At 43.9% G+C, this 113,536-nt stretch overlaps 1 long non-coding RNA gene and 1 pseudogene across 1 annotated transcript; both read right to left on the bottom strand.

Annotated features, from left to right (window-relative positions):
• Nucleotides 1-9,232: 9,232 nt before the first annotated feature.
• On the bottom strand, nt 9,233-81,969 carry LOC149120475 (uncharacterized). The gene is made up of 14 exons (XR_016226054.1): nt 81,797-81,969; nt 80,614-81,299; nt 74,074-74,279; nt 70,510-70,679; nt 70,253-70,404; nt 67,237-67,330; nt 58,048-58,230; nt 56,800-56,965; nt 54,033-55,394; nt 32,250-32,530; nt 25,972-26,104; nt 14,266-14,398; nt 10,456-10,582; nt 9,233-9,327 (listed from the first exon to the last, which is right to left on the bottom strand). It is a non-coding gene; the product is annotated as an uncharacterized LOC149120475 (long non-coding RNA).
• A 9,497-nt stretch (nt 81,970-91,466) lies between these two features.
• On the bottom strand, nt 91,467-94,462 carry LOC149120474 (proline-rich nuclear receptor coactivator 1 pseudogene; annotated as a pseudogene).
• Between the last annotated feature and the right edge of the window lie 19,074 nt (nt 94,463-113,536).

The following is a 113,536-nucleotide window of genomic DNA, read 5'->3' as shown; positions in this document are numbered from 1 at the left end:
AGATAAACAAAACAGATAATTCTCGGAGGGGGTTCCATACAGAGGAATAGGGAAAAGGAGGACTGCTATAAGCTAGGATAAAATAGGAAAAAAGGCAGAGAAAGTGCATTCCCAGGGGAGAGTGCAGATTCTGGAAGAGGAGGAGAGATGCTGTGGATCTGTGTGGAAGCTGCAACAAGCACTGATACAACACAAGACCCAGCAGCTGAGAGCTGGAGAAAGTGCCAGCTCTGAAGAACAAGGTGAGATCAGGCTGCAGTGGCCCATGCCACTGCTGAAATAGCTGCAGAGACAGCCTAGCAGACTAACTGTTGGATGTGTCATGGACCCTGTGAGTAACAGGATATCCTCTACCCCAGCAGAAAAGAGAGACAATTCTCCCCATCCCCTCACAACAGACCCTGACTAGCAGCTCAGAGAGGGCAGGCACCATGTTGGATGTAAGTAGCTAGTAGCTGCAGCAGCTCTTGTGCAGGCTCCCAGCAACAGTCAGGGAAAAGGCGCCATCTTGTCTCAAGTAGCAACAGCCCAGGGGCACACACCCAGCAACAGGCAGGGAGAAGGAGCCATTCCGACATCATCACTAGCTGCAGAGACTCTTCTAAGTGTCCATAAACTGGCGGGGAGAAGGCATGATTGTGAAACAAGCAGTGCTGTGGCCAGTAGCTCTTGTGGACATGTATGACCAGGGATTTCACCACAGGGAAAAATCTGTGTTCCCACTGACTTTCAGTCTGGGTGGAAAGACTGACAGGGGGCTGCAAATGCACCTATGACTATCACGAGCCCTTAGCCTCTCAACATAATGCAGGCTCTGGAGCTCAACTGCCTAAGTGGAGCACCCCTAGGCAACTGGTTCTCAGCTTCTCCATGGACAGAACAGGTTAGTGGGGTGGGGTGGATCTTCTGCACCCTGTGTCTATGGGAGCCCTGGTACTGAGACTGTGGGAACCCATGCATGCAGGAGAGGGTGCCTGGTGTAGCTGCATTTCTGGGAGATTACTGTGTGTAGCTCCACAAGCTCAGCACCCTGGCTGCCTGGGGTGGGTCACTGCAGCAGGATCTGTGCTCACACTGAAGACTGCACAGATCCTTTGTGCCATTCATGCAGAACCACAGAACAGAATAGTACCCACTGAGGGCTAACACCTGGGTTATTCTCACCTTGGAAAAGAGGAGTGAGGGTGTGATTATGCCAACAGCAGTGACCATATCCTCTTTTCTATTAACAAGAGGACAAGAGGAGATCTAACATGCCCAATATGGGTGTCACCCTGGACACTGTTCCCACACTGGAGCAGTGACCTGAGCTGCCTAGTCACAAGCAGCACACACCTCTGGGTATTCATTGAAACAGCAGACACTCCACTAATTCACAGAGACACAGTCCAATGATAAAAGTCATCAGAGGGAAAAAATTAAGTATCTCCACAAATGCATAAATATAAAATGCAGAAATTCAAGAAACAAGAATAAAGAAAATAACATGATGCCCCCGAAAAAAAAAAAAAACACAACACTGCAATATTGGAAGGTGAAGAAATTCATAAAATTCAGGGAATATATTTCAAAAAATTAACTGTAGGCTTACTCAGAAGTAATCAGAAGCAAAACCACAAATTAAATAAATCCGTAACTGATATGCATGAAAATTTTCCCATGAAATTGAGATTTGAAATAAAAATCAAAATTAAATTCTAGAAATGAAGAGCTCAATAGATCAAATTTAAAAAATGCGATGGAAAGCCTTAACAACAGACTCCATAAGACAAATCTCTGCAAAATTAAGAGTCAAACACAAAGAAGAAGAAATTAGAAAAATGTAAAATAGAGTTGGAGATTTATGGGATACTATCAAATGACCAATATATAGAGTCTTAGGGGTTACTGAAGGCATGGAGAGGGAGAATGGATTAGAAGGCCTTTTAGTGAAATAATTACAGAAAACTTCCCGAATTTGAAGAAGTGATGTCCAAGTACAGGAAACACACAGCACTCTTTTTTTTTGGGGGGGGGGGGGGTCAGGCAGAGTGGACAGTGAGAGAGAGAAAGACAGAGAGAGAGGTCTTCCTTCTTCCATTGGTTCACCCAATAATGGCCACTGCAGCCAGCGCACTGCAGATGAGGCACCATGCTGATCTGAAGCCAGGAGCCAGGTCCTTCCCCTGGTCTCCCATGCGGGTGCAGGGCCCAAGCACTTGGGCCATCCTCCACTGCACTCCTGGGCCACAGCAGAGAGCTGGACTGGAAGAAGAGCAAATGGCACAGAATCCGGAGCACTGACCAGGACTAGAACACAGGGTGCTGGTGCCACAGGTGGAGGATTAGCCTACTGAGCCATGGTGCCAGCCGTACAGCACTCCTAATACACATGACCAGAAAAGACCTTCTCCACAACATATTGTAGTCAAATGCTCCACAGTAAAACATAAAGAAAAGATTCCAAAATGTGCAAAAGAAAAATATCAGATTACTATTAGAGTGTCTCCAATTAGACTCACAGCTGACTTCTCATCAGGAATTACTACAAAGAGCTACAGCCCAACAAATCAGGAAATCTAGAAGAAAAACATTCCTGGACACACACAACCCACCAAAATTGACACAGGAACACACAAAAAAGCAAACATACCAATAAACAAAAAAGAAATTGAATCAGTAATGAAGATACTCCCAACAAAGAAAAACCTGGGATTGGACAGTTCCACTGCTGAATTCTATTAGACATTCAAAGAAGAACTAAAACCAATTCTTCTCAAGCTATTCAAAACAACTGAAAGAGAGGGAAGCCTTCCAAACTCCTTCCATGAAGACAGCATCACCTTAATTCCAATCAGAAAAGGATACAAGAGAGAAATTACACACAAATGTCCCTGATAAGCACACAAAAAAACCATCATCAAAATACTAGCCAATTGAATACAATAACATGTAAGAAATGATCATTCATCTGGACAAAGGGGGTATTATCCCTGGTACACAGAGATTATCAACATTCACAAATCAATGTGATACACCATATTAACAAACTGAAGAACAAAAAACATATGATTATCTCATCATTAGCATGGAAAGCATTTGATAAAATACAACACCCTTTCATGATGAAAACCTGAAGCAAATCAGGTATAGAACGAGCTTTCCTCAACACAAGCAAGACAATTTATAACAAACCAATGGCCAGCATCTTACTGAATGGGAAAAGTCGTAACCATTCCCACTAAGATCTGGAACCAGAAAACGGTTGCTTCCCTCTCACATCACTGCTATTCAATATAGTCCTGTATGTTTGAGCAAGCGTCATTATGCAATAAAAGAAATCAAAGGGATAGAAATCAGGAAGAAGGAAGTCAAACTATCCCTATTTGCAGATGCCATGATTATGTATATAGAGGATCCAAAGACTCCACTCAGAGACTATTAGAACCCATAGGTGGTCCCAATATGGCAGAGCAGGGAGGAGTTTACTGCTGTAGCCCAGGAGATTATAGTTTAAAAAATGCGGAGAGGGTAATCTCAGGGAATAGTTAGGGAGAAAATGGCAGAGGAAACTCTACCAAAATTAGAGAGACAGGGTGGACCTACGTGGCAGGCATGGACGCCCATGGCTCAGGACTCCAGCCTACTCAGCCAAGAGCCTATGGACAAGCACTGGAAAGTGAAGTGAGACCAGAACACAGCAGACCAGCCAATGGTGAAAAAGCTGCAGGAAGAGTCTAGAGGGAACCAGGCTTGGAGCAACATGGGAGATACTGTACTAGCCAAACTACAGGAAAAAAAGAAAAAGAATGGGATGGACACGTTTCTCTCTCCCCAATAACTTTACAACAGCGTCCTGTAACATGTCAGTAGAGGGGTGTGATTTTGGATATACATCACAGGTGTGCCAGCTCATGTCTTTACCCATCAATCAGCCAAGTGGAGACTCTTGATTCTGCTGGGGAGAACTAACAGCGGGCCGACAGCTTGTGATTGTGTGAGGCTTCTGTACTTGGACAGGGAAAAAAACTCAGGGTGTGTGGGAGGACTCACAGTGTGGCTAGGACTTTGAGCAGTTACAATGGGAGACTCCATATGCTCAGGGTTTCCTGGTTACCTGTTAGAGATACTGTTAGGGAAACTGATCTTACACTGAGGAATGCACAGATCCTTTGTGTGACCCTTGGGACAGAGCGAATAAATGTAACACAAACTTGCACATGCCCTTATCCCTGGAGAACTGAACAGAGCTCTTTGGCCAAACCCACTATAAGCCTCTAGATTTTCACTGAAAAGTAGACTTTCCACTATCTTCACAGTCATAGTCCAAAGATAAAAGTTGCCACCCCCCCCAAAAAAAAAAAAAAACAGAAAGTGGAAACCAACAAGTATCTCCACAAATGCCAAACAATATATGCACCAATTCTAGAAACAAGAATAGGAAGACAACATAATGTCACCAAAAGAATGTGACACTTTGGGGCCAGCACTGTGATACAAGGGGTAAAGCTGCATTTGCAGTACCAACATCCCATATGGGCACTGGTTCGAGTCCTGACTGTGCCGCTTCCAATCCAGCTCTCTGCTCTGGCCTGGAAAAGCAGTGCAATATGGTCAAAGTCCTTGGGCCCCTGCAGCCACATGGGAGATCCCCAGAAGAAGCTCCTGGCTCCTGGCTCCTGGCTGCAGATCGGTGTAGCTCCGGCCACTGCAGACAACATGGTAGTGAGCAGCTGATAGAAGAACTCTCTCTCTCTCTCTGCCTCTCCTTCTCTCTTAGTAGTGCTGACTTTCAAATAAATAATAATCAAAGCTTAAAACAAAGAACATGACACTTCAATACTAGATTGTGAAGATGATGAGATAGAAGAATTGAAAGAAATGGAATTCAAAAAATTGATCATAACATTACAAAGAAGTAGTCTGGCACCGTGGCTCACTTGGCTAATCCTCCACCTGCAGCGCCGGCACCCTGGGTTCTAGTCCCAGTTGGGGTGCCGGGTACTAGTCCCGGTTGCTCCTCTTCCAGTCCAGCTCTCTACTGTGGCCCGAGAGGGCAGTGGAGGATGGCCCAAGTGCTTGGGAGACCGGGAGAAAAAAAACAGCTCCTGGGCCCAGTGCAGCCTTGGCTATTTCAGGTATCTCAGAATTCAATCAGTGGATGAGATTCTTTCTCTAATTCTCATCCTCTCAAATAAATGAATAAAAAATTTCAAAAATTTCAAATTTTCAAAAAATGTTGACTTTATCCCCAGCCCATACTTTGCTTTGCCTAAGTGTTGATGGCACGTATAAATATAAAGCTTTACTATTTCAGTTTACACTGGAAGAAGACACTACAGAAAAGGAAAGGAGGGGCTGGCACTGTGGATAGCAGCCTAAACCTTCACCTGCAGCACAAGCACCCCATATATTCATCGGTTCAAGTCTCAACTGCCCCACTTCCAATTCAGCTCCCTGCTGATGGCCTGCATAAAGGAGTGGAGGATGGTCCAAGAGCTTGGACATCTGCATGCCCATGCAGAACCGTGGGTACATGGGTAGGGACTCCTGGCTCCCAAGTTTGGCCTGGCGCAGCTTGGGCCACTACAGCCATTTCAGGTGTGAACCAGCTGATGAAGGACCTTTCTATCTGTCTCTCCCTCTGTCTGTAACTCTGCCTCTCTAATAAACAGATCTTTAAAAAAACAGAAACAAACCAGCCATATGCTTCAGCAATCCCACCACTGGGTCTACACCCAAAAGAAATGAACATTATTCTATCAAAGAGATACCTCCACCACCATGTGGATTGCAATATGGTTCACAGCAATCACAAGGAATAAACATGGATTTATTTATAAAGATTAAACAAAGATTTCTATCATCAGATGAATGCATAAGGAAAACATGGTATAGATCTACAATGAAATGTATTTCAGGACTTAAAAATAATGAAATTTTATCAAGTGCATCAAAATGGAGCTACTGGAGGACTTCATCTTAGAGAAATCAGCCAGAAAAAGAAAAATACCACATGTATTACCTTACATGTGAAAGATAACTTTTTGAAAAAAATCAAAACACAAAAAAAGAAATATAAATGTGAATGTGTATCACTACTGCCGCAAATATACTCCTATAAAACTTTGTTTGAAAACTGGACAAAACAATGGTTAAGAACAGAATACTGGGGCTGGAATTATGGCATAGTAGGTTAAGCATCCATTGTAGTGCCGGCATCCCATATGGGCACCAGTTCAAGTCCAGCTGCTCCACTTCCAATACACTTCCTTGCTGATGACCTGAGAAAACAGTGGAAGATGGCCCAAAGGCTTGGGCCCCTGCAACATAGTGGGAAAGATGCAAAAAACTCTTGGTTGCTGCCTTTGGACTGGCCCACCTCCAGACATTGTGGCCATTTGTAGAATGAGCACATATGGATGGAAGACCTCTAACTCTATGTCTTCCTCTCTCTGTAACAATGCCTCTCAAGAAAACTAATGTTGTTTTTTTTTTAAATTTAATGTCCTAAAATAAAAGATCATACTGCTCCAGTAGAACTTTATTCTTTGTACCTTTTTCCTATGAATGTTATTGTTACCCTGAATATTACATGGATTATAATCATATCATGAAAAATAGATGAAAAGAGGAAAGGAAGGAGGGGAAAGGGGAAGAGAGGAAATTCTGGGTTTATTCTTAGAACTGTACCTACACAATTCATGAAATATGTTCTCTTTTCATTCATTTTAAAAACAATTGAAGGGGTAGGGGCTGTGTGGCAGTGTGTTAAATCCCAGGCTTGAAAGGTGAGCATCCCACATGGGCACAGGTTCTAGACCCCAATGCTCCTCTTCTGATGTAGCTCTCTGTTATGGCCTGGGAAAGCAGTAGAAGATGGCCCAAGTCCTGGGGCCCTGAACCCACGTGGGAGACCCGGAAGAAGCTCCTGGTTCATAACTTTGGATTGGCTCATTTATAGCCATTGTGGCCATTTGGGGAATGAACCAGCAGAGGGAAGACCACTCTCTCTACCTCTACACCTCTTTCAGTAATTCTGTCTTTTAAGTAAGTAAAAGTAAATCTTAAAAAAATTTTGAAAAGAAAAAAGAATGTAGCATTAGTATAGTTGTAATGATCTGTGATTACTTTAAATTTAGGGTGTATGGGAAAAATGGTCATTTTTCCATTCCACTGATTATACTTGTTGCTTATATTCCCTATAAACTAGGGTTTCTGTTCTTCCCTTAATTTTATGAGATTTACTTTGTTTATTACAAAGACACTGTTACATACAGAGAGAGAGAAAGAGGGAGAGATCTTCCATCTGCTGGTTCACTTCTCAAATGGCCAAGACAGCCAGGACTGCACCAAGATGATGACAGGAGCCAGGAGCTTTTTCCAGGTGTCCCACATGGCTCCTAAGTCACAAGCACTTGGGCTGTCCTCTGATGCTTTGGTGCTTTAGCATGGAGCTGGATCAGAAATGGAGTAGAGACCAGTGCTGTGGCATAATGAGTAAGGCCAACTCCTGCAGTGCCGGCATCCCATATGGGTGCCAGTTCAAGTCCAAGCTTTTCAACTTCTGATCCATCTCTCTGCTATAGCCTGGGAAAACAGTAGAAGATGGCCCAAGTCCTTGGGCCCCTACAACTGTGTAGGAAGACCCTGAGCAAGCTCCTGGCCCCTGACTTTGGATCAGTGCACCTCCGGTAGCTGTGGCCTTCCAGGGAGTGACCCAGTGGATGGAAGACCTCTTACTCGCTCTCTCTACCTCTGCCTCTCTATAACACTGTCTTTGAAATAAATAAATAGATCTTGAAAAAAAAAAGAAGTGGAGTAAATGAGATTTGAACCAGCACCTGTATGGGATGCCAAATATTGCCTCAACCCTACTTTTTGGTTACTGAACTTCTTATTTGGTAAAGCACTTAGCCTTTTACTAAAATGCAAATATAAAAACCATCCAAAAATGGATGAAAGAAAGGAAGTAAGGAAGGGAGGAACAAAGGGAGAAAGAAAGGAAGAGGTACACTGGGAAAGACAGTGTTGAAAGGAGAGCAGAAAAGGGAATGTCAGCCGGCGTTGTGGTTCAACAGGCTAATCCTCTGCCTAGGGGCACCCGCACACTGGGTTCTAGTCCTGGTCGGGGTGCTAGATTCTGTCCCAGTTGCCCCTCTTCCAGGCCAGCTCTCTGCTATGGCCCAGGAGTGCAGTGGAGGATGGCCCAAGTGCTTGGACCTTGCAACCCATGGGAGACCAGGAGAAGCACCTGGCTCCTACCTTCGGATCAGCGCAATGCGCCAGCCGCAGTGCACAGGCTGCGGCGGCCATTGGAGGGTGAACCAGGCAAAGGAAGATCTTTCTCTCTCTCTCTCTCACTGTCCACTCTGTCAAAAAAAAAGGAATGTCGTTTATTCTTAGAATTTTTCTATAAAATATACCCAAGAATTATTTTAGCCTAAAAAACAAATACAAGCCGGCGCCGTGATTCAATCGGCTAATCCTCCACCTTGAGGTGCCGGCACACCGGGTTCTTGTACCAGTTGGGTCGCCAGATTCTGTCCCAGTTGCCCCTGTTCCAGGCCAGTTCTCTGCTATGGCCCAGGAGTGAGTGAGGATGGCCCAAGTCCTTGGACCCTGCACCCCATGGGAGACCAGGAGAAGCACCTGGCTCCTGCCTTCAGAGCAGCGTGATGCGCCGGCTGCAGCACGCCAGCTGCAGCGGCCATTGGAGGGTGAACCAACAGCAAAAGAAAGACCTTTCTCTCTGTCTCTCTCTCTCACTGTCCACTCTGCCTGTCAAAAATAAAAAAAATAAAAAAACAAATACATCCACTGGAGACAACATCAATCTTTAATAGAAATTTATATAAAATGGGTAAGCACTCACATTTCAGGAAAATTAAATATATAAAATTTGCACATTCATAAAATTCTGTACATGGAAAATCCTGACTTTCATAAAAATGTAAGCTTGCAAATCTCTCTGTAGAAATAACCTAAAAAGTAAGAGTATAAAGGCTATATAATTCAGAATAAGTGTGACTCAAAAATAACACTGCATTGTAAAGAATGACACATCCTATAAAGTAAAACCTAAGGAAGAATTTGCATTCCTAATAAAAGTGACAGTGTGAAACAAAAACACATGGTTCAATGGATCATAAAAGCAAAGGAAATATCAGAGATGGAAAAAATCAAATGAGGAACAGGAAGTACTACAAAGTATACATTCCAACATAAGGGGAAGATATTTCAAGAACTCCTACCTGGTAAAGTGCTGCAGGACTAAGTCATCCCCAGCTCCCAAACAGCAATCGGAACAAACACTCCATGAAAGCAGAAGCTTTCACACAGAGCTGCCTAGAAGGATATGGAAAACATGCACCACGACAAAGCTGTATGCAGTTTATCAAAATGTCTTGAAAGCAAACTCACAACCGCTTCTTTCCACAAACTTTACAAAGTATCTCATGTTGGCCCCTGCATTACATTAAATAACTAGAACAAATGCTGGCACATAACAGAAACATCTTTGAAAGACAAAGAAATACACATTTACCAAGAGAGAGTCCTGTGCCCAAATTCAGATTCTATAAGCTGACCTCAAGCCACAAATTTCAATCCAGGCTAGATCAGGTTCTTGTCTTCCTAAGCACACACCAATCCAGTTTTCTCCCACATAAGCCTCTCTCCATCCATGGTACTCTGGAGACTTTTGTTGAAGTTTCCTAATTAACCGTGCACCCATTACAGTCCCTAAGAAAGACCACACTATACCCCTCACCATTTTCTTACCCTCACTTTTCCTAAGGTCTGTCCCAGATCTAACACTTGGAGACTCCACCAGTCCTACCAGTAGACCTACAAGGTCCTCCCTATTACAACTCTACTGAAAGTCACCTGACCTCCTCCATACAATCCTTCCATTTCCCTGTCTATATCCAGGATGGTGATATACAGAAATTACCTGATTTCAGCTCCCAACACCTTGCTTGCCCCAGGTTCTTCCATGGCATCTAACAATCCAATCACACCACACAATTTACTTCCAATCCCATCATTCTTAGCCCCGAAATCTAAAACCCAAACTTTTATTAACACATCTCTCCAAACCAGACTTCCTGGGTTTTGTACTCTGACTCAACAGCACACACTTTTACTCCAGGTCTCCCTCCCATTTCCCGCATACCCAAGTATTCCCCTATTACCATGTTCTTTGGCCCCTAATGCTCTGCAGAGCCCCAGGGAACTCATTCCCCAACATACTACCCACCCCTGTTTCCATGCTCTCACACTCTGCTGAAGCCCACCAGGCCCCTGCATTTCTCCCCCTGCCTGTGGGGCTACCCCACATGACCCTCCCTGCCACAGGGTGGAAGTCCACATTGTGTCAGCCTGGGCCGCCCAACCCCTGGGAACGGGCTGTCCCTTCCCTTCCCCTTGTGCACTCAGGACATGGATACAACTGAGGGTGCCACATCTGCTCACCAGTTGCTTCTCTCTAGGAAGAAGGTCCAGCTGGCATTGAGCAGGAAGCTGTGCAGTCTCCAGAACTGGAAGAACACCCGGCAGTTGCGCTTCACCTTCCACTCTGGGTTAGTTTCACATCCGTGCCCTGTGGGAGGGAGCAGGGGAGGCAGACATCCACTTCTTGGCTTCCTCACAATAGATCTGCTGCCCCGCCCCCCGTGCCTCCAAACCTGCAGATTTGGGGGGAGAATGCCGCTGGGTAGATGCCCTGGGCATCTCTGTCCCATAAGCTTAAATGCAGCAAATCCCTCCCTCACTGTCCAAGCCTACCATACCGCTGCAGCCTATAACACCCCTATCTCTCTCTCTCTCACTCTCATCTTCTCTCACTCTCTCTCTTGCTCACCTGTTCTCATTATGTTTCTCTGTAATTCTTGCAAAAAGTGCAATAAAGCTTTTTAAAAAAAAAACACATTATCATCTCATTAGATACAGAAAAATAACCTGAAAAGATTCAATCCCATTCATTATTAAAAAAAAAAAAACCTCCACAAAGTAGGTACAAAAGGAATAGGTATCAAAATCATAAAGGCTATGTATGACAATTCAAAGCCAATGGCATGCTGGATGGGCAAAAAGTGAAAGCATTTTTGTCAAACATGTAACACAAGGATGTCCCCTTTTACCACTCTGACAGAATGCAGTACTGTAAATTTTCACAAGAGAAAGAAAGCAGAAGAAAGAAAGAAATAGCACCTATATTATAAAAGAGAAATTGAAATTCTAAATGCTTGCATGTGACATGCTATGGTACGAGAAAAAACTAAAACAATCCACCAAAAACGCTGCTAGAACTGGTGAAACAATTAAGTGAAGTCACAGGTTACAAATAAGCATATTGTGTAAGCAGCAGTGTTTATACATTAATGATGAACTCACTGACACAGCAATCAAAAAAATCCCAAAGATAATAACGACAGAAATAAAATGTTTAAGACTAAATGTAACCAAAGAAGCCAAAGAGCTCTATAATGAAAATTGCCATACACTGATGTAAGAAATCACCAAGGACACAAAAAATGGAAAGATATCCCTTTTGGTGGATTTGAAGAATCAGTATAATTAAAATCTCTACCCCACCTAAAGCTACCTAAAGATTCAATTAAATTTGTATCCAAACACCGATGACATTCTTTACAGAATTACATAAAACAAACCGAAAATTCATACAAAATCACACAAGATCCAGAATAGATAAGGTGTTCCTGAGAAAAAAGACAAAACAAAATTAGCCTAGATGCCTCACAACACCTGATTCAAAGTATTCTACAAATCTACCCTAAACCAAATATCAAAGCACTTGCAGAAAAAGTGACACACAGACCAATGGAAGAAAACAAGGTGAGCTCCAATATTAATCCAAATATGTACAACACCAGATTTTTAGGATTCAGATCTATCCATTGGAGAAAGGAAAAACTCTTCAACAAATGCTGTTGGCAAAAATGGATGTATTTGTGTAGAACATCGAAATTAGATTCATAACTCCCATAAAATAGGAAAATCAACTCAAAACGGATCACAGACCTAAATCTATAACCTGAGACTATGAAGCTTTTTGAAGGTAATACAAAGAAAAGCTCCAAGACACTGGAATAGGCGATGACCCTTGGAAAAGACCCTCAAAGCCCAGCAGCAAAATAAAAACTAAACAAATGGGATTAAATGAAATTAAAAGCTTTGCACAGCAAAGGAAGTCATCACAGATAGAAGAGACATACAACAGAATGAGCAGAAGATAACTGTCAGCTACCTATCTGACAAAGGATTAATATCAAGAATACATCTGCAACTTAGAAAAAAATAGCAGCAAGAAAAAACACAACCAATCCAGATATGAAATGGCCAAAGGAACTCAACAGAAAGTTCCCCATAGATATACAGATGGCCAACAAATACAGGAAGAAATGCTCAACATCATAACCTATGAGGGAAATGCAAATCCAAACCACAATGGGATATCAGCTCACACGTACATACTGGCTAAAACCCAAAGGACGGAGAATCACAATGATGAGGAGTATGTGGGACAAGAAGAACACTTACACACTGGTGGTGGAAATGTAAATTGGTGCAGCTGCTGTGGAAAACGGTATGGAGATTCTTAAGAAACCAGAAATAGACTTGCCATATGATAGAGCAACCCATCTATTGGCTATAACCCAAAGCACATGGACATACTGTATCAGAGAGATACGTACACCACAATATTTATGCTTCACGGCAGCGACAACAAGAAATTTTCATCAGCTGAATGCGTAAGCATAGTACTATACATACACACACACACACTCACACACACACAATGAAACAACCTTACAAATCCCTCTTTCCACAAACTTTTTCAAAAACCCTCATGATGCTCTCTGCATTATCTTAAATAACTAGAACTGATGTGGGTACATCACAGACACTCCTTTGAAAGCCAAAAAAAAAAAAAACCACACATTTACCAAGAAAAAGTCCTCTGCTATAATTCTGACTTCTATAAGCTGACTACAAGCCACAAACTTCATTCCCAGGCTAAATCAGATTCTCCATGTACCCAAGCCCCCTATTAACCCTTATTTTATTTCAGATAAGATCCTCTCCATCTCTTGGTACTCTATAGACTTTGGTCGAATTTCCTGATTAAATCAGCACACATTTCCCAGTCCCTCCTGCAAGTTCCCTCGGCCTGCCTCCTGATACCCTTTCCCTCACTTTTCCTAAGGTTGCTCCCCAGGCCCTGTCCCGGGTCTAACACTCTGATGCTCCACTAGTTCTTTTTTTTTCTTTTTTTTGACAGGCAGAGTGGAAAGTGAGAGAGAGACAGAGAGAAATGTCTTCCTTTTGCCACTGGTTCACCCTCCAATGGCCACCGTGGCTGGCGTGCTGCGGCCGGCGCACCACGCTGATCTGAAGGCAGGAGCCAGGTGCTTCTCCTGGTCTCCCATGAGGTGCAGGGCCCAAGCACTTGGGCCATCCTCCACTGCACTCCCAGGCCACAGCAGAGAGCTGGCCTGGAAGAGGGGCAACCGGGACAGAATCCGGCACCCCGACCAGGACTAGAACCCAGTGTGCCGGCGCCACAAGGCAGGGGATTAGCCTAGTGAGCCTCGGCGCCGGCTTCCACTAGTACTTACATGTAGACCTACCAGCTCTTCCCTATTACAATTCTCCTCAAAGTCGCCTGCCTTTCTCCATACAATCCTTCCATATCCCATATCTTAGGATAGTGACATACAGAAATAACCTGTTTTCAGCTCCCAAAACCTTGCATGAACCAGGTTCTTCCATTGAATCTAACCCTCTACTGCCGCTGCACGAAGTACTTACAATCCCATCGTCCTTAGCTTGAAACTCTAAAACCCAAACAACTACTACCATGTCTCCCAAAACCATACATCTTATGTTTTGTACTCTGAGTCAACACAAGCAGTTCTCCTTCCAGGTCTCCCTCCCACTGGCTGGACAACCAGTCTTCCCTTCTTAGCATGTTCTATGGCCCTTAATAAACTACAAAGAACCAGGGAACTCATTCACCAACATCTTATTCACCTCTGTCTCTGTGGCCCCCACTCAATTCTAGGAATGCTAGGCCCCCACATTTCTGTCTCCACATGTATGTAGGGCTCCCCGACTTGACCCTCCATCCCAAAGGTTGGAAGTCCAACTTGTTCTCAACCTGGCCAGCCCAACTGTAGGGAACAGGGTTCCCTTCCCTTCCCTCCACTCCCCTTTGGGTCCAAGGGCTGCCATCAACAGGACACAGCCACATGTACTAACCAGTTGCTCCTGTCCAGGGTGAAGGCACAGCTGGGTTTTACCAGGAAGCCAAGGAGGTTCCAGAAATGGAAGATTACCCAGCAGCTGAACTTCCTTGTCAACTCAGTGTCCAATTTCATATCCATGAAAACGTCTACAAAAAAGTTATAAAACATTAAAGAAATGGAAGAAGACACCCAAAAATGGAAAAATCTTCCATGCTGACTCACTGGCAAAATCAACATAATGCAAATATCCATTCTACCATAAGCAATTTACAGACACAATGGGGTCCCAAGCAAAGGTCAAATAGCATTTTGCCCAGATGGAGAGAAAACAATGCTAAAATTCATATGAAAACACAGAACATCTGAATAGAGAAAGCAACCTTATACAACATTGACAAAACTCGAAGCATCGCAATAACAGATTGCAAGACACAGCACAGGACAGTTACAATCAAAACAGCTTGGTATAGTAAAAAAACTGACATACAGAACAAAGGAACAGAAAAGAAACATCTGAAATAACACACACATATCTACAACTAATCTATCTTTCAAGAAGGAGCTGAAGATCAATCCCAAGTGCAAGGGACAGTTTCTTCAAAAAATGGTCCTGAGAAAACTGCACAGATATGCAGAACTCTGAAAGAAGACCCATACCTTACACCTACAAAAAGCAACTAAATGGCTGGCGCTGTGGCTCAATAGGCTAATCTTCCACCTGCAGCACAGCACACCGGTTTCTAGTCCCGGTCGGGGCACCAGATTCTGTCCTGGTTGCCCCTCTTACAGTCCAGCTCTCTGCTGTAGCCCAGGAGTGCAGTTGAGGATGGCCCAGGTCCTTGGGCCCTGCACTCACATGGGAGACCAGGAGAAGCACCTGGCTCCTGGCTCCTGGTTTCAGATCAGTGCGGTGCGCTGGCCACAACGCGCCAGCCGCAGTGGCCATTGGAGCATGAACCAACGGAAAAGGAAGACCTTTCTATCTCTTTCTCATTGTCCACTCTGCCTATCAAAAATAAAAAAGCAACTAAAAACACTTTAAGGAACGAAATCTAAAACTCAGTATCATCAAATTACAGGAGAACACTAGCCTACTCTGGGTTAATTTCACATCCGTGTCCTCTGGGAGGCAGGAGGGGAGGCAGGCATCTGCTTCTCAGTTTCCTTACAGCTGAGCCACCGCCCACCCCCACTGCCTCCGAACCTGCGGATTTGGGGGGAGAATGCCGCTGGGAAGCCCCGTATCCCACATCCTTTGAGGCAGGCCCTGGGCATCTCTCTGTCCGTAAGCTTAAACGCAGCAAATGCCCTCATGCACTCTCCAAGCCTACCGTAATACTACCGCCAATGCCACTGCCAGCTGGCCTCAACCTCGACACCACTCCCACAGACATTGCCTACTTCTCCCCGAGGCCTACTATGCAAGCACCATCCAACTAACACCTGCCCCTTCCTCCAAGCATACACAGTGTCAGCGAAAGAGGCCACACTACCTTGAAGAAACACGGGCTGCGGCCTGAGCCCCAGCCTGTCATGCCTTTCCTGTGCTCACCATCATCAGGAGCACTCCAAGGGCATCGTTGCTCCCAATCCAACCCACCAGAAGCTCAGGGCAGTGTGGAGCTCTCTAGATCCCTGGGTTGACACCCAGCCACTCCCATATGGTGCACAGCTCTGCCAAACTGCCCATGGTCACGGCTACTGAACGGCAGATACCCACCCAGCATCCTGGCCTGGTCAGTTCCGGGGCTGCTGCCTGGAGTCAGACAACCAAGTGCACAATGTGTTGTGCCACAGACAGGAGGGAGGGTTGGGACTATCACTGTGTACCTAAATTGCATTTATGAAATGCTTGGAATTTGGATCTCTTAACTAAAAAACGGTATCTTACAAGAACACCTGAACTGTCTTCTCTTGGTCGTTTCCTAGCCCTTTCATTATGTCACAATTATAGATGACGCAATCGCTCATCACTGTGTCCTGGGGAACAGGCTGCCTTGTTTGAAGTCCTAACTCAGAACTTTTCATCTCACACTAGCAGAATACACATTCTTCTCATCAGTCCCTGGAACATTCACTAGGACACAACATATGATAGGCCAGAAGCAAGCCTAGTAAACTCAATAACTGAAATCATTTCATCCATCTTCTATGACCAAAATGCAAGGAAACGGGAAATCAACAACTCAAGAAACTCCAGAACATATGCAAACACATGGAAACCGAGCAACATGCTCCTGAATGAATGGTGGGTCGTAGGAGAAATCAAAATGGAAATCAAGAAATTTCTGGAAATGATTGAAGATAACAGTACAACATACCAAAACATATGGGACACAGCAAATGCAATGTTAAGAGGGAACAAAAATCAGTATATTTAGGAATAATTTTAATCAAATAAGTGAAAGAGCTCTACAATAAAAATTATCAAACACTGACCAAAGAATAATCAAGGACACACAAAAAAACGGAAAGATATTCCTTGCTAGTGGATTGGAAGAATCTGTATCATTAAAATATCTATTTCATGGAAAGAAATCTACAGAATACCAATGACATTCTTTACAGAATTAGAAAAAACAACCCTCCAATTCATACAGAACCACAGAAGATCCAGAAATGCTAAGGTGATCCTGATGAAATAAAAATCAAGCTGGAGACATCACAATACCTGACTTCACAGCATACTAAAAAACTATACTAATTAAAACACCATGTGACTGGCAATAAAAAAACTGAGACATACCAATGGAGCGAAACAGAGAATCCCAAAGTTAATCTAAATACATATGGCCACCTGATTTTTGACAAAAGGGTTCAGACCATTCATTGGTGTAAGGATAATCTCTTCAACAAACGGTGCTGCAAAGCTCGATGTATTCGTGTAGAAGAATGGAATTAGATCCATATCTCTCATCATTTATAAAAAATCAACTGAGATGGGCAGCCATGCACTTCTCAGAAGACTGTTCTTACAAGTATGGTCAAAAACAGTGAGGCCAGGTGCCAGTGCTGTGGTGTAGTGGGTAGGGCCGCCAGCGGTGCTGGAATCCATTGTGGGGAACAGTGCCTGCCCTGGCTGCTCCACTTCTGATCCAGCACACTTTTAGAGGCCTGAGGAATGGCTGTTGAGGGTGGGTCGATTGTTTGGGCCTCTGTCACCCATGTGGGGAGACAACGTGTTGCCCCTGGCTCCTGGCTTCTTATAGCCAGTGGATGAAACATCTCTGTCTCTCCCTCCCTCTCTGTAACTCTGACTTTCAAATAAACAAATAAATCCCCCAAACAAACCAAAAAATCTGTAGTGGTTTCTCATTAAGGGCTTGAAGCCTTGTGCAGGAAAGCTCATTAGGCTAACTAGAGGAGAGAGGAAAAAAAAGGGGGGACCAGTATGGAAGTATGGACACAAGTCTCTCTCTCCGCTCACCTCTAAAAACCGAACAAGACAAAGAGCAGGCATCATTTTGGACATACTTAAAGCAGTGCCCGCCATCAGCCAACCAGAAAAACCTGACTCTAGCAGGGTGAAATAACAGGAGGTTAGGACCTAGTGAATGCATGGAGCTAATGAACTGAGATTGTGAAAAAAGAGATGGTGGGTGAGAGAACTCACAGAGTTCATGTGAGTACTCGCCAGAGACGCTACAATTCGGTAACCTTGGCAACCTGGTGGGAGACTGGAAGGGAATTTGAGCCCACAGTCGGGGCACCACAGAGTCTTGGTGTCATCCTTGGGAAAGAGCAGACGAATGTTAAACCCACAGGAGCCAGAGATTGGAAGCTGACTGCCTAATATTCCGCTCAGCTGTGCGGAATTTCTTCCCTTCTGAATCAAAAAAAAAAAAAAAAGAAAGAAAGAAAGAGAGAGAGAGACAGAGAGAGAGAGAGAGAGATGTACCATGCCTAACCTGGGTGTGTCACCTTTGGCAGACCCTTAACCCTGAAGAACCAAACAGAGCATTCTGGCCACAACCATCTCAAGCCTCTAAGGCTCCATCAAAAGCAGACAGTCCACTTAATACAGTCATAGTGTATAACAAGAAAAAACACCACAGCAAGGGAAGAAGAATCCAAAGAATATCTCCACAATGCCAAGCAACAAACGCAGAAACTGAGGAAACAAGAACAAGGAAGACATTATGATGCCCCCAAATGAACAAGACACCCCAAGCCAAGATTATGAAGATGATGAGATAGAAGAAATGCAGGATACGGATTTCAAAAAAATTTATGATAAAAACATTTAGAATTTTTCAAAAACAAATTCTTGAACTACAGAAATCCTTACTGGACAGGATAGAAAATCTCTCTCGTGAAAAATGAAATCTTAAGGAGGAATCAAAATGAAATGCAGAAATTAGTTGAACAGGAAAGTGTGATAGTGAAGAGAAATCTAATCTCCAATTAGACTCACAGCACCTACAGGCTAGGAGGGAATGGGGAGACATTGCCCAGATACTAAGAGAGAAAAACTGCCAGCCCAGAATATTATATCCTGCAAAGCTCTCATTTGTGGATCAAGGTGAAGTAAAGACCTTTCAGAGCAAACAGAAATTGAAAGAATATGTCGCCACTCATCCAACCCTGCAAAAGATGCTTAAAGATGTGTTAAACACAAAGATATAAGCAGGGGCATCAATATGAAAGAAGGTAAAGTAAGGAAACCTCACAGCAAAAGATCAGAGGAAGTTCAAAGCACATATTAGAAAGTATCTTTGAGAAAATGGCAGGGCAAAGTTACTACTTATCAATAGTCATATTGAACGTTAATGGCCTCAACTCTAGAGTTAAAAGACACAGATTGGCTGACTGGGTTAAGGAACAAAACCCATCTATTTGCTGCTTACAAGAAACACATCTTTCCAACAAAGATGCATGCAGACGAAGTGAAAGGCTGGAAAAAGATATACCATGCCAACAGAAATGAAAAAAGAGTGGGTGTAGCCATCTTAATATCAGACAACATAAACTTTAACACAAAAACTGTTAAGAGAGACAAAGAGGGCCACTATATGATGATTAAGGGATCAATTCAACAGGAAGATGTAAAGATTATCAATGTATATGCACCTAAATACAGGGCACTGGTTCATTTAAAAGATATGTTAAGGGACTTAAAGGGAGAGTTAGATTCCAATACAATAGTACTGGGGGACATCAATACACCATCTCAGAAATAGATCAACTGGACAGAAGATCAACAAGGAAACAGTAGATTTAAACGAAACTATAGCCCAAATGGATCTAACAGATATCTACAGAACTTTTCCTTCTACATTTAAATAATTTACATTCTTCTCAGCAGTGCATGGAACCTACTCCAGGACTGACGATATACTAGGTCATAAAGCAAGTCTTAGCAAATTCAAAAGAACTAGAATCATACCATGCAGCTTCTCAGACCATAAAGGAATGAAGTTGGAAATTAGCAACTCAGGAGTCCCTAGAGCATACGCAAACACATGGAGATTGAACAACATGCTCCTGAATGAACAATGGGTCACAGAAGAAATCACAGAGAAATCAAAAACTTTCTGGAAGTAAATGAGGATAACAGCACAACATATGAAAGCTTACGGGACACAGCAAAAGCAGTGTTAAGAGGAAAGTTTATATTAATAGGTGCCTACATCAAGAAATTGGAAAGGCACCAAATAAATGAGCTTTCAATGTATCTCAAGGATCTAGAAAAACTGCAGCAAACCAGACCCAAATCTCGTAGGAGAAGAGAAATAAAATAAAATCAGAGAAGAAATCAATAGGATTGAATCCAAAAAAACATTACAAAAAATCAGCCAAACAAGGAACTGGTTTTTTGAAAAAATAAACAAAATTGACACCCCATTGACCCAACTAACTAAAAAAAGATGACCCAAATCAATACAATCAGAGATGAAAAAGGAAATGTAACAACAGACACCGCAGAAATAAAAAGAATCATCAGAAATTACTACAAGGACTTGTATGCCAGCAAACAGGGATCTATCAGAAACGCATAGATTCCTGGACACATGCAACCTACCTAAATTGAACCAGTAAGACATACAAAACCTAAAAAGACCAATAACTGAGACAGAAATTGGAACAATAATAAAGGCCCTCCCAACAAGAAAAGCCCAGGACCAGATGGATTCACTGCTGAATACTACCAGACATTTAAAGAAGAACTAACTCCAATTCTTCACAAACTATTCAGAACAATCAAAAAAGAGGGAATCCTCCCAAATTCTTTCTATGAAGCCAGCATCACCTTAATTCCTAAGCCAGAAAATGATGCAGCATTGAAAGAAAATTACAGACCAATATCCCTGATGAACATAGACACAAAAATCCTCAATAAAATTCTCACCAATAGAATGCAATAACACATCAGAAAGATCATCCACCCAGACCAAGTGGGATTTATCCCTGGTATGCAGGGATAGTTCAATGTCCGCAAAACAATCAATGTGATACACCACATTAACAGACTGCAGAAGAAAAACCATATGATTATGTCAATTGATGCAGAGAAAGTGTTGATAAAATACAACACCCCTTCATGATGAAAACTGTAAGCAAACCGGCTATAGAAGGAACATTCCTCAATACAATGAAAGCAATTTATGAAAAACCCACAGCCAACATCCTATTGAATGGAGAAAAGCTGGAAGACTTCCACTGAGATCCGGTACCAGACAGGGATGCCCACTCTCACCACTGCTATTCAATATAGTTCTGGAAGTTCTAGCCAGATCTATTGGGCAAGAAAAAGAAATTAAAGGGATACAAATTGGGAAGGAATAAGTCAAACTATCCATCTTTGCAGATGATAGGATTCTTTATTAAGGGGATCCAAAGAACTCTACTAAGAGACTATTGGTTCTCATAGAAGAGTTTGGCAAAGTAGCAGGATATAAAATCAATGCACAAAAATCAACAGCCAGGCTGGCGCCACGGCTCACTAGGCTAATCCTCCGCCTTGCAGCGCCGGCACACCAGGTTCTAGTCCCGCTCAGGGCACCGGATTCTGTCCCGGTTGCCCCTCTTCCAGGCCAGCTCTCTGCTGTGGCCAGGGAAGTGCAGTGGAGGATGGCCCAAGTACTTGGGCCCTGCACCCAATGGGAGACCAGGAGAAGTACCTGGCTCCTGCCATTGGATTAGCGTGGTGCGCTGGCCTCAGCACGCCAGCCATGTCGGCCATTGGAGGGTGAACCAACGGCAAATGGAAGACCTTTCTCTCTGTCTCTCTCTCTCACTGTCCACTCTGCCTGTCAAAAAAATAAAAAAATCAACAGCCTTTGTATACAAAGGCAATGCCACAGGTGAGAAAGAACTGCTAAGATCAATCCCATTCACAATAGCCACAAAAACAATCAAATACCTTGGAATAAACTTAACCAAGGATGTTAAAGATCTCTACAATGAGAATTACAAAACCTTAAAGAAAGAAATAGAAGAGGATACCAAGAAATGGAAAAATCTTCCATGCTCATGGATGGGAAGCATCAATATCATCAAAATGTCCATTCTCCCAAAAGCAATTTATAGAGTCAATGCAATACCTATCAAAATACCAATGACATTCTTCTCAGATCTGGAAAAAAATGATGCTGAAATTCATATGAAGACAAAGGAGACCTTGAATAGCTAAAGCAACCTTGTACAACAAAAACAAAGTCGGAAGCATCACAATACCAGATTTCAGGACCTACTACAGGGCAGTTGTTATCAAAACAGCATGGTACAAGGACAGAAATCGATGGATAGACCAATGGAATAGAACAGAAACACCAGAAATCAACCCAAACATCTACAGCCAAATTATATTTGATGAAGGATCCAAAACCAATCCCTGGAGTAAGGACAGTCTATTCAATAAATGGTGCTGGGAAAACTGGATTTCCACGTGCAGAAGCATGAAGCAAGACCGCTACCTTTCACCTTAAACAAAATTTCACTCAACATAGATTAAAGACTTAAATCTACGACCCGACACCATCAAATACTTAGAGAACATTGGAGAAATCCTGCAAGATATAGGTACCAGCAAAGACTTCTTGGAAAAGACCCGGGAAGCACAGGCAGTCAAAGCCAAAATTAACATTTTGGATTGCATCAAATTGAGAAGTTTCTGTACAGCAAAAGAAACAGTCAGGAAAGTGAAGAGGCAACGGACAGAATGGGAAAATATTTGCAAAGTATGCAACAGATAAAGGGTTAATAACCAGACTCTACAAAGTGATCAAGAAACTCCACAACATCAAAACAAACAACCCACTTAAGAGATGGGCCAAGGACCTCAACAGACATTTTTCAAAAAAGAGGAAATCCAAATGGCCAACAGGCACATGAAAAAATATTCAAGATCACAAGCAGTTTCACCTCACCCCTGTTAGAATGGCTCACATTCAGAAATCTACCAACAATAGATGCTGGTGAGGATGCGGGGAAAAGGGACACTAACCCACTGTTGGTGGGAATGTAGACTGGTAAAGCCACTATGGAAGTCAGTCTGGAGATTCAACAGAAACCCGAACATAACACTACCATTCAATCCAGCCATCGCACTCCTTAGAATTTACCCAAAGGAAATGAAATTGGTAAACAAACAAGCTGTCTGCACATTAATGTTTATTGCAGCTCAATTCACAATAGCTAAGACCTGAAATCACCCAAATGCCCATCAACAGTAGACTGGATAAAGAAATTATGGGAAATGCACTCTATAGAATACTATACAGCAGTCAAAAATAATGAAATCAGGTCATTTGCCACAAAATGGAGGAATCTGGAAAACACCATGCTGAGTGAATTAATCCAGTCCCAAAGGGACAAATATCATATGTTCTCCCTGATCAGTGACAACTAACTGAGCACCAAAGGGGAAACCTGTTGAAGTGAAATGGACACTATGAGAAACAGTGACTTGATCAGCACTTGTCATCACTGTTGATGTACAATGTAATACTTTATCCCTTTTAGTACTTTTTGTTCTAGTACTATTGGGTTGAACTCTGTAATTAACACACAATTATTCTTAGGTGTTTAAATTTTAACTGAAAAGTGATCCCTGTTAAATGTAAGAGTGGGAATAAGAGAGGGAGGAGATGTACATTTTGAAACATGCTCATTTGAACTTGCCCCAAATGGTGGAGTTAGACACGTGCCAGGGGATTCCAATTCAATCCCATCAAGATTGCATGTACCAATGCCATCTCACTAGTCCAAGTGATCAATTTCAGTTCACAACTGATCACACTGATAGGTCCAAGAATCACAGGGATCACAAAAACAAGATTAGTGTCTGCTAATACTAACTGATAGAATCAAAAAGGGAGAGAATGATCCAACATGGGAAGCGGGATACACAGCAGACTCATAAAATGGCAGATGTCCTAAATGGCACTCTGGCGTCAGAATCAGCCCTTAAGGCAGTCAGATCTGGCTGAAGAGCCCATGAGAGTATTTTAGGCATGGAAAGCCAAGACACTCTGGGGAAAGAAAAAAAAAGAAGACCTAAGTGGAAAATCTCTGCGAGTGAGATCCCAGTGGAAGGAACAGGACCATCAAAGAAGGAGGTACCTTTCTCTGAAGGGAGGAGAGAACTTCCACTTTGACTATGACCCTGTCGGAATAAGATCAAAGTTGGCGAACTCAAAAGGCTTCCATAGCCTCGGCAACTCATGACTAGAGCCTAGGCAGATCATTGATGCCATAAACAAGAGTGCCAAATTGTTAAGTCAACAACAGGAGTCACTGTGTCCTTACTCCTCATGTGGGATCTGTCCTTAAGGTGTTGTCCTATGTGAAGTAATGCTATAACTAGTACTGAAACAGTATTTTACACTTTGTGTTTCTGTGCAGGTGCAAACTGATGAAATATTTACTCAATATATACTAAATTGATCTTCTGTATATAAAGATAATTGAAAATGAATCTTGATGTGAATGGAATGGGAGAGGGAGCTGGAGATGGAGAGGTGCGAGTGGGAGGGAAGTTATGGGGGGGAAGCCATTGTAATCCATAAACTGTACTTTGGAAATTTATATTTACTAAATAAAAGTTAAAAAAATAGAAAGAAAAGAATATATTTGCAACTTAAAAAAAAACAGCAAAAAAACCACCAATCAGGTTATGAAATTGCCAAAGGAATGCAACAGACAGTTCCCCATAGATACACAGATGGCCAACAAATATAGGAAAAAATACTCAACAGCACAAGCTATCAGGGAAATGCAAGTCCAAGCCACAATGAGATATCAGCTCACACGTATATACTGGCTAAAACCGAAAGGACAGAGAGTCACAATGAGGAGGAGGATGTGGGAAAAGGGGAACACTTACACACTGGTGGTAAAAATTTAAATTAGTGCAACTACTGTGGAAAACAATATAAAGATTTCTTAAGAAAATAAAAACAGACTTGTCATATGATGGAACAATTCCTCTACTGATACAACCCAAAATACATGAATGTATTGTATCAGAGATATATGTTCACCACAATATTTATTGCAGTATGCTTCACGGCAGGGAAAACAAGAAATTCTCAAGGACTTCAAACATCATCAGTTGAATTGATAAGAATAATTCTCTATCTCTCTCTCTGTACACACACACACACACACACACACACACACAAGGAAACAAACTTACAAATTCCTCTTTCCACAGACTTTTTCATGAACCCTCATGATGCTCTCTGCAGTACCTTAAATAACTAGAGCAAATGTGGGCACATAGCAGACACTCCTTTGAAAGCCAAGAAAAATATATTTACCAAGAGAAACTCCTCTGTCCATATTCTGACTTCCACAAGCCACAAACTTCATTCATAGGCTAAAACAGGTTCTCCCTGTTCCCAAGACCCCTATCAACCCAGTTTTCTTTCAGATAACATCTTATCCATCTCTTGGTAGTCTGCACACTCTGGTCAAATTTCCTGATTAACTCAGCACCCATTCCCCAGTCCCTCCTGAAAGTTCCCTCTACCCGCCACCTGATACCCTTCCCTCACTTTTCGTAAGGTTTCTCCCCAGGACCTGTCCTGGATCTCACACTCTGATACTCCACTAGTTCTTACAAGCAGACCTATTACAGCTCCTCCCTATTACAACTCTCCTCAAAGTTGCCTGCCTTCCTCCCCACAATCCTTCCATTTTCCTTTTCTATCATAGGATGGTGACATACAGACACAAACTGTTTTCAGCTCCCAAAACCTTGCACGCCCCAGGTTCTTCCATGGCATCTAACCCTCCACTCCCACTGCATGAAGTACTTGTAATCCCATTGTCCTTAGCCTGAAAATCTAAAACCCAAACAACTATTACCACATCTCTCCAAACCAGACTCTTATGTTTTTACTCTGATTAAACATTTGACAGTATTCCTCCCAGATTCCCCTCCCACTGCCTGGACAACCATTCTTCCCTTCTTAGCATGTTCTTTGCCCCTCAATTCTCGGCAAAGCCTCAGGGAAATCATTCCCCAATATCTTATTCAACTCTGTCTCTGTGATTCCTCTATTCTAGGAACGCTAGGTCCCCACATTTCTGTCTCCACATGTATATAGGGCTCCCACCACTTGACCTTCCTTCACAAAGGTTGGAAGTCCACTTTGCTGTCAGCCTGGCAGCCCAACTCCAGGGCACAGGGTTCCCTTCCCTTCCCGTCCCTTCTCTCCTCCTTGGGCCCAAGGGCTGCCATCAACAGGACACAGCCACATGTACTACTAACCAGTTGCTCCTGTCCAGGGTGAAGGCACAGCTGGGTTTTACCAGGAAGCCAAGGAGGTTCCAGAAATGGAAGATTACCCAGCAGCTGAACTTCCTTGTCAACTCAGTGTCCAATTTCATATTGATGAAAATGTCTACAAATAAAGTTACAAAACATTAAGAAATGGAAGACGACACACAAAAATGGAAAAAATCTTCCACGTTGACTCATTGGCAAAATCAACATAATGCAAATATCCATTCTACCATAAGCAATTTACAGACACAATGGGATCCCAAGCAAAGGTCAAATAGCATTTTGCCCAGATGGAGAGAAAACAATGCTAAAATTCATATGAAAACACAGAACATCTGAATAGAGAAGGCAACCTTATACAACATTGACAAAACTTGAAGCATCACAATAACAGATTGCAAGACATAGCACAGGACAGTTACAATCAAAACAGCTTGCTATAGGCAAAAAAAAAATGACAACAATGGAACAGAAAAGAATGGAACAGAAAATATAACAATGGGACAGAAAAGAAACACCTGAAATAACACACACATCTACAACTAATCTATCTTTCAAGAAGGAGCTAAAGATCAATCCCAGGTTCAAAGGACCATTTCTTTATAAAAAGGTCCTGAGAAAACTGGACCTCCACATGCAGAAGTATGAAAGAAGACCCATACTTTACACCTTATATAAAAAGCAACTAAAACACGTCAAGGAACAAAATCTAAAACTCAATATCATCATATTATTAGAGAACATTGGGGAATACTGGAAAACATTGGCTTAAAGAAAGATTTCTGGGAAAAAATGCCAGTAGCACAATAAAAGCTGAAACAAACAAATGAGATTCCATCAAGCTGAGAAGCTTCTGCACTACAAAAGGAACACTCAGCACAGTAAAGAGGCAACCAAAAGGATGGGAGAAACTATTTGCTAACTACGAAACTGATAAAAGATTAATATCCAGGCCAGCGCTGCCACTCAATAGGCTAATTCTCCACCTGCAGCGCTAGCACTCTGGGTTCTAGTCCCGGTCAGGGTGCCAGATTCTGTCCCTGTTGCTCCTCTTCCAGTTCAGGCTCTGCTGTGGCCAGGAGTGCAACGGAGGATGGCCCAAGTCCTTGAGTCCTGCACCTGCATGGGAGACCGGGAGAAGCACCTGGCTCCTGGCTTTGGAGCAGCGCGGTATGCCAGCCGCAGCAGCCAATTGGGGGTGAACCAATGGAAAAAGGAAGACCTTTCTCTCTGTTTCCCTCTCTCTCACTGTCTAACTCTGCCTGTCAAAAAACAAAGATTAATATCCAGCATCTAAAAAGAGCAAAGTGAAGAGGCAACCAAATGAATAAGAGAAAATAATCTGCCAACTATGAAACTTATAAAAGATTAATATCCACAATCTACAAAGAGTTCAAGGAACTCAACAACAACAAAACAAAAATTCCATTTAAAAATAGGCAAAGGACTTGAACAGGCATGTTTCAAGAGAGGAACTTCATATGGCCAACAGACACATGAAAAACGGCTCAGGATCGCTAGCCATCAGGTTTCACCACACCACAGTCAGAATGGCTCTCATACTAAAATCAACAAACGATAAATGCGGCTGAGGATCTGACACTATGCTACCCTAATACACTGTTGGTAGAAATGTAACCTGGGGAAGCCACTGCCTAAGACAGTATGGAGATACCTCAGAAAGCTGAAAATAAATCTACCGTATGACTCAGCAATCCTTCTCCTGGTGATTTACTCCTAGGAAATGAAATCAGCAGATTTGAAAGGGTTATCTGTACCTCCAGGTTTACTGCAGCTCAGTTCACAATAGCTGAGATATGGAATAAAACCTGATGTCCATGAACTGATGACAGGAAGTGGAGAGTCTCCAGAAGAGCAAGATTGCCTGGCAGCTGAGGGTCAGTGTCCACTCTGCGTTAGTTTCACATCCGAGTCCTTCTTGGGGGGGAGGCGAGGCAGACAGCTGCATCATGGCTTCTGCACACCTGAGCCCCTGCCCAACCCCCGCTGCCTCTGAACCAGTGGATTTGCAGGGAAAACACTGCTGGGAAGCACCGGGATCCCCCATCCTTTGAGGCAGGCCCTGGGCATCTCTCTGTCCATAAACTTAAACACAACAAGTCCATCCTGCACTCTACAAGCCTACTGAACCACTACTGCCAATGCCAGTCAACAACGACACTGCCTTGGGTATAGCCTACTTCTCCCCCAGGCCAACTGCACAAGTACCACCCAACTAACACCCATCCCTTCCTCCCAGAAACAAAGCATCAGCAGAACAGGCCGCACTACCTTGAAGAACCAGGGGCTGCAGCCTGAGCCCCAGCCTGACATGCCTTTCCTGTGCTCACCATCATCAGGAGCACTCCAAGGGCATCGTTGCTCCCAATCCAGCCCACCAGAAGCTCAGGGCAGTGTGGAGCTCTCTACACCTCCCGGGCTAACACCCAGCCTCTCCCACATGGCGCACAGCTCTGCCAAACTGCCCATGGTCAGGGCTACTGAACGGCAGATACCTGCCCAGCATCCTTGGCCTGATCGGTGCCAGGGCTGCTGCCTGGAGTCAGACAACCAAGTGCACAATGTGTTATGCCCCTGACAGGGAGGTAGGGTCGGGACTATCACTGTGTACCTAAATTGCATTTATGAAATGCATGGAATTTGGATCTCTTAACTAAAAAACAGTATCTTACAAGAACACCTGAACTGTCTTCTCTTGGTCGTTTCCTAGCCCCTCCCCTATGTCAAAATTGTAGGTGACACAGTTGCTCATCACTTTGTCCCTGAGAACAGGCTGCCTTGTTTGAAATCCTAACTCAGAACATTTCATCCCACAACTTGCAGAATACATATTCTTCTCATCAGTCCCTGGAATTTTGTCTAGGACACAACATATGATAGGATATAAAGCAAGCCTAGAAAACTCAATAACTGAAATCAGTTCATGCATCTTCTATGATCAAAATGAAAGGAAACAGGAAATCAACAACTCAAGAAACTCCAGAACATATGCAAACACATGGAAACCGAGCAACATGCTCCTGAATGAATGGTTGGTCTTAGGAGAAATCAAAATGAAAATCCAGAAATTTCTGGAAATGATTAAAGATAACAGTACAACATAGCAAAACGTATGGGACACAGCAAATGCAATGTTAACAGGAAACTTTATAACAACTTGTGCCTACAACAAGATATTGGAAAGGAATCAAATAAATGAGCTTTTCAATGCATCACAAAATCTAGAAAAACAACGTATCAAACTCCAAATTAGTAGGATGACAGAAATCATGGAAATTTGAGAAGAAATGAACAAAGCTGAAGAAAAACATTATAAAAGATCACTGAGGCCAGCGCCGTGGCTCAATAGTCTAATCCTCCACTTGCGGCGCTGCCACACCGGATTCTAGTTCTGGTCTGGGTGCCAGATTCTGTCCCGGTTGCACCTCTTCCTGTCCAGCTCTTTCCTGTGGCCCGGGAGTGCAGTGTAGGATGGCCCAAGTGCTTGGGCCCTACATCCGCGTGGGTGATCTGGAGGAAGCACCTGGCTCCTGGCTTCAGATCGGCTCAGTGCACCAGCCAGAGCGGCCATTTGGAGAATGAAGCAACGAAAAGGAAGACCTTTCTGTCTCTCTCTCTGTCTAAATCTGCCTGTCCAAAAAGAAATAAAAAGATCACTGATATGAAAATCTGGTTAAAAATATTTTTTAGAAAATTGCTGAAAATCTCCAAAACAACAACAACAACAACAACAAACAGGAATAAGACCCCAATCAGTAAAATCAGAAATGAAAAACAAACTGTAATAATAGAAACCCAATAATAAAAACAACTATCTGGAATTCCTACAATGTACTGTTTGCCAATGAATTGGAAATTCTTGGAAAATCTCCCTCACTCCATAAATCTGCCTTTCAATTAAATAAATATTTAAAAAACATAATTATTTCAATAGATGAAAACAGCTGGAAAATATGCAAAAACCTTTCAGAAAGAAAACCTCAGGGAATCTGACAACAGAAAGAACATTCCTCTACACAATCAAGGCAATTTATGTCAAACCGACTGATAGCATCTTATGAATGGGGACAAGTTGCAAGCATTCCCAACTACGATCTGGAATCAGACAAGGATGCACTCTCATTATTGCTATTCAATATAGATCTGGAAGTTTTAGAGCCATTAGGCAAGAAAAAGAAATCAAATGGATACAAATTGGGAAGGAGGAAGTCAAGCTATCCCTCCTTCAAAAGGACATGATTTTATAAATGGGGGAACCAAGAAACTCCACCACGAGACCATTAGAACTCTTAACAGAGTTTGGAAAAGTGGCAGGATATAAAATCAACACACAAAAATCAATAGAATTTGTATACACACAATATCAGGGCTGAGAAACCACTTCGAAGATCCATTCCATTCACAATAGCTACTAAAATTTAAATAACTTTGAATAAAGGTATCCAAGGAGCTTGAAGATTTAAAAAGCAACTCCAATACTTTTCCAACTATTTCAAAATAATAAACTGGAAGGAGTAGGATTCAACTCTAACAAACACTTTTTGAGAGGCCGGCATTACTTTAACCACAAAAGATAACAAAACACGAAATACAAAGAAAACTGAAGGCCTATATGCATAATGAAAAAGATGCAAAGATTCTTAACAAAATTCTAGCCTAACAAAACCAAAACCACATGCTGAAGCTCACATAAAACCTTCAATTGGAATTTATATCAGAAATGCCATGATGTTCCACATTTGCAAATTAACACACATGATGAATTTTATCAAAATAATGGAAGAATAAAACCACATTGTCTGGGCTGGCGCTGTGTTACAGAGGGTTAAAACCCAAACACATAATGCCGGCATCTCATATGGGTGCCATTTAGCATCCAGGCTGCTCCACTTTCAATCCTGCTCCCTCCTAACATGCCTGGGAAAATGTCGGAGGATGTCCCAATTAGTTGGGGCCATGCAGCCACATGGGAGACTTGGAAGAAGGTTCTGGATCCTGATGGCTCAGTTTGGCCATCAAGGTCTTTTGGGGAATGAACTAGCAAACAGAAGACCTCTCTCCCTCCCTCCTTCTCTTTTGCTCTTGCTCTACCTATATCTCTCTGTATAAATCTTGCAAACAAATGAAATAAATCTTTTGAAAACCACATCATCTAATTAGATACAGATATCAGTAGAATAAAAAATGATTAAAAACTACACAAAATATACACAAAAGGAATACATATCAAAATCATAAAGGCTATGTATGACAAACCAACAGCCAATGTCATGCTGGGTGGGGAGAATGTGAAATCATTTTGTCAAACATATAACAACACAAGGATTCCCTTTTACCACTCTTACTGAATGCAGTCTCCATATGGGAGACCTGGAAGAAGCTCCTGACTCCTAGCTTTGGATCAGCCCAGCAATGGGCCCTGTGGCCATTTCGGGAGCAAACCAGCAGATGGAAGACCTCTATCTCTGTGTTTCCCTATCTCTAGATCTCTGCCACTTAAGAAAATATATTTTTTTGAAAAAAGATCACTATGCAGCTCACGTGGAACTTGCCCACCCTACCTTTAACTGATGAAGAATTAAGAGTGGGAACAAGAGAAGGAGGAAGAAGAAGGATGGGAGTGCAGGCTTGAGAGATGCTCGCATGGGAAGTAGTATCAGTATGTTTGAATCTGTATATAAGAAATACATGAAATTTACATACCTGATATAAAATTTTAAAAAGTACATAATCTTCTAACCAGACTAACAAAAATGATAAAAACTCCAGTAAATAAAATTACAGAAAAAAAGCAGAGATTATAATCAACATCACTGAAACACAAGGTTTCAGAGAAATTGCTATTCAGTACTATATGCTAATAAACTGGAAAACTAGAAGAAACAGAGGAATCCCTGGATAACAAATACACGTAACCTACTAAGATTAAATCCAGAAGATATAGACAACATAAAAAGACTCATAAAAATCAATGAAAACTAAAACACCCACCAAAAACACTGCTAGAACTAAGTAAATAACTTAGAGGTTACAAACAAACATACCTTGTAACCCGCAGTCCTGTCCTCCAGCGCAAGCCCAGCCACCCGCTTCTCCGCTTCCCACAGCTGAGCCGCCGCCCGCCCCCACGCCCGCCAGCCTGCGGACATGAGTGTCTACACTGTTCCGAGGAGCCACGACCCCCCACCCCCCACCCCGCGACGAGGTCCCAGGCCTCTCATTGTTTCATAAGAAAAACTCACCTTCACTCCCGCACTCTCTGGGCCAGTACCGCTGCCGAAAACGCCGGCATCAGCGGAGAATTCCGGCTGCCGATGACATGCCGCCACCAGCAGATAATACCGTCTTGCTCTCCACCAGGCCGACTGCGCAAGCGCCAGCCATCTAGGACCTGCCTCTTCCTCCCAGTAAGCACAGCAGCACCAGAAGCGGCCAGGCAGCGTCAAAAACATGGGTGACAGCAGTCTTGGCTCCGGGCTAAGACTGTGTTGATCTCCGATGTGCTCCAGCTAAGAAACGTTTTCTGGTAAAAAAAAAAAAAAAAAAAAGAAAAGAAAAACCTGTCATTTGCAAAAAGAAAAAAAATGGATGCAACTGTAAAACCTTACACTTTAAAATAACCCTTTCCAAAAAAAGACAAACACTGTATATTCTCCCTGATCTGTGGTAACAGAGTACCTAAAAGGTGAGCTATATTAGTGATATTGATACTTTGACGTACAATGATTTAGACAACTCTTGTCTTGCAGATAGAATGATTTTAAGCAAACCATGTCTTGCCTCTTCAGGAACAGATTTTTTTTTTGATTCTTTCAAACTGTTGAATTCTTTACATATTGCAGGCTTTATATTATGAGTATAAAATAATTGAAAATAGATTTTTGTATAAAATAAGAATGGGAATCATGGATAGAGGATGAAGAGGGATGGGAAATAGGGCCGGTGCTGTGGCCAAGCAGGTTAACACCCTGGCCTGGAGCACCAGCATTAAATATGGGCGCCAGTTTGAGACTGGCTTCTGCACTTGCGATCCAGCTCTCTGCTATGCCCTGGGAAAGCAGTGGAGGATGGCCCAGGTCCTTGGGCCCCAGACCCATTGGGAGACGCAGAAGAAGCTCCTGGCTCCTGGCTTCAGATCAGCACAGCTCTGACCATTGTGGCCAATTGAGGAGTGAACCATCGGATGGAAGACCTCTCTATGCCTTTCCTCTCTCTCTGTAACTCTGACTTTCAAATAAATAAATAAATCTTTAAAAAAATGAAGAGGGATGGGAGCATGTTCGGGTCGGTGGGTAGGAGTGAGCGAGGGTAGAGTGGGAATAATTAATGTTTCTAAATTTGTATATATGAAATACATCAAGTTTGAATACTTTAAATCAAGTTTCCAGGTAAAAAAGGGAGGTAAAATTTTGAATGATTCATTATGAGAGAGAGAGCTAGAGATAGCTCTCATCTACTGAGTCACTCCCCAAATGCCCTCAAGATGGGACTAAAGCTGAGAAGTAGGATCTTCATCCACGTCTCCCACATGGTTGACAGGAACTAAGGCCTTGAGCCACCCTCCAGGATACACAATAAGGTAGGCCATAAGTCTCAGCTAATTCAACAAATATCAAAATCATACCATGCATCTTCCACAACTACATGGAATGAAGGGGCGAATGACCACACCAAGAACCTCAAGAACATATACAACCACATGGAGACTGAACATGCTCCTGAATGAACTGTGAGTCAGAAAAAATTAAAAAAAGATGAAAACGAATAAAGATGACAGTATAACATATCAAAACTTATCAGATACTGGAAAGTTTAGAGAAATTGGTGCCTATACCAAGAAATTGGAAAAGAATCAAATAAGTGAGCCACCAATGTAGCACCCTTGAAAAAAAATGAAATCAAATGCAAAATTATCAAGAGGAAAGAGATATATAAATTAGAGGAGAAATAAACAAAATTGAAAGCAAAAAAGAATATAAATATCAGTGAAATGAAGAACTTGCTTAAAAAATTTATACACTCTTGGTCCAACTATCCTTAAAAAAAAAGAAGACCGCAATCAGTAAAATCAGAGATGAAAAATGAAAGGTAACAACAGATACCACAGATGATTAAAAGACTTACCCATCAGGAGCTAATACAAAGGACTGTATTCCAACCAATCAAAAAGTCTGTCTCTCCTACTCCATCTATAATTCTGCCTCACAAATAAATAAATAAAACTTTCAAATAAACCATAGGCTTATTTCAATAGATGCAGAGCAAGCATTTGACAAAATACAACATCCTTTCATAATGAAAACCTTAAGGAAACGGAGTATAGTAAGAACATTGCTCAACATAATCAAGGCAATTTATGACAAACCTATAGACAGCATCTTATGAATGGGGAAATGTTGGAAGCATTCCCATGAAGAGCTGGAATCAGACAAGGATGACAACTTGCGCCCTTGCTATTCAATATAGACCTGGAAGTTTTAGCCAGACCTATTAGGCAAGAAAAAGAAATCAAAGGATACAAACTGGGAAGGAGGGAATCAAATTACCCCTACTTGCGGGTGACAGGATTCTATATATAGGGGAAATAAAAGTCTCCACTAAGAGATTACTGGAATTCATAAAAAGAATCTGGGGGAGTGCCAGGATACAAAATTAACACAAAAATCAATAGTCTATGTATAAAATGCCATGGCTGGGAAAGAACTTCTAAGAGCAATCCCATTCACAATTGCTACAAAAAAATTAAACACCATGGGATAAAATTAATCAAGGATGCCAAAGTATCTAATATGAAAATTAGCAAACATTAGTGAAAGAAACAGAAGACACAGAAAATGGAAAAATCTTTAATATTCAAGGACTAAAATAATCAATATAATCAAAATGTCCATAGTACCAAAAGCAATTTACAAATTCATGTGATCCCAATTAAAATGCCAATTACATTCTTTTCAGATCTAGGGAAAAAAGATGCTAAAATTCAAATGGAAACACAAGAGACCCAGAATAGCTAATGGAATCTTATATGTGAAAAACAAAGCCAGAAGCATCACAATACCAGAATTCAAGACATACTTCAGGACAGTTACAAACAAAACAGCCTGATACTGGCAAAGAATAGACATGTGGACCAATGGAGCACAATAGAAACTCCAAAACTCAATCTACACATGTACAAATAATTTATCTTTGACAATGGATCTAAAATCCAACCATGTGACAAGGTCAGTCTCTTCAAAAAATGGTGCATAAAAGGTGGATCTCCCATGCAGAAGTATGAAAATAAAAACCTACCTCATTCTTACAAAAAAACAAACTCAAAAAAGGATCAAAGACCTAAATGTACAACCTAATACCATCAAATTCTTAGAGAACATTGTGGAAATGATGCAAGACATTGCCAGATGCAGACTTCTTAGAACACAGACGTACAGGCACTAAAAGCAAAAACACACAAATGGGATTACATCAAGCTGAGCAGCTTTTGCACTGTAAATGAAAACTCAGCAAAGTGAAGGGCAACTGACAGAATGAGAGAAAATATATGCAAACTATGACCTGATAAATTGTTAATATCCAGAATGTATAAAGTGCTCAAGAAACTCAACAACAACAAAACAAACAATGCAGTTAAGAATGGGAAACAGACTTGAACAGACATTCCTTAAGGAAGGAAATGCAAATGACCAACAGACACATGAAAAATGCTCAGGATCACTAGCCATTAGCGAAATGCAAAATGAAACCACAATGAAGTTTCACCTCACCACAGTTAGAATGGTTTGCATACAGAAATCAACAAACAACAAATGCTGGAAAGGATGTGGCAAAACAGTACACAAGTGGCCAGTGCCGTGGTGCACGAGGTGAATCCTCCTCCTGCTGTGCTGGCATCCCATATGGGCACCGGGTTCTAAACCCAGCTTCCCCTCTTCCAGTCCAGCTCTCTGCTGTGGCCTGGAAAAGCAATGAAGGATGGCCCAAGTGCTTGGGCCTCTGCACCCGTATGGGAGACCAGGAAGAGGCACCTGGCTCCTGGTTTTGGATCGGTGCAGCTCTGGCAATTGTGGCCATTTGGGGGGTGAACCATTGGATGGAACACTTTTCTCTCTGACTCTCACTCTCACTGTCTGTAACTCTTCCTCTCAATTATTAATATAATTATAATAATATATTAATATTATTAATATAAATAACATAATAATAATAATGCAGTACCCTAATCCACTGGGAATGTAATCTGGTGAAGCCATTGTGGAAGACAGTATGGAGACACCTCAAAAGGCTGAAAATAGATGAATCATATGAACCAGCAATGCCACTCATGGGAATTTACCTAAACAAATTGAAATCAGCAGATGAAAGAGTTATCTGTACCCACGTTTATGGCTGCTCAATTCACAACAGCTAAGATATGGAATCAATCCAGATGTCTATCAAATGATGATTAGATAAAGAAATTATGGAGGCCAGCACAAAGTGGGTTAAGCCTCCTACTTGCTGCACCAGCATCCCATAGGTGTTCCTGTTCGAAGCCTGGATCCTCCCTGATGAAGGCCTAGGAAAACAGTGGAAGATGGCCCAAGTCCTTGGGCCCTTGCACCTGCGTGGGAGACCCAAAAGAAGTTCCTGGTTCCTGGCTTTGCATCAGCCCAGTTCTAGCCATTGCATCCATTTAGAGAGTGAACCAGAAGGAAGACCTCTCATTCTCAGATGGAAGATCTCTCGTTCTCTGTCTCTCCCTCTCTCAACTCTGCCTCTCAGAAAAATGAATCTTGAAAAAAAGTAACTATGGTATATATACACTATGGAATACTACTCAGCAGGAAAAAATGCAATGAAGTCTTTTGCAACAAAATGGATATAACTAGAAAACATTATACTTTGTGAAATAAGCTAGTCCCCAAAAGACAAATACCACATGTTGTCCCTGATCTGCGGTGACTAAGAGAGTATTTAACAGGTAATAATGTGTAGGAATAAAATGAGTATTTTGAGATATGATGCTTTTTTTTACAAGCCTTGTCTCACTTTGAGGAACAATTTATTTTCTTCATACTATTTGTTGAACTTTTTACTTAGTGAATAGTGACTATTATGAGTATAAACTTACCTGAAAATATTTTTCTATTAGAATTAACAGTGGAAACAGGAGAGGGAAGAGGAAGAAGTATGGAAGCATGGGCTAGAGGAAGCGTTGGGTGTGAAGAATCAATACGTTCCTGAATATGTATATGGCAAGTACATGAAATTTGTTTACCTCACATAAAATTTTTAAAAACTAAATCAGTCTCTAACAAGACTGACAAAGAAAAAAAGAGAAAAAAACCTCAAAACCTCAAATAAATAAGATTAGATGAAAAAGCAGACAGTATAATCAACACTACTGAAACTCAAGGCTTCAAAAGAAACTGCCATTCAATACTATATGCTAATAAACTGGAAAACTGAGAAAAATGGAGAAGTTTTTCAATACAAGTAACTTACCAAATTTAATCCAGAAGATAAAGACAATGTAACAGACTCACAAAAAGTAATGGCATTGTAGCAGTAAGCAAAATTCTTCCATCAATAAAAAACCCATGACTTGATGGCTTTCCTATCCAATTCTACAAAACATTTAAAGATAAACTCCAACAATCTTCAGACTATTTGGAAACACTGAACAGGATGGAACACTGTCAAACACTTTTTAGGAGGCCAACATCCCTTTGATGCCAAAAACAAACCAAGACACAAAATGGAAAGAATACTACAGGCGTATATTCTTGAAGAACATAGATAAAAAGATTCTCAACAGAGTACTAAATAAACAATTGAAAACATCAAAAAACTCATACATAACTATCAATCGGAATTGATCCCAGAAATGCCATGGTGGCTCCATATTTGCAAAACAATAAATATCATAAATTAATCAACATAATGAAAGAATAGAAACCATACTCTCATTCGATGCAGAGAAAGCATTTGATATGATGCATTGTGTTTCATGGCACAAAAAAAAAAAAAACCTCCACAAATTAGGCATAGAAGGAACATGCCTCAAAAACATAAATGTGATATTTGACAAAGAATCAGCCAATATTATACTAAATGAGGAGAAGATGAATGCATTTTGTCAAAATCTGTAACAACACAAGGACGTCCACTCTCACCACTCTAACTGAATACAGTACTATACATTTTCACAAGAGCAATTACAGAGGAGAACAAAATAACAGGCACTAAAACTGGAAAAGAACAAGTCAAATAATTAATGTTTGCAGATGACATGATGTTGCTCCTGGAAGAACACAAACATTCCACCAAAATGCTGCTTCAACTGATAATCCAATTCAGAAAACTTTAGAAGTACAAGTAAACATTTGAAAAAGCTGCTTTTTACATATTAATGATGGCCTCACTGACAAAGAAAGCAACAAAAATCCAATTTACAATAACCACAAAAATTAGACTATTGAGGAATAAATTTAATCAAATAAGTGAAAGATCTCTATAATGAAAATCATCAAACGTTGACCAAAGAAACCATCAAGGACACAAAACTGGAAAGGTATTCCTTTTTTTGTGGATTGGAAGAATTTGTATCATTAAAATGTCTATCTCATGGAAAGAAATCTACAGAATACGAATGACATTCTCTACAGAATTTAAAAAAAACAACCCTCAAATTCATACAGAACCACAGAAGATCCAAAAACGCTAAGGTGAACCTGAGGAAATAAAAATCAAGCTGGAGACATCACAATACCTGACTTCAAAGCATACTAAAAAACTGTATTAACATCACATCACACTGATACTAAAAAAAAAAAAAAAAAAAAAAAAAACTGAGACATAGACCGATGGAGTGAAACAGAGAATCCCAAAGTTAATGTAAATACATATAGCCACCTGATTTTTGACAAAAGGGGTCAGACCTTTCATTGATGTAAGGATAATCTCTTCAACAAATAGTGCTGGCAAAGCTCGATGTATTCGTGTAGAAGAATGGATTTAGATCCATATCTCTCATCATTTATAAATATCAACTGAGATGGGGCAGCCGTGCACTTCTCAGAAGACTGTTCTTACAAATATGGTCAAAAACAGTGAAGCCAGGTGCCAGTGCTGTGGTGTAGTGGGTAGGGCCACCAGTGGCACAGGCATCCATTGATCAGACCAATTCCTGCCCTGGCTGCTCCACTTCTGATCCAGCACCCTTTTAGAGGCCTGGGGAACAGCTGTTGAGGATGGGTCGATTGTTTGGGCCTCTGTCACCCTTATGGGGAGACAAGGTGGGGTGAACCAACAGTAAAAGGATGACCTTTCTCTCTGCCTCTATCTCTCACTGTCCACTCTGCCTGTCAAAAAAAAATAATTATTAAAAAAAGGACAATTATACTGCTCTTGTGGAATTGTGGTCTTCCTACTTTTCCTTGTTGAATACTATGGTTAGTGGTGAATTAAGATTATGAATAATAAAGTGAATTAAAATTATATCTTGCAAAAAATAATGAAAAGAAGAGAGACAAGGGAGGGAGAGGAAGAGCAAAAGAGGAATGTGGTTGTCTTCCTGGAACAGCACCTATGAAATTCATGAAAAATTATTTCAAACATAATTTAAAAATAATGAAGAACATTACACTAGCATAGTTTTAATGATCTGTGATTACATTAAAATTTATGCTATTGGGTAAAATGGTCATTTTCCGTTCAGCTGTTTATGCCTGTTTGCTTATTTCCCACTAAATTAGGGTTTCTCTTTTTTTTTCTTTTTTACTTCTTTTTTTTTTTTTGACAGGCAGAATGGACAGTGAGAGAGAGAGAGAGACAGAAAGGTCTTCCTTTTTTGCCGTTGGTTCACCCTCCAATGGCCGCTGCAGGCGGAGTGCTGCTCCCAGGGCACCGCGCTGACCCGATGGCAGGAGCCAGGTACTTATCCTGGTCTCCCATGGGGTGCAGGGCCCAAGGACTTGGGCCATCCTCCACTGCATTCCCGGGCCACAGCAGAGAGCTGGCCTGGAAGAGGGGCAACTGGGACAGAATCTGGCGCCCTGACCAGGACTAGAACCCGGTGTGCCGGTGCCGCAAGGCGGAGGATTAGCCTATTGAGCTGCGGCGCCAGCCTTTTACTTTTTTTTTAAAGATTTACTTTATTTTCTTGGAAGGCACAGTTACTTACAGAGAGAAGGAGAGAGAGAGGAAAAGAGATTTTCCATCTACTCAGTTCACTCCACAAATGGCCAGAACAGCCAGGGTTCATCCACAATGAAACCAGGAGCCAAGAGCTTATTCTAGGTCACCCACAAGGGTGCAGAGGCCCAAGCACTTGGGCTATCCTCTGCTACTATCCTAGAGGCATTAGCAGGGAGCTGTATCAGAGGTAGAACAGCCAGGATTTGAACCAGAGCTCGTACAGTGCCATTCCCATGTTCTTAAACTTCTTACTTGATGAAGCATTTACCAAAGTCATGTCATCAATGTTTTTCATAAGGCTTATGTATTCATTTGCCAGGCAGAGTGACAGAGACACAAAGAGAGATCTTCTACCTGCTGACTTACTCCTCAAATGCCCCCAACAGCCAGGATTGGGCCAGGCAGAAGCCAGGAGCCAGGAACTACATCTCAGTCTCCAATGTAGGTGGCAGGAACTACGCACTTGGGCCATTGTTTGTTGCCTCCCAGGGGAATTACCAGGAAACTGAACTGGACATGGGGGAGCTAGGACTCACAACAGGCAGGTTGATGTAGGATGCTGACAACCCAAATGTCACATTAACCTGCTGTGCATCATGCCCACCCATTTCTAAACTTTTCTGATTAGTTACTGCATCTTAGTCTATTTGGGTTACTATAAGTAAACACATTACACTGGGAAATTTATAAACAGCAGGAATATATTACTCTCTTTTGGAGGGTGGTAAGTCCAAGATCACAGTGTTAGGGGCTCAGTGTCTAGTGAAGCTTTGCTGGCTAATGTCTGTGTGCCTTCATGTGGCAGAATAGCAAAGGGGTAAACAAGCTGCTCCATCAAGCCATTCTTAAAAGGGTGCTGTGGCATAGTGGGTAAAGCCGCCTTCAGGCCTGGCATCCCACATTGGCACGGGTTTGAGTACCAGAGGCTCCACTTCTGATCCAGCTCTCTGCTGCAGCATGGGAAACCAGTGCCAGTGGAAGATGGCCCAAGCCCTTGGACCCCTGTTTCCATGTGGGAGACCTGGAATACACTGGTTCCTGGTTTCTGATTGGCTCAGCTCTGGCCATTGTGGCCGACTGGGGAGTGAACCAGAAGATGGAAGTCTTTTCTCTCTGGTCCTTCCTCTCTCTGTCTTTAACTCTGCTTCTCAAATAAGTAAATAAAATTTTTTTAAAAAAAATAAAGGCAGTGATAGCATTCTCAGAAGATCTGCCCTCATGATCCAGTCACCTCCCAGCACCCCTGCTCTTAAATAACAACACATTGAGTATTACGTTTCAACACATGCGTACTGGGGGTCACATCAGTTAGCAACAGCTACCCCAAATCATTTATTATGAACCCCCAATGCATATTTAATTATAAAAACTCATTATAAAGCTTGTAAAATATGCATTAAAATACTACAGATGATATGATTCTGTAAAGGTAACTTCTATTACTAATATATTTTTACCTGGCAACCCCAAAAAGAATCTGAAACTACATAGATACTAATGGGAGAATTCTAAGATTGCCCATATGCACTGTGCAATAAGACTACTGTTTTAGTCCTGTTCACTGGTCATGTGAATGATTTTGGTGAAAATTTACCAGTGGTTGCATGGTTGATATTTTTTCAGTTCACAAATTCTTGTCAAGAATCAGTTTAGGGGCCAGCGCTGTGGAATAGTGGATGAAGCCACCACCTGCAGTGCCGGCATGTATATGGGGCACAGGTTCGAGTCCCGGCTGCTCCACTTTCAATCCAGCTCTCTGCTACGGACTGGGAAAGCAGAAGATGGTCCAAGGCCTTGGGCCCCTGAACCCAAAAAAGGTGGAAGACCTCTCTCTCTCTCTCTCTGCACCCCCACTTCTGCATCTGCCTCTGTCTCTCTGTAACTCAGCCTTTCAAATAAATAAATAAATCTTTTAAAAAAGAATCAGTTTAAACCAAGGGTACATTTTTCAAGGTCTTTAATATAGAAATTGGATATCAGCAAAGAAGCATATCATAGTATGCTTTCTATAGAAATTTGTAAAAAGAGATAAAATTGACATTGTATTCTGATAAAACTTTTGATTCCAAAAGAAGACATAGCAATCATAAATATTTATGCACTGAATACAAGACCACCGGTTATATACAGAAAATACTATTAGACCTAAAGAAAGAGAGACACTCCTAGACAATAAAAGTGGGTGACTTCAACAATGCACTCTCATCAATGGACAGATCATCTAGATAGAAAATAAGTAAAGACACATCAGAGTTGAAACATAACATCAAACAAATGACCTAACGGACCAAAAGCTACATTCTATTCACCACATTGAACATTTTTTCAGGGTATACCAAACATTAGGCCACAAATCAACTCTCATTTAATTTGAAAAGACTGAAATCCTATCAAGTAACTAGAAATAAATGAACAAAAAGAGAATACTCAAAAAATATATGGAAATTAAACAAGATGCTCCTGAATGAACAATGGGACACTGAAGAAATTTAAAAGGAAATAAAATCTTTCTTGAAATAAATGAAAATGAAAACACAACATATTAACTCCTGTGAGTTACAGCAAAAGCATTATTAAGAGGTAAGTTTATAGCATACAGTGATTATATTAAAAAAGAGAAATGTTTCAAATTAAAGATCTAATGATGCATCTCAAAAACTTAGATAAATAAGATCACACCTTTAAGCAGAAGGAGGTGAGAAATAATATATGTCACAGCATGAATAAATGAAATTTAAAAAAGATCAAGAAATCCAAAATTCATTTTGAGAAGGTAAACAAAATGGATAATCCTCAGAGGGGATTCCAACATGGAGGAACAGGGAAATGGAGGACTGCTATAGGCTAGGATAAAATAGAAAAAAAGGCAAGAAAGTGCATTCTCAGGGGAGACTGGAGATTCTGTAAGAGGAGGAGAGATGCTGTGGGTCTGTGTGGAAGCTGCAGATGCTCAGCAACAAGCACTGATACTACACAAGTCCCAGCAGCCGAGAGCTGGAGAAAGTGCCGGCTCTGAAGACCAAGGTAAGATCAGGCTGCAGTGGCCCATGCCAATGCTGAAATAGCTGCAGAGACAGCCTAGCAGAATACACTGTCTTGGGGTGTGACTTGGACCCTGAGGGTAATGAGTATCCCCTAACCCAGCAGAAAAGTGAGACAATATCTCCCCATCCCCTCACAACAGCCCCCAACAACCAGCTCAGAGAGGGCAGTCACCATATTGGATATGCTAGTAGCTGCAGCAGCTCTTGTGCAGGCTCCCAGCAAGAGTCAGGGAAAAGGCACCATCTTGTCTCAAGTAGCAACAGCCCAGGTGCACACACCCAGCAACAGGCAGGGAGAAGGAGCCATTCCGACATCATCACTAGCTGCAGGGACTCTTCTAAGTGTCCATAAACTGGCAGGAAGAAGCATGACTGTGAAACAAGCAGTGCTGTGGCCAGTAGCTCTTGTGGACATGTATGACCAGGGATTTCACCACAGGGAAAAATCTGTGTTCCCCACCGACTTTCAGTCTGGGTGGAAAGACTGACAGGGGGCTGCAAATGCACCTATGACTATCATGAGCCCTTAGCCTCTCAACATAATGCAGGCTCTGGAGCTCAAACTGCCTAAGTGGAGAACCCATAGGCAACTGGCTCTCAGAATTTCTCAGACTCTCCAAAGACAGAACAGGTTAGTGCAGTGGGGTGGGTCTTCTGCACCCTGTGTCTGTGGGAGCTCTGGTACTGAGACTGTGGGAACCCAGGCATGCAGGAGAGGGTGCACGGTGTAGCTGGTTTCTGGGAAAATACTTGGGTAGCTCCACAAGCTCAGCACCCTGGCTGCCTGGGGTGGGTCACTGCAGCAGGATCTGTGCTCACACTGAACACTGCACAGACCCTTTGTGGCAATCATGCAGAACCACAGAACCACAGATGAGAACAGCACCCACTGAGGGTTAACAACAGATTTCATGAGGCAGATCTCTGGAAAATTAACAGTCAAACAAAAAAATGAAGAACAAATTAGAAAAGTGAAAAATAGGGTTGGAGATGTATGGGATACTACCAAATGACACAATATAGGGTCTTAGGTGTTACTGAAGGCATGGAAAGAGAGAATGGATTAGAAGGCCTTTTAGTGAAATAATTACAGAAAACTTCCCGAATTTGGAGAAAGTAAGTATGTCCAAGTACTAGAAACACACAGCACTCTTAATATACATGACCAGAAAAGACCTTCACCATGACATATTGTAGTCAAATGCTCCACAGTAAAACATAGAGAAAAGATTCAAAGATATGCATAAAGGGAAATGTCAGATTACTTTCAGAGTATCTTCAATTAGACTTACAGCTGACTTCTCATCAGGAATTACTACAAAGAGCTGTAGCCCAACACATCAGGAAACCTAGAAGAAAAACATTCCTGGACACACACAACCCACCAAAATTGACCCAAGACACAGAAAAACCTAACAGATCAATAAACAAGACAAAAATTGATTCAGTAATAAAGACACTCCCAACAAATAAAAACCTAGGATTGGACAGTTTTACTGCTGAATTCTATCAGACATTTAAAGAAGAACTAACTCCAATCTCAAGCTATTCAAAACAACTGAAAGAGACGGAAGCCTTCCAAACTCCTTCCATGATGACAGCATCACCTTAATTCCTAAATCAGAAAAGGATACAAGAGAGAAATTACACACAAATGTCCCTGATAAGCACACACAAAAAAATCATCATCAAAATACTAGCCAATTGAATACAACAACATATAAGAAATGATCATTCATCTGGACAAAGTGGGTATTATCCCTGGTACACAGCGATTATTAGCATTCACAAATCAATGTGATACACCACATTAACAAAGTGAAGAACAAAAATGATATGATTATCTCATTAATAGCAGGAAAAGCATTTCATAGAATACAACACCCTTCCATGATGAAAACCTGAGTAAAAACTGTATATAAAGGATCCAAAAGACTCTACTCAGAGATTATTAGAACTCGTAGGAGGTCCAAATATGGCAGAGTAGGGAGTGAGCTTAACTCTTCGCTTCTAGCCCAGGAGATGATAGTTTAAAAATGTGGAGAGAGTGTAATCTAAGGATAGAATTAGTGAGTCAATGGCAGAGGAAACTCTACCGAAATTAGAGAGACAGGGTGGACCTACGTGGCAGGCATGGATGCACATTGCTCAGGACTCTAGCCTACCCAGCCAACAGCCTATGGACCAGCACTGGAAAGTGAAGTGAGACAAGACCACAGCAGACCAAGAAGTGGCAAAAAAGCTGCAGAAAGAGTCTAGAGCGAACCAGGCTTGGAGCCCCATGGGAGACACTGTACTAGCCAAACTAGATGATAAAAAGAAAAAGAATGGGGTGGACACGTTTCTCTCTCCCAAATCAGTTTACAACAGCGTCCTGTAACATGCCAGTAGAAGGGTGCCATTTCAGAGATACATCACAGGTGCACCAGCTCGTATCTCTGCCCAGCAACCAGCCAAGTGGAGACTCCTGATTCTGGTGGGGAGAACTAACAGGGGGCCGATAGCTTGTGACTGTGTGAAGTGTCTGTATTTGGACACGGGAAAAAACTGAGGGTTTGTGGGAAGACTCACAGTGTGGCTAGGACTTTGAGCAGTTACAGTGGGAGACTCCATATGCTCAGGGTTTCCTGGTTACCTGGTGAGAGATACTGCTAGGGAAACTGATCTTACACTGAGGAATGCACAGATCCTTTGTGTGGACCTTGGGACAGAGCGGATAAATATAATACAAACTTGGGCTAGCACTCTAGCCTGGGTCTCCATTGAGGAGAGGAGCTCAGCTGCACAGAATAAATTCCCTTTTGATGAGAGAGAGAGAGAGAGAGAGAAAGAGAGAGAGAGAGATTTGCCACAACAAACCTGTGTGTGTCACCTGGGGCATTCCCTTATCCCTGGAGAACTGAACACAGCTCTCTGGCCACCCCCACTACAAGCCTCCAGATATTCACTAAGAAAACCTTCCACTTATCTACACAGTCATAGTCCAAAGATAAAAGTTGCCACAGAAAAAAAAAAAAAAGAGAGAGAGAGAGAGAGAGAGAGAGAAAGAGAAAACCAACAAGTATCTCCACAAATGCCAAACAATAAATACACCAATTCAAGAAACAAGAATAGAAAGACAATATGATGACCCCAAAAGAACAAGACACTTCGGAGCCTGAACTGTGGCATAGTCGGTAAAGCCGCCATGTGCCGTGCCAACATACCATATGGGTACTACTTCAAGTTCTGGCTGAACAATTTCCAATCCAGCGCTCTGCTCTGGCCTGGAAAAGCAGTGTAATACGGTCAAAGTCCTTGGACCTCAGCACCCACATGGGAGATCTCCATAAGCTCCTGGCTCCTGGCTGCAGATTGGTATACAACGGCCATTGTGGCCAACTGGGTAGTGGCAAGCTGATGGAAGACTTCTCTCTCTCTATCTCTCTCTCTCTTTCTCTGCCTCTTCTTCTCTCTCTGTGTAGTGCTTTCAAATAAATAATAAATAAATCTTAAAAAAAACCATGAAACTTCAATACTAGATTGTGAAGATGATGAGACAGAAGAATTGAAGAAATGGAATTCAAAAAACTGATCGTAAAATACATAGAAGTAATCAGAAGCAAATGCATGAACTACTGAAATCCATATTGGACATGAAAGAAAATTTGTCCCATGAAATTGAGATCTTAAAGAGAAATCTCAATGAAATGAAAAATGCAACAGAACAAACAAAAATGCAGTGGAGACCTTTAACAATAGAATTGATGAAGCATAAGAAGATATCGGCATAGAAGACCAAGCACCAGAAACTATATAATCAAACAAAAGAAAAAAGAGGAATTTGGGAAACAAAAACAATTCCTTACTAGAATGCAAACATGAAGAGATTGATGCAATGCTGGATAGGGAATTCGAAAAACTGATTGTAGGTTACTTAGAAATCATCAGAAGTAAATCCACGAATTAAAGAAATCCATAGATGACATGAATGAAAAATTTTTCCACGAAATTGAAATTTTAAATAGAAATGAAATTAAATGTTAGAAATCAAGAACTCAATAGCTCAAATAAAGTACGTGGTAGAATATCTTAGCAACAGACTCAGTGAGTCAGAAGAAAGAGTATCTAACTTAGAAGACAATTTTCTTGAAATTTTACAGTCAAACCAAAAAAATGAAGAAGAAGAAATCAGAAAACTTAAAAACAGTCTTGGAGATTTATGGGAAAATATCAAATGACCAAACATACAGGTCTTAGGCGTTTCTGAGAAAGACAGAATGGATGAGAAGGCCTTTTTAGTGAAGTAATTACACTAAACTTCCCTAATTTGGAGAATGAAAGGGACATCCAAGTACAGGAAGCACACAGATCTCCTAATAGACATGACCAGAAAAGATCCTCACTACAGCACATTGTAGTCAAAATCTCCACTGTGAAACAAAGATTCTAAAATGTGCATAAGAGAAATGCCAGATAACTCTCAGAGGATCTCCAATTAGACTCACAGCTGACTTCTCATCAGAAACCCTACAGGCTAGTAGAGAATGGCACAATATATCCCAAGTCTTAAGAGGAAAAAAAAAAGGTCAACCCAGAATACTGTACCCCACAAAGCACTCATTTATCAATGAAGGGGAAATGAAAACCTTCCACAACAAAGAAATTGAAAGAATTTGACATCATTCATCCAGCCTTACAAAAGGAAGTGCTTACTTAAGGAAGCACTACACACACGAATATACCAACATGGTCATCACTATGAAAGAAGGTGAAGGCAATTCCCCAATAAAACAACAAAGGAAATCCACAGGAAAAACAGGAATATTTATGGGAAAATGGTAGGGTCAAGTCACTATCAACAGTCACCTGGAATATAAATGGTCTCAACTCTCCAGTTAACACACAGACTAGCTTAATGGGTTGAAAACAAGACCCATCTATTTGTGCCTACAACAAACAAATGTCACCTACAAGGATTTGCACAGACTGAAAGTGAAATGATGGAAAAAATTATTCCACACTAACAGAAACCAAAAAAATAAAAAGCTGGTGTAACCAACCTAATATCAGAAAAAATAGACTTTAACACACAAACTGTTAAAAGAGACAAAGAAGGACACTGTATAACAACTGAGGGATTAATTCAACAGATGTGACTATAGTCAAGATATATGCACCCAATAATTACAGGGCATCTGACTACCTAAAATAAATGGTAATGGACCTAAAGGGAGTAATGCACTCCAACATAATACAAATGGGAACGTTCAATACCCCATGTTCAGCAATGGACAGACCAACCAGATGGAAAATTAGCAAAGAAACAACAGAGTTCATTGACATATAGACCAGATGCGCCTAATAGATATCTACAGAAATTTTCATCCTACAGTTGCAGAATACACATTCTTCTTACCAGGGCATGGAGCTTTCTCTAGAATAGGGCACAGAATAGGCCATAAAGCATGTCTCAGGAAATTCAGAAAAATCAAAATCATACCATGCATCTTCTCTGACCACAATGGGGTGAAACTGGAAATCAAAAACTCAGGAATCTCCAGAACACATATTAACATGTGGAGACTGAACAAAATGCTCTGAGTGAATAGTGGATCATAAAAGAAATCAAAAGATAAATCAAAAAATTTCTGTAAAACGAATGAAATGGCAATAGAAAATATCAAAGCTTATGGGATAAAGTAAAAGAAGTGTTAGGAGGAAAGTTTATACCAATTGGTGCCTAGATCAAGGTATTGGAAAGGCACCAAATAAGTGAGCTATCAACAGCTCTCAAGGATCTAGAAAAATACAGGAAATGAACCAAAAATTAGTAGGACAACAGAAATAATTAAAATTAGTGAAGATATTAACAAAATTGAAATACAAAACACAATACAAAAGATCAGTAAAAAAAGCTGCTTTTTTTGGAAAAAAATAATATACCATCAGGCCAACTAAACAAAAAGGGAGAATACCCAATTCAATAAAATTAGAGATGAAAAAGGTAGCAAAACAACATATACCATAGAAATAAAAGGAATCATCAGAAATTATGACAAGAAACTGTATGCCAACAAATTGGAAGACCTAGAAGAAATGGATAAATTCCTGGATACATACAACTTACCTAAATTGAGCCATGATGAAACAGAAAACCTAAACAGACCATTAACCCAGAAGGAAAGTGAATCAGTAAGACCTTCCCAATAAATAAAAGACAAGGACTGGATGACTTCACTGCTGAATTCTATCAGACATTTAAAGGAGAACTAACTCCACAATTCTTCTCAAGCTATTCAAAACGAATTCATTGGTGGGAATCCTCCAAAACTCCTTCTATGAATCCAGCATGATTCAATTCCTAAATCAGAAAAACATACAACAGAGAAAGAGAATTACAGAACAATTTCACTGTTGAATATACACACAAAAATCCTCAGCAAATGCTACCTAATCAAAAACAACAATAGATCAGAAAGATCCTTCACCCAGACCAAGAAGGATTTATCCCTCGAATGCAGGGATGGTTCAACTTTCACAAATCAAACAATGTGATACACCACATTAACAAACTGCAGAATAAAAACTATATGATTATCTCACTCAGTGCAGAGAAACCATTTAACAAAATACAGCACCGTTTCATGATGAAAATTTTAAGCAAACTGGCTACAGAAGGAACATTCCTCACCACAATCAAGGCAATTTGACAAACCCAGGACAAGCATCCTACTGTATGGAAAAGTTAGATGCACTCCCACTAAGATGCAGAACCAGACAAGGATGCACACTTTCATCATTGCTAATCAATACAGTCCTGCGAGTTTTACCAGAGCCAACAGAAAAGAAAAATAAATTCAAAGGATAAAATTAGGAAGGAGGAAGTCAAATTATCCCTACTTGCAGATGACATGATTCTGTATTTAGTGCATCCAAAAGACTCCAATAAGAAACTACTGGAACTCATAAGAGAGTCTGGTAAAGTAACAAGATATTTAAAAAACCAGAAATTAATAGCCTCTGTATACCCAGACAATGCCAAGGCTGAGAAAGAACTTCTAAGCTCAATCCCATTCACAACAGCTACAGAAAAATTAAATACCTTGGAATAAATTTAACCAAGGACAGCAACTAAATCTAACATGAGGATTACAAAACAATAAAGGAAGAAATAAAGAAACAAAAATGGACAAATCGTCCATGTTGGTAGATTGGAAGAATCATTATCATCAAAATGCCCACACTACCAAAAGCAATTAATAGGTTCAATGTGATATCAATCAGAATACAGATCTAGAAAAGAGATGCTTAAATTTATTTGGAAACACAGGAGACCCCAAAATGCTAAAGCAATATGAACAACAAAAACAAAGCCAGAGGCATCACAATATCTGATTTCAAGGCATACTATAGGACAGTTGTACAGCCTGGTACTGGCACAAACAGATGGATAGACCAATGGAGCAGAACAGAAACTCCAAATATCAACCCATGCTTCTACAACCAACCTGTCTTTGACAAAGGAGCTAAAATAATGCCCAGAGCAAGGAAAGTCTCTTTAACAAATAGTGCTGGGTAAACTGGATCTCCACATGCAGAAGTATGAAGCAAGACCTCTACCTTACAGCTTACACACAAATCCACTCAACATGGATTAAAGATTTAAATCGACAACCCAATACCATCAATTTCTTACAGGACATTCAGGAAAACCGGCAAGACACTATCATAGGCAAAAACTTCTTGGAAAAAACACCAGAGCACTGGCAATCAAAGACAGCATTTACAAATAGGATTACATAAAATTGAGAAGATTCTGCACTGTAAAAAACACTCAACCAAGTGAACAGCCAACCAACAGAATGGAAGAAATTGTTTGCAAACTATGCAATTGATAAAGGATTAATACTAGATATATAAAGAGCTCAAGAAACTCAACAACAAAACAATCTAGTTAAGAAATAAGTGAAGGAGATAAACAGACATTTTTCCAAAGAGGAAATCCAACAGACACATGCAAAAATGCTCAGGATCACTAACCTCAGGGAAATGCCACCCAAAACCACAGTTAAGTTCTCACCTCACCTCCATTAGAATGGTTTTCATATAGATATCAACAAACAACTAATTGCTGGTGAGGATGTGTGGAAAAAGGTACCCTAATCCACTGTTGGTGGGAATGTAAACTGATACAGCCACTGTGGAAGATGGTATGGACATTCTTCAGAAACCTGAATATACATTTACAATATGACCCAGCCATCTCATTATGGGGAATTTACCCAAGAGTAATGAAATCAGCCTATGAAAGACTGATATGTACCCCCATGTTTACTACAGGTGAATTCACAATGGCTAAGATGTGGAATCAACCCAGATGTGCTTTAACTGAAAAAAGATAATGAAATTTTTCAATATGTACACCACAAAATACTACACAGTCCTAAAGAAAAAAAAGAAATCCTGTCATTTGAAGCAAAGTGGTTACAACCGGAAAACATTATACTTAGCAAAATAAGCCAGTCTCAAAAGGACAAATACAATATGTTCTCTGCAAATTTCTGTTAATAATTAATAGTGTATCTATAATGTAATCCACAGAAGTTAAACTGCCAATTTCCGATGTGATTACTTTGAACAGCCATTATCTCAACTGCTGAGGAACAGGTTTTCTTTTTTCATACTATTCCTTGAACTCTTTACTTACTATAGAGGTAATCATATGTGCATAAAGTTAATTGAAAATAGATCTTATGGGCCGGTGCCATGGCATAGCAGGTAAAGCTGCCACCTGCAGTGCTATCATCCCATACTGGGGCCGGTTCAAGTCCTGGCTGTTCCTCTTCTAATCCAGCTCTCTGCTATGGCCTGGAAAAGTTGTAGAAGATGGCCTGAGTCCTTGGGTGCCTGCACCTGTTGAGAGACCCAGAAGAAGCTCCTGGTCCTGGCTCCAGATTGGCACAGCTCCAGCAGTTGCAGCAAACTGGAGAGTGAACCAGCGGAGGAAAGACTCTCTACCTCTCCTTCTCTCTCTGCGTAACCCTTTCATATAGACAAATAATAAATATTTAAAAAGAAAATAGATCTTCACAAAAAATGAGAATGTGAATAGGAGAGGGAGGAGGAAGAAAGGTGGGAGTACTGATAGGGTAGAAAATAATCACTATGTTCATAAATTTATATTAATGAAATTTATGAAGTGTGGGGCCAGCACCGTGGCTCACTTGGTTAATCCTCTGCCTGGGACACCAGCATCCAATAGGAGCGCCAGGTTCTAATCCTGGTTGCACCTCTTCCAGTTCAGCTCTATGCTGTGGCCCGAGAAGGCAATGGAGGATGGCCCAAGTGCTTGGGCTCCAGCACGCACATGGGAGACCAGGAAGGAGCACCTGGCTCCTGGCTTCGGATCAGCGCAGCACCTGTCAGTGCGGCCATTTTGGGAGTGAACCAATGGAAGGAAGACCTTTCTCTCTGTCTCTCTGTCTCTCTGTCTCTCTCTCTCACTGTCTATAGCTCTACCTTTCAAATAAAAAAAATTTTTAAAAAGAAATTTATGAAGTTTGTGTACCTTAGATAAAATGTTTTGAGCAAAATATTTATAATAACAGTAAAAAATGGTAATCTATAAAAATAATATTTATTTCATACTATTTGCTGAGCTCTATTAAGTATATGCTTAATCTTATGCATTTAAAGTTAACTTAAAATAAATCTTACTAAACAAATAAGAAAGGGAATAGAGATAGAGGAGGAAGAAGGGTTAGAGTGCGGCTGGGAAAAAATAATATCTCTTTAAATTTGCATTTATGAAATGCACGAAATTTATATAACTTAAATTTTTAAAAAAGTGGAAAAAATCTCAAGAATAAAAGTTTGAACTAAATACAAAAGGCCCCACTATATAATATCTATAAGAAATTCACTTCACAAGGACACACATACACTGAAAGTGGAGGGCTAGAAAAAGATATTCCACACAAACAGAAAATAAAAATGAGGAGAATTGGCTATCTTGATAACAAATAAAAAACTTGAAATCAAAAATTATAAAAAGAGATAAAAAGGACATTGCATTGATTAAATTTTATTCAGCAGAAGATATAACAATCATTAATATATAAGCAACCAACACAAGACCACCAAGATATACACAGAAAATAGCATTAGACCGAAAGGGAGAGACATTCCTATACAACAATAGGGAGTAAGTTGAACAATGCACTCTCATTAATGGACAGATCATCCAAATACAATATAAATAATGACATGTGTCAAAGCTAAAATATTACATCAAGTCAATGACTTGACAGAAATTTATAGGACATTTAACCTAAAAGCTACATTCTTCTCATCAGCACACTCAACTTTTTTTTGGATATATTATATATGGGTCCACAAATCAATCCTCAGCAAATCTAAAAAGACTGAAATCCTATCAGGTAACTAGAAATAAACTATAAGAATAAAAATTGAACACTCATAAATATTTGGAAATTTAACTAGATGCTACGGAATGATGAGTGATCACTGAAGAAATTAAAAAGCAAATAAAACCTATCTTGAAATAAATGAAAAGTAAAACAAAACATGTGAAACACTGTTGATTAAAGCAAAAACATTAAGTGGGAAGTTTATAGCATACAGCAGTCATATTTAAAATGAGAAATGCCTAAAATTCAAAATCAAGTGATATATCTCAAAAATTTAGATAAACAAGAAAAAACAAAACCCCAAACAAGCATGAGATGAGAAATAAAATGGATCAGAACATAAATAAATTAAATAAAAAATATACTAGATCAGCAAACCAAAACTTACCTTTTTAAGATGATAAAATAGATAATCTTCAGAGAGGATTCCATTTTAACAGAAGAGGAACATGAGGCTTGGAAACTCATCCTTCCACGAACAACTCCCCCAGCTACCAAACTCTTAACCACCTGGAAATGTGGTCTGTTCCTCAGTTTCATGGCAGAAGTTCAAGGACAGAAACAATCAAGAAAGAAAAGCAATGTAAGTGCCCCGAGGTGGAAGAGAACTTGGCACCGTCACGGAACTGAGAGGCCAGCATGGATGGGGCAGAGGAGGAAGCTGCATAAGGTCAGATTCAGAGAGGTCCCATGAGGACACTCCTGCTGGTGCCTTGGGACTCATTCTGCCCCACCAGCCTCACTTCTCTGCTCACAAGGACTCACTCCCTGATTATGCAACACAGGCAGCATCATGCTGTGTCACCAGGGGCAAGTCACTCAGCCTCTCTGAGCCCCAACTTCTGCATGTGAAAATGAGAATAACGTGTACGGAGCAAAAGCCCCACTGTGAAAAAGTGACTGCCTGTGACATTCACCAAGGGGGAACCCAGAGAGGTAGACCTGCCCTTCATTTCCAAAATGAATTCCAAGGCGACCATATCATGGAGAGGTGGGAGGGTTCACAAAGACAAATGACAAATCAGAGATAACAGTGGCTGTAACTCAGTGAGAGAAAGCAGTGAAGTAACATGGTGATGAACAAAGCACTTCTGCATCCAGGTGCTGTGTGGGTTGGCCGAGAACTCCTCACTCACCCAGCACAGCTGTGACCCTGTGGCTGGTTAGTTAGCAGTCACTATTTTCTCCTGTGCATGGTTCCAACTCTTCCCGCAGGGGCATGCCATCATGAGAAATGTCACCTCCCTGGGGTCTGTAAAGAACCCACTTTCCTAATCAGCATAACCGCCACAAGATCAAGTGCGGCAGAGAAGCACCTGTGCCAGCCAGCACAGCCCAGGTGCCTATTGCACCTTCCCACGTGCTGCACCGACACATGGGGCACTCAGCCCGTATCTCTGCTACTTTTTGCTCAGAGAAGGAACTGCAGGAACTGGCAAGAGTTGCCACATTCCTGCCCTCAGAGTCCCAACTCCAGATGGCCCAGTGGCGTTGGTGCCCAAGCAGAAAACCAGGCAACCCTGAAAGGTGAGGCTTGGGCCTGACAGAGCCACACCTGCCCAGGTGCTCCAGGACCCTCCCCGTGCCCAGCACGCACTCACCGCTCATGTTCACCCACACTGTGTACCCCAGGAGTGGGGGTCTCTGCAGCTGCCATGTGGCCTGGGGGTCACGTGCTACGGGGGAACCTCGCGCCCAGCTCAGGCCAGTGGACACCTCCTCTCCAGCAGCCACAGCAATGTGCCTGGAGCTTGAAGAAAGTTTGAAAGAGTCAGGAATGGGGTAGAGGAGCCATGTCCCAGCCTGGCCCCGCACATGCAAATGTTCCCATGGGAGCACACCTCCCCAGCCAAGCTGCAGCTCTCTCACAGACTCGCTCCTGTGTGGGTTTGTCTCCAAAAAAGTGGCCAACCAAGGATTGTGGGCACTTACAGGCTGGACAGCCAGGAGCTGCAGTCCCTTGGTCCCTCCCTCCTCACCTGGGGGCCACTGGGACTTGCACCCTTAGCTCACCACCTGTGGGAGGCCGGCTCCTTGACAGGCCCAGCCCCCATGCCCTATCCTTTCTAGAGCAATAGGAGACAAAACATGTCAGTTTCTTGAAAGAGGATGCTTGGCCTCCCCAGGTGAACAGTCCTGGCAACACTGTTTTGCAAAGCTGAAATACAAGTCTTACAAAATCCACTTTGGTAAAGAAACAAGTAAAGCAAGGGCCATGAGGGCTTTGTTCTACAAGACTCTGCAAAGCAAAAGCAAGGCTGCAGAAGCAGTCAGAGTTGAGTTTCCCTGGTGAGCTCCCAAGCAGGAAATAAGGAGAGGAAAAAAGCCCTTCTCACTCATGCTGCAGAGCCCTGGAAAACAGCAAATTCCATGTGTCTAACTGTCTTCCTAACCCTTTGCCACTCATTCATTCATTCATTCATCCTTTTGTTGCGTATTCAACATTGATATGGGGGGGTCGTTTGGCCCAGAAGTAAGATTTGTCTGGGGATGCTCCCAACCTAATGGGGGGTGCTTTGGTTCCAGTCCCAGCTCCCTTGTGGATTCCAGCAGCTTGCTAATGTGCACCCTGGGAGGCAGCAGTGCTTGGGTTCCTGCCATCACATGGGAAACTCTGAGTTCTGGCCTGCTGGGCCTGGCCCTGCTCCTGCTGTTGTGGACATTCTGGCAGTGAAAATACAGATAAGAGTTCTGTGTGTGTGTGTGTGTGTGCATCTGTACATGATGCCTTTCAAATAAAATACATTTAATGCAGTTTTTCAAATACACACATAGCGGTGAGTATTTTGGCTCAGCAGGTTCAGCAGCTGCTTGGGATGTGCATATCCCATAGTGGAGTGCCTAGTTGGTCCTGGCCACTCTACTTCTGATCCAGTTTTTGTGCTAATGCACCCGAGAGATGATATATGATGGCTCCAGTACTTGAGGACCAAGGTTCCTAGCTCCAGGCTTCTGGCTTCAGCCTGGCCCATCCGCAGCTGTTGCCAGCCTTTGGGGAGTGAATCAGCAGATGGAGGATCTGAAAATATCTCTTTTTCATCCCCACTCCTCATTTCAAATAAATGCTGCAAAACATGGAAACCACACACACTGATCATCAACCCCTATAAAGCCAGTAGGAATTTGATGGACAAAGGTGTGCAGAGTAAACTTACTGGGGTCACAGGTGGCCTCCTCAGAGCCAGCCCTTGAGCTGAGACCTGGAGGATGAGGAGGAGTCACCACAATAGCAATCCCAGGGGAAATGAAGCCAGAGGAATGACTCTTCAAGGTCAACACTAGTTACTGCTGACCAGTAGGAACACAGACTTAATTCACATTCTGTAAGAACCAAAGCACAAAGAACAATACCTAAATATTTTGAAAGTTTTTGTTTTGTGAAACAGAGGGACAAAGAGGGATTGGATTTAGTCAACCCAAGTTTTAGAACCAATTATATGGCCACCTTTCTGCATACTGTGCAGAAACAACAGTCCCTGCCCACTCAGAACTAAACATGCTCTAAGAATATCATAGTTAAAATAATTCCAGCATTTCAACATCTAATCTGGAAGTAAAAATAACCTGCACTGAGGTATCCAGGACCTTAGTTTCCTAAGTGCAACAAATAACCTCAGCAATTGATGCTTACTTCTTAAAATTCTAGAGCCATTCTCTGATCTAGTTGACTCTGTTGAGCCCCACAGTCCAATTAATGTAATAATATGACTGGGATACATACATTTTTACATGTTGTGTTTCCTCATATAACTACATTCACAAAGATAATGTAACAGAATACATTCCTCAGGAATTTTCACAAAATTAGGGAAACACTGGGTATCACAGAGGAGAATCAGAGTTCAGTGGGCGATGACACACACACAACTGTCTACTTGGGTTTCCCAGTCAATGCTATCACTGCTGTGCTGGAGAACCTTCAAGGCACACTGAGATAAACCATCTTAGCAAATCAGGAAAAACAGGAGTCAAAGCCTGCGAGCAGAAACTTCCTTTCTGGATGACCAGATCCATTTCTCAGTTCCTATCCACTAAGTACAACTATAAATCCAGAAAATAATACCAAAAAAACCTGGAAATTAATACAGTGGCTGGACGTCTTCATCGCCCACCTGGTGGTTCACCCATCCTGGCATCAGCATTCAGCCAGGTAGGCTCATTCCTTCTGGAACTATATGTGATACCTCTGAGCACATATACATTTTAAAGTATACTTATAACAACATACAATTTATGATATGTAACAAAAATAATTTATAATATAAAATACACTATTTAATTTGTAGCATACAATGTAATACACAATTTATTCTTCCTTCCATCTGGCTCCTGAAGGCCTGAGTGTCCCTGACCCATGTTTGGGGCCATCACACGATATGCACAAAGAGTTCAAAAAGACTCACCAGGCAAAGATGGATGAACCTGAGTCAGAGGCCCGGTGAATCCACTATCACTCCTCAGACACCAGCGGCCCAGCCTTCCTGCAGGTGTTGCTCATCATGGAGCTCACCTCCTTGTTCCAAGTCCAGCGCCAGGGCTCTGCACAGCATCTGAGGAAGAACGCTGCAACGCTGGACACCAAGAAGCTAAAGGGAAATAGTGGGACTGAGCAACACTTTTATAAAATTGTTATTGTCATGTTTAATCCCAGTGAGAGTCAAGTTGGGAGTTGATAATTTCTTTTTTTTTTTTTTTACAGAGGATCAGTTTAGTATGCATTAAGTAAAGATTTCAACAGTTTGCACCCACATAGAAACACAAAGTGAAATATATTGTTTGAGTACTTGTTATAGCATTAAATCTCAATGTACAGCACATTAAGGACAGAGATCCTACATGAGGAGTAAGCGCACAGTGACTCCTGTTGTTGACTTTACCAATTGACACTCCTGTCTATGGCATCAGTAATCTCCCTATGCTCCAGTCATGAGTTTCCAAGGCTATGGAAGCCCTCTGAGTTCTCCGACGCTTATCTTGTTTAGACATGGTCATAGTCAAAGTGGAGGTTCTCTCCTCCCTTCAGAGAAAGGTACCTCCTTCTTTGAAGACCTGTTCTTTCCACTGGGATCTCACTCGCAGAGATCTTTTTGCCAGAGTGTCTTGGCTTTCCATGCCTGAAAATTTTCAAGAATGGAATCCAGGGTGGCCACTGGAAAGGGAACAGAATATTTTGCCAATTCTCCCTCCCAAATTTCTTCTCCTGTATATATTTCAACTGCCCTACAATTGAGTCACATTTCCATCAAGATTTTACATTTCTGAGTATTCCACCTGCAGGGCACCCCTCATAAAAGGAAGAACGAATTCATTAGCCCAGCTCTTGTCTCTGGGCTGGCAGCAATCACACTCTCTAAGAGGCTCGCGTGTCTCACATGGATTTACCTGAGGTTTTTCCTGGCATTTGGACAATTATTTAAAATGCTAAAAAGGGTGATGTAGAAACAGGATTATTGAGGTGAAGAAGAGAGGAAGGGAAGTTGTCATGGGACCATGACTTCCCAATTGAATAGTTCCTTTCTCAGGTCTGTGTTAATTGTAAGGAAGTATACTGCCTACCACACACACACACACACACACACATATCTCTCCAGCCCCAGTGCAGAGAGAAGTATACTGTCTAACACACACACACACACACATACACACACACACACACACACACACCCCTCAAGCCCCAGGACAGAGAGGAACTTGACCTCTATGCTAGAGGTTGATATTTTAGAGCGACCCTGTACTCTCCTGCCATAAACTCACATGATCTGCTGACTGTCATTAACGATGGCCAGAAACTTCATGGATTGCTCAAAAGTTATTACCTAATTACCGAGGGCAACACAAGCATGGTGCTAAGCAGCATTGTTCATGCGTCACCTCAATTAATACTCACAATAGCTTCTCAAAACAAAATCCCCAGGAAGCAAGGTCAGCATCACCCAGGAAAATGCTAGAATCACAAATGCTTGTACTGCTGCTACTTGAGACATGCCAACATGCGGAGCCCAATCTCTGATGTAACAAGCTCTCCCCAAAATTCTGATGTGTGCCAAAGTTGGGGAATGATCACTGAGAGAGTGGGGGCTGTTATAATTTCACAATGAACACCTCAGGCCCAGAAAGCTAAATTGATCATTCAAGGCACAGAGAAAGCAGAAGACACCATATTTGAAACCAGACAGGCTAACTCCAGAGCCCAGTCCCTCAATCACAGTGCTACAATGCTCGTTATCCGAGGAATGAAGTATGGATTGAATCAGTGAGCATCAGACAAAAATATGCCAAATGAGTCTGCAGTGATAACTCTAAATCTCAACAGCTGAGCCAGTGTTGGGCCACAAGAACAATGAGACTTCTCAGAAACATCAAATTGACTCTACATCCACCAAGTTGGTAGCAGTCAAATAAATTAGGAGCTGTCCATTTGATGGAATATAATTCAGCTCTAAGTGTGATGGTTGCCAAGACGTCCAATGGCCCATAAAAATACTTAGTGTATAAGGAGGCAGGAAATACTAAGTCTGAGACCAGAAGCACCAGTATGGGCAGTTTTTCCCCAACAGTCACAAGTGGCTGAGGATTTGGGATACTGGGGCATTTAACAACCTGTGGGTGTGAATGGATATTGGCAGTTATTCTGCACCAAAACTGGGTCATAGATATTTACATTTTAAAATATGCATGACTTATGACCCCAAACCCCCACTTCTTAGAAGGAATCACATGTGCATAGTCAAGCTGGATCATTATCACTGCAGATCAACACTTCTAAGGGGGAAAATCTCACAAAACGAAACTGCAATCATTACGTGGATTGGATAAATAAATCAGGTTTCTTCTATATTGAAGAATGTGATCTGTACATTATAAGGAACCTAGATATCCCTGAGATACAGAGAGAGAGAGAGAGAGACTCTCTATACCATTTGTAAGTTTCTTGAATACACTGTTAGGAATAAAGTATAAAATTAATTATCTTAAAAGCAAAAGGATTGACCAGCAGGGAAAGGAGGGACGCCCAGGGCTCCGAGTCCACACATCGGCGCTGGAAGCGGAGGTGAGCTTAGTAACCGGAGACATTGGCGGGGAAACGGCAGACAGAATTTTAGAGGGAAGCAGGCTTTGAAGCGGGAAAGTTCAACAGACTACAGGAGAGAAGGGAAAAAAATAAAAATAAAAATAAAAATAAAAAAAAAGGTGAGGGCATACTGGCATGGACAAGTTCCTCTCTCTGCCAATCTTGCAAAGGCAAGCAAGAGACAAAGAGCTGGGATATACATAATAAAAGGGGAGAGTTAAGGCTACAATTCAGTAGCCTAGGCAACCCAGGGGGAGTCCGCAGGACTCTATGGGTAGAAGCCAGAGATCTGAAGCTAAATACCATCCATTCTGCTCAGCCTTGCAGTATTACTTACCTCCTGAATAAAAAAATAAAATAAAATAAAATAAATGAATAAATAAATAAATATTTACCACACATAAACTTTGCACACCTGTAACCCTGAAGAACCAAGCTGAGCTCTCAGGCCACACCCATCTCAAGCCTCCAAGGCTCCTCCAACAGCAGGCAGTCCACTTAACACAGACATAGTATATAAAAAAAAAACACCTCACAGTGAGGGAAAAAGAATTAACCATGCCAAGCAATAAACACAGAAATCGAGGGAACAAGATCAAGGATGACACTATGACGCCTCCAAATAAACGAAACACCCCAAACCAAGATTATGAAGATGATGAGATAGAAGAAATGCAAGATACGGATTTCAAAAAATTTATGATAAGAACATTTAGAAGTTTTCAAAAGCAAATCCTTGAACTACAGAAATCCTTATTGGACAGGATTGAAAATCTCTCTCGTGAAAATGAAATTTTAAGGAAGAATCAAAATGAAACGCAGAAACTAGTAGAACAAGAAAGTGTGATAGTGAAGAGAAATCAAAATGAAATGAAGAGCTCAATAGATCAAATGACAAACACATTAGAGAGCCTTAAAAACAGAATGGGTGAAGCAGAAGAGAGAATATCGGACTTAGAAGATAGAGCACAGGAAAACATACAGTCAAACCAAAGAAAAGAAGAGGAAATTAGAAATCTAAAAAATATTGTTGGGAATCTACAGGATACTATTAAAAAAACCAACATTCGGGTTCTAGGAGTTCCAGAAGGCATGGAGAGAGAGAAAGGATTAGAAGGCCTTTTTTTTTAGTGAGATACTAGCAGAAAACTTCCCGGTTTGGAAAAGGACAGAGACATCCTAGTACAGGAAGCTCATAGAACCCCCAGTAAACATGACCAAAAGAGATCCTCACCACGACACGTTGTAATTAAACTCACCACAGTGAAACATAAAGAAAAGATCCTAAAATGTGCAAGAGAGAAACGTCAGATTACTCTCAGAGGATGTCCAATCAGACTCACAGCACATTTCTCATCAGAAACACTACAGGCTAGGAGGGAATGGCGAGACATAGCACAGGTGCTAAGAGAGAAAAATTGCCAGCCCAGAATATTATATCCTGCCTGTGGGGAGCAGCTCGGACTAGACTGTTACTGGAATTAAGACTTATTCTATGCATCTGCTCTCCCACAATATGGCGCTGGGAGAGAAGTAAACAGCTTCCGCACAGCTGCCTCCAGTTCAACCAATTAACTGTAGGACTTGCTCCTGATTGGAGGAGAGCAGCGTACTCGGCGTGTGGGCAGCCGAGTTGGGATTGGCGGAGGAGGACTATAAAGGAGGAGAGAGACGGCATGCACCAGGAACATCTAAGGGGAACATCTAGCTGAAGGAACACCCGTGCAGCCCCCGAGAGAGCCGGCCGGCGGTGTGCCGCTCCCCTGCGGAAGTGGGGAATGCGGCCAGGGGGAACTGCCCTTCCACGGAGGTGGAAGGGATAGTAGCCAACCCGGGAAGAACCAGCAGCAAACCCGGGGAGGGCCGAGCAGACAAAAGAACAGCGCAGGGTCCTGTGTCGTTCCTCCACGAAGAGGGGGAGCGACATAATGGTGCCGTGACTCGGATAGGAAACCTAGCTTGGATAGGAAACCTAGGACAGATAGCAAACTTAGGAGGGAAGAAACGGGAAGAACTGGGAAAATATCGGAGAGAGAAACTAGCAAACAGCCTAGGGAAATTACCGGAGAGAGAGACTAGCAAACAGCCTAGGGAAAAGCCGGACGAAAAGGGTGCCGGAAGAAGCTATTGAAAGCCTAGGCATAGACTCAGATACGGACTACGGGGGAAGCTGGGAGGAATCTCTAAGGTCGAAAGCGAAAGTGAAAGCTAGAACAAACAGACTCGGATGCAGACTGTGGGGAGAGGCCAGAAGAAATGAGGGAGGAGTATTGTTGGAAGAAAGCTTGGGGAAACATACCGGGTAGAGAAAAATGTTAGGGAAATTGAAGCCGCGGGGGGCAGGCCGAGGCGGAAACGAAAGCCACTTTGGGATTCTCAAGTTAGCCCGGGAATAGGGGGCGAAAAGTTGAAACCAGAAGCTGAGACGCAAGCCAGATTGGGATCCGTCTGATTAGCCCGGGGAGCAAAGGACGGGAAGCCAAACCGTGGGGCGGAGACGTACGCTGGGTTGAATTCGCCAGGCTAGCCCGGGGAACTTAGATTGAATGCTAGTGGCGGACACGTAAGCTACGCTGTGTTACTCGCGGAAGCCGCCGCGTGCAGAGAGAGCACGGGGCGTGAATAGATAGGAAACGGGGCTGGCGTAGGCCGTGGTTCAGACGCGAAAGGGTTAAGCGTGGAGACCGCGGAGCCGCGCAAAGCCGGGAAGCTGCGCAGATGAGAGAGGCGCGTGGGCTGAAGCGGCGCAGAGCCGGGAACCCGCCGGCGGGGCGAGGTGCCGGAAAGCCGCAGGGATAAGAGAAACAGAAGTTTAGAAGTAAAGTGAGAAAAATAGGAATGCTGGAAGATAGAAGTAAAATGGGAGAAATAGGAATGCCCGGAGATAGAGAAATAGAGAAATAAAAAGGCCTCCCTACAACACTGCAATGTGAGAGCTTGGATTCGGTCTGCCTAATCAAATGAGGCGATGAGCACCTGCGGGCAGCTAGCAGCTTATGCGCCGCAGGTCACCGAAGACAGGCACGAATTAACATCAGTAAGGCTTCCCCACAATACAACAATATTAAGCTTGGATTCGGTCTGCCTGATTTAAGGCGGTAAGCGCCAGCAAAGCTCGACCAGAGTATGAGCTGCAGGTCACCGAAGATAGGCACGAACCAACACTAATAAGTCTCCCCCACAATAAGGCAATGAGAAGGCTTGGATTCGGTTTGCCTGATAGGTTTTGTAAACACCTGCAGGCAGTTCTAGCAGAGCAGAGTATGCGCTGCAGGGCACCGAACACAGGCACGCATCAGCGCCTAAAAACCTCCTCACAACATGGCGAAGAGAGGACCCGGATTCGGTTTGCCTGATGGATAGGACTTGTAAGAGCCTGTGGCAACTCTAGCAAGTAGAGCAGAGTGTGTGCTGCGGGACACCGAAGACAGGCGCGTATCAACGCCAAAAAAAATAAAAAGAAAGGGGGATCTGTGGGGAGCAGCTCGGACTAGACTGTTACTGGAATTAAGACTTATTCTATGCATCTGCTCTCCCACAATATGGCGCTGGGAGAGAAGTAAACAGCTTCCGCACAGCTGCCTCCAGTTCAACCAATTAACTGTAGGACTTGCTCCTGATTGGAGGAGAGCAGCGTACTCGGCGTGTGGGCAGCCGAGTTGGGATTGGCGGAGGAGGACTATAAAGGAGGAGAGAGACGGCATGCACCAGGAACATCTAAGGGGAACATCTAGCTGAAGGAACACCCGTGCAGCCCCCGAGAGAGCCGGCCGGCGGTGTGCCGCTCCCCTGCGGAAGTGGGGAATGCGGCCAGGGGGAACTGCCCTTCCACGGAGGTGGAAGGGATAGTAGCCAACCCGGGAAGAACCAGCAGCAAACCCGGGGAGGGCCGAGCAGACAAAAGAACAGCGCAGGGTCCTGTGTCGTTCCTCCACGAAGAGGGGGAGCGACACCTGCCAAGCTCTCATTTGTGAATGAAGGTGAAATAAAGACCTTTCATAGCAAACAGAAATTGAAAGGCTTTGTGGCCACTTGTCCGGCCCTGCAAAAGATACTTAAAGATGTGCTACACTCAGAAACACACACCTGTTTTTTTTTTGTTTGTTTGTTTCTGTTGGCATGGAATATCTTTTTCCTACCTTTCACTTTCAGTCTGCATGCCTCTTTGTTAGAGAGATGTGTTTCTTGTAGGCAACAAATAGTTGGGTTGTGTTCTTTGAGCCAGTCAGCCAATCGGCGTCTTTTAACTGAAGAGTTAAGTCCATTCACGTTTAATGTGACTATTGATACATAATGACTTTGCCCTGCCATTTGCCAAAGATTAGTTCTAATATATGCTTTGAGCTTCCCATGCTCTTTTACTGGTAGGTGTTCTTCCTTTCCCTTCTTTCATATTGATGGCACTTTGTAGTTCTGAAGCATTTCTCTGGCTGAGTGTCACCTTCCTTATCCTGGCCATACTCGCTTCCATCACTTTCCAAAACATCTCTGCTTCTTGCCCTTCTCCTACATCCCTGATGACTTCTTACGGAAGCCTCTTCCTTCACTCACCTCCCACACCATTAGCACTCCTCCCGGGTTCTGTGTTACTGCCACTGTTCCTCTCTGTTTATCATTTTCTTGGATATTTTAGCCATTTTTAGAGTTAAACTAGAGATGATGATGGCTCCCAAATCCTATATCTAGCCCTAATCATTCCCATATCAAAATAACTGGACATTCATTGTACCCCACCAACCAATTCAACTCAACAAACTCTAAAACTGACCTTACCATTTACCAACTCAAAACTCAGTGCATGATACTTGTCTACCAGCCAGCCAGAATCTACAGGAATGGGTCCTACCAAGCAGAGGCTGGAGAATTTACCTGCCACAACTTGGGGGTGAGGTACAACCAACACTTAGTGTGTAAACACTAGAGAGGATGCTAAAGTCTTTAATGCATAAAACAACTCCCCATGGCTATGAATTACCCAAATGTCAAGAGACCCACTGCTGAAAATAAGCTTTTTTTCTTCCTTTCTATTTATTTATTTTTAATATAAATTTTATAAATAAAACCTTAGGAATACAGTGAATTTTCCCGCCATACCCATCCTCCCACCTATACTCCCACACCACTTCTTCCTCCCTCTCCCCTTCCCAGTCCCATTCTCCATTAAAATTTATTTTCAATTAACATTATACACAGAAGACAAATTCTATATTAAGTAAAGATTTCAGCAAGTTGCACACACACGTGCTCAGACACACATACACACACATACAGTTTGAGAACTAGTTTTACAGTCAACTCTCATAATGCAACTCATTGAGGACAGAGATCCTGCATAGGGAGTTAGAACACAGTGACTCCTGTTAATTTAACAATCTCACATATGAGGTCAGTGAAACAGCTTTAAAGCCATAGCTGTACCTGTATGGTGTGGAGCCCAGTGGCTATGCTTATTCCTGTCCCTTTCACAGACTCTGCAGTGGGGCCCAGAATCGGCACTCTAACAAGCTTCCCAGTTGACTGGTAAGTACACTAAATGGTAAGAGTCACTGCTATGAGGCAGAGCCAACCTTAATGTCAAAGAATTTCACACATTCTTCTTCAACGACAAGCACTGGATCACTTGATACACAATAAGAAGCTGAAATTCAAAGTCTGAGTAATCCCCTAACTTCAGCCTTTAGGATCAACATCCTCGGCTTTCATGGGAGTTACTTAACTTTGAGTTTTCCCTTTATTAGCACAATCCCAGAGAAACTGACCCATAAACTTCACAGTACAAAGTAAAGAGTGTTCCATGCACAATTTGTTTCTTCAGTCCTAAAGCTCGCAACTTGTTTCTTGCCAAGTTGAAACTCGGAAATACAGAGCCATGTTTGGTGCTCTGCCAAATGGAGAGGCTGCAGCAAAAGCGACTTGCAGGAAAATCTTCAAACCTTTTCATTTTATTAAGCTTAGTATATATTGTGAAACACACGAAAGATACTGCTCTTGGGATAAAAGGATAAAAATAAGAGATGGACGCAACAGTCGGAGCTAAGCAGATTTGAAGCCAAGAGCCAGTAGCTTCCTCCAGGACTCCCACACAGGTGCAGCAGCCCAAGGACTTGGGCCCTCTTCTACTACTTGGCCAGGCCACAGCAGAGCTGGAACGGAAGTGGAACTCCTGAGACTTGAACCAACACCCATATGGGATGTTGCTACTGCAGGCAGCGGCTTCATTCACTATGCCATGGCTCAGCCAACCCACTGCCCCAAATACCTAGGCTGTTCCCACTTGTGATCCAGCTTTCTGCTCATACCCCTGAGGAAAGCAGAGGAAGCAGCCCAAGGGCTTAGGCATCCGAACCCACACTGGAGTACTGGATAAAGTACCTGGATTCTGGTCTGTCCTGGCCCACCCCCAGAACACTGTAGCCACCTGGGGTAGGGACCCATACATTGAAGATCTCTCCTGCACTGCCTCATCTATAACTCTGCCTTGCAAACCAATCTTTAAAAGTAAAAAATATCTAGTACTTACTATGAGGTGTCACAACCTTGGACAGGCTGGAACAGAACACAGAGGGATTCTTGGTGTTTCTCTAAGCTTCTGCTTTCTCCTCCGTGTGTGCAGTCTGTGAAAATTCACTGGATTACATGCCAGTTAATTCGAGCGCCCCGTGCCCCCATGCCCCTGCACACATACCTTACACTGCCGCACAACCCGCAGCAGAGAGGACGTGAGTCAAGGCCTCTTCTCATGGATGTGGCCAAGGCTACATCTGGCCAGGCACAGGAAACCCCCAAAACAGTACTGGAACCGTGGGAAAAGTTCTTCCTCTCCCAACCACCCACCACACCCTCTAGGACTCCTGTCACACTCCCCCTCCCTTTCCTTTCTGCAACACGCCTTTCTTAGCTTCGTTTCACGCCTCCCCACATTCATACCACCTTTTCATTCTCTCCCATTCCTCTCTGCTCCCGCTTCTCCCTTGACACTCTTCCTCCTCCTACTATCCCCTTAACCCCCTTGCATGCACACGCCCACACCATGACAGAAAGGCCAACATGCCAAACTCAATGCAGAAAGAGTGTTTCTGTTCTTCTTGAACAGGAACTCAGTAAGAGGCATACTCTTCTGGAAGGAGCCGAAGAAGAGAACCGAGCCTAATAATTTCCGACTAGAACCCGGTGTGCCGGCGCCGAAAGGTAGAGGATTAGCCTAGTGAGCCGCGGCGCCGTCCGAAATAAGTCATTTTGAAAGGACAAATACCATATGTACCCTGATTTGTGGTAACTAATACAGACCTAAAGGGTAATGGGTACGAGGGAAACTGACATTCTGTGATAGATGATTTTCTACAGTGTTTTTTTTTTTCTTCATACTGTTCTCTACTTATTGTGTGGTTAAACATATGAGTATATAGTTAACAGAAAATAGATAATTATTAAGAATTAAGAGTGGTAACAAAAGAGGGAATGAGCAGAAGGGTGTGAGAGCGGGATGGAGGGATTGTAGCATGGGAAGATGTATCAGTATGTGTTGACTCTGTATAGAAGAAATGCAAGAAATTTGTACACTTGACATAAAATTTAAAAAAAATAGATAATCCTCTAACCAGACTAACATAACAAAAGAGAAAAACTCTACAGTAAGTGAAATTACAGATGAAAAGCAGACATAATAACCAACATCACTGAAATACAAGGCTTCAAAAGAAATTACTATTCAATATCATATGCTAAAAAATTGGAAAAAACAGGAAGAAATGGAGAAATTCCTCAATAACAAATACATATAAACTACTAAGATTAAACCCAGAAGACACAGACATCTGAAAAAGACCCTTTAAAGCCAATGAGATTGAAGCAGTAATTAAAAATTTTCCAGCAAACTCCAGGCACTAAAACTCCAGCAATGAAAACTGCCTGCATTACGACTGAATTCAGTAAAACATTTCAAAAGGCACTTCAACACTTCTCAAACTGCTTCAAAATACTGAATAACACTGAATTTTGGCAAACACTTTTTATGAGGCCAGCATTCCTTTGACGCCAGGAACTACAAAAGACATGAAATGCATAGAAAATTGCCACCCTATATCCTTAATGAAATAGATGAAAACATTCTCAATAAAATTCTAGCCAAAATAAAAAAAACTCCAAAACCACATGGTAAAGCTCATATATTACCTTCAATTGGAATTTATCCCAGAAATGCCATGGTGGTTCCACATTTGCAAATCAATAAACATAAATAGATCAAAATCATGAAAGAATAAAACCATACTGTCAGGGACAGTGCTGTGTTCTAGCAGGTTAAAGACACGACATGCAGTGCCGCATCCCATATGGGTGCCAATTCGAGTCCTGACTGCTCCTCTTCCCATGCAGCTCCCTCCTAATGTGCCTGGGAATGTGGCAGAGGATGCCCCAAGTCATTGGACCACTGAAACCACATGAGAGACCAGGAAGAAGGTCCTGGATCCTGACTTTGTATTGGCTCAGTTTGGTCATCGCAGCCATCGGGGAGTTAACTAGCAAATAGAAGACCTCTCTCTTTCTTTGCCTTTCTTTTTCTCTTTGTTTCTAACTCTCTCTGCAACTCTTTGACTAAGCTTCGTAGAACTTCCTTCTCTCTCTTACTTGCTTTCCTCTAAGGTGTGTTCCAGTCTTCACAACTTTGAGGTGAATGCATGCATATAGCAGTACCAAGAGGGAGTTAATGCTCTGAAGTGCCTGATTGTCAACAAGACATCCACTAATGGAAATAATGCATGTGAAAGAAAAGTCAACACAACACTTTCCTTGTGAGAGAGAAAAATGAACTGGGCTGGGCTACCTTCCATGGAGTTCTCACTAATCTAGCCGGGGTATCCAACACATGTACATACAGAGCTGAAGAAAAGTTTAAAGGAAGAGAAAATATACAAATCCAAAAAGGGAATATTTTAATGTGAAAACAAACTTACGTTAAAACAGAGTCAAGAGATCTTCCTGCTTTGCAAACTATTTGGCTTAAAGAACAGCCATATTTAAAACGTGATTCCATTAATTTTAAACCAGTGTACATTCTTCAGACTACCATTTTGATTACCAGAGTAGTGGTATAAATAACAGTGCAGTCATCATTATTTTCCCTCTGGCATCTAATAAATAAATGACTGGCATTTACCCCACAGCATGGGATGCAAGATGTGTATATGGATGTTGAATAAAGCTTTATGCACTGATTTAAATTAACTGTGGACAGCCAGGTTTAAGTTCTTAAATATTTTCAAGGCTCTAAGCCATATATTTATTAATTTGCATTCTAGAGTGAAGACTGGTATCTGAATATATGAGAGTAGTTTTCAGCAGAGATTTGTAACAGGATTAATGAGAGCTGTGAACTGGAGTGGTGGTGGGGGAGTGTGAGTTGGGATAATATAAATGCAACATGCTCTGGAACATGCTGATGTGGGCAAATCATGCTAAACAGGTCTGGTCCAGTCCCATGCTTTCAGCAAACTATACTTTCTTATAGCGAAGCAGGATTCCCTATGATGCTCACCTACCTAGAAAAGCAGCAGGCGAGACAGTGCTGTTGCTTCTTGAAACCATGACACTGATCCCTGTCTTCACAAAGGGCACGGAGAATTCCACCACTTCAGAATGCTCCTCATTGATGTTGTCGAGCCCACTGCCAGGACCGCTTTGTGGTAACCACCTGGAGGTAAGGCATAAGAAGAATGGCACCTTTACATGTTCTTCCCAACACTTCTGACCACAGGCCCCCGTTAGAATGGGAGGCCAGGGTGGAAAGGTGACTTACTTCCCCCAATCACTCCAATCCACATATTGTTGACATTTTTGTCATGCTTCCCTTTGGTCACCAGGTAGAAGTCATAGGTAAACTTGACCATCCAGGAGAGCTTCTTCAGGATACCAATGCAGAACCCCTTGCAGCATTTCTTAAAGTTCATCCCCTTGTTAGCTGAATCGCTGCAAAGAAAATCCCAAGAACATGGGCTGTTAGTACTGGAAGACTTGTCTAGTCATTAGCTATACTCTTCTACTAGCTTTGCGAAGTTGAAAATCAAGAAGGGAAGTAACTTTTCCATGGACACACACTGAGCTTATGGCGGCCAGAGGAGCAAGTGTCTTTAATTATAGCGGTTACTAGCACAATAGCTAATGTTTACTGAGAAGTTACTACACTGCAGTTAGGCACTGCGCTAAATGCTTTATACCATTTGCTGGATTGAGCTCCATGATGTTTCTCCAAATTAGGTAGCATTTGTACCTCTACTCAACAGGCAAAAGTTACTAACTCTTATTTTTAAACATTTCTAACACATTCAACTTCTTTTTTTTTATTTGACAGATTGAGGTAGGCAGTGAGAGAGAGACAGACAGAAAGGTCTTCCTTCTGTTGGTTCACCCCGCAATGGCCACTATGGCTGGAGCTATGCAGATCCGAAGCCAGGAGCCAGGTGCTTCCTCCTGGTCTCCCATGTAGGTGCAGGGCCCAAGCACTTGGGCCATCCTCCACTGCCTCCCAGGCCACAGCAGAGAGCTGGACTGGAAGAGGAGCAACCGGGACTAGAAATGGCACCCATATGAGATGCCGCTGCTGCAGGGGAAGGATTAACAAAGTGAGCCACGGCACCGGCCCCCACATACAACTTCATTAAACCAGAGTCTAGCAATCTGATCTAAGTTGAGTCATAAAAATTTATTGGAAAATGGAAGAGAAGAAGGTGTGAAATTCTCAAGTAAAGTAAGGTTTTGCTTCATCCTCTAAGTACGGAGGCCTGAAACCAAAGGGAAGAACTGGAAGTGCCTAGATAACTCCTACAATCATGGGGTTCTACCCCATGCCTGAGTCCACAGAATTAACTTCTCACACTAGGCCCGACTATCCGTGAAGGCTCATTCGTACTATTTTTTCTTCCTAACAACATGGCTTGATGCACAAAAGGTCAAACTTTTCAAGAGTAATATCCAGGACTGGGGGAAAAATTGCCATTAAAACAGAGACCATATGGCCAGTGGAAAGTCTATCTTCTGAGCTGCCAGGGTCAACCTCACTGTTTTCTACCAGGCACCCTGCTATACTCTCCCAACCAGCTCCTAGAAAAGAACACCCACACGAATCAGAAACATCTTGGTAAGGAAGGAAATGATGGTCTTCCCCACTGACAGCAGAAAGTCTTAGACAATGCAGGCAGGAAGACCACAGCCTCTTCAGTGAACAAACTTGCTTACACTGGAACATTCCAGAAGCTCTACCTTCTACTTGAATCACACATGCTACAATGTAGGTGCTCCATCTGTAACCTTACATTTTGAGCACAATCACACATGGGACTATCGTCTAAGCACTAAAATAATGTTTGAAGACACTCAACTTCATAGTAGGAAAGTACATTTCTATCTCTTAGTTTAGAAAAGAGGTTATATAATACTATAAATAATAATCACAGCTATGTAAAAACTAATGAGTTTACGAAATTACTGGAGGAAAAAATAATGAGAAGCACAGCTATTTTTAATGGTAGAAAATGATTTTTGCCTTTTCATATTAGGATTTTTCCATCAAATTCTCCAGTTAATATGGACTACATATATCATATATAATTTGTTACACACACATAATCGAGTCAGAGAGGTTTATTTATAGCTACATCCATGAATGTGGACAGACTTGAAAATATAACTGAGTAGCAGAAGTAGGTTGAAAATGCCACCTTTTCCCTGGAGCTCTCCTTTATTCCAGAATCACCAACCACCTACCTTCCTCACCACCACAGTCATGCTGCCCTTGAGTTTGCCTCAACCACTCTGCTTCTACAGCCATGATCACCATGTAGACTTTGAGCTCTAGCCTCCAGGGTGATGACCCCAGATCTGGGGTACCACCCTTGTATATATTCCATGTGATAACCACTGGATTCAATACCTAAACTGGTTTTGGAGACTAATATGGGCCTCCAAGACCCCAGAATCTCCCAGAGGCTAGAAAGGGCAGGTTTTTCCCTGGAAAAATCAGTACCAAGTAAATACAGTCATGTTGTCCAACAGGAATTCTTTTTGCAACCAATTAGCCTGGCTCAAAATGCTACATTTAGGAAATTCAATTGCTTTAACCTACGTTAATGTTGGGATTCATGGATTCTAATTTTGTATTGCTCCCACGGAAGTCAAAGGCTTTAATTCCCCTCTATACATAGTAAACTTCTCATGTTCTCAAGCAGAAAAGGCAAAGTCACAAGCTGCCCCCTCCGTACAGGAACAACAACAACAAAATTTGAGCTTGTACCTGAGACGCTGTTCACAGTGTTCAGTAAAAGTATCAATTCTTTCATAGGGAGTCATTGATTTTTGGCTCATGTACTTCATAGTCAAGCAAACTGGGATGTGGACATATGCTTGTTTTCAGCTCTAGGCCTTCTGATTTTCAAAGACTGTAAACTCCTGCTATCGACTATGAAAAAGAGACTACACTCATGGGCCATAATGAAGCACACAGGGTGTTGTCCCACAGATGTTATGCTCCTTGCTTTCTTCACGCGGTCAAGCTTGGCTCCCAACACCCACTGAAATCAGAACGGCCCTTGGTAACAAACCTGCAATGTCCCCTCCATCCTCCTCCAGCCCATGACTTCCCTGCACAGTCCCCTCCATCCTCCACCAACCCGTGACTCTCCAGCAGGGATGCAACACTGGCATGCTGTCAGTGGTTCAAACTCCACCTCTACAGCATCAGGAAATCATTCCCAAGCTGTGTCCACCCCAAGTCTGGGAAATACAGAGGAGGGGGGACGTGCCAGGGAGGGAACGGACAGAAAAATGTTTAAAACCAGGATAAGCACCTGGCTCCTGCCTTCGGATCAGAATGGTGCACCGGCTGCAGAGCGCCGGCTGCGGCGGCCATTGGAGGGTGAACCAACGGCAAAGGAAGACCTTTCTCTCTCTCTCTCTCTCTCTCTCTCACTGTCCACTCTGCCTGTCAAAAAAAAAAGAAATCCTTTAAGGAGACTTTAAGGAGAGACTTTTTAGGATGCTGGGGGATGACTGAGCACCATGGGTAAGAACACAGCTGGAGTCAGCCATACCTCTGGATGGCTTCAGCCGTGTTCTGCAACCTGCCCATAACTCAACTGTATCAACTGTAAATGGCAAACGCCCTCACCTCATATGGCTGTGAGAATTTAATGCATGTAAACTTAGTGCATCTCCAGGCAATCATAAACATAAGCCCATTGCTAACACTACAGCTATCACAACAGAGTGTTCTGTGTTATGTTTTGTAGTACAGATGCTGTTGTGATCAGTGACTTGCATTATGTGACAGGCGTGGGCATGTCCAGACCACAGCCTCCCTGGCACTCACTTGATTTTGATGAACTTCCGACACGGCACCGTGTTCCGCACACAGGCCTCAGTCAGCGGGTTGATGTCTTCCACGATGACGAAGGGGGCCTCCTCCAGGGTGACGATGCTCAGGTGGTTGTGATCCAGCTCACAGTCAGAGAAGGACTTGTACCAGGGCCACACCGTGGGCCTTGGGCTCAGGGTCTGGTTCTCCCACTTGCCCACCTGCAACACAAACACAGAGATACACCAGTGCTGCCTTGTGCCTCTGACTTCTGGCAGGGCAAGTCCTTCCCACGGAAGGCGTGGGAGCAGAAATCCATCTGCCGTAAGAGCTGTCCTCTTACTTTCCTAAACATGTGCTCTTGCTCACAGGTTAAGACAAACTGGGCTAATGAGAAAACAGAGTATCAAGTTGCAGTTCCCCCCAGCTCCTCCACAGAGGAACTGCACATGCATGTCTGGGAGTGGCACCAAAGCATGATGTCCTGCCAGAGCTCATTGTCACGGATGTGACGGAAAAAGCGTAGACTTCTGAAAAAATCAGCAAGGTCTATGTCCAGCCCTCCAAAAAGGATGCGGGTGTCCCAGGAAGTGACCTAACTGTTGCACCAAATGCCTGCTCTGAAAAAATTGGTTTTGGTATAAAAAATTTTGACATGGATACCTACATGAGAGGTCTTGAAAAAACTTCATGAAAACGTCTATTATTAAAAAAAACCTACGTTGTGGAATTCAAACATTTTTGCAACAAAATCAAGTTATCTTTGAATTCTATTTTCTAGGAATTCATTGAAGTACCTTCATTGTAACTGAAATACTCTAGGCACACGCTTCATCACTGACAGCTTCGTTTTCCCAGCTGTAAAATGTACACAATACCACCTTCTTCCTAAGAACATCATGAAAAATAAATAAGGCAGTGCTTAGCGTACATCAGGACCTGTCAAAACAGAATCAATTGTGCTCCCTCTGAGCTGCTTGAGCGTCTTGGTGAAAGTGAATTGAAGGCTGTGGGCTGTATTTTTATTTTGACAGGCAGATTTAGACAGTGAGAGAGAGAGACAGAGAGAGAGGTCTTCCTTTTCCCTTGGTTCACCCCCAAGTGGCCACTACAGCTGGCGTGCTGTGGCTGGTGCGCTGCGCCGATCTGAAGCTAGGAGCCAGGTGTTTCCTCCTGGTCTCCCATATGGGTGCAGGGCCCAAGGACTTGGGCCATCCTTCACTACGTTACCGGGATACAACAGGGAGCTGGACTGGAAGAGGAGCAACCGGGACAGAACCAGCACCCCAATCAGGACTAGAACCCTGTGTGCCAGCACTGCAGGCAGAGGATTAGCCTAGTGAGCCATGGTGCCAGCTGGCTGTTTGTTTTAAACCATAATTTTTTTGACAGCTTATTGGCACTGCTCACACACACCGAGAATAAGCTGCCCTGACCAGTGCTGGCTCCTTCCTCCTCCTGCTCCTGTTCCCACACGTGATCACTTGATACCGCAGGTCAGTGCTGTGTTTGTGACAATAAACTCCAGGGAAGCACCTCGTCTGAAAAGCTAAGTGCCAAGTCCATGCTCAGCTGGGGGGCTGTGACCCCTCCCCACCCCTCCAGTAACATCAGCATCACATGAAATGAATGGTGGACAAGCAGGGCACCAGGAGTCTGAATCTGAAGGTGCTTTCCGATTCTGCAGGGTGCTTCTGTTAACTGAGCTACAGTAACTGTGTCATAGCCACAAAACCCGACCTGCCTGGCACACTAGGCTCCTAAATCCCCAAGGCAACATAAACTAAGGCAAACATAAACTAAGGTTGTGCTGCTGGCTGCACAACCTTTGGTGATGTCACTGACCACATTACACAGAGGACTTCACAGCAAAATTCCAGCCAAAGATGGTCTGGGTCAGATCAGTGCAGCTCCAGCCATTGTAGCCAACTGGGGATTGACCCAGCAGATAGGAGCCCTCTCTCTCTCTCTCTCTTTCTCTCTCTGCCTGTCCTTTTCTCTTTGTGTACCTCTGACTTTCAAAAAATAAATAAATAAATAAATAAATTTTTTTAAGAAAGCTAATATAGAGGGCTGCTATTTGGTGAATTGGTTGCAACATGGCTTGGGACACCCACATCCCATATCAGAATGCTTGGGTTCAATTCCCAGCCCGAGCTCCCAATTCCAGCTTCCTGTCAATGCAGACCTTTGGAGGCAGCAGGTGATGGCTCAAGTACCTGGCAACTGATACCCATGTGGGAGACCTGGATCGAGGTCCCAGATCCTGTATTCACCTAGGTCAAAATCATAGCTCTATGAGGAGTTATTGTATATTCATTCAGTAAACATTATTAAGTGTCCACAGTATAACAAGTACTGGCCTACAAAGATATAATGAGTAAGGTCCCTGGAGTTCATCCTCATCCTCATCAACAACATCTTATTATTGTCATGATCATTATTATCGATACAGAACCTAGAAAGAAAGAGGACTGGTGTAGTGGACCCAACACATATAATTCTAGAAGAAAGAAAATGTTTTCTCTTATCCTGTCTTTGATATTAATTGGTGAAAAACTAACCCTGTGTGTTTGGGCTCAAATTCACCATCTATAATACAGCACAGAAAAGAAAATTGCACTTTTGATGTTGTAAGACTACTTAAAATAATGTATTAAAATTCATGTTATTTTTATAAATTTGAGTTGAATTTTCTGAATTAGCTACTTAAAAATATTTCAGACCAGAGTTACTGTCATCAGTCACTTGTATTCTAATATTTACCTGAATAGGAAAAAAAGTTATAATCACTGTTTAATGCCCTAGGGACTATGATGATGACACATAAACACTCCTAGTCCTCTTCTGTACAAAAAAGAAAAATCTTTGAAAAATTATTGTCCTAACTGGTCTCTAGCATCTTTTTCTTCTCTGCCATCATGAAATTTAAATCCAAATGACAACACCAGTCTGTTAGATGAGAAAGATGACACATGGAACATTTCAGAATTTAACAAGATTATGATCTTAATTCCCCAAATCTTGCTTTGGGTACTACTTTGACCATCAGATAAAAACTCTCATGAAGACAAGAAATGTAGCTTGCCTGGGACTATACCCACACCCATGTGGATACAGTGTTCCATTCTTTGTGTCAACAAACACTTCCTCTTTGTCCTGACACACATGATCACTGTGTGGCCATCTCCTGACTAGCCTGAGAAACAATGACACAGGCAGCCACATGCCCTATCTCTTAGCTAACTGAGGATGTCATCCCACGCCTGAGGGAAAAACAGCTTCCCCAAGAGCCTGGGGTTGCTGGTAGGAGAAAACATAAAAAGTTGTCCTTTAGTCATTATTCTTTGATTCACAGGTTATTTAGAATGTTGTTTATTGTGTTAACAATGGAAAATTTTCCAGAAATCTTTGTCATTCAATTATAGCTCTCATATATTCCTTGAAGCACTAAGTAAATCCTTATAAATTTATTAAAACTTCCTTTATGACCTAAAGAATTACATCCATATATATTTTCTGAGTGCTTTCAAAACATGTGTGATCTGTTATTGATTTCAGTGTTCTACATATGTGTATTAAGTCAACTAGTTTGTGATGTCTTTAAGACTGTTTCCATACCAACTTTTATCTGCTTGCTCTACTGATTACTGAGATAAGAATAATGAAATCTCCCATTCCAGTTATGGATTTTTTTCAGATAAACCTTGCAGTTCTATCAACTTTTGCTTCAGCATCTTGAAGCTGTGTTACTAGGTCTATAAATACTTAGATTGATGTCTTACTGATGGATCAAAGCATTTATCATCATGAATTGATTTTCTTTATCATTGAAAATATCCCATGATCCTAAAAGTACTCCATGATCTGTGTTGCTAATGTAGGTAGTCCAGTTTTGTAGATGACTAATGTGTATTTCTTTCTCCATATTTCAATTTTCAAGCTATTATATTCAAACTGAATTTCACTTAGGGAGCCTATACTTGGGTCTTGTTTTTTGATTCAATGTTATAATCTCTCTGCCTTGTAATTGAGTTCCTTATACCATTTACATTTAATGTAATTAATGAAATAGCTAAGCTTAAATTAATCTCCTAGTTAGGTGTTTTCTATCTGTTCTATGTTCTATTTTTCCTCTTTATCTGCCTACTTTTGGATCAGTTTCTTTTCCATGATTCCATTTTATTTCTTTTATGGGTTAATTATACCCCCATTTATTTACCTTTAGTGACTTCTTTAGGTTTCATTGTATATATTTTAAATTTATCACATTTATCTTCAAGTGATATTGCACCATGCCAAATGGTGTATTTCCATTTCACTCTCCCTACAGTTGTACTACAGTTGCCACACATTTAACTTTAAAAAGCTATAAACTGTATGCTACATGTTTAGTATTTTTGCTGTAAAAAACTCATTGATCTTTTAAAGTGACTAAACAGTTTAAAAATCTGTATACATGGCCGGCGCCGCGGCTCACTAGGCTAATCCTCCGCCTAGCGGCGCCGGCACACTAGGTTCTAGTCCCGGTCGGGGCGCCGGATTCTGTCCCGGTTGCCCTTCTTCCAGGCCAGCTCTCTGCTGTGGCCAGGGAGTGCAGTGGAGGATGGCCCAGGTGCTTGGGCCCTGCACCCCAGGGGAGACCAGGAAAAGCACCTGGCTACTGGCTCCTGCCATCGGATCAGCGCAGTGTGCCGGCCACAGCGCGCGGGCCCCGGCGGCCATTGGAGGGTGAACCAATGGCAAAGGAAGACCTTTCTCTCTGTCTCTCTCTCTCACTGTCCACTCTGCCTGTCAAAAAAAAAATCTGTATACATTTAACCATGTAGCTTTCAATTCTCATGTTTTCATCTTTTGTGTTGATTCAAATACCCACTTAGTAACATTGTCTTTCTCCCTAAAGGACTTTTTCTATATTTCTGGTAGTGTGGATCTGCTGGCGATGAATTATTTCTGTGATCCTATGTCTAGAATCTTTATTTCACTCTCACACTGGAAACATACGTTCACTGTGCAAAGAATTCTATGCTGACACTCTTTATCTTTCAGTACTTCAAAGAGTTTCTCCGTTCTCTTGTAGCATATGTTGTTTCTAATGATAAAACTACTGTCAATCTTTTCTTTTAAAAGATTTATGCATTTCTTTGAAAGGCAGAGTTGCAGAGATATAGAAGCAGAGAGAGAGGGGGGTCTTCGATCCACTAGTACACCTCCCAAAATTGACACAATGGCTGGAGCTGGGGCAATCCAAAGCCAGGAGCCAGTAATTTTTCTGGGTCTCCCAAGGTGGGGATTTTACCTTAAAACGCTAGAACAGAAAAGTAAATCTTAAGAAAGTGGAAGGAGGAAAAATATACAAACTGATATAAATCCAACAGAATAGAAAATATCACAACAGAAATTCAGTGAGACCAAAATACTATTCTTGAACACTCAGTGACATGGACAAAATGTTTATCCGCAGGAAAAAAGGGAAAAAAGGGAACAGACTCAACTGACTTCACAACAGAAACGACAGAGAAGACACTATTACCTACCTTACCAAAATAATAATCAGAAAACACTATGGAAAAGCCAAGGCACAAGGATTTGGTCAATGTCGATACAGTGTGGACTGATTGTCAGAAAGACACAAACCACTAAAACTGAATACAGTAAAACAAGAAACCCTAAATACACTCATAATTTGAAAAGAGACTGCAGTAGTGGGAAACAAACACACATGAAGAAAACTCCAGGAACAGACGGCTCCACCGGTGAAAACTCCCATTTAAAGGTTAATTAAAATCCGTTCTTTGCACACCCTTCCAAAAAGGAGATGAAGAGGAAAAACTTTCCTTTTTATTCCATCAGACTAGCGTTATCCCAACATCCAAAACAAGCACACATCATCAAGAAAATGGCACACAAATATCCGTCATGAATGTGTCACATGCCTCAATAAAATATTACCAAATGCCATCCGGGAGCACAAACAAAGCTTAGCACACTGTGTGCAACTGAGAGTTACTCCGGGAATGCAAGGATGGCTACCATACCAAAGCAATATATCCCAGAACAGAATCCACATGGGAAAAGCCACAAAGTATCCCGATAGACACAGAAAACCTATTTCACAAAACCTTCATTACTTTTGCGGTATTAAAAAAATAAAATCATCAAATTAAGAACAGATGGTACACCTGGGCCTGACAACGGTCTTTCATAAAAAACCCACAGAATACTAACAGCACACCAAACGCGAGTAACCGGAAACTGTCCTCCTAGACCAGGACACAAACACACATTCTCGCTCTCGTTCCTCCCAACAACACTCTCAGAGGTCTAGAGCAGGGTGGCTGGGCCCTCAAAAAGCAAACAGACGGGAACGTGGGGCAGTTCCGGGAGGAGATGGAGCCACCTCTGCTCTCACACAGCTGCTCGCACCCTGGAGACCCTTCCAGACCGTCTGTACAGCACAACTGCGACTCCACCTGAGCCTTCGGGACCAAGAGCAACAGGCACGCCGGCACCCAATACCCCAGCGGGAAGCCGCAACAGCCACGCGTCACTCACCTCCAAGGGGGCCCGGTCTGCTGGCGAGATAGAGGTCTGCCAAGGCCGTTGCTTCCGGAAGGGGCTGAAGAAGACAACCGCGCCTGGGAAATAGTGCTGCAGCCTCAGTCATGCAGCCTCTCCTGATCCTGGCCTGACCTTGGGGCCGCTGGGTCTCCCTCAGTCTTGGCCAGCAGCGTCGAGCACGGCTCCTCACAGCTTGTGCAGGCTCTTGGGCAGCAGCGGACGCGGTGCTGACTCCCACAAGAACGCTGGCGGGGCAGTCGGGGTATGCATGCGTGCGTGTGCACTTCCGGGTCAAAGTGCAGGACGCAGGCGCAGTCCCCACTGGCCGTCGCCATGGCGCCACGGGACACATCTGCACCCTGCCGCATCCAGCGTCATTCTGATGCCCCAGGCCCGCTTCAGTCAGCTTCTTCTGCTCCGGGTGTGACTCAGCCAAGGCGGTGCTCGGCCAAAGCTAGAAGCCCAAAGCTCAAACCCGGTCTCCGCATGAGTGGCAGGGACCCATGGAGCGCATTCACAGGAAGCTGGGTCAGAAGAAGAGGAGCCTGAACTCAAACCAGAAACTCCAGTGTGGGATGCAGGCATCCCACTGCGCCGGATGGCTGCAATGTCCAACTGTTAACCAACGTCTCCCTCAACACTCACTCATGTATCCATTTCACACACAGATCTACTTCCATCTGAAAAGGAAAGGGGCAGGGAAAAAAGAAAAAAAAAAAAGAACATTTGGCTTTCTCCAACACACGTTCTCTATGAACACATTCTCTACCCTGCCCCAGACGTTATCTCCCAGGATCTCTGTGGACAGGAGGGCCCTGCAGGGACAGCGATCCCAACAAGGAAATCTCCTCCAGCCACCAGAGTCACCTTCCCTGCCTCTAGCCCCTGCTCCTCTAGCAGCCAGGTTCAGCCCGTTGTGGAAAAACCCCAGCTGTGTGAGTCACTACAGCCATCCCAAGGGGCCTGCGCAAAATCCAGAGTACAGCTGGAAACAGCTGTCATGAGATCAACTGCCACTGGGAGGGATGGCAGAAAAAAAGGATGAATTCATCATTTATTACCACATGAGCCCCTCTGGCCTCAGAAAAGCTGGTTTTCATTTTCTCTCTCCAACAAAAAGAGTCTTTTCCCATCTTACTTAGGATTCTTCTAATGAGCAAAGCAGCACGTGACTCACCATGGAAGACTCCCTCAGACTAGAATCCAATGGGGGACACCACCCCACCCCAGGCATCTCCTGAAACACAGGAGAAATGAAACTCCATCAGGAGAGGAAAGAATTATCAGGAAGAAGCTATAAATGCAGATACCTCTGACTTGAATAAACTCTTAAAGAAAAAAAAAAAAAAAACAGCACCAGGAAACATGAGGCAGCTGAGATCCAGCAGAGAGAGGTCCAGGGCAGAGGTTCCTCTCTGGTTCCTACGTGCCCATGACATCAGGAACACTCTGCAATTAAGGAAGACACGCACAGTGTGTTTCTGTGCACAACTAGAAGGCACTCAGCCTCCGGACTTCTAAGTCCTCCTCCCACGGGTCTCCTCACCCATCAACCTGAGAGGTCCTGAAGAAAACAGGGCTGAGGCCTGGTCCAGGTGCGGAACTGACATGAAGAGCAGATGCTTCTCCTCAACAGAAACGTCTGTGTCTGATGGGGATGAGAAGACGGCTCTCCCGGCACTTGGTGCAAAGCAGCCTTGATTTCATGGCTCTGCCAGCAGGAGACACAGGGAAATCGGCACATTCTCCTCGGCTGCATGACACCCAAATGTCCATCAAGTCCCAGGGTCACACCTCAAATGATGCCATCAACACACCCCCGGGTGCTCAGCCATGGGGTCTTTCAGTCAGCTCCAACATTGACACTGAGGCAGCAGTCCTCCCCCCCCCCTTCAGCTATCCAGCCAACCACACAAGGGAGAGGAGGAACAGCTGCTCGGGACAGGTCTAGAGGTATTTGCTACACTCACCCACCGCCAGGGACAGACACCCCGTTCCTCAGGCAGAGCACTGTGATTCCAAAGAGCTCCACACGCTCCCTCCTCCTGAGTGTCGTATTCTCACAGCAGAAGTATGAAGCAGTTTCTATGACATCCTGCTGCAAGACCTCGAGGCCGCTGTGGAGCCTGTGTGAGCGGGAAGGAAGTGAGGCAGGCAGGGAGTGGAGAGGAAAGTCTGAGGCAGCTTTGGGGCCAGAGGAGAGCTTCCCTTCACCTCTCAGGTTTAAGATTACACAATTAAAGGGAATTTCATTTAAAAAGAATGCAATCATTATTAAAACTTTTCCAGTTGCCTCAGCTGTCATTATTTCTCATTTCTAAGTGTAAAACAAAAATCTAGAATTTTACAATGTATTCTCTTTTTTCACCAGCAAGATATCAAGGTAATACCTTATACCATATTTTTTTTTTTTTGACAGGCAGAGTGGACAGTGAGAGAGAGAGAGAGAGAAAGGTCTTCCTTTGCAGTTGGTTCACCCTCTAATGGCCGCCGCGGCCGGTGCGCTGCTGCCGGCACACCGTGCTGATCCGATGGCAGGAGCCAGGTGTTTCTCCTGGTCTCCCATGGGGTGCAGGGCCCAAGCACTTGGGTAATCCTCCACTACACTCCTGGGCCATAGCGGAGAGCTGGGACAAAATGCAGCGACCCGACCGGGACTAGAACCCGGTGTGCCGGTGCCGCAAGGCGGAGGATTAACCTAGTGAGCCATGGCGGCAGCCACCTTATGCCATATTTTACACCACCAACATTCAGTTAGTTGGGTTCAACTGCTTTACCAGCTCCCCAACTAAGTCAAAGCCAGGGCCCTGTCCCGGGCACCCTAGGCGTGACCCTGCCCCTTGCCCGGCTCCCCAGCTTCAGCAGGCAGGGCGAGGGCCCCACCCTGGGCAACCCAGATGCAACCACGCTCCCCACCCGCATCCCAGCCCCTGCAGGCACCGCGAGATTCCCGCTCTGGGCAACCCAGAGGCAACCCGCACCCTACCCGGGTATCCACGCCTACAGGCAGTGGGAGGGCTCCGCAGGCACAGTGAGGGCAGTTGCAGCAAGGGCCCACCTACCTCCCGGGTCAAAAGCCCCTGCAAGCATGGCGAGGGACCCGCCCTAGGCACCCCGGACGCGAACCCGCCCCCCGCCCGGCAGGTACAGCAAGGGACGCTCAGCACTGGGAGGGCCCCGCCCTAGGCACCTCACACGCGACCATGTATCCCGCCCGGATCCCCCACCCCTGCAGGCAAGGCAAAACCCGTCCTGAGCACCCCAGACTCGACCACCACTCACCTGGGTCCCAAGTCCCTGCAGGAATGGCGAGAGCCCCGCCCTGACCACCCCTGAAGGGACCCCGCCTCCTACCTGCGTCCCCACACCTGCAGGCAGGGCGAAGGCCCCGCTCTGGGCACCCAGACACAACCCCGCCCCCTGCCCAGGACCCTAGCCCCTACAGGCATGGCGAGGACCCTCAGGCACAGCAAGGGCCCTCCCCGGGAATGCCAGACGCGACCACGCCCCCCGCCCAGATCCCAGTCCCTGCAGGCATGGGGAGAGCTCCGCCCTGGGCACCCCAGGAACAACACACCCCCGCCTGGGTCCCAAACCCCTGCAGACCAGGCGAGAGCCCCGCCCTGGCCACCCAAGACGCGACCCCGCCCGGATCCCAAGCCCCTGCAGACACAGCGAGACTCCTGCCCTGGGCACCCCAGACGGGACCCCGCCCTGTCTGCCCGGGTCCCCAGCCCCTGCGGCACATGGGGACCCAAGTCGCCTCCTCCTCCCGCCCGGATCCCCAACCCCCGCAGGCAAGATGAGAGCCCTCCCTGGGCACCCCAGACGGGACCCCGCCCCCAGCCCGGGTTCCCAGCACGACAGGCTCAGCGAGGGCCCTGTTCTGGGCACCCCAAAGGCGACCCCACCCCGCCTAGGTCCAGAGCCCCTGCAGGAACTCTGAGGACCCCGCGGGTACAGGGAGGGCAGGCGTGCCAATAGCCACGCCCTGGGCATCCCAGGCGCTGCACCGCCCTCCCCCACCCGGGGACCCAGGACCTGCAGGCACCCCAGAAGCGACCCACCCCCGCCCAAGCACAAACCCCTGCAGGCATGGAAAGAGCCCCGCCCTGGACACGCTAAACTCGGCCCCAGCACCCACCTGGATCCCAAGCCCCAGCATGCTGGCCTAGAGGCCTGCCCTGGGCTACCCAAACGTGACCCCGCCCCCTGCTTGGGCCCCCACTGCTGTAGGCAGGGCGAGGGCCCCCGCAGGCACAGCGAGGGCGGGCACAGTGGGGTCCCGGCCCTGGGCACCCAAGACGTGACCCCGCCCTGCCCGCCCGCCCAGGTCCCCAGCCCCTGTGGCACAGCCAGGGCCCCGCCCTGGGCACCTCAGACGCGACCACGCCCACCTCCCGGATCCCCAGCCCCTGCAGGCACTGTGAGAGCCCCGCCCTGGGCACCCTACACTCGGCCCCAGCACCCACCTGGGTCCCAAGCCCTAGCACACTGGCCCGAGAGGCCTGTCCTGGGCACCCCAGACGTGACCCCGCCCCCTGCCCGGGCCCCCACACCTGCAGGCAGGGCGAGGGCCCCGCAGGCAAAGCAAGGGCAGGCGCAGTAGTCCCGGCCCTGGGACCCCAGATGATACCTACCCCCAGTCCGGATCTCCAGCCCCTGCAGGCACAGCGAGAGCACCGCGTTGTTCACCCTACACTCGGCCCCAGCACACACCTGCGTCCCAAGCACCAGCATGTTGACTGAGAGGCCTGCCCTGGGCACCCCAGACGGGACCCCGCCCCGTCCGCCGGGGTCCCCAGGCCCTAAGGCACAGGGAGGGACCCACCTTGGGAATCCAAGACATGACCCCGCCCCAGTCCCTGAGGCAAAGCGAGCTCCCTGCCCCGGGCACCCTAGATGCGACCCTGTCCCTTGCCCGGGTCCCCAGCTGCTGCAGGCAGGGCGAGAACCCCGCCTGGGCACCCCAGATGCAACCCGGCTCCCCCGCGCCTGGGGCTCCAGGCCTCGCAAGCACTGTAAGTGCCCTGCAGTGGGCACCACAGTTGGGACCCCACCACCTGCCTGGTTCACAAGCCCCTGCTGGCACCCCATACGAGGCCATGTCCCCCTCCCGGAGCTACAGCCTTTGCAGCACAGGAGGGCCTGCAGCCACAGCGAGGGCCCCGTCCTGAGCAACCCAGATGCAACCAGATGCGACCACGCCCCCTACCCGCATCGGAGCCCCTGCAGGCACAGCGAAATTCCCGCTCTGGGCACCCCAGTGGCGACCCACACTCTACCCCATTCTCCACCCCTGCAGGCAGTCGGAGGGCTCTGCAGGCACAGTGAGGGCAGTTGTAGCAAGGGCCCTACCCTGAAGCACCCCAGATCCGACCACGCCCCTGATCTAATTCCAGCCAATACAGGTACAGGGAGAGCCCCGCCCTGGGCACCCCGGAGATGACCCTGCCACCTGCCCGGGCCACCGCTGCAGGAGGCAGGGCGAGGGCCCCACGGGTAAAGCAAGGGCGGGAGCAGCTGGGTCCCCGCCTGGGCACCCAAGATGTGACCACGCACCCCCCCGGGGTCCCAGCCCCTATAGGCACAGCAAGGGATGCTCAGGCACTGTGATAGCCCTGCCCTGGGCACCTCACACGCAACCACGTCCCCCGTACGGATCCCCCACCCTGCAGGCAAGGCAAAACCCATCCCGAGTACCCCAGACTCGAACACCACTTGCCTGGGTCCCAAGTCCCTGCAGGAATGCAGAGACCCCGCCCTGGCCACCCCTGAAGGGACCCCGCCTCCTACCCGGGTCCCCACACCTGCAGGCAGGGCGAAGGCCCCACCGTGGGCACCCAGATGCAACCCCGCCCCGTTCCCAGGACCCAGTCCCTACAGGCTTGGCCAGGACTCTCAGGTATAGCAAGGGCCCCACCCTGGGCATTCCAGAGGCTATTTCCCCCCCGCCCGGATCTCCAGCCCCTGCAGGCATGCGAGAGCCCCTCCCTGGGCACCCCAGACACTTGCTACCTCCTCCGCCCGAGTGCCAAGCCCCTGCAGGAATGGCGACAGCCTTACCTTGGCCACGACAGATGGGACCCCACCTCCTATGAGGGTCCTGACCCCTACAGGCAGGCTGAAGGCCCAGTACTGGTCACCCCAGACACTACCTCCCCACGACCCAGGTGCCAAGCCCCTGAAAGAATGGTGAGAATACCGCCCTGGCCACCCTAGACGGGATCCCACTTCTTACCCAGGTCCCCAGGCCCTACAGGCATGGTGAGGGACCCTCAGGCACAGCAAGGGATGCGCCCAGGGCATTCCAGACATGACCACGCCTCCCACCCAGATTCCCAGCCTGTGCAGGCACAGAAAGAGCCCTCCTTGGGCACCCCAGATGGGACCCCGCCCCGCCCGCCCAAGTCCCTAGCCCCTAAGTCACAGCTTGGGCCCCACACCCCAGACGCAACCCCGCCGGGATCCACAGCCCCTGCAGGCCCTGTGAGAGCCCTCCCTGGGCACCCCATATGAAACCCGCCCCATGTCCAGGACCCAGCACCTACAAGCATGGCGAGGAACCCCAGGCATAATGAGGGATCCGCCCTGGGCAGACCTGACCCAGCCCCCTGCCTGGGTCCCCAGCCCCTGCAGTCATGGTGAGGGCATGGAAAGCCATGACATGGTGGCAAAAAACAATCTAAATGAAGGATCCTGGTGAACAACACCCCAGCAGAAGGATCAGGCCATCAAGGAGAGAGGCGCCTTTCTCTGAAGGGAGGAAGGAACCTCCACTGTGATATGGCCTTGACTAAACAAATTCAGAGTTGCTGAACTCAAGGGGCTTCCATAGCCTAGACAGCTCATAGCAAGAGTCTCGGGTGATTGCTGACATCATAAATAAGAGTGCCAATTGTTAAATCAACAACGGGAGTCACTGGGTTCATGCTCCCCACACAGGATCTCTGTCCTTAATATGTTTAACTATGAAACTCAAACACAACACTACTAGTCGAACAATACCCTATACCTGGTTCGGTTGTGTGAGTGCAACCTGTTGAAATCCCTGCTTAGTATATACTAAGTTAATCTTCAACATATGAAGGTAATTGAAAATGAAATGTGAGGACGGGCGGGATGGGAGAGGGAGTGGGTGGGGGGAGGGCCACGGGAGGGAGGGAGGTCAGGGGGGAAGCCACAACAATACAAAAGATGCATTTTATATTCTACTTAAAACTATTGGTTGAACTCTGTAATTAATACACAATTACTCTTAGGTGTTTAATTAATGCTATAACTAGTACTCAAATAGTATTTTACACTTTGTGTTTCTGTGTGGGAGCAAAATGTGGAAATCTTTACTTAACATACGCTAAATTGATCTTCTGTATATAAAGATAATTGAAAATTAATCATGATGTGAAGGGGAAGGGGAGAGGGAGTGGGAGAGGGGAGCGTTGTGGGTGGGAGGGAAGATACGGTGGGGAGGAGGCTATTGTGATCCTTAAGCTGTACTTTGGAAATTTATGCTCATTAAATAAAAAATTAAAAAAAAAGAATATTATGTGATAAATATTGAAAAAAAAAAAAGAAAAACACACAAAGGCAATTATCAAACCTGGATGATTTAAAAGACTCTATGCTTACAAACTCTTGAATTACAAATGCAGTGTGTCAAAAAGACACAAAAGTATACATAATCAGACTTCATAACATCAGGGGAGAAAAAATTAGAAACAGTAAGAGGAAAACAGAGATCATTCACAGAGGTGACTAAAATAGTCCTTTTAACAACTGGTATGGAGCTGTAAAACAGACATAAAATCAATCATGCCAAAAGCAATTATCTGAGCTAGAGTTGGATCCTTAGGTAAAATCTAGTTAATGGACCAAGATGAATAAAACATAATCAAAAATAAACACAGAGATTTGATTACCAACAGGAGCTTTCTAAACCTACATGTCAAGAATAAATGTTTTTCTACAGTAAAGAAAATGAAATAAGATGATACATGATATGCATCAAACTATGATTTACATTGAAGTAAAGAATTATCAAATAATTGCACTTTATTTTAATCTGATAAAGTATCATTTTACTCTTAAAACTGTACATATGAAATAATGAAATGTTCCTCTTACAGAAATAAAATAATCTTATGCTACTGAATAATTTAACTGCATTAGAACATATTTTCAAGAAAAATATCCCATCACAATATTAGTAAACATTAATGGCTCTTACATTGTGTGCTTTTCAGAATACTGATTATTCTTTTATCAGAACTGAGCAGCACCACAGGACTAACTGTAGCACAAGCATTAAATACTAACTTCCAGATACTCAGACTTTGTTGTATGTCCACCACACATGGACTGAGATAGACAGGATGATGAGGTTAAGGTGGTAGCTGACCACAAAGGCGCTCACCAGCAGCAGGATGGTCTGGGTGGCCTTTTACTCTGGGAAGGCTGTTGGGCAGAGGAGACTCATGCTGCCCAGGTGCTGGGACCTCCTCTGAAGTCTGCACAAAAGAATCACCATGTGCACACTTGAAAGCAGCATGACTCCTACAAGTAAGACATTCTTGGATGTGGATACTGTCATATTGGAATATAACCTCTTAATCATTTAATATATAATATTAAAGTACAGCTTAATTTCTCTATAAGAACAAGCATGTTATACCCAGGGACAAAGAACTGGTTTTCAGGCTTGAGCTATGAATACAAGGTAGCATGCATTGCTTACACAAATTTGTGGTACATCTACATAATGTAAGTCATCCTACCCTCTTGGCACTGCTCATCAAGTTAATAGCAATTCTAACTTTCTGCCCACACTGCCTACCACACAAAAAGTTAAAAGTCTTCACTCTCCTTGTGGGAGCCAGTTAAGACCTAAAATACCTCCAGTAGCACCTTTCTCATGAATTTGACCTGAAGAATCATGTGCAAGTATGTACCCATTTAAGAATTTTTTTTCTTTTAATATCTAAATATTGCCCAATTACTCAGAAAGGTTTTCTCCTTTGAGACAAACTTTTGGTTTGCATAAGTGAAACCTTATAGAAAGTATATTTTAGAATTTCTGAGTTGGAAACATATTGAGAATGAAGTTTGAACTGCCATGCTGATCTTCAAGCAAGCCTCTAAAATCTCCACCCACTGTTTCGGCATCAGCTATACTTTTTTTAGTGTAAGTACCACCATTCAAGATTAATGTAATAAAACAAAGTAGGTATCATTGCCTTCTACTGAAAACTTCATGAATTATTAATTCAAATAATACTTCATGAAAAAGTTTACATATAAAAATATACTCAGTCATAAACTAACCAGTTTTTCTTTACACTACCATTTCCACTTTTTTTTTTTTTTGACAGGCAGAGTGGACAGTGAGAGAGAGAGAGACAGAGAGAAAGGTCTTCCTTTGCCGTTGGTTCACCCTCCAATGGCCGCCACGGCTGGCGCGCTGTGGCCAGCGCACCGCGCTGATCCGATGGCAGGAGCCAGGTGCTTCTCCTGGTCTCCCATGGGGTGCAGGGCCCAAGCACTTGGCCCATCCTCCACTGCACTCCCTGGCCACAGCAGAGAGCTGGCCTGGAAGAGGGGCAACCGGGACAGAATCCGGTGCCCCGACCTGGACTAGAACCCGGTGTGCCGGTGCCGCAAGGCGGAGGATTAGCCTAGTGAGCCGCGGCGCCGGCCTACCATTTCCACTTGTGAGATGGGCAATTCCTCCTCGGAGATGTAGAAATATTAAATTGTTGCTCTAAATTTTGTAGAGGAAGGATCATTAGTACAAGGTCAAAGACAGAGCCATCAAATGGGAAGTTAAAAATGCAGTCGTACAAAATCATCTCATGGTCACACACAGAACAGTCAGACACAAAAAGTCAAGACTAGTTTAAAGGGGGAAAGGCAAATTATTATTACTTTAAAATTTAATTATATGGCCAGCGCCGTGGCTCACTAGGCTAATCCTCCGCCTTGCGGCGCCGGCACACCGGGTTCTAGTCCCGGTCGGGGTGCCGGATTCTGTCCCGGTTGCCCCTCTTCCAGGCCAGCTCTCTGCTGTGGCCAGGGAGTGCAGTGGAGGATGGCCCAAGTGCTTGGGCCCTGCACCCCATGGGAGACCAGGAATAGTACCTGGCTCCTGCCATCAGATCAGTGCGGTGCGCCAGCCGCAGCACGCCGGCCGCGGCGGCCATTGGAGGGTGAACCAACGGCAAAGGAAGACCTTTCTCTCTGTCTCTCTCTCTCACTGTCCACTCTGCCTGTCAAAAAATAAAAAAAAAATTTCATTATAACCAATTTTGTTGGCATTAAAATTAGAGGCATCTTAAATTTGAATAATGCATATGTACCAAAAACAAGAAATTAAATTTGGTAGAAATAGGGAGAGGAGTTTTTCCAGTAATTATAGATTGGAAGGTAGAAATCAATTTAAATAAAGACAGACTCCATTGTTTACAATGATTGTGCCACAGACTTAATCTTCAGTAGTGCATTGGTAAACTATTCACGTTTAGATCTTCACCTTGAGATCTGACAGCTGCTTCTTGGTAAACTCTCAGTACCTTGGGCAAATAAACTGGTCTTCCATGTGCTTTAGCACCCTTAAAATTTTTCCATTATCTATAGAAAATATATAACATATAATATTATATATGTGCATATATATACACAATGACCTGCCATGTGGGCAGGGCAAAATACATACTTTCATAACAGAACTATAATGTACTTCTCAAGTATGAATAATATATACATAATATATGGTATACAGTATTTACAAAATACAAAATATAATGCAAGCTGTTTATATATAGCTTTTTTTTTTTTTTTTGACAGGCAGAGTGGACAGTGAGAGAGAGAGAGACAGAGAGAAAGGTCTTCCTTTGCCGTTGGTTCACCCTCCAATGGCCGCCGTGGCCGGCGCGCTGCGGCCGGCGCACCGCGCTGATCCGATGGCAGGAGCCAGGAGCCAGGTGCTTTTCCTGGTCTCCCATGGGGTGCAGGGCCCAAGCACCTGGGCCATCCTCCACTGCACTCCCTGGCCACAGCAGAGGGCTGGCCTGGAAGAGGGGCAACCGGGACAGAATCCGGCGCCCCGACCGGGACTAGAACCCGGTGTGCCGGCGCCGCTAGGCGGAGGATTAGCCTAGTGAGCCACGGCGCCGGCCTGTTTATATATAGCTTTTTAAACTCATCTTTTGTACTCTTACACTGCAACAAGGCAGCTTTCCAGATCTGCACCAACTTCCAAGAGTCCAGGGCGTTGGGAAAAACTATGTTTTACATATGTATTGAAATCTGAAATCTTAAGTTTGAATTTCAGCAGTGTTTTCAAGTGCACAGCCATCAGCTCCCCATTTTGGTTGGAATTTTCAACAGAGCTTCCCATCCAGTGACTAGGAGGCTCTGGAAGAACAGTAGGAGATGGTGGGTTACTAAATTTCATGCCAGCATAATTCTATTTTTTGGCTCACTTCAGTTAGAAATGCTGATTTCTTCAAATGCATGTTTTTAATATTCTCTGTATTTTTAAAAGGCTTTTTTTCCTGCTTCTGAATTCTATCAGATGAAACAGAATCCTGCTGTAAGTTACTTTCATTTCTTTTTTTGTAGGAGTGATCTTGGTTACTGGCAACTTAGGTTTGCTTTTCTGTTTATTTTTGGTTGTTCACTCACGTGTATACCATTAACAAGCTGGCAGTGGGAAAGGGTAACTTTCTCTGATTTTCCCATCTTTGATTTTTTTTTTGACAGGCAGAGTGGACAGTGAGAGAGAGAGACAGAGAGAAAGGTCTTCCTTTGCCGTTGGTTCACCCTCCAACGGCCGCCACGGCCGGCGCGCTGCGGCCGGTGCACTGTGCTGATCCGATGGCAGGAGCCAGGTACTATTCCTGGTCTCCCATGGGGTGCAGGGCCCAAGCACTTGGGCTTTCCTCCACTGCACTCCCTGGGCAGCAGAGAGCTGGCCTGGAAGAGGGGCAACCGGGACAGAATCCGGCACCCTGACCAGGACTAGAACGCTGCGTGCCAGTGCCGCAAGGCGGAGGATTAGCCTATTGAGCTGCAGCGCCGGCCCCATCTTTGATTTTAAAACCTCTTTTCTGAGCAGCAGTTGGCCAGGTGCTGCGGGTCACAGTGGCCCAGGGACCAGGTTCGCTCCCTCAGTTGGCTTGCCATCCCAGGCGTCAGGCACAAGACAGTGGCCTGGCCTGGGACCTCCTGCACCCTGCTCTGTTCTGCCACCCAGCTGGGCCACCCTCCAGCCTCTGTCGGTGCTGCGATACTGGTGGAAGCGGCCGGACAGCTGACGAGGCAGGCTGACCCATACCTTGTTTCACCACTTCTTCTGCACTGCCTGAAGGATGCCTCCCCCATCACGGGGTGAAGGTGCCTCCCCCATCGCAGGGCTGCAGTTAGGCAGAGCCACTGGAGCGCGAGGTTTGGGGATCACACAGGAGCTGTCTCTCCCTAGGAAGTGAGGGAGGAAGAGGGTCGGGGACAGCACCCGGGAGTCCGGGATCCAGGGTAAAGGCGGCGGAGCTGTGGTCGCCATCAGGAGGGTCCTGGAGTAACCGCTAGCATAAAAGCCAAGCGGCGCAACCAGGCCACCCGGTATGAAGGGCTCCCGCTGCTGGACAGAGACAAAGGTCAGAGTGCTAGGAAGCAAGTGGCTCAGCAAGAAGAGGAAGAAGAGGGGGAGGAAGTGAAGCCAGTGTGATTCCAGGGTGACAGTGGTGGCTTCTGCTGCGAGAGCCAGAAAGAAGTGCAGACCACGGGGACGGTGGCAGAGCAGCAACAGTGATTCATGTCTGACCACAAAGGAATAAGATTCTTCTGTTTGGATAATTACACAAAAAACATGGCCCGTAACCAACACACTGTGAAATGAACAACAGATCATTGAAGAAATCAGAAGTTAAGTCTAAAACTATCTTGAAACAAACAATATTGGAGACACAAAATCTCAAATCTTAAGAAACACAGCAAAAGCAATAATAACAAATGTATAGTAAGAAGCAACTAGATTTTTAAAGGCAAAATTTTCAAATAAACAACCTAACAAAGCATCTCAAAAATCCTGAAAAGAACAAAACCAAAATTGGTAAAAGAATAGAAATATCCATGATAGAAAAATAACAAATGAAATAGTCTAAAAAATACAAATGTCCAGTGAAATGAAGAATTGTTTTCTTGCAAATATCAAGAAACACAACAAACTTGTGGCTGGAATGATCAAGATAAGAAAAGAAGAATGCAGGCCAGCGTGGGCATGGGGTGTCTGGGACTGTGGGCCTGGTGGAGATGAACCCTGCAGCATGGGGTGGGGTCTGGGCCTGCTCAATGCCAGGCTGTGCCCCCGCCTTCCTGACCCACTCTGACACCTTCTCTGAGCCTCATCCAACCCACGAATGGGGCCTGCCAGCGGGAGAGAGAGGACAAGACCCAGGCGAGGGCTCCCCAGCAGGATGGGGAGGAAGCGGCTGGGTGTGGGTCCCTTCATTCCTTCATTTGATCATTCATCCGTCCTTTCCTGGAGCTCCCTGGGGTCAGTCACCAAGGCCATCACAGCCCCTGCCTTCGCGGGTCAGACGCCAAGTGCTGAGGGGGAGGCCAGGATGGGGGAGGGGGTGGGGGGATGCGACTCCCAGCAGACTGAGGTGGGTATGGAGGAGCTGGGCTGGGAGGGCCGTTCCTGGGGTCTGGTGACCAGGTGAGGGGGCGGCTGTCGAGAGCTGCTAGTTGGGGTGGCAGTGGTGTCTGACACCTGCTTTAGGGAGCTCTTTCTGGACGCTGGAAGTTGAGGTGGAGGCGGGAAGCCACGTGAGTCACAGAGCATGGTGGTTCGTGCTGCGGCCAGGTTGGTGGCTGGCGTGGCCAGGGTCCAGGGCTGACTCAGTGTAGCTGAGGCTGGGGTGTGTTGAGAGGGGAGCAGCTGCCTCTGCTATGGGCCCCACTCTTTCCAGGCCCTGCCCTGGAGGGGGCGCCCATCACCTGGCCACATGTGGGGCAGGTGTTCGGCTGCCCAGAGGCCTTTGGTCTCAAACCAGGAGAGCAGACAGCTGGCTGGGCATGGCCTCACCCTGTGCCCTGCTGGAGGAAATCAGAGACGAGTGCAGCCCCCAGCCCAGCTCCTCTTGGCCAGAGCCCAGGGACAGCAAGGGCAGGGGGCAGAGGAATGACTGCGGCCCTGAGACCTCGGGACTGCTCCCATGGGGCCTGGACGGGGTGAGGGTTTACAGGTCTGGATGGACCCTGAGGAAGCTGTGAAATCAGTGGGCTTGGCAGAGACAGAGGTGGGGAGATGAGGGCCTAGGACATGCCTAGCTGAGCCCAGCCAACCCCTCCTGGAAGGCCCAGGAACTTGGCCACAGCGGGGGAGCAGAGACCTGGCCATCAGGGGAATGAGGAATGTTCTTGGCTTCCTCTGGGCCTGTTGCACTGTGTCTTGTTTTCTGGGAAACAAATGCAGGGTTCCAAGCCCCTTCCCACATACATGGAGGCTGGCACATGTCAGCAGGCTCTCCTGAAGGTCACAGAATCCCCTGCAGCAACCCCATCCCCTGGTGCCCCCACAGGCAACCTTGAACATGACCTAGGCCTGGCGCTCCCCTGTCTTGTGGCTCCTCCTGCTGCTGGCTCAGGCCCGGTGGGAGGTGGAGGTGGTGGCTGCCACTCCCACGTCCTGGGCTGATGGAGCCCCCTGGTCCCACCCCGAGTGGCCTCTCAGGAGTTCTTCATGCCCACAGCTGGCCCAAGGGTCCTACCCAGGATCCTCTGGGCCTCCTGGTCTGCCACTGTCTGCCTTACTTTCCCTGGACTTCTGACCCCTACCCGGCCTTGGGTCTCCCAGCTGGGCTTGAAGCCCTTAGTGACCCCTTAACCCTAGCCCTGCCCTTCCCCCAGCTCAGCTCCAAGCCAGAAGTCCTTCACTCCATGACCATGCCCGCCTCTGCCCCACGGCCATGCCTGCCTCTCCTCTGACGCGGTCTCTCCTGCCCTGTGGTCCTTGCCCTCCACAGCACAACCTGCCCAGACCCCTTGGAGCTTCCTTCCGGCCGGGGGTCGCCTCTGTGCCTGCCTGGGGGACAGAGAGCCCAAGTGCTGACGCCACCTCCAGGAACCACTGGGCCCTCAATGGAGTGGCCAAGCACAGGAGAGCCTGGGGCGAGGGAAGGATAGCACAGCACAGCCCGAGACCACCGCCCACTCATGGCTGACCAGTGGCCAGCTGCTCCTATGTCCACCACGGTGGGAGGGCCTGATCCAGGGTGGTCCTGGAAACCCAGAGCAGGTAAGGCTCCCCTGACCCTCTCCTCGTGACCTGCTCTGCCCTGGAGACCCCAGCTGGGAGTGGGCTGTTGATGCCCAGTCTTCCTGAAGCCTGGGGGTCTCCTGGCCTCCCTGAGTGTTAACAGCTCAGCCCCATGAATGCCTATGGCTCCGGGGGCTTCCGGCTGCCTGCCATCCCCAGAAGGCAGCAACTCTGAGGCCAAGGGGGTGGGGCAGCGGGCCGAGGGCTGAGGGCCGAGGGCGACTGCAGCATGTGATGCCACAGGGTGGCCACGCATGGTTTCTGTCCGGGCCCACAGAACGCCCAGTGCCAGGGCGACCTGTGTGCCCCCGGGACTGCCCCACTGACTGATGCTGGCACAGAGGAGGAAGAGACACAAGGAGTGCTCTTTCTGTTCGGTTTTTCCACAGACCCCCAGACTGTGCTAAAATAAACCCCTTCTCTGAAAAAAAAAGAATGCAAAAAAATAATATCAGAGATACAAAAGTATCTCATAAAACTGATACCACAGAAAAACAAAGGATTACTAGGAACTACCATAAATAACTATAGAACATGGAAAACCTAAGATAAATAAATACATTTATTTATATATATTATATATAATATTATATATTATATATACATATATCATATATATGTGATATATATACATATATGTATATATACATATATTATACATATATCAAAATTGTACCATGAACAAATGGAATACTGGAGTGCACCAATGACTAGTAATAAAATTGAATCAGTAAATGAAATTTCTCAATGAATAAAAACCTGGGACTAGATGGTTTTGCTGCTGAATTCCACTAAAATTTTAGTGAATCGTCTTCTCAAACTTTTCCAAAAAGCAAGAATCCCCCTAAATCCATCTGAAGAGGTAATGTTACCCTAATACCAAAACCAGATAGGGAAACAACCACCAAAAAGAAAACTATAAACCAACGTGCAGAAATCTAAACAAGATATTAGCAAATAGAGTACAACAGCACATTAAATTCTCATCCACCATGATCATGGAAAATTTTTCCAAGTAATGCAAAGATTATTCAACATATTAAATTCAGTAAGTGTAATGCATCACAATAAAAGAATGAAAGATGAAAATCTTTTATAATCATTTTAATGGATGCAGAAAAAGCATCTGATAGTATTCTACCCCATTCATTAGCAAAATCTCAAAGAAATTAAGTATGAGAGGATCATAGATCAATATAATAAATGCTAAACAAGTCTTGACATACCACAATAGATATCACGCTAAATTGGAAAACATTGGAGGTATCTTTTTTAACTATCTAGCACAAAAGAAGAATATATACTCTCATTGCTCTTATAAATGTAGTGGAAATCTTAGCCAGAGAAATTAGGAAAAAATAAAAAAAGAGTTAAAAGACTGTATAAGTAGCAAAGAAATAATTCAAAATTTCCCTGTTTGCAGATGACATGTTTCTGTCTATAGAAAGACCTAGAAACTCTACCAAGAGACTAATGCCAATAACAAATTTGTTGATAAATCATAGAGGAAGTGGAGCTGCTGAGACTGGCACTGGCCCTCACATAGGAGATGCCAGAGATGCAAGAAGCAGCTTAAACCCATGCTGTGCCACAAATGGCCAGCCCCAGCAATTTTATTTAAAAATCAAACATACCAGAAGAGAAAACACCAGAAGCCAGCAGACACAGCAGATATGTATTTCTCTAACTTTTGATTCTGTTTTAGAAATAGGCAGTGTGAACAGTACTGTGACACAAACATGCTTCTTCCTAGAGGCCATGGACAGGACCATGGCCAGGCTGCCGGATAAAGGCCAATGGGAGAACAAGCATTGTGGAGCAAGGAGGGGGAGAGTGGAGGATGGTCACAGTGTGAGCACACAATAGTTTTCCAGAAATAGATCATGATTTGAAGAGAATCTATGAAGTACCTGAAAAACAATTCAAAACAGTGATCCTAAGGAAACTCAGTGAGATGCAAGAGCACATTGACAGTTAAAATAAATGAGAAAAACAATGCACATTGTGAATAAGAAAAACAACACAAATGAAGAAATCACTGGGGGCTGGCATTGTGGCGGAGTGAGTAAAGTTGTTGCTTGTAATGCTGGAATCACATATGGGTGCAAGTTTGCTTCCCAGCGGCCCTACTTCCTATCCAGAAAACTACTAATTGAGAAAATATTCATGTTACAGTAATACCCGAAAGAAAAGTAGGAAAGGGGCACCCATCTGGGTGCCAGCTCGAGTTCTGACTGCTCCACTTCCAATCCAGCTCTCTGCTATGGCCTGGGAAAGCACTAGAAGATGGACCCCTGCATCCACGGAGGAAGCTCCTGGCTTCTGGGTTGGAGGGGCCCAGCCTTGGCTGTTTTTGGAGAGTGAACCAAGAGATTAAAGGTGACACACACCTCTCCCCCCTCCCTTTGCCTCTGCCTCTCTGTAACTCTGACATTCAAGCACATACATAAGGGGCCGGCGCCGTGGCTCACTTGGTTAATCCTCCACCTGTGGTGACAGTATCCCATATGGGCACCAGGTTCTAATCCGACTTTCTCCTCTTCCAGTCCAGCTCTCTGCCGTGGCCTGGGAAGGCAGTGGAGGATGGCTCAGGTGCTTGGGCCCCTGAACCCACATGTGAGACCAGGAGGAGGCACCTGGCCCCTGGCTTTGGATCGGCGTAGCACCATCCATGGTGGCCATTTGGGGGGTGAACCAACAGAAGGAAGACTTTCTTCTTGTATCTCTCTCTCACTGTCTAACTCTATCTGTCAAATAACTAACTTAACTAACTAAAAACAAATACATACATAAATCTTAAAAAAAACTGTTGAGAAATATATTATGATGAAATTGTCAACTTAAGGATAAGGAGAGTATCCATAAGCAGAGAAAAGTCTCAAGTTACACACACAAGAAAACCATTGGACACACAGCAGATGTCTCAGCAGATGTCATAGAGACCAGAAGAGAAAAAGATGAAAAAAAAATCAAATACTTGAAAGAAAATATTTCCAGCCAGGTCTATTACATCCAGTGAAACAATGCCTTGGAAGTGAAAGAGAAAGTTTTTCCCAGAGGAGAAAACCCTGAAAAAATTCACCACTGGACCAGTACTACAAGAAATCCTAAATGGACTTCTACATTAGAAATAACCATCATTAAAACATACAAGAAAACTAAATTCACTAACAGATATACAAAATAAGAAAAAGAGGATTAAACCTTATAAAACAAGACTACCAATATACTAAATAATAAAAATAATAGAGGCAGAGATTGAGAAATAAAGCAATCACTAATCAATTGACAAAATGGCAGGACTTTTTTTTTAAACATTCTTTTGGACAGGCAGAGTGGACAGTGAGAGAGAGAGAGAGAGAGAAAGGTCTTCCTTTACCATTGGTTCACCCCCCCAGTGGCTGCTGCAGATGGCGCGCTGCGGCCAGTGCACCGCGCTGATCCAAAGCCAGGAGCCAGGTGCCTCTCCTGGTCTCCCATGCGGGTGCTGGGCCCAAGCACCTAGACCATCCTCCACTGCACTCCCGGGCCACAGCAGAGAGCTGGCCTGGAAGAGGGGCAAACGGGATGGAATCCAGCGCCCCGACCGGGACTAGAACCCAGTGTGATGGCGCCGCAGGCGGAGGATTAGCCTATTGAGCTGCGGCGCTGGCCAGGACTTACTTTTTATCTATCAATATTTAGCTTGGATATTAATGATTAAAATTCTCCAGTCAAAAGAAAAAGTTTGGTCAAGTAACTTTTTAAAAAGTATGACCCGCGGGCGCCATGGCTCACTAGGCTAATCCTCCGCCTTGCAGCGCCAGCACACTGGGTTCTAGTCCCGGTCGGGGCACCGGATTCTGTCCTGGTTGCCCCTCTTCCAGGCCAGCTCTCTGCTGTGGCCAGGGAGTGCAGTGGAGGATGGCCCAAGTGCTTGGGCCCTGCACCCCATGGGAGACCAGGATGAGTACCTGGCTCCTGCCATCGGATCAGCGCAGTGCGCTGGCTGCAGCACACCGGCTGCAGCGCGCTGGCCGCAGCGGCCATTGGAGGGTGAACCAACGGCAAAGGAAGACCTTTCTCTCTGTCTCTTTCTCTCACTGTCCACTCTGCCTGTCAAAAAATAAAAAAATAAAAATAAAAAAAAATAAAAAGTATGTCCCAACTTTATATTCCTACAAGAAACTTACTTCACAGGTAAAGTTACACAGAGACAGAAACTGAGTAATGAGAAAAAGATTTAAGATACAAGTAGAAAACACAAACTGTAATAGCTATACTCTTTTCAGACAAAAGACTTTACATCAGTATCTGTAAAACAGATAGAAAGGACATTATATATTGACAAGAGACCCAATTCAGCAGGAAGACAAAACAGTCTTAAAAATACATACACCTAACACAGTAACATCCAAATATATCAAGCAAATATTATTTTAACAAAATAAACAGACTCCACTGCAGCACAGTGGGGGACTTTAACTGTTAACAATGGACAGAATATCTTGGCAGAACATCAATGAAGATCAAAAAGAGTTAAAACATACCATACAGCAAATGATCCTAATGATCCTATTAAACAGCTGTACATCCTTCTCACCAAATCATGGAACACTTTCCAGGACAGACCATATATTAGACAAATCTAGTATCAATAAAGTTTAAAAACTGAAATCATACCATGACTGTTCTCTAACAAGACAGGAAAAAAACTGGAAATCAACAAAAATGAAAGAAAATATACAAATATATGGAAATTGAACAACATACTCCTAAATGTCCCATGGGTCACTGAAGAAATTCAAAAGCAAATCAAAAGGACAAGAGCAGAAGTAAATCAAATTGCAAATTTTTGAAAGTATAAAATGAACAAGAATACAAAAAATTGTTTTAAAAATTAAATAAGAACTTTAAAATTGACAAAGCAAAAGGGAGAAAAAATACAATGGATGCCACAGGAATACAAATGTTGGCAAGGAAGTGAACTGTCCAAGTATACTGTAACAAATTAGAAATCTTGAAGAAATGCATAAACTGGATTCACACTCCCTATCAAGAATAAATCAAGCCGGTGCCATGGCTCACTAGGCTAATCCTCCGCCTTGCAGTGCCAGCACACTGGGTTCTAGTTCCGGTCGGGGTGCCAGATTCTGTCCTGGTTGCCCCTCTTCCAGGCCAGCTCTCTGCTGTGGCCAGGGAGTGCAGTGGAGGATGGCCCAAGTGCTTGGGCCCTGCACCCCAATGGAGACCAGCATAAGTACCTGGCTCCTGGCATCGGATCAGTGCGGTGTGCTGGCCACAGCATGCCGGTCGCAGCGGCCACTGGAGGGTGAACCAATGGCAAAGGAAGACCTTTCTCTCTGTCTCTCTCTCTCACTGTCCACTCTGCCTGCTAAAAAAAAAGAATAAATCAAATACACAGTATATCTAAACAGACCAACAACAAGTAATGATTTTCAAGCAGTAATTAAAATCCTCCCATCAAATAAAAGTCTAGGACTTGATAGCTTTACAAATGAATTACACAAAACATTTAATGAGGAACCAATTCCATCAAACACAAAATCTTCTGTACAGCAAAGAAAACCTAATAGAGTGCAGAGACAACCAATAGAGAGGGAAAAAAACATTTGCAAGCTACTAACCCAACAAAGGATTAAAATTCAGATTATATCAGGAACTCAACAAACTCAACAGCAAGCATCCAATCCACTTAAAAAATGGGCAAGGAACCATAAAAGACAGGTCTCAAAAGAAAAAAAATGCAAAATGACATATATATGACCCTATTAGTAGTCATCAGAGAAATGCAATGTGAAAGAACTGGATAGAGTTCTTGCCTTCCAACTTTGGCCTAGCCCTTCCATAATGTTTTCAGGCTCTGGGGGTGAGGCCAACAGATGAAAACATCTTTCTCTATCTCACACTGCCATTCTAATAAATTAGAATTTAAAGGAATCAATACATTGTATTTGGCATGGCAATTAAAGACATCATTTTGGTGCCAGCATCTAGTTACAGAGTATCTAGGATCAATACCTGGGCGTGCATTCAAATCCAGGTTCCTGCTTATGCATACCCTGGGAAACAACAGAGGATGGCTCAGATATTTGGGCCTTTGCCACTCAAGTGGAGTGATCCAGCCAATGGGAAATTTGTTTTCTTGTCATTCAAAGAAACATAATGAACACTGCTTACATAAGTGAATAAATAATTCCACTGGGGCCAAGGTAGCTTGTTTGGGACTGTGCTAGGGGCAGCTTTGACATTCGGGGTGCTGGCTGCACATACTCAGGGAGGAATGCCTCACAGCCTCAGTAGCTCTCTTTTATTCTTAATTGTACACCGTCCATTGAAATAAAGAGGCTCCTGCTGCAGTGTGGTGTTTGACACTCTCTGGATGCCCACTGCAGTGGAAAAAGGGACAGTTTATGGTCACCCTCTGTGCAAACATGGAGCCATCTGTTTGTACGTTCCAGACAAATTTGACAGGATCTTGAAGCAGTTCGGTGACAGCTGCCAACTCTGTTGCCCAGTGATTGATAGACTACTTCCTGTCAGGAACACAGCAAGGTTGCCCTTCTCAATGTGTCCCTGTCCAGGATTTGAGCAGGCTCTGTGTCTCCATCCTCAGCAAGGTGTGTACCTCTGTGTGGACTTCCCCGGTGTCTGAGATACGGCACTTCACCATCTGAGACAGGTGCAGAGGAGCAGCTACTTTCTTAACCATGTCCTGGTGGTGCCTGGCAGCATGTGAGGGGCAGCCAGCAGCCATCTGGTGCATCCTGACTCACCATCCCACAGCACACAAGACTCTGCATCACCCAGGTGGAGGTACAAATGTCTGAAATGATCCCATGAGACCATGTTACTTTTATGCGGCTGCCAGCAACACTCAGCACACAACCTTGAGTGTAGGCCTTCCCTTAAGAAGCCTCACTGTCTCACTGGGAGTCTGTGGGGAGACACAGAAAGCAGTGATAAACCAATGGGTGAACCCATGCACTCCATTAGCAATGGCAGTCCACAAGTCTACCAGGGACTACTTTAATTCCCATACAGCAAACAACAGAGAAATTTTCCACAGGTAAACTTTAAGCCTTTTTTGACATGCTCATACATTTATAACATGAAATATACCTCAATACAACTACTAACAATAACTGAATTCAACAACATTGTAGAATACATGATGTTGTGCATGGAAAAATCTACACAGGCCACCAAAAAATGGTTCAAGATGAAAAACCAATTCAGTAAAGTTACAGGTTACGAAATCGATATACAAAAACAGTAGCTTTTTTTTTTATATTCTAATAACCAATTTGCCAAAAATGAAATCTAAAAATTAATCTCATACACAATAGGGACAAAAATAAAACATTTAGGAATAAATGTAACCAATTAAGTGAAAGATATCTGCAATGAAAATTCTAAAATGTTAAGAAATATAAATCATCAAGGCTGCCCAAAATGGAAAAATATAACTTGCTCATGGATTGGAAGAATTAGTATAATTAAAATACCTACAAAGCACCTACAAATTACATGAAATTCCTATCAAACACCAATGACATTTCTTACAGAATGAGAAGATAATCCTAAATTCCAGAAGAAATCACAAAATATCAAGAATAGCTTGCCGACGCTGTGGCTCACTAGGCTAATCCTCCACCTTGTGGTGCCGGCACACCGGGTTCTAGTGCCGGTCGGGGTGCCGGATTCTGTCCCGGTTGCCCCTCTTGCAGGTCAGCTCTCTGCTATGGCCCAGAGTGCAGCGGAGGATGGCCCAAGTGCTTGGGCCCTGCACCCCATGGGAGACCAGGAGAAGCACCTGGCTCCTGGCTTTAGATCAGCGTGGTGCGCCGGCCGCAGCGCACCAGCCACGGCGGCCATTGGAGGGTGAACCAACGGCAAAAGGAAGACCTTTCTCTCTGTCTCTCTCTCTCACTGTCCACTCTGCCTGTCAAAAAAAAAAAAAAAAAGAATAACCAAAATGATCCTGAGCAAAATAAAAAAAAATCAACTTGGAGGCGTCAGAATACCTGACTTCAAAGCTTACTTCAAAGCTATAGCAATCAAAGCAGCATGATAGTGGAAATTAATTAATTAATTAATCCAAACAGGTAAAGCCAATTGATTTTTCATGAAACTGCCCAGACTATACCCTGGAAAAAAGTATAATCTATTCAATCAGTGGTGCTGGCAAAATTGGATTCACATATGCAGAACTGAGTATTACAGAACTATAAAAAATGAAATCCTGTTATTATCATCAATATCATTGCAACTGGAGGATTTCATGCTCAGTGAAATGACCCTGACACAGAAAGACGAATATCAGATGTTCTCCTTTATATATGGGAGCTAAAATTTTCTTTTAAAAAATCAGACAACAACAAAAGAAAAACAGGAAAGAAATTAATGCCTGGGTGAATCAGTATTGCTGCAAATATACTTCTGTCAAACTTTCTTTTATATCTTTGTCAAATTGTTAAGAATTATATGCTACTATAATTTTAATAATTCATGATCATTTTAAAATTTACTGTTATGACTGTAGTAGTCATTTTTATAGAAACCTGTGATTTAATAAATATAAATCTCGTATGTACAACTTTTGGATTATAGCAGTTCCCCCCATACCTGCCCTACCACCCACAAACCAACCCAACTCCTAATCCTTCTTCCAACCCATTCTTCATTGAGATTCATTTTTAATTATCTTTATATACAGAAGTACAACTCTATACTAAGTAAAAATTTCAAAAGCCTGTACCCACACAGACACACAAAGTGTACAGTACTGTTTGAAGACTAGTTTTACCGTTAATTCTCATAGTACAGCACATTAAGCACAGAGGTCCTACATGGGGAGCAAGTGCACAGTGATACCTGTTGTTGATTTAACAACTGACACTCTTATATTTCACGTCAGTGATCACCCTAGGCTCTGGGTCATGAGCTGCCAAGCTATGGAAGCCTCTGGAGTCCACAAATTCCAACATTATTTAGACAAGGCCATAATCAAAGTGGAAGTTCTCTCCTCCCTTCAGAGAAAGGTACTGACCTATTTGATGGCCCTTTCTTTCCCCCGGGATCTCATTCTCAGAGATCTTTCACGTGAGTGATTTTTTGCCATAGTTTCTTGGCTTTTCATGCCTAAAATGCTCTCATGGACTTTTTAGCCAGATCCGAATGCCTTAAGGGCTGGTTCCGAGGCCAGAGTGCTGTTTAGGGTATTTGTCATTCTATGAGTCTGCTGTGTGGCCTGCTTCCCATGTTGGATCATTCTCTCCTTTTTAATTCTATCTATTGTTTTTAGCAGACACTTGGTCTTATTTATGAGATCCCTTTGACACTTAATGCCATCTAACTAAAGTGATCAGTTTAAGTTCATAACTGATCATAAAGATAGGACTTTTTTTGTTTGATTATTCTTATTGCCCTTGCCTATATTCTTCCTTACTAGCCGAACTCTTTATTGAGTGGACTATAAAGCTCTTATGAGGTAAATTAAAATATACACTATTTCAAAAATAAAAGATTGTAAAAGAATGACAAACCCTCACTTTTTAAATTTTTGGTTTGTTAAGAATAGTGTACAAATTGAAATGTCTCTGTAGTGATTCTGAAAAACCAATAAAATCTTGGCCGGTGCTGTGGCTCAATGGGCTAATCCTCCGCCTTGCGGCGCCAGCATACTGGGTTCTAGTCCCAGTTGGGGCGCCGGATTCTGTCCCGGTTGCCCCTCTTCCAGGCCAGCTCTCTGCTATGGCCCGGGAGTGCAGTGGAGGATGGCCCAAGTGCTTGGGCCATGCACCCCATGGGAGACCAGGAGAAGCACCTGGCTCCTGGCTTCGGATCAGTGCGGTGCACTGAACGCAGCGTGCCGGCCATGGCGGCCATTGGAGGGTGAACCAATGGCAAAAAAGGAAGACCTTTCTCTCTGTCTCTCTCTCACTGTCCACTCTGCCTGTCAAAAATAAAAAAAAAAAAAAACAATAAAATCTCAAATATGAAAAAAGCTTATCTCGTATTCACTGTATTGCTCTGATGCAATACAACTGCATTCAATTGCAATACAACTGCTATTCAATTTCACATACACATGAGAACATACTACCATTTTTCTTAATTAAAGGAAACAATCTAAAATAAATATTCATCACCAACTTAAAACACAGCATAGCAGCCTTTCAACTGAACATGATAAGAAAGAACAGTTCAGTTATTTACAGGTTATGTTTTTGCTTATATTAAATAACCATTTTCAAATACCATAATATTAGTCATGACACTATTCATTTAAAACACCTTAACTTTATACACCAAGTAACATGTTGGTATTTTCACTTAAATTTTATGAACAAGAGTTGAATATATTTATGGGCTACTATGACATTTCAATATTCATATAAAATTTATACTGAGCAAGTCTACATTTATCTTTTGACATTATTTTATGAACAGAGCCTTGAGCTCCTTTATTTCATTTTCTAATAACAGATATAACAGATCACTGTGAGCTACACACATTCACCTGTATGATTCTAGAAAATTACTCAGTAATCTACTGCTCCTGGGATAATCATCCGCATCCATTTTTACACCTAGTTTTAATATTGCAGTTGGTTTCAAAAGCAAAACACAGAGAATCAATAAGGGGGAGGGAGGAAGAGAGAGAGAGTGAGAGAGAGAGAGAAAGACACCACCCATCTAGTAGTTCATTACCCAAATGCCCACCATACTCAGGGCTGATCTGACCCAGGCTGAAGCTGGGAGATGGTCTCCAATGTGGTAGCAAGAATCCAACTACTTAAGCCATCACTGGCTGCCACTGGTATCCTGAGCACCACCCTTCAAAAAACTTTCTAACATACTCTCATATAGCCCTGGCTTCCAGAGGAGGAGGACAGTCCCCCATCTTGACTCCATACCTATATGGTTTCCTACTCCCAAATCACCACACATGCCAAGCTCCTGCTCAACTCCAGCCACAGCATCTGGTTTAATGGATCCAACTGAAGATACAGGGAACCCTGGCCCACCAGGGTTACCAAACATGCAGTCACTGGACATAAAGGCCCACATCTGAGGCAGAAGCAACCTGCATAACCACATGCCCAAAACTGAAACTGCATCATTGTTACACCACATATTAAAATCAACTCAAAATGAATAGAAGTCCACACAGAAGATCTGAACACTTACAACTTATAAAATAGAAAAATCCTTGACATTAGCCTCAAGAGTGGTTGCTTACGTGTTAACAACTAAAGCACAGAGAGCAAAAGCAAATATAAGGAAATGAAACTACAACAAAAAGCAGTAAAGCAAAGATCAATGAAATGAAAGGTCAAACCAATGAATAGGAGAAAATATTAGCAAACCAGATGTGTGATCAAGGGAATAATACAAGCGTACCACTAAGAAACAAAGAATACTATTAAAAAAGGACAAAGGACTGAATCAATGTTTTCCAACAAAAACAGACAATGTACCCAGTGGGTATGTGAAAAAGTTCTGAACATTGCTATCATCAGCAAAATGCAAATCAGGATGACAATGGTTATTCCCTCTTAACTGTTAAATGGCTACTATTTTTTTTTAATTTTTTTGACAGGCAGGGTGGACAGTGAGTGAGAGAGACAGACAGAAAGGTCTTCCTTTTGCCATTGGTTCACCCTCCAATGGCCGCCGTGGCTGGTGCGCTGCAGCCAGAGCACTGCGCTGATCCAATGGCAGGAGCCAGGTACTCATCCTGGTCTCCCATGGGGTGCAGGGCCCAAGCACTTGGGCCATCCTCCACTGCACTCCTTGGCCACAGCAGAGAGCTGGCCTGGAAGAGGGGCAACCTGAACAGAATCCGGCGCCCCAACCGGGACTAGAACCCAGTGTGCCGGCGCCACAAGGCGGAGGATTAGCCTAGTGAGCCACAGTGCCGGCTAAATGGCTACTATTAAAAAGTTAAAAGATAACAAGTATTGGGCACAATGTAGAGAACGTGGAACACACAGTATTGGAGGGAATGTAAATTGTACCATCCACTATGAAAAGCAATATGGAAGTTCCTCAAATGAAATTAAAAAAGGAACAACCTTTATTGGCCATGAATCCAAAAGAAAATCACCATCTCAAAGAATTGTCTGCACCCCCACATTCACTTCAGCATCATTCACAATTCCACGATATGGAAATTACCCAAATGTTTGTTGATGGATGCATAAGGAAAAATGGGATACACACACAGTGGCATCCTCACCAAACCTTAAAAAGAAAGGAAACACTACTACTTGTCACAAGATGGATCCAGAAGTATGGAACTATAGGACATAACAGTGAGTGAAACAAGACACAGAAATAAGAAATACTACATGAGCACACTTACATGTGAAATATACAAAAGTCAAACTAACACAGTCAGGGAGCAGGATGGTGTTTGTGATGAACTGGGACCGTGAAAATGAAGAGATGTTAGTCAAACGATACAAATATATGGTTATAGTACTGGAGCTGGGGTGTAAAAGCTTGGGCCTCCACCTGGACTGCCAGCATCCCATATGGGAACCAGACCGAGTCCCAGCTGCTCCACTTCCCATTCACCTCCCTGCTAATGTGCCTGGGAAAGCACTAGAAGATGACCCCACGACTTGGCCCCTATGCCAAAGTGGGTGACCTGGGGCCCAGCCCTGCCACTGAGGACATTTAAGGAGTGAAATAATGCATGAGATGAGATATCCTTCATCCTCTCTCTCACTCTCTCTGACTCTGTCTTACTCTCCTTCTCTCTTTCTTGCTTTTCTATTTTTTATTTGATAGGTAGAGTTATAGACAGTGAGAGAGAGAGAGAAAGGTCTTCCTTCCATTGGTTCACTCCCCAAATGGCCTCTACAGCTGGCGATACACCGACCCGACACCAGGAGCCAGGTGCTTCCTCCTGGTCTCCCATGCAGGTGCAGGGGCCCAAGCTCTTGGGCCACCCTCCACTGGCCTCCCGGGCCACAGCAGAGAGCTGGACTGGAAGAGGAGCAACCAGGACTAGAACCCAGCACCCATACGGGATGCTGACATCCTGGGCAGAGGATTAACCAAGTGAGCCATGGCGCCAGCCCCTGCCTTTCAAATAAAGCTTAAAAAATAAAATTTACAATTATGAGATAAGGTTTTTAAAATCTAATATATACTCCAGGTAACCAGTTCACACCATATTCTGCATTTGTAATTTCCTAGGTCAGTATTCTTAAAAAAAAAAAAAAAAAACAAAAAACAAAAACACTATATAATGGCAGGAGTATAAGTGAGAGGGCGGGTATGGTAGCAAGAATTACTATGCTGTGAAAGCTGTATTTATTGAAGGCATAAAATATATATACCTTAAATAAAAGCTTTCTGGGAAAATACATAATAAAATGAGGTAAGTTTAAAAAACACTATAAAAGTGATAAATTTGTGGCTGGCGCCACGGCTCACTAGGCTAATCCTCTGCCTTGCAGCGCCGGCACACCGGGTTCTAGTCCTGGTCGGGGCGCCAGATTCTGTCCCAGTTGCCCCTCTTGCAGGCCAGCTCTCTGCTGTGGCCAATGAGTGCAGTGGAGGATGGCCCAAGTGCTTGGGCCCTAAACCCCATGGGAGACCAGGAGAAGTAGCTGGCTCCTGCCATCGGATCAGCGCTGTGTGCCGGCCACAGCGTGCTGGCCGCGGAGGCCATTGGAGGGTGAACCAACGGCAAAGGAAGACCTTTCTGTCTGTCTCTCTCTCTCACTGTCCACTCTCCCTGTCAAAAAAATAAAATAAAAAAAGAGTGATAAATTTGTTAAGTAACTTCATTGTACTAATCCTTTCCTAGTGTTTTGTAAGTACCAGGAAAGTCGAAAGGTTTGTGTGAAAATGCAGTATAAAGATCAGATGCATATAGTAACACAGACTGTGTGCCTTGAATATATACTATTTTTGTTTCTCAGTTATACTGTAATTAGGCTAGAAAAATACAACATGCAAAAATAGGTTCCTATACTTAAAATGCAAATAAAAATTAAGGAACTTAGATTAATATTGTGGGGTTTTGGTAGGCTTCATGGGACAGAAATGATTTTTAAGATATTCAGGATTTGGGCTGGCACTGTGGTGTAGCAGGTGAGGCCACCAAATGCAGTGCCGGCATCCCATATGGGGACCAGTTCAAGTCCCGGTTGCTCCATTTGCAATGCAGCTCTCTGCTATGGCTTCGGAAAGCAGTAAAGGATGGCCCAAGTCCTTGGGCCCTTGCACCCACATGGGAGACCTGGAGAAGCTCCTGGCTCCTGGCTTCAGATCAGCGCAGTTCTTGACATTGCCACCATCTGCAGTGTGATCCAGCAGGTGGAAGACCTCTCTGTCTCTCTGCCTCTCCTTCTCTCTCTGTGTAACTTTGACTTTAAAATAAATAAATCTCTTTTTTTTTACAGGCAGAGTGGACAGTGAGAGAGAGAGAGACAGAGAGAAAGGTCTTCCTTTTGCCGTTGCTTCACCCTCCAATGGCCGCCGTGGCTGGTGCGCTGCGGCCGGCGCACCATGCTGATCTGAAGCCAGGAGCCAGGTGCTTCTCCTGGTCTCCCATGGGGTGCAGGGCCCAAGCACTTGGGCCATCCTCCGCTGCACTCTGGGCCATAGCAGAGAGCTGACCTGGGAGAGGGGCAACCTGAACAGAATCCGGCGCCCCGACCGGGACTAGAACCTGGTGTGCTGGAGCTGCAGGCGGAGGATTAGCCTATTGAGCTGCAGTGCCAGCCAAAATAAATAAATCTTAAGAAACTATTCATGAACTTGACTAAACTAAATTACAGGTGGTTTCTTGAAAATAAAGATTCAGGAATTCTATCAAGAGAATACTCAAGACAATATCTAAGTAATATATTACACTGTCACCTCACCTCCGTCAAATTGAAAATTCAGAAATAGAAAATGAAAGGAAGTGTATCTGAAGGAAACCAGGAAAGTGAAAAGTGAAATGAGAATTATAAACTACTACATGCTTCTGCTTGCAGTGCTGGCGTCTCATAACAGCGCTGGTTTGAGTCCCCACTGCTCCACTTCCGACCCAGCTCCCTGATATGGCCTAGGAAAGTGGAAGATGGGCCAAGTGCTTGGGCCCCTGCACCCATGTGAGAGACCCAGAAGAAGCTCTGGGCTCCTGGATACATATCAGCTCAGCTCCGGCCATTGTGGCCCTATGGGGAGTGAAACAGCAGACCAAAGACCTCTCTCTTTCTCTCTTTCTGCCCCTGCCTCTCTGTATCTCTGCCTTTCAAAGAGTTAAATAAATCTTAAAAAAATCTTTCTTTCCCCATTTGACACTCACATGTCATCTTCCACAGTAATCAGGTGGGAAAATCAAGCAAGGTGATTCATTAGTGTAGGAGGGGTTACCAATCACATAGAGCTCAGTGTTTGTTGAAGCAGCAATTTTAAATGTAACATCATATGTAAGAAAATGTTAACAAAGTTTAAATCTCTTTGAAAGAAGCACTCTGAAAACTACACATATACCAATTCATTGAAGGATTTCCTGGACTCCATGCCTGTTCTCTCACCACAGCACTTCAGTAGAAAACTTTACAATATTTGCAATACTGAACTGCAAGTCACAGTTTTAGTTTTCCCATTCATAATTATTGAGGCCTACATAACTCACAAACAAAATTTTATAAAGATGAAACAAAGACATTGTTTGTAGCGAACTCTCCATCTATTTTTCCCCCATAGATCTGACTTTAGTTAAACAGAGGGAAAGCATCTTAAGATATCTGGCATAAACCAATCTAATTTTGGAATCTCCCCAGAAAGTTTCTATATTTGAACTTCTTATTAGTAGTACACTAGAAATTGCTAGCCTAGGATTTTTGTGGGAGATGCTCAAGTTCTATGGTGGTCACAGGAGCAGAGGTGTGGAAAATGTAATGGAATTGAGACATAAAAACAAAAATCAAAAGAATCACATATTCATGTGGCTTTGAGAAGGGTGTAGGGACCAGCCAGCCTTTAAGATGCCTGGTGATTGTTATCAGAGAACATCTGTGGATTGGGAGCATGAGAAAACAACAGAACAGATTTTTCTTGGCTTGTTGTGTGTGAGGGAAAAGAATTATGGAATCACCGAACCAAGCTCTAAAATAGCCAAAACGAGAAAACCATGGGCAATATAAACAGGTCTAGCTAATGAGGCGAGAAAAATCCAAGACCTTCCTGAAACACGGTATAGAGATAAGGCTGTCTAGGATGGGAAGACCAGTGAGAACAAACACCTGGACTTAACATGGGGTCATTTCAACTTCTGGATTTGAACAATCAGCACTAACAGGAACAGCAAGAGTGGATGACGAGGAAACTGGAACATCCATGAGGACGTGCACCAAAGGGCTGTTTCTGAGTAGTCACTGGTCAGCATCTCATAAGATGAGGATCAAGGAACGATCCTTGGGTGTCAACACTAGGAACTGCTAACCAGAAGGAAGGGAGACTCGATTCACCACATACTGTAAGAACCAAACCACAAAACACAATACCTACGGATTTTGAAATTTTGTGCTGTTTGAAACACGGGGACAAACAGAGATTTCAATTCATCAACTGATGTTTTAGAACCAATTATATGGCAACCATTGTGGATACTGTGCAGAAACAATGCCCCTGCCCTCTCAGACCTAAAAATGGTCTAAAAATATCATAATCCAAATGATTTAAATACTTCAAAATCTAATTTAGAAGTAAAAAGAACCTGTATTGAGTTATTCAGAACATTATAGTTTTATAACTGAAACAAACATACTTAGGAAGTAATGCTTCCCTCTCAAAATTTCAGTGCCATCCTTGGATCTAGGTGCCTCTGATGATAAACAGAGTCCCCATATGCCTAGTTAATGCAATAATATGACTGGACTATGTAAATTTTACATGATACGTCTCCCCTTATAACTGCATTCATTACAATATAAGAATATATTCCTCAGGAAGTTTTTCATAAAATTAGGGAAACACTGGATATCACAGAGACAGGATTAGAATTCAGTGGGGGAAGGACACTTATTAAGCCATTGTTTTGGGTGTACCAGTTAATGCTATCACTGCTGTGTTGGAGAACCCTCAATGCAAACTGAGATAAACAATCTTAGCAAATCAGGAAAAACAGGAAGCAAAGCCTGTGAGCAGGAACCTCCTTGCTGGATGACCAGATCCATTTTCTCAGCTCCTATCCACTAAGTAAAACTATAAATCCAGAAAATGAAACAAGAGACCTGGAAATTAACACAGTCGCTGGGCATCTAAATCACCCACCCAAAAGAAGGTGACTCACCTGCTGCTGGTTCACCCACCCTGGCATCAGAATTCAGCCAGGTAGGCTCACACCTCCTGGAACTGTATGTGATATCCCGAGTACATATACGTTTTACAATATACAATTTGCAATCTATTTAGAACATATGATATTAAATTTATAATATATAAATATATGAATGATACACACAAGCATTTCAAGAAGACTCACCAGGCAAGGATGGACAAACGTGAGGGTCCTGTTGAATCCATTGCCACTCCTCCGACACCAGCATCCTGGCCCTCCCTGCAGGTATTGCTCTT

The sequence above is a fragment of the Oryctolagus cuniculus genome, chromosome 19, assembly GCF_051225735.1.
Source record: "Oryctolagus cuniculus isolate XC-2025 breed Fujian yellow rabbit chromosome 19, ASM5122573v1, whole genome shotgun sequence".
Classification (NCBI taxonomy): domain Eukaryota; kingdom Metazoa; phylum Chordata; class Mammalia; order Lagomorpha; family Leporidae; genus Oryctolagus; species Oryctolagus cuniculus.
The sequence above is the reverse complement of the archived record's forward strand: the minus strand, read 5'-3'. Positions and strand labels throughout refer to the sequence as shown.